Consider the following 144,179-nt stretch of genomic DNA (forward strand, 5'->3'; position numbering starts at 1 on the left):
CCTTAGGAGAGGAAAGGATGAAGTAACAAGCTGTTTATGAAGCAAATTTGGCTAAAATAGCCACTATAGGATGCTCTATTTGATATTTATTCCTGAAAGTCTCCTGTTGATGTAATGCTACCTTTTCCTACAAAACTGTGTACACCTCCAAAACACAATATTTATTTATATCTGTGAAAAATATCCATCCTTTCCTGGGATAGAATAGCTGCTACGTAAGAGTTTACTAAGACAGTAATTCTAATCAATGTGCTTCTTAAATTACATGTGTGTATGGGAAAGCAAGGCAAGGAAAGCAGCAAGAGAAGAAAGGGTGCAGACAGGTTTGCTTAATTTCATGCCAGCTGAGTCCCCACAGCATATTCAGAGTGATGAACAGAAAGGCTAACAGGAGACATTAATACATGAAGAGATTATGCGTTTTGATCAGAAACAGATGTGCTGAAATGAGACTTGAAAGGGGTGCTAGCATCTACATCTTGGGTAAGGTACACTGACATCAGTCTATATATGTTGGAACTGTTCCTGATTAGAAACTGTCTGGACTTTGCAGGATCACTTTCCAGAGAACACCTACTACTGCAAACAATGGCAGTGTGAGAGAGACACTTCTAGTCTTTTTTGTTATGAAAATGACAAATGTCATTTCAACTGCAGAAACTATAGAGAGGCCTCTTTATTCATCTAGACCAACATAATTTTTGATGGAGGTCTTTATTTCACTTATAGGAAACTTCAGGTATGTATTTATATTTTATATATTTTACCTATGTATTACTGTTGTTAATACTGTGAACTCTGTAAGTTTTATAAAGTTCTGTTCCCTGAAAGGAAGTATAAATATAAAATTTTCTGTAATACATACTTCTGTCTTCCTACTTTTGTTTTTGTTTTGTTGTGATTACCCATATGCAAGCTTTAACTTCCGGGAGAGTTGCAACTAGCTTGACATCCATGAGCAACCTATTCTCTGAATTCTTAGAAGTATTCACAGAAATTCCCTTTGAGTAGCAGCTGGGATGCATCCAAGGATTCTCTGCTAAACGCCCCCCACCCGGTGTTTTGGGAATTAGGTTATCAAGCAGTTGTGGCGTCACCAGTGATCTCAGTGGAGCACAGAACATTCCCCAGCAGCAGAAATATCTGATAGTGTGGCACTGCTGGTATGTTTAAGTATCCAGTAAGTTCTCTGAGGTAAGAGCCACATGATGCAGTGAAATTGCTCTTGAACCCTGTGACTGGCCTGGTGACCATGAGGAGCACAGCAGGTGTGCCTGCAGCACACCAGAAATCCAGTTCTGTTCTGTGTGCAAGCTCAACACAAACTGGAGGCTGTGGCTGTTTGTGTCATTCTGTTTGTGACACAAGATTACTGTCAGAAAGATTACTGTCAGAACACATTATTTCCACACTGTTTTTCACATGTGTTCTTTTCTGTATGAGTTTCCCCATGTGAAGATACTGTGATGCTGTGTAGAAAGGATATGTGTTCTATCTTGTCAAAATTATATAACAAACATACCACCAAAGCAGTGCCTATTCTAATAAACATTTTCCTATCTTCTTTCTCCCTTTCTTTTTCTAAATAAGTTTTCCCATAGGCCTATGGAAATCTTTTTGTATTGGCTACCTGAAAGGGCATCAATAAACTTGAGACATATCAGTTCCATTGGTTGCCGTTTGCCTTGGTTGTCATTAAATAACTGAAATTACTCATGCTCAACAAATGCCACTGGGTTTGTGTGTGTTTAAACTTTTCCAGAAATTGCTTCAAAATCTCTATAAAGGGGGAAGAAAAAAAACTTAAAATACAATTTAGTCTACAGAGACCTACCTAAAGTGGAAGGAATAAATCCAGTAATAATTTGCCACTTATGCACACAGATTACAGCGCTACAAATTGAGAGCAAACACTAACTGCTGGTTTTTAGAATTAAATGTTTTATTCCAGAGGGACACAGAACCCTTTCTACACTGCTTTCAGACAGTGCAGAGTGGTGAACAGGTGACATGGGAAAAGAGATAATTCTAGGCCCATGCTTGCTTGTAGGAGGATGTAAGGTAAGAAGGCAGCACATATTATCTGTGGATAAACCTTTTAGGACCAGGACATTGCTCCTGTTACTGTTTAGTCAGTCTGTGAGGAAGATGGGGGAATGGAAAATGAGACTAGATTCTTTTGCTCCTGGGCTCTCTTTCAGGTTTCACTGTGAGCTTAGTGTAAAACTGGATAACAGAAATATTAATGAAAAGAGAGAAGGAGCAGATCACTGCTGTTCACTCTATCATCAGTGCTGCAACAATAAACAGAATAAAGATTAAAACAAAGGAGTTCTGCAAGACACTGGGTGTTTGTTTTTTTTTTTTTTTTTGCAATCTGGATCTATACTTAGAGATGTAAGTCTTGTGTGGGTTGTTTTTCTGTTTTTAATAATACAGCTAAATAAACCAAGATTATCAAAGAAGAAAGTTTCCTATAACAGTGGACAAGGTGTGAAGGGGAGCACAGAACTGAAAACCATTTTGGGGTAGTAGAGAACAAAGAAATTGACACGACAGTCAGTGTGAAAGTCTTGGCATGCATATTGAAAATATGCAAGAGAAAGAATGTAAAATGTTAATTAATACCTAAATTGTTAAAGCATCCTGAAAAGTTAAAAAACTTGCTGACAGGAACTCTAACAATGAATCAAGGATTGGATGTCTGACATTGAAAAGTTTACAAAGTACAGTCCATGCAAGTATAAAAATAAATAACAATGAGAAGTGGCATGTTATAAGTGTTAAGTATCTCCACAAGGATAAAATGCCAGCCTGGCAACAGCTCTGTGAAGTACCTGAGAATGATGTAACAAAGAACAGTGGCTTGGAGCTTAAGCCAATGTTAATTTTAAACAAAAGGAGTGATATTATCTGTACTGCAGCATTGATTAACTGAGGAACAAAATTCTGCAACAAATGGTAAATTTTTAATCCTCAACACTTTCTTGAAAACAAACTCCATCCAGACACCTTTACCCACAGCTCTGGTATGTGGAGATTTATAAGCATCTAAGATGTATGGAAGGTCAGCCTGTGTGATTTTAGGGTTGCTTCTGGCCTTAAATTCAAATAATCCCCTTTATTTCAAAGAGGTAGTGAACACAAACTCTGCAAACATGGGAACAGGGAAGGAGAGGAAAGATAATAAGAAAAAAGCGAGGAACAGCTACACATAACCAAGTTCAGAATTTATTATGTACAAGCATCACCTTCTGCCAAAATGGTGATAAAGCACATTTTTGTCTTTGACCTTGTACTTGTCCTTCTACGCTGGCTAAAGCCAGAGGTGGAGAACACCCTGTATTCTGAGGAGGCTGTCAATGCTGTACTAGTCAGCTGGAGAACTATTTAGTCAGTAGGAAATATGCCTGCGCCTCATTAAACTGTTCCTTGTATGCTGCAGTTGAAATTGTTTTGCTCTTTGTGCTACCGTTGCTTTCTGTCCTCCCCCGTTTTATAAAATTGAGAAGAATTCGTGGAATCATAGAAAGTTAAGGGGTTGGAAGGGACCTTAAATGTCATCTAGTCCCAACCTCCCCTGCCAGTAACCAGCCCAGGTTACTCAAAGGCCCATCCAGCCTGGCTTTGAGCACAGCCAGGGTTGAGACATCGACAGCTTCTCTGGGCAGCCTGTTCCAGTGCCTCATCACCCTCAGAGTAAAAGCTTTCTTCCTAACACCCACCCTCTGCCATGGCCAGAGATTGTCAGTCACATGAGGGGTTTTGCTTATACTTTGAATCTTTGAAATACTTGTGTGCACCTTGCTGGGTTAGTCATTGCATATGAAGTTACCTCTTATAAGATTGCATCAAATAGTGATAACCTACATATTTAAAAGATAATAAATCTAGTGAAGAATTTCTAGTCTCTGTTTAGATAGGTTGTTGTGCTAGCAGTGGTTGCACAGTGCACAACCAGCTGAAATACACATCATCACAGGCTTCTGTCCTGTTTCTGGATATTGGCAAATATTATAATACAGTCTTGAGTTTTAGTGACTGGGGCCAAGGCAATTAGTGGCTGCTGTCTCATAACTCTTACATGCTTCTTTACCTCACACATTAAAGGTACTTGCGTTGAAAATTACAATTTAGGATTCTAGGCACAGCTCTCTGTGACAGAGGCCATCCTGTATTTTATGGGAGAGTGCACTGACTACAGCAAGGCCCATATATGAAATAACTATTAGGATAAGGTGAAAACTAATTTCAGATTTAAATTTCTAATTTATGGTGCATAATATTTGATGATCTTCCCATTTCTAGCAATGCTATTTTGATTGTGGCTGGGGTTGGTGTTCCATAACTGTAGAGCAAAAACCAAAAGAAGGCTCCAATGCCAGAGCCCTTTGATGTCTTTTGTGCAAGAGCCCATAGACCCTGCATTGAGCTGGTCACTTTTCTGATAGAAATTCTGTGCAAATATATGAGTAACAGCACTGTGTAAGTGAAAAACGGTCTAAAGACAGACCAATATCCTTTTGTGCTGCTGTAGAATTTCTCAATCAGCTTAATTTTCTCAGTATTTTAAAATCCTTCAGGCTGTTTTCACATTTGCAAAGGTAAAAATCTCATCTTTTCCTTCCTATGTTTTAAGATATATGTGCTGTCTTTCTCAGTGGTAATCTGATTCAGAGAGTTTTTTAAGCAAAGGACTAAATACTACAGCCTTGAGTGCCATAGATCAAAAATTAGGAAGACAATAGAACAAGAAAGTGTGAAGAGAGAAAAAAATTAGGAAGACAAATAGAACAAGAAAATGTGAAGAGGGAATCTCTCGCAGTGAGAAAGATTTTATGTAGGAATTTTTGTGGTAGGTTAGGTGTCTGGGATTTACTCAGCTTTTGGAGCAGCTGCAGTGATGCCTGTGCTGCCTTGGCTGCATTTAAAGCTTGCTCAGGTAAATAAGCTGGAAGACACAGTTGTGACATCCGTTTAAAATCCCCAAGTAGGATAACATTTTCAGCTACTCATAGAGAAGAACAGCTGTATTTGCTCTCAGCTTAATAGTTGAGCTGTTTGGAAGTGCAGCACACACAGAGCAGAGATGTGGAACTTGGGACTATGCAGCCTGTATTCAGAGCCATGATGCATTTTGAAAATCTTTTTGTTTGTATCCCCACTGAGAGGTGGAGTGCAGTGGGTGTCAATTTTCTGGCATTGGTTTAAATACTTCTGTGGTGTGTAAGAAAGAGGGCTCATGCATCAACTCCCTTAAAAAATAATTGCTAAACCCATTTATTCCTGACCTTTGGCATCTTGGACAGGTCCACACTCTCACTAAGGAAATACAAAAGCCTGCAATCACCCAGATCACAGCTGATTGGAAATAAGTATATATTCAGTGTCTATAATAAGGGAAGCAGAATTCTGGCACAAATTAGTGTAACTAATCTTTGAGGGATTGGCCTAGATGAGGTTACTTTTTTTGTGTAGAATCCAATTTAACTCTGTATCAGAAACACAACTCTAATTAGATAAATGTAAACTCTCTTAAGGGGGTCTCAGACATCTGATTTGAGCAGAGTAGTTTTAATTTCAGAATTGCTGGAAATTTTCTAACTGTTGTTACTCAGAATAAATTGCCACACAATTATTAAAGAAAGTGTCTAATAAAAAAGTATATAACTATAACATGGAACAATCTTGGGTTAAAAAAAAACAGTTTATGTTTTGCTGTTATGGCTTCTGAACCAGAACTGCTTCAAGGGAAAATGTCATTTCAGTAGGTATGTAGGACACAGATATCAGAACTTTTCTATGTCCAAGTAGAGATTAAATAAATTTCTGTTTGACCAAGCATTTTCAGCTATGATTATCTTCACATTTGGCTGATCTGGTTTTCAGAAAAGCTAAACTCTTATAAATTCTGATGGAGTACTTAGCCATAGAGCAATAGAGATCACCCATATAGAAAACTTTTTGCTATTTACAAGGGGTGCATGTCTGCTAAACCCACTCACCCTATTGTGAGTCAGTGGAGAAAAATTATGCAGAAGCTGATGCTTATCATGATCTGATTGAATCACCTCTATCATTCCTTTCTGCTGCTGCCTGGAAAGTTCTATTGTGACTTTGGAATCTTGAGAACAAGCCCAAATCATCTGCTCATTTATGTAGGTGATTTTTCTTTTTTAGTTACAAAAGAATGTAATATGTTTTATTCAAAGATAGTAGGATTTTTGCGGGGAGAGAGGATTCTCACTGAAAACTCTTTTTAAGGGGTTTTCAGTGTCTCAGAATGCAAATAATTCTGAACAGCAAGATATTCTTTTCTTCTAAAAGATCTTTTGGGCAAATCTTGTTCTATAAATGCCTGCCCTCCTTCTGTGCAAATGGCTTCACTCTGAGCAGCACGCAGGAGTTTGTATTGAGGGGCTCAGGAGCCAGAAATGTGGCACAGCTGAAGAAAATGTAATTAAATCAGGCAGACAAAAAATGTTACCTTTTTATTTAAAATAAATTATTTATATTACAAGAGCTCTGTTAGCTGATATAGCATTTTCAAATAAACCAAGAGAGACTCATTGTCTGAGCCAGGGTGCAGTCAAGCCTGGGAATGAGAACCAGGTGTATAGTTTTATGGACAAACTCCCTGACATTTAGAGGCAGCAGCTGCATTCCAATGTTGTTAATCTGGCCTCATAAAGCCTGTGCACTTTTTATACATGGGGTCTGATATACCCCCAGGTGTCAATGGTTTAGCCAAATAACAGAATTTATGGTGGGGGTAGCTTGCTGTTTGTAGCCACTTGAACTAAAACCCACTTCAAATGGCTTGTGTTTAACTGGAGTTGGCAAATACATGCCTTCTCCTAACAGAGATAAGCTGAGCAAGTCTTTATATGTCAAGTTCAGGCAGAGATGAATTTCTTCAAGCCCTCCCTGTTCTCCACTCAAGTCTCTGCTGCAGCCTTGTGTTCATTTATTCTCACTGCAGCAGAATGGCTCCATCCTCACCACGGCGTGCCTGTGGTCCTAGAGTGACCAGCAAGAATGAGAGTTCCAAGTTTATTTAAACATTTGAAGTAGTCATTTAAAGTAAGCCTTTTTGTGCTGGGTCGGGCAAGGCATCTCTCAGCTCAGCAAATTTTTTTCTAGTCTTAGAAAAATAAAATAAATTATTGTTCCTGTCTCAGACCAAATTCATTACATTTAATTTCAAAACCATAAATCACCACTATATGCCATCAGATCTACTGCCATTTCAATGCTGGGCTTGTTTTCTCAAGGACAGTATCACTCAGTCTTTGGGGAAGGGAAGGGAAGGGAAGGGAAGGGAAGGGAAGGGAAGGGAAGGGAAGGGAAGGGAAGGGAAGGGAAGGGAAGGGAAGGGAAGGGAAGGGAAGGGAAGGGAAGGGAAGGGAAGGGAAGGGAAGGGAAGGGAAGGGAAGGGAAGGGAAGGGAAGGGAGGGGAGGGGAGGGGAGGGGAGGGGAGGGGAAGGGAAGGGAAGAGAAGAGAAGAGAAGAGAAGAGAAGAGAAGAGAAGAGAAGAGAAGAGAAGAGAAGAGAAGAGAAGAGAAGAGAAGAGAAGAGAAGAGAAGAGAAGAGAAGAGAAGAGAAGAGAAGAGAAGAGAAGAGAAGAGAAGAGCCTCTCCAAACTAAAGCACTGCAAAAATAAACTGGTCAATATATGGATCCTGCTGTTCTCTTGAAAAATCCATGTAGCTCAGCTCTGTGTCCTGGACAAAATTACATGTTTATCTTTTGCAGGCCACTAACACACCTGTCAGAACTGTTGTTACCTGAACTATCAGCCAAGCCAATCCTAGCTGGATATCACAAGGCAGCTACCAAAGGGAGCAGATGCTCTGTTTACTCAAATGAAAGCAAGTGAAGTTTTCTTCTTGGTTAAATACCGCGACACTGTTACAGTATTTAAACACACATAAATGGAATGACAGCCTCAAAAATCTGTAAAGGCTAAATGACAGTCAAACTGAAACCATAATTAGTGACCCACCATCAGGCTTTAAGGATTAATAATTAAACAATAAAAAGATTTCCTAATTGTATGAACTTCCAAGAAAAGTGAATCTCACTGCTTGAGTCATCTTAATATGAATAATCAGTGAGTAACACAATCAAACACATCTGAGAAAAATAAGTCTAGTGAGGCATGAGCAGAGATTAATTCCTCTATTGAAAGGCAAGAAGGACAAAAAGGCAGGGAGCTTCTCCTTTTTCTCTTCCTTTGTTGAGAGACTTCATTACAGACTAGCAATAACATTTCAGACCATGGAACTACCAGTCAAGTGGTATTTTGATACTCTTCAATATAATTTTAATCAAAATATATTTAATGTTTCCTTAATAAAATCATCAGGCTTAAACCATTCTCAAAATTCGACTTTAGCTACCCAGGGGGAAAATAATTCTGTAACAAAAGAATGTAGTTTCTTGATTCCTGAATACTTTACAAGTAGTACACTGACACACACACTCTTCCACAGCCTTGTTACAGAGTTCATGAGATCTGTATAACTATCCAGTCTTACGTGGATACACATATCCAATCAGGTGATGAGCACCTATATTAAAAATCATTCCAAATAACACAGAATATACTTTACAGAAGTCTGATTAAAGTTTTAATTAAGGGGTATTGAATTTACTGCATCTTCACAAAATTTTAGTTGTAGAATTTTAAAATTCACTTTAGGCATTTTAACATAGTGAACATTCCGCTGAGAATAAAGACAGAGAATGTGTTAGGCACAGATGCAAACAATTTTAAGGCAAAAGTACAGTTATACAGTGACTGATCTTATCCTTAAAGATAAAGCAATAGAATTGGTTAGAGTGGCTCAAAGAAAACACAGGGAACTTAAGAAAATAATTAGGCAAACCCAGAAGATTCAGGTAGAATTATAAGAGATCCTTCAGCACAAATGCAGTTCTGTAAACCTGTAAAACATTCCCCTCAAGCACAGAAGACCAAACGCTTGTAATCTAAAAGATTTAGACTTCAGCAGTGGCAAAAAATGTGATTTTTTAACTACCCAGGGTAGATTACAATGAAATGACATTCCAGATTTTCACATATATTTTCTTCTGAGAAAAAAAAAAACTTGACTTTTGTCCATATTTTTAATTTCCAGTAACTTCATGTTTAAAATCTTAAATATTCTGTAATCAGCTCCCAGGGTGTTTTTTTAACTAACCTTATAAATAATTCAGACTTAATCTGATTTAATTCTTGACTCTCTCTAGGAGTAACAAGTGACAGGAAGACCTGATCAATTTTCCTGAGGAACCTGCTAAACTGAGGGACATTGCTGCCATCTACATTTTGGCCCATTCCTAACACTGAGGACATCACAGTCTGCATGGATAGAGAGAAGCTGTAAAAACTCCAGAACAGCCCCCTTTTCTATGAAGTGCTCAGAAACCATGCAGAAATACCGGAAGGGAGCTCAAAAGACTTGGCAGAAGGGTTTCTCTCATCTTCTTGTAGGAAACTAATGGAGGATCAGGACCTACTTTCCACAATGGATTTAGGGTAAATGATGAGCCCTATATCCTCTTTCAATGTTTCTCTGGGACTAACATCCAAATACATGTGGACGATACCTCTGTTACCTTGAGCAGAAAGGCAGCAAAACAGAGGTCCTGGGCTGTGATTGCAGATGTTTATATTACCCACAGAACCATGAGGAACTATGAAAACCATTTACCTTATCTATCTTTTTAATGAATCAGGAATTGCAGTCCTGGTAAAGATGAGTAGTTGACAGCACTAACCTAGTGCTACGCAGAGCCAGTGCATGCTGAACAAGTGCTGACTCCATATTCAAGTATACTCCTGTCTCTTCATCCTTTTCAGCTCTTTCTTCTTTGATTTTTGTGTCCCATTTTGGAGATGCAGGTCAGAGAGACACAGCTCTTTTCCTAATTTTGCTCTCCAGCCTTGTGGTGTGACACCTTGTTGGCAAGATCTGCTGTTACCCCAGTATTGCCCTTTCAGCATGTTTGTCAGTAACTGCAGGCTTGACTTCTCAATTTCTTAAGCACAGCCCACCTCATTAAAAGCAGACAGAAGGGTTTTCATTCCCTCCTTATGAAAAGCATGATGCTGCATGTTGTTAGTGCATTTTCTTAGCGTATCTCCTTATTTTATTTAAGTTAATAGAGAGATGAAGAAGTTTCTTTTTTTATTTTGATTTTTTTTTTTTTTAATTTGGCAGATTAAGCTGGCTGGGACTTTACAGGCTGAACCCCTGTGGCTCTCAGTATCAGAGATAATTACAATGGGCATGCAGCCAACCTTTATGTTACTTAAAAATTATTTACTTCTCTTTACAATGACATCTTTATTTTCAAACTTTCCAGAGGGGTCATTATGTATTATATTGAGCTGAAGCTCCCATGCTGGGATGGAGCAAGATGAAAGGTTTAAATCTTTAATTAGGATTCTTTTTTATCTGAATTTCCTGGTTAGAGCAGAAGGATGAGAATCAAAGAGACAGCTTTGTGGTCTGGCTGTGTATTTCCATCTGTCAGAAAGAAAGGATTTGGTTACTGAATTTTGTACTATGGCAAGAATCAATGATCCAGTCTACTTGAAACTGGTTGATGAACTTGAAATGGGAACAGAAATCCAGAAATAATGCCAGGAATATGTGCAATATCTGCATAGATCTCAGATGTTGTGTGCTGGAAAATGCTGAGGCCCGGCCGTGTAAGATTGGAAGGTAATTTGATGCCTTGAACAAAGTCTAGTCAAGTACAATAAATGTGCAATAAACCTGGAATGCTGAATTACCACCTGTGTCAGAATTATGTTTCCTTTGTGACATCTTCATCAGCTCCCTAGTCATGTAAAAGCTGAATTATAGATCTTCTGGTTATGCAAAATATCTGATCTATAAAAGGGGGATCATTTATATGTATGTCTTCAGAGTTCTCAACATGTCCACTACCTTGAGAACAAAAACCTCTAACCAAGTTTGCTGATGCAACAAAACTCATTTCCTGTAACCAATGCATTTATTTTAAGACTATGAATGGGAAATTTTTATTGTTCCAGGCTTTGAGAATCTCCCATGCTCCAGGCCTTGGAGGATAACGAGCTATTCAGAAACTTCTCGCTTGTAAAATCTGTCGTACTGGTGAGATGGGTGACGCCCCTTCTTGTGCCAGTCTAGGCTGCAATACTTTTTTATAAGAAAACCACTGGGGCCTGCATGTTTGGGCAATGGGTCCCAGACTGTAGCTGTAGCAGAAAATAAACTTGCCAGCTTGAAGGGGAAATGCCTGAAGGGTGGGGACTCAGCACTAGGATGGTTAATTTGTTAAAATGTCCCTGCACGTATTCTTGGCATTATTTCTGGATTTCTGTTCCCATTTCAAGCTCATCAACCAGTTTCAAGTAGACTGGATCATTGATTCTTGCCACAGTACAAAATCCAGTAACCAAATCCTTTCTTTCTGACAGATGGAAATACACAACCAGAGGCAGCCCTTCATGTGACTGCCTTGTAGGACAGTGTGGGCGCTGCTCAGCTGTGACAGACACAGCCCCAGAACCCATCAATGAAACAATGACATCTGAGCTGTAAGCAGGTATAAATATATGAAAGGACATCCAAATGATCAAACATGGTCCAGTAATTGTCCAGAACCATGTAAGAGATTCACTCAGGATCCAAAAGAACTAGTGAAAATTACCTGCTCAAGGATGTTTTATTCTACTTACCCATGACTCAGTTTTATGATACCTCTGAATACTTTGCTTTCATTCCAAGAGGTGAACTGTGTACCTACACAGTCCAAAACACTCATGTCCCTAAACTGTGTATTTAGGATGACCTAAAAAGCCTGTAAATCAATTTTGTCCTTGGAATGTATCCCATCATCAGCTTTTTGTTTCTCCATTTCTTTTTCCTATTTGATTTGTCTGGATTGATAATTGAGAAAGATCACATTGTGATCACCTCTGCAGACATATTTCAGCGCTGAGAGAAGCAGTGTGGATCCAGATGATGCTTTTCCTATCTGAAGCCCATTCTCACAGATGTTGCTACACGGACCTTCCAGAGAAAGCAATGGAAACAGTCGTGGGGAGGAGTGTCCTCCCTGAACAAACACAATTCATGAGAGGAGAAGGCATCTGAAGTTCTTATAAGATCATGTAGCCCTCAGGAGCAGTAGTATTTATTTGTGGTTTTGCCTAAATTTCAGGGTGAACACTACATTCATCTTGTGAATTTTTGGAGGGGTATGTCGCTTTTTAAAATGCTTTCATAGCAACTCTGCATTGTGTGAGAGTTGCATCCACCTATTTCAGAAAAAGTCTAAAAAAAGGTAGGGAATTAGTGTGTGAAAGCTAGTTATGGTCAATTCCCTATCTATGAACAAAGATCTTCATTTCTCTGTGCCACAGCTTCTCCATCTCTAAGAGATCATTAATTATTTCAGAACCATAAACAAAAGCTACTTCACTGAAATCTGGTGAAGCAGCATTTCCAAGTGCTTGAGATATTCACACTTAAGTGTTTAGAGAGTATAAAATTATGACTGGGAAGAGAACTGGAATAAACAAAGTGCTAAAACACTTAAATGAGAAATGCTGACAGTGAATTTGTTCACTCTGAGTGGCAATTCATTTCACAGATCTAATATCTGCCTTTGGGTCCAAACAAATTGAATCCTGCACAGATGAGAAACTAGATTAGATCTCAGGTCCTTCCCACAGGACAAAACCTAGACTGTCTTCTAGAAGTCACTCCTAATATGAAAATGAGATGAGCCTTGAACTGATAATTTCCTGAGACTTGAAGGAAATCTTATGCTTCATCTCCCTAGCTCCATGGATATTCATCACTCATTGCCATGGAAATCTTTGAAAATCCTGTAGTTTCCTATTATCTCTCAGTTTTCCACTATTAAAATACCTGTGGCTGTGCTGTGGATTTCTAGTTGTTGAAGTGTTTCTGGCACATTTGATATGGTGTGAGAGACAATAAGGAAATCGTGTGCTGCAGGAGAGATTGCTCTTCACAGTGCTGTGGTGAAAGAAACCATCAGTTTGGTGAAAGTGATGATGGAAAAGGGAGATGATGTCAAGAATCCTCAGGCCACTAAATAAATTTTCAGCCACAACTATTACAATCTCATCTACTTTAGTATTCACCTGTGGGTTAAACTGTTTTTAAACTGTGTTTTCTTTATTTCTGACCTGGGTTTCTCTGCAACTGTCCAACTTTTCTTCCTCTGTCAACCTGTTGAATCAGTAGCATGTCTGTGTCTCTTCCACAAATCGTAACTTCAGAATTGCCAAGAAAGACGAATCTTATGAGTGAACTTTTCTGCAGAAGTTTGGTCTTATAAAAGGAAGTACTTTTTTGTCCCTGTACCCTAATGGAACTATATCTTGTGGAGAAATGCCTGTCAGAGGCTGCAGGCAGCCTGACACAGTGAAAAGAAGCAGCAAACTTTAATCCTGTAAGATAATGGTACTGACAAGAGCTGGCAATGACTTCGCTGTCACCCATTACAGGACTAATACAACTAATATGAATCTTCATACCATGCTTCCTGTCTCATACCGTGCCCAAAACCATCAGCTCTTCATATGCAACTATGAAAATATTCTGCAACCTCAACTGTGAATAGAAATATGCAATATGAAGTTCTGATGTCTGTGGAAAGTGATTCTAAACCAAAGTCATCATAAAAAAATATCTAAGGAACCCAAAAGGGCAGATTGTGCAAATGCATTCTCATTGTTAATAATGTATTCAAATGGAACTGTTGTTCTGGGGGTCCAGATGTATTGTAAGGTAACATTTGACATCAGACATGGCTTCATGGTTTGCCCCTTCAATTAATACAGATGGCTTTGAGAAAGTGATATTGTTAATTTAAAATTTAGATGTCTGAACATATGTATATATTAAATATTCATATAATCTCTTATCTGCCCTTCTGAAATTGAAAAGCATTGCTTCAGAGTGCACAGACTTGTGATTTTCTTTCCAAAGCTGTCTTTCCAATTTGTTCCTCATGTGGATGCATTTCCTTCTTCCATTGTCTCCTACAGTCTTGGTGTCATCACAGCATGCCACATCATCTCTTCTCACCTAATCATATGCTTCAAAAAAGCATGCAACAGTCACAGACAGCAGATATTCAAAAAGGCCTCAAAAATACCACAAAAAAAGGGGTTGAAATTTGATAAGCAAAAGTGTGTGCTGAGTATCAGGAAATATTTGTGATAGTATGGAAATGGGGATATTAAGCATTAGGCACTTAGCAGACAAATTCCTGCTCAGTTTAAATTAGAGTAGATAAAGAAATATTATTAATATGCTAACACTCAGTAAGTCTCTCTCTTGACACAAAACATCTGTCTATGATAAAAAATACTCTCTTTGAAATGCTGGAACACCTGTGCTGCCAGGATTTGGCAAGGCAGAGATGGAAGATCAGCATAGTGCCTTGTTGCAGGAGAGAACAATCTTTTCATTATACTGTTAATCTGAATCACACCTGAAGAGCAGAAAATCTCTGCAGGACAGATGGAAAAGAATGCAAATCCAAACCAATTTTTTGTATTTCTATATTTCATTTTTGTTTTCATTTTTACAAATTCTGTAGCTTGCTTGTTGTATGGCCCCTTCCTAGAATGCTGGGTTTTCCCCTTAAGCTACTACTGGGCTGAATTGTCATTTGATACAAACTGGAATAATGCAATAAATGCCAGTATTTTATTTATGATAGTCAACCAGCTGGCCACTGTATTTAGTAACTGTCAATGCCACCAACTGTGAGTGTAAGGAAATAAGAGAAGAAATTTGCCATTACTTTTATACTGACACTTCAATTAATTTTTAAGCCAAACATCTGTGTGATGTATACATATACATACCTGTGCTGTGTACAGAAATATGTGTATTTTGTTCTTATACATGACTGTACTATGTGTGTATTGCATTTTTGCTTCCATTTCTTCCCTGGAAACTTCAAAATCTTCTCCTACTGAAACTAACATCGTAGATCTTTCCATCCCATTGATTTTTCAATATTCTGCTTTAAAACTGTTACTGGTCCATTGTCTAAATTCCAATTGAGAAAGTATGAAAAGTTCCAAAAGAGGGTCACTTATCTCTCCATGTAGATACTTAATAAAAGCAACTTTTCAGAGAGTTAGACATTTTTCAAATAAAATCTTCTACAGATGGTGGTCTAATCTTACTCTTGATTACTTCACTGTAAATATAGTGACATTTCATTGAAGTAAAGGCATCTCAAGTGAACTACTTTTATGAGGAAAAAAAATTCTGTGTAAATAGAGCCATTATGAGGCTGATGAACTCCTTTACATCCCACTCACACTATAAAATAAGATTGAAGTGGGACGTAAGCCTTGCACTGTGCATGATGAACTTCTCTTGCATGATGAATGCCAAGTAGGAGCATCCACTCAGGTTCTGCACTGCCCTGCTAATAGAGACCATGAGTAAGAGCTCATTAACAGGAGATTATAAACAAGAGTTGTGATTAATATAAACAATTCCTTTCCCCTTTTGTTTGCCCTTTCTAATGTTTGTAAATAATTATTTTGTTATGCTTCCACTTGTATTTCATTATATGAATAGTTCTTTCTCTCCATCCCACAAAATCAAGGAGATATTTTTCTTTTAATTCCCGCACTAAAATGAAATGCTGAAAACAAACCCCCCTGTTATAAATCATGCCTCTGGCTGTATGGCTTTGCAGAAGTGAGTCTGGGGATACTGGTTGTCCACAGGTTGAACATGAGCCAAGCAATGTATCCTTGACACCAAGAAAGATAATCCGGGGCTGCATTAAACAGAATGCTTCCACCAGACCAAGAGAGGTGATCATTCCCCTCTGCTCAGCTCTGGTGAGGCACCACCTGGAGTCCTGCATCCAGATCTGGGCTTCCAAGTTAAGAGAGACACGTAGCTGCCACGCAGAGCCCAACAAAAGGCCACTAAGACAGTTTAGGGAGTGGAGTTTCTTTCCTGTGAGGGGAGGCAGGGAGACCTGAGACTGTCCAACATGTACAGAAGTCTGAAGGGAGTGTTTGAAAAAGGCAGATCTGGACAGGCTCTTTCAGTGGTGTCCAGTGATAGAAAAAAAAAGCAATCAGCATGAAGGACAGCATGTTCCATCAGGAAATGTATTTTACTGGGAGGGTGATAAAGCACAGGAGCAGGTTGCCTGGAGATGTTGTTAAATCTAAATTTGCTGCATTTTCAGTCATTCTGAGGCTCTAAGCCCAAAGATGTTTCTTACTTTAAAATTCTTCAAGGGTTTGCTTGTTTGTGTCTTATATATTTTCTCAGTCTGTAAGTTCTTATTCCCTTCATCTTCTCCTCTAAAGAACATAAATCTTTCATTTGCTCTGTCTTTACTCTCTGCTATGACTTAATTCTTGTCAAAATAATTTTCTCTCTCTTTCAGCCAACCCCCTCTAGATTCCTTTACTCTTTTTGCCTTCAGCAAATAATTCCGGAATGTTGTTGAGGGAATTTCAAATGAAGTAGTGGTGTGTAAATGGAGACATTTGTTGACACAGAGCTCTCCCTCTGGATCATTTGAATGGTATTTTTCAACCTCATGGTGAAAAATATTCAGTCTTAGGCACTGGTACACTACAAACTTGAAGAAAATGAAATTAGTTCTCTAGTTTACATTAATGGACTAGGCATAAATCTATACTTCTTTTTTACCTATGCCACCATCAAAGCAGATGATTAAACAAGACAGAGAAGATCCAGGAATGGATCCTTGACCTGACTTGGTATGCCAAAAAATGAAAAAGCAGGGGAGATTGATGACTAGGACATCATGGATACAGTTGCTTAAGAACTTAAGAGTAGTTCAGTATTGTGGAATCTTGACTATGATGGATCAGTTTGAAGAGAGGACTGGAAGGGGTGCATGTTATTTTTTATATCTATCATCAGCTTAAAAGACTTGGTAATTCACCTGCTCCATTCCTCTGTGAATGGCATCACAGATCCCAAGTGATGTATGGACAACCATCGGGTTGCTATCATGAAGCACACACATCACAGCCCTGTGCAACCCAACAGCACAGTCAGTTTCATAACAAATGACAGGAGAATTTTACGGCATGGCCATCCAGATCCACTAAAAGATTTCAACACCTGAATGCCTGAGCCTGTGATCCATAGTTGCTCCAGCAAATCTATTTCGGTTTCAGAGAGGATGTAGTTTAGGAATTTCTTGACTGAGTTATTTTAGATCCTAGGATACTGCTGTAATGCTTACCCATAAGATCACATATATGTTACTTAGAGATTATCCCATCTAGCTTTGCCCTGGCTGTAAGTTGTAGGGGACCTATTTGATAGGTATTCTCTCAAAGCAGAAATGGAAAAAATTGACAGGATACAAACCAGCAGTCATGAACCAACATTTAGCAGGTGAGGTGGTAAAGTCTACCTTTGATAGGGCCATTAGGGATTCAAAAGTTCTGGATCATTTTCATTTTTAGACATTTTGTGTTTGTAAATTCCTGGTTGTAATTAAAAAATGCTGTAACAATATGGCTCGGGATTTGTAACTCCTCTGCCCCTGGAGTTTCACCAAACTGGAGTCACAGGTTCATTCCTTATTGTATTTAAGAACGGCTTACAAGCCAGGAACAGCTAGATGCTGGATTTTCTGATGAGGTGCTGAACAAGCAAGAGAAAACTGAGTCTATGGAGGAAGTGACAGACACTGATATATTTTCCTTAATTCAGGCAGTTCTTACAAATACGTACTTTTGAGATTTGGATAGCAAATTTCCCATACAGTTGATCTTAGGTAGTCCAGACTTGACTTATGGATCATTTTATGGTCTGTTAGATTGAAATACTGATTAAAAACTGCTTAGCATTGTAAAATGCCAATACAAAGATCCATATTTTTTTTAAACTCTCCTCTAAGGGTAGCGCTTGACAGCTGAGAAAAGGGTGCACTTTCTATCTATATAGAATGGGTTTCCTAAAAAAACATTTACATCAGAAGGATCAGAGTGCCCTGATTGAGTCAAAGAACTCAGTTGTGAAAGGCTTACTGTGATCTGTGAGTGAACAAGCAGTGAGCAGTCAGTGTGAGAGGCTGGTTTCCTGTCCATGGAGAGTATTAGTGAGACTGGTTCTGTCTGTTCTTGATATTCTCTTCTTAGAAAGGAAGGCAGAAGATGAGATGAAGAAGAGAACCATAACAAGGATGGGAGGACCAAACAAGATGTGTGACAGGGAAGGAGACATGTAAATATTTCCTTTTTTAAGAATATAAAGAAGTGAGTATGTGACCCAAGGAGGGTGGAAAAGGCAGAAGTATCAGATTACAAACAGCTCTTTATCCAAATTGGCTAGTAAACAAAAAGTGCCAGGGAAATGGCAATTAAAAATTATCACAGCCACAGGATAAAACAGTCCAAGGTATCTTTTAAAATCATTATTCCTGAATTAACCAAGATTAGATGCCTTTCTAGCAAAAATTCTTCAGTCAAATGTAAGTTAAACTCAACAGGGGGTCAAGAGATGAAGTGTACTGTCCTGAAGGGTAAAGATCAATGTTCCTTCTTCTACCTTAATAGTAGAGACAGTAAGGCACATTATAATTACTGTCTCTTCTAACAGAACAACATGAATAGATCTATTTTTAAATAGCTTATTTCAGATAGTGCCTCGTCATTCATATCTGTCCAACTAGATGACTTCTCTGAATAACTCTGATTTTTTATTTTTAATGTCCTGTTCAATTGAAGAGTTATTAGGGTTCAAAGAAGATAAGAGTCTGATCTCAGCAACAGAATTGCTTATAAATGATCAATCTGCTCCAGCTGTTCAAATGCATAGGCAGTACTAGGTTTGGCTAAAAGTGTCCAAAATGCGATGAGATGTAACTGAAATTCCAGTTGTAGCCAGCAGCCTGTGTCGTTTCTAGTGTCACTATAAACTGGAGAAAATCCAACCTTACTTAGCATGGCCTGAATTTAAAGGAATAAGTTTTCAGAAGCAAACAGCTTTAGCACTGTCAGCTAAGCACACTTGGTCTTGTATATGACACATAAGTAACAGGACAAACTATTAACGATTTGGGGCACAGATGTTAACCCATTGCACTCATACTTGTGACTTGCTCTTGCAGCACTTGAGTAAAAGACCACATTACCCTGTTTGTTTGAGGAAAAGAGGTCATGGAAGAAACCAGAAGGAAATCTCAGAATGTTTTCATGAATCTGCATGTTTCAGCTGAGAGTATTTCAGGAAGAGAGTTTTCTCATCACTCAAGAAAGGGAAATGAAATTGCTAAGCTCCAGGCTTTTTGAGGGCAGTTCTGTGCTACAGCACACTGGGACACTTAAGCTCTGCATTTAAGCACACCAGGGGGAGTGATTCCTCTTTGATGAGGTCCTAGTTACAGGTCCACAAGATCTGGAAGACACAGTGGCTTTTCAACAGCTCAGTGCAGCTCTTTCAACAACACTGAAATGGAACAGCTTTACACAAAGAACACGATGACCTTGAATGCCACAACAAAATGTAAATTCTGAGAGAGGTGCCATTTTTTCCATATAAAGAGTGAAGGATTAGACTAGCTTTTAGGTAGAGCAATGAGGTTTGCTCTTCCATGCTGTCTTTTAATGATATCCAAAGATTCGAATTTATGTGTGATCTGCAATCTTCCAGATGCCTGGTACTCACGAATAGTTGCTAGTGCACATCACATGTGATCAGCTGATTGCATTGCCCCTCTAGCATTACCTGGTTTCAGGAAGATAATTTATCACTTTTATCCTGAACCTAAATCTCCTGCCTAGCTGCATCTCTAGGTGTAGAAGGCATGAACTGCACATAGAAGACATGAATTCTTCATGAAGAAGAATCGTGTAGCCAGCTGATGAGAAAATGTGCCAAAAGCAGGATGGATTCAAGCTGGTTACCTTCACTTGGAATTGCCCTCAGGTCGACGTGTTGGCTGGAATCATGACCAAGGAAGATCCAGTGGCAGGGACAGTTCTACCCTTGTTTGTTTAGTAAAGCCAAGTTCCTTGGTGGTGTTCATTGTTTCCCACCACACCCATAGGTTTCATTCAGCTTCATAACATGTGAATTGTCTGGGACTAGCTACAGCAGCTTCTCTCTTTCTACACAGCCCTAGGTGCTGAATATGTTTGTGCTAAACAGACAGACTCTTTCAGCATTTCTCTCCACGGAGCAACTTGTGCTCTCTCAATTAGCCTAGTACAGTGCTGTTGAAGCATGGACTAAGATTACACCCTTCAATTAAAAAAAAAACCAAACAAGCAAACAAGAAACCAGGGACTTCAGCCATTTCACCCGCACAAGCATTGAAGCTACTTGGGCACAAAGCACAGAAATCACTGCGTAAGTTATGCCGTCATTGAGCCTTTAATTGAAATCATTTCAGGCATGGAAGAAAAAATCTTAGCTTACGTGCTTGTCTTTGAACACTCTGGTGAGCAGGGCCTGCTTCTGGCAGAAACATGCCATGGCTTAGTGAGGCAGGAGTGCACAGGCATGTAGCTCCTGGCTGAGAATTTCGCTTGGCTGCCAAAGCAGCATAGGTGGGAACTTGCTTGCCCGACGTGCTCTCTGGCAGCACAGAACACTAACTGACGCCCTGGTGCAGATCCAATTATCTGTCTGGGAGGCTGTCCAGCAACAGACACCAAAAAGACAGGTTCAAGGAACCTCATCAAGAATAATTACAAAACAGCTTGCCTTAAGGTGAAGTTTCTTCCTGTTTCCAGACAGTGAAAAGTTGGTGTTCAAGCACAAAAGACATTCATCTTTGAAATATATTCTTTCTAGCTATAGGCATGACTCTTCTGAGCTTTCTTATAAATGCCTAACACTCTTAAGAAGGTCTGTCCACTGATCCCTATGCATTTAGTTTATTCATTATTCTTGTACACTGCCTGTTGTAGAAATCTTATGGAGTGAAGGTGGGCAGTAACTTCTCCCACTGCTTCCTTGGCAAAACTCTGCGAGACATTTTCAGCACTGTTTCTCACTCTTCTGGTGAAGGGCAGATACTAGGTGCCTAGATGAGCCCACTGCTTTCCCTCCTCATTTCCATGCCTACCTGTTAGGATTGCAGGACATCCCAAATGACTGTGGAAACAGAATATAGAATTTCTGGTTTCAGATGATTAAGAAAAGTAAGATCAGGGTACTTCTAATGCTTTTGCCCCGACTGCCCTTCCTCCATGTTTGCACAGTTAAAGAGTGACATGATGGCAAATGATACAAGTTGCATTGCAACTTGAGAACCTTTGCATCCCAAACTGTGTAAGAGAATAACTGCCTGAAAACTGGGAACACACTGGAAATAAAGAGAATGGAGACACTTCTTACAGAAAATAGTTATCCATTTGCACTCAAATGTGATGCCAAGCCTGCTCCTTGTGCAGTTCTAAGTCTCATTGAACAGAATTCAGGCAAGGGTCCCATTTAATTTCCTATCACATGAAGAGAGCAAGAAAATGTTTTTCTGCATATAAGTTTCTACTAGGCTGAAAAGAGGCCATAGAATTCTATCTAGATTGCTAATCTCTCCAGTAATCCTGACCACTCAAGGCATGGAAAAGAAAGGCTGTCTAGTTTCCCCAAATGGCACACAAACTTCTAGAATATGCTCATATATGAAGATGCATACATGCACTGTTGTCCTCTGGTGAATATATATGGAAGGTGCTAGAGACCACAGATTCCCCTCAACATCTTGTGCTCAATATGCTTTCTGAGGAGGACAACACTTGTTCTGTCTCAGATGCCGTGGGTGGAGCTGACAGTCAGCATACATGTGACTGGATGTGTGAGTATTACAAGTTTCCAGAAACCCCTTAAAAAGCACAGACTGAGATTTTCTGGGTTGGACTCTAGACGGATGTGATTTGGGGTTTTTTTTTTAATCTTCACACTCTCTTTGTACTGTCATGAATGTTTTATTCATGTTTCCTTTTATTGTTTTTGTATTGACTTTTTTATATCTTGAAAATGCGCTGCTGTTCTCTCTCTTCAGCTAAAAAATTTAAAATAACGTTACTCTAATGCTGCAGCAAAGAGTCTGAACTGCACTGGCTATTCCAGTGCAACTATTCTGGAGCACATCCCATCATATTATTGGACTTTTCAATCACTCTTAAATATGACTTCTTGGTCTTCAGTTGTTAGGTTGACTGGGGGAATCTTTAAATCCATACAGGAGTAGTATGTGAAGAAGTTGTGATATACTTGACAGCTAGAGAAATACATGAGGTTCACGTCTAGTCCTCAGATGAGCACAGATCACAACAGCTGGGGTTGTTTCCTCTCCAGACACACAGAGGGTATCATAACTGGGGTCTTGTTTACCTTGGCCATTTCCCTTCCTATGTGTTGATGAGGTAGACAAGTGTGTAGTTTATGAGTTTTCCTCTCAAGTTCAACTTCATGGGGATAGATAGACAGATACAACCCCAAAGCTCTGCTCCTTGAAGCAGAGTTTCCCATAAACAGGTAATAGTCTGCCTGAAGGGATATATAAACTCTGCCATTCTGGTCACTCTCATGTGCCTTGGGATCAACATTGTTGAATCCAAGAACACTGTTAGCCCTTTTTTAAGGACTGAAATGACTTACGGAACTGGTACTATTCCCTGATCACTCTTGACAAAACCTTGGAAAGAGTTTCACCTCACTCATTCCAACTGTCTTTTTGAAGTTGACTACTGCATGTCTGCATTTTCTTAAAAAAAAAAAAAAAAGAAATCAAACTGTCCCTAATGGCTAGGGTGAGAAAAAGAGGAAGTATTTTTCAGCACCAAAGAGTTTCAGATTTTTGTCATTCTGTTTTTCATTGTATGGGGTTCAGAAGAAAGCAAAACCCAAGATCTGGGTACTCAGGATTTCCATATATCACAGGTTATGCCTTTCCTCACAAGAATGGGCTTGTGAGAACCAGAACCTGTTTGTTTCCCCCTTCACTTGCAGGTCTTGCAGGATGGATTCTAGGTATCATTGTTTATTCTCTTGCAGTCCCATAAATAGAGATGGGACTGTTCCTCACGTCAGCACAAAAGATTAGCAATTCCCATCATGGAGCATACCCAAGAACTGCACACGAAATAGCATTGAATTTCGATTCTTTACTCTGAACCTGAGTACCAGGTGACATCTGTTTTTGCTTACCACATGCTGTGCATTAGCTGGAACTTCAGTTCCGAACTGAGCTGGCACACCAAGTGATAGCCTGATGCTCATCTCCATCTGAGGAATAATCTTTCACACCACAATGGCATTCTTCTGAAAAGAAAAGCTAATTTTTTGTTGCCTTTATTATGTCTTTGCAGCTTTGCTGGGCTCTCAGCCATAAATAAAGCCTGCGGATGACTTTGTAAAGTTGTCAGATACCTTTCGTTGGCAGACAATAGGCAATAGGTGCTTGTGATCTGTCCAAGCCATTATTTCATCTCCACCCTCTGTTATTACAACTTTCCCTCCCCAAACCCATTCCCAATGTATGACATCAGCCACACGTAATTGTCACCAGTCATTCAGTTCTGCTTTCAAATCACAGCAAGGCTTGGTTTTTGTTCATGGAACAGGACACGTGGTGTGCACTCTCTGGGTGCATTAAGTCTTCAAGTAGCATACTGACATCTTTTCCTTACATTGAAAATCGCTCTGAATTCCCCCAGGACCTTTCCAGAGTTTGAGAGTAGTGGAATGAGGATGATGTAAACATCACACTTCAACTGGTTCAAGTTGATTCAAATGGACTCGCATGAGCTGGATGCTGTTTAGAATCTTCTTCTGGTGACCAACGAGGGTGATTCCAATACGCTGGATATCTCTGCAAAGGAACAGAGGACACAGAAGTTGTTAAAATGAACTGCTTGTTCTGAACAGTCTCAGTCTATTTTGCTGTAGATGCAAATAAATGTGGATGGATATGTGCGTGTGTCTATCTGTGACTGAGAAACAGCTGACGAGGTTTCTGCTTTTGCTTGAAAAATGTGTGTGGGTGGAGGGGGTGTTGGCAGAACTTGGTAGGTACAAAAGGAAGCAGTGAAACTGGGCCACAAAAAAGAATCAGAAGGCTGATCTCGTACAGAAAAAAAGAGAGCTGGAGTTGTTCAGTCAGAAGAGAAGGCTCCAGAAAGAACTTTCTCAATCAATATATAAAGGGGTCTTACAAGAAAGATGGACAATGACTTCTTACTAGGTGCTGTAGTGACAGGAGAAGGGGCAGAGGTTTGAAACCGTTGAAAGAGAGCAGGTTTAGACTGGAAATAAGGAAGGGTGGTGGGACACAGAAACAGGTTGCCAGGAGAAGTTGTGGATGTCTCATCCCTGTAAACATTCAAGGTCAGGTTTGACAGTGCTGTCAGTAACATCATCTAGTTAAATGTGTCCCTGCTTATGGCAGGGGTGTTGGACTAGAGGATCTTTAAAAGTCCCTTCCAACCCAAACCATTCTGTGATTCCAAGAATGTTTGTTTTCCTGGATCCTGTTTTTTACATAACACTTCAACACAGTATATGGTGTGGCTGGTTCTACACATCTGCTTAAAAGTGGTTGTTAGTATCAGTGCTAGCTGTCATGAACACTGATATAAACAGGCTCTCTGCAACACTGACAATACATTTTCTGATGCACATTGGATCAGAATTGCTACTTACAGATACAGGTTACAAGTGTATCACAGCATGGGTGCCGTCCAGAGACCCTAGTAATATGCAAGCAACAGTAGCTACTTTGCTTTGGCTTCCCTCTCCTTTTCCATGTGTATGTATTTTCCATATAGCAAATTTCTCAGACGGCTTTCACTTTCTGCATGGAAAACTTAGTGTCTGGTATCTGCTGTTCCCTGCTCTGTTACTTACTCGAGAGTCATGCGTGATATGACATCAAATGTAGCCAGACCGGCCTGGTCAAAATTCTCCTTGTAGCGACCCATCTTGATAGCATCCAACCACTCGTGGGCATTGCTAAGGGAAGGGAAATCTGGAGGACAGTTGCTCAGGAGAGGCTGAGATGGTCTGCAAAAGAGGCAGGTTCTAAAACCCAAGTTATCAGCATCAGCTGAGCACACTAGTAAAATAAGAATGATGAGAGGGAGAGAATGCAGCCTCCAAAGAGGACAGAATGAAAGAACAATATTTGTTCTTCATGCCCTGGTTCCTGAAGTCCCACCTTGATGCGCTGTTTTTAGACTTCCAGTGTCCCTTTTTCTGCCTGAAAACAATCAACCAACCCAAGAAATTGATTCTCCCTTCCCATTGCCTGTATTTTCTCAGACACATTCTCTTCCTGTTGCCCAAGATCCTTCCACATTTTCTTGGTCTAGACCTATTAGCTGGGCAATGAACTGCAGTGAGGAGGTTTCTGAAAGAGACCTTATATACCTTTTCACTTTTGTGACTAGGTCTCTCTCTCCTAAATGTTCTCTTTTGGTCAGATAGTGACCTATGACACAATGAGTGCGTTATTTCAGCTCCAACACCTATCAGATAAAAGACTTGCACTAAAAGGCTGAAGAGATTACTGTTTACATATGGTATTTGCTCTTTTCCTCATCATCTGAACTTGACCCAGAGCTTTAACACTCTTTAGGTGCTGCTTTTAGTAAACTGGGCATCACTAGATACTTTTCCCCTTCCCCAGCTGTGGAGTGCATTCCACTGATACAAGATTTATAACCACAGGGAAAACCCCTCCAGGCCAGCAGGATGTAATTTCGTCATCAGCCCAGCAGCCAACTAACCTTGGCACCATTTATCCCTCCAGAGACTTCTTCTTTGCTGACCTCCTGCCTCTTGTTCCATCAGACCGCAAAATGCAGTTGGGAAAATATGGGATGTAAGCTGCAGTTCTAATTATTCCCACGTAGAGACTTCCTTCCCTCCTTAGGCTAAGGTCTTCTTTTCCTTCATCATCTCTTGTGCTCACATAATATGGTGTGATCGCAGAATATCTCGTGCTGCTGCACCCAGATGTGTCCCTCCCTTCATTCCCTATGATCCCTCAGTCACTCAATCTCAGTGCAACTCATGGAGATTTTTCTCCTGTCATATTCAGCACTCAGAGCTCCCCGTTAACTGAATCAGGATATACAGTTCTTCCAACCTGCTTCCTCTCTTTTTTTCCACTTCCTGTTTGTTCCCAATCTCAAATGACTGGGTTAGGAAAAAATGATATAGCCTGATTTCTGGCTTTCCTTTCCTCATGATGCCTACTGAGAGACAAGTCCTGTTATTTTGCATTAAATCCCCATCTCACCTGCTGGTCCCAGTGCCAACGGCTTTGAGGGCCGATGGCTTGCGAATCATTTTATCCAGGGCACTGACTATTTGCTCAAATTTGGGTCTCTGGACCCTCTCCTTCTGCCAGCAGTCAAGCATCAGCAGGTGCAAAACAGTTGGACAGTCTGGGGGTGGTGGCAAGCGATAGTCCTGATCAATGGCATTAATTACCTGCAGGAAAAGAAGAACAAAGCTTTATCACAACTGGGAAAATAAAAAACAAAAGAGCTTCAATAATTCGGTGTGTGTGCCTTTCTTCTGCTTGAACTGATACAGCACAGGCAGGCAGAAGTAAATCCTCACCACTTCCAAAACTTACATCCTGATTGGACATATCCCAGTAAGGCCTCTCACCGTAGGACATCACCTCCCACATGACAATGCCATAGCTCCAGACATCACTGGAGGAGGTGAACTTGCGGTACTGGATGGCTTCAGGGGCAGTCCAGCGGATGGGGATTTTGCAGCCCTGGCAAGCAGACAGAAAGCAACCAGAATGTATTGAGATAAGGACTGCTTGTGAAAACAACATCACTGAAACAATCAGATGTTAGCAGCACAACACAGCCTGGAGCACGGAGTGACAGTTCCATTGATTTGGTCTTGGAAACATTGCTGGTTTTAATTCATACAATGTTCAAGGTTTCCACCTTGTTTTGCTGACAAGTGTAAATGAAAAGAGAGAATCGTGTCTCCATGATGCTACAAATCCCATGATTTTATACTTTCACAGCTTTACTTCACAGCATTTGAAAGTGGCATACAGCAGAATCCTCCTGAGTCACAATCATTTGGAAATCTAAAACCGTTTAAATAATGCCAAACTGCAGCACTTAGGGACAGATACACTGAGTAGCTAGCATTAACTCATTTCCCTTTCCATCTTGACCTCTCTAACTGCAGGTATGACCTGTAAGATTAAATACCATTCAGGTGCTGGGTCTTCAAAATGCACAGATCTAAAAATTGTTCCACTTTTCAGTGACTGAATTCTTCATCCCCTTCTTTTTCAATCCACCTGCTATACTCCCACACTTTTTGTAGTATGTGTGACAGGTGTCACAACTTCATAGGCAATAAGCTCATTTGATGGTTGGTTGTAAGCCCATAAATACACTTAGGTCATTTATCTTTTCTGTAGGAAAAAGCCCAACTCTTTCTTCAAAGAGTGGCAGTATGGGATTGTAATCTCTCCTTCGGTCCTTTATCCTTCCTATAAAAAGCTAATGAAAGGGGGAAGATAATAGCTACATCAGGCTGTGAGGTTTGACCTATTCACCATCAGGCCACAAAGAACAGCACCGAGACTTTACATGGCAGAGTAGCTCAGGTACTCAGTTATTTTCCATTTTTACTGCTTTAAAACAAATAGCCCACAAGACAGAAGGCTCTACTCCATGCTTCTCTATGGTCTTAAGACAGAATTAAGAGGGTACACCAAACCAAGGAGGAACACAGGAAAAATTCTGTGAGCACTACACAACTCCCACCACAGCAGTGACTCACCAGACCCCCCGTGTAGGTGGGATTGGAAGCATCATCCTCCAGGAAGCGGGACAACCCGAAGTCTGACACCTTGCACACCAGGTTACTGTTGACCAGGATGTTTCGTGCTGCCAGGTCACGATGCACGTAGTTCATGTCTGACAGGTAGCGCATGCCGGCTGCAATCCCCCGCAGCATTCCCACCAGCTGCAGCACACTGAACTGCCCTTCCTTCTGCTGCAAGGCACGAGGCAAACACAGGCTCTCATGGCCACAGAACATCAAGCCAACAGGGGAGAGTAACAAAGAGCAAGGTAACAATGTGGATGTATGAAATTAGAGAACACACAATCTTAATTTCAGCCCAAATCTGCAGGTTCAAGGACAACACATAACAAAGGAGGGTGGGCTTAAAGCAATGAACCTCAAATAAAATCAGACATTGGTGAACGAACTTCTCCTGAAGACAAACCTCCTCTTTGGGCCACATTCCCCTTTAGCATCCTACACCTAACCTCACTAAGATGGCTAAATGAATGTGTGCAGACAAATCTGCTTGTACTAAGATCTTTACAATGGTCTCTATGCAGCTCTACTCAATGTGCTATTCAAATTGTACCTGCCAAAGCATTTCTGGCTGAATGAACACATGAATCAATAAAAAGGAGAACTGAAGCAGCTATACTACATTGATTGTCCATATTTGTGTTTCATTACTAGAAAACTTGAAATCCAAAAATAACTGCAAGTTTCATTACTTCATCACAATGTTAAAACTAGAAAATATTCTGTGAAATAAAGTCTGAAAAATGTTATTACAAAGGAAAAATTTGGAACATGTACATAAGCAACTGAAAGGGTGTGTACAAAGATTTGGCACTGTTAACATTAATTATTGAAGAAGTCTGAAATACTGAAATTTTATATGGTTGTTGAGCCCTTGGAGTATTTTCACCATGTTGTTCTGAAACCACTTACTGTGGCTATTTGCTATAATTTCTATTGCACCTGAAGAGGGCAACTGAGGACTTAGACAGGAGTGAAGAAGGACAGGCAAAATTATCAGGTCTGAGACTGGCACACAGCAAGATGACGAGGTTAGTGGTTGTGGGAGACTCTGTGGTACCCTGAGGAAGGAATCCAGCGATCCGTTCTCCATGAACTCTGTGACAATCATGACTGGTCGGCTCTTGGTGACCACCCCCTCCAGGTGGATGACATTGGGATGCTCAAACTGCCCCATGATGCTGGCCTCGCTCAGGAACTCCCGCCGCTGCTCCTCTGTGTAACCTGACTTCAAGGTCTTAATAGCTACCATGTATTCACGCTTCCCTGGATGTTTCAGGCGCCCAAAGCACACCTCTCCAAACTCTCCTGTCAGGGAGGGAAGAAACATACCTCAAGTAAGGAAACACAGCAATGGATTTTAGTCAGATGTACTAAAGCATTCTACTGTGGATGACTTGGGCAATGCATACAAATGAGGTTATGGGGCTCTTTAGATTAAGTCAAAATTTTTGGTGAAGGTTGGAGGCCACTACATCTTTGGTGTTCAAATGAGGAGTTTTGAGTCTTCAAAGGGTGTTTTCAATTTGGCTTCGAGCCAGCATCTAAGAGTTAGTAGGTTAAAATGAACTTTGGTAAAAATGAAGGTTTAGATATCCTGAGACACTTGATGTACCATGGATCCATGGGTCCACTTCAGGCCAGTACTGTGCCAGGACTCAAGGTGAACAAGAAGGCACTTCAAACACTCTGCAGATTCTCACACTACCTGATCCAATGACCTCCTCAATCTTGATGAGGGACACATCAATCTCCTTGGCAAATTCTCGAATGGCTTCATTGGGATCTTCATAGGTTGAAGGATCAATGTAGTACTTCACTCCAAGTCCTGCAGTGGGGGAAACAGCCCAAAACATAACCAGGATCAAACCCTGAGACACACAGGTACTAATGAGTCCTAGAAAGAGACAGGCCCTTGCCATCTGTTGCTCAAACACACTTACCTCGTGCACCGATATACTGCTGCAGGCGGTCTGTGTATGGGGTCTCTCGCCTTTTACTGCAGGACACAAAGGAAAGGAAAGTCAAAACACACACAAGAGTCTCTCATCAGATGCTGGGGTAGGCTTCTCAGTGCAAGGCTCAGAGAATCCTTCAAATTAGGGGTAGAAGACGGATATTAAGATCCTGCCCATCTCCTGGTAACCAGTGCATGCTTGCTTTCTATGTGGTGGCTTTTACACCACTGTTGGCACCCCCACATTAGAAATGACAAATGATAGGGCTTTCAACACTACCCTGAAAAAGAATATTACAGTTTAACTTTACTGCCTTGGAAGTTTTATTGCTATTCAGGCTAAATTTGCATTTTAATTTAATTTAATTACAACAAATTATTCTTCTCAATTATAATGTATGCCTTCTTCTGTGATGCCTTTTAAGTTCTTCAAAAACATTCTAAGAGCCATTTACTCTATGTATAGATCTCCCCCAATTATTTTTCCTCCTGGCTTTGTTTAACAGCATTTACTTTGGCCATTCTATTCATAAGTATGGTACCCAAACAAACCACACAGACCCAAACAGATGGAAATCTGTTCCTTGATGTGACTTTTGCATGTGCAGGTCAAAACAGGTATGGTCTTTATTATTGTACGTTTATTGCATATATGCATCTAATTTCCAGTAAGCACAGATCCTTCTCAGCACAGGCATTTATCAGATTTCATTCTCCTTCTGATTGTGTATGATTCAATCATTTATTTCCCACAAAATCTAATTATTTTAGAAGTTTCATTCTATTCTTTGTTTGCACTAAATCTATTTGCCATTTTCAAGCTACTTCCTTTGTTCCAAGCAGTGTTCATTTAAAAAAAAAAAGTATGTTTCATGCTAGTTTCCAATCATCCTATTAATTAGACCAGACTGTAAATCAAACCCTACAGTATCCTGCAGTATCCCTGCTGTCTGCATGGATTTGTGTCAACTCATGTTTTGCTGTTTCAGCATGAGACCTTTTAGCTGCTGATTCAATTAGCATTTGAAGGCAAAGTATCATGAAACATTATGTTACTTTTCTTTATGAACATAAGTAATTCTGACATTCTAACAGCTAACTGTATTATTCTTACTTGTCAGACTTATCTCTTTAAATTCTGCTTTCAAATCCACAGACAGCTTTAACGTCAAAATTTTTTCTCTTGTGCAAAGAAATCAGCTTTGCTGGGAGCCTATACCTAAGAGCTCTAATTCTGTTGTTGAACCTGAAAGTCAGGTCTACAATAATGTTTTTTATAGATTATCTAACAAATTAATTGTTTTCCATATAAAAAGCCAACAAAACAATTAGCCAAAATAGACGTTTCACAGTGCATATTGCCTGAAAAACGTGTACCAACAATTTACAAAAACAAGTTAAAGTCTTAGCATTTGACTCTAGATATGTTCAACCTTTTAAGGAACTACTCATTTCATCTGGTGTTCTTCATTTTCTGCATCTTCAAATTTTCTTATCAAGGACAAATTTAAAATAGAAATTCAGTATCTCCACTTCTTCTGAAAAGCTGTCTATTAACTGTACATAATTCTTTAAGTATAAATGAATGTATTTTTTATGTTTCCTCATATGTATATTTACAAATGCCATTAATGTCTTTCCCCAACACAGTTTTGGTAATATTAACTGATTCTGGGTTTTGTTTATTTTTTTAGAAAAATATATGCTTTATTGAGTTGTGCACATAATATCACATTTCCAGCTGGAACAAGAAATTGTATTTTTAACAGTTCAAAGTAACAAAAGGAAGCAACATTTAAAATATAACAATATGTGATAATTCTTTTCTTTCCAGAAAGAAAAATATTAAAAGAGAATATACAAAAGAGGAGAAAACAAATGTAGAAAAGAGAATAGAACAAAAAAGAAATCATTAAAACTAGACTTCACTTTCTAAAGTTAAGTAGTTTATATATTTTTTTTTTAGGTCAGCAGAAAAAGCTAAAAAGTCCCTCTTGTGAAGAGGCACAGTAGAGCAAAGACACAGAAATCCATTACTGACAATCTAGGGGATTAAGTTCAAACCTCAGTAAATTCAAGGAGCGGGTAATGACTGTTTCTTTTCTTCAAATAACAAAACCCCCATTGTTTACTTTTGTACCTCTATAAAAATAGCAACCCTCACCTTTTTCTCTTTAAAATTTCTGTCCTTTTTCTTTTTTTTTTCTGTAACAGATTATCTCGACAATCTTTTATATGCCCTTTATTCTTTTCAAAATGGAAAGTGGTATTTGCTTTCTTTAACCTGCATTTTATGAGCTAGTGTTCCATGGGGTTGAATAGATTTTATTCTTCAGCAAATGAGCCCTTGTGTTTTGGTCCTTGGTGAAAGGGTATTTATCACCTTCTAAATAACTGGATATGCATACTTATTCCACCAGTCCTTCTCCACTACATTGTTTCATTCTCCACTTGCTTGCCTAAATTGCAATTTACAGTCCCTCCTTCACAGTGATGCATTTAAGTACCTTCTGAGTAACAGCTTTGAAATGCTTTCCTTATGTTCATATTGCTAACTAGCCAAATATCAGCTAAGTACATGAGTGGTTTACCAAAGGAGAGGCTCGTCAGATAGGAGTAATGGGGCAGGATCTTTCCTTAATTAGAGAATGGCATCTCAAGGGCATCTGGATAAATGCAGATCAGGCTGTTTCCCTTGGGACGGGGTTATGTTGCAGGGATAAGGAAGTTCCACTGTCTGAAGTGCACATGAGCAGGTCAAGGAATTCACCTCTTGAAGATGATGGCAAGGATGGCAATGGCAGCAATTACCAAGAAGGCCAGACCCCCGAGCGCTGAGCCCACGATCAGCGGCAGTCGGTCCTGCACCATCTCCGAGCGCTCCCCTGCCAAGGAAGACACACACACACGGATGCAGAGGACAGGAACTGTGCAGCTTCCCTTCTGCTCACCGAGATCTCTCCCATAATTCCAGCCCTACCAGCCCTTTGCTCCCCAGTCACTGTGCTTCTCCAGCACCTTCTTTCCTACATCTGAAAAGCCAGTGTTCCCTCTAAATCCACTTCCTTTCTCTCCCCTGGTCCACTGACAGCTGACAAGCCACTAAAGAACAGGTTAGCTCTACACCTGGGCTGTATCTCACTGTCCTCTATTAATGTAGCTTGCCAATACCTTTGATCCATACCAAAAGGATGGTGATCCTGCTGGAAGGCAAGCTCCTGCACATATACCTGTGTCCAATCTACCTTTGTGTCCTCTGTCCCACCTGTCTTTTAGACATTCTCAGAGTTTTCAGCTGTAAGATGTCCCCATGACAGCTGAGGGCCAAACTACAGCAGTATATAGTGCTATGTACTGCCACATCTCCCTAAAGAGATTTTTACTGGCACACTGCACCTGCTGGTCAGAAGCACAGAGGCAACAAAGAGCAGGGCTGGGGAGTATGGCAGTAGCATAAACAATACCCTCTGACAACATGAAGCTCCTCTGAGTGAACAAATCTACATATCCAAATTATTATAAACAGAAATACAAGTTGAGTAGGAGTGTCTGGTAGCAGTCCTCCAGGGGATAATACACTCCAGGGACACAGGCAAGTGGAAGGTGATCATGTGCAGACCTGAAATGGCACAAAAAGGCAGTACTTACCTCCTGTTAAAGTCTGGAAATACATCTTCCCACTGTAAGGGCCGTAGCCGACTGCTGTCCTAGCGCGCACTTGGAAGGCATAGATCTTCCCTGGGCTCAGACTTGATATCGTGGCCATGTTGGTCTCACTAGTTAAGGTCAAGGAATTATCCTCATCTTCTGCCTGTGAATGTCAATGACCAAAAAGGAATGTGAAACTTCTGCCTACACTGCTCACTCTCCTCATCAAGGCATGACAGTTTCCATGTCAACCCAATATTCTTTGAACCTTTACAGAGCCTCCCAACAACAGCTGCTATTCCAGACCTTACTTCCTCTCACACTACTCATTCCTCACTGCTGCTTTTCATTCCCCCAGGCCTGGGCTTCCCACAAAGCTCTGCTAAAGACTCTCAATCTAAACAAAAATGAAAGACAAAACTTTGTCCTATGGTTCACTTTCTATAAACTCCAAACTCGTGTACTCCCCCAGGAGAATTCAGAGCAAGAACACATGTGAAGCTGTATCCAGGAAGCTGCTATACACATCATCACAAATAGCAGTTCTTTTTGCCACTAAAAAATAGTAGCCCTGCAAAATCCTGCAGAAGTATTTCTGTGAAAGACCAGTAATATGGAATGGGAGTTTCTCTGAACAGCCCCACATATCTCTTCCCCTCAAGTCAGATGGATTAGGAGTGACAAGACATGAGAATGGAGGATAAATTTGTATTTGCCACCCTGTAATTCCAGCACACAAAGAGGTATTTGCCACTTAGCCAATGAAAGAGGGCATTTCTTCTCATAAAATTTCTTAGAGATGTCTGTCCAGGCATAAATGAGGACACAGGATTTCTCTTCATAAATGAATGACAGATTTGCAGTGAATTCAATTCCAGTAAATATATTTAGAAACTTTAGCTCCTTCCACTGTTATCAGTGTCAGCTGATACTAAACTTAATGTTAGCTGCAGCTTTTAAGCTTAAACAAGCATCTTCTTTTTCCTTAAAATCTGTCTTGTCCCTAGATGTTTCCAAGTTGGGAAATGCAGATGGACCGATGCCAGAAGACATGTATATCACAAACTTCTGGTATTGCTAGTTTGTTCCTTCCTCATAACTGAAACTTTTTTTTTCCCACCTTGCTCATTCTGATGCAGGGGTGCATCACCCAGACAGAAAGTGCTCAGTGTCCCTTTTTGCTCACCTTGTCAAAGTAGCGTAGCTGGTAATCCAGGATGACCCCATTGGGCTGGTCTGGCTGAGGCCACGACAGTGTGATGCTGTTGGTAGTACGACTCACCTGATGCATCATAGGCACAGCAGAGGGGACTGGAATAAAAGACAAAAAGGAGAGATTGCAAAGGGATAAGCTTAAAAATGAGCTGTATTTGAACAGTCCTTAGGATGAGTTATTAACTTAGGCCAGCTCTTCCCTTAATTTTCCTTAATTTGCATTATGAAATACTTTGTAAAATAACCAGAAGAAATCCAGGCACAATATTACTCCGCTGGGGGATACAGTCATTGACAACTCAAGACTGAAAGGAAGTGAAGAAATCTACATCCAACTGATCACACAGCACAGGAGTTAAGAAATTATCTATATATTAGCTGGAATATAATTCTGATCTTCAAATGTGCAATTTATATGTGCAAGATGAGAAGGTGCTCCATGCCACTACCTTAAGAATACAAAGAATACAACAGTGGTCAAAACAAATGCAGAGCACATTACTTCTCTTCTGCTCCTCCCCCAGACTGTAATTCTTTTCCTGGGGGAAAAAAATCAAGTATAGGCTACCAGAGTAATGGAGGCCTTGTATATGAAACATGTATATGTATATGTTTCATATATATAAATGGAAAATCTAAAGAATGGAAATCCACTTCTACCAAAATCATCCATGAACCCAGCTGCACACACATGCACACCCTCTAGGTTCATACAAAAGCTAAGAGTGTATGAGTTTCATCCTGGGAAGAGATTTCCAAGCAAAACTTTCAGGACAATTTCAGAGGATCCAGCTCTTTTTCCACAAAGCTCTTCTCAAGTTTTGCTTTCTCTCTGCAAAGAAAACGTCACATTGCCAAGAAACCTACAGGTAGGCAGCTAGGGTATCCTCATTTTCCTAATGGATGCAACATTTTCAGCAACATTTAAATTCTCCAGAAAAAGCATGCAATGAAAAGTTGCCACTAAACTCCACTGGTTTTAGAAAATAGACATAAACTTCCTTGATGTGAAGAATGAAGCAGAGACATTTGGCAAATGATCAAAACCTGCAGAATATAATTTTCTTCCCTCATTAATCGTGAAAAAGATAAAAGGATTGTTTTTAATAACAAGATAAAATTATTCTGAAAAGCATATTTCAGATGGGCTTCAAACAGCTCAGGCAAGTGGGAACTAATTTAAAAATGTAAATGAAACAAAGTAAGAGTCTAAGCAATAAAATACTTTCACTCCTTGTTACTCCTTTTACTTTTTACCATTGCTCATCCTTCAAACAAGATTACACAACAACCTCACCTGCCAATGAGAATGTTGTGACAAGAATGGAAGAGAGCGACAATTAACCAAGACCATATGTAGCATTTAAAATGCAAATGAATAATACTGTATTGAAATGTCAGGAGGTAACTGGTCAGCTAACATTTGACCAAGACAGATTCTGCTACATTTAATGTTCCTAAAGTTTAACTTTCTTCCACTGAGACACAAAGCAAACACTCAGGAGAGGTGCAAACCTAAATGCAGAGCTACATTGCCAGGGAACAGTCTACTTCCTTCTAAGATTTTACAGAATGATCAGAGTTAAATCTCCCCACAATTCCTCTCCTGCCCAGCTCTAAAAGTTATTCTTCTCTTGCTTCTCATTTCTCCCCGATCCCAAATTTTCCCCCTACCTGGAAGAATTAGTCAACAAAGAAATAACAAAAACATCACTCAAGTGTATCTCTTGACCATTTGCCACAGCATTCTAGAAAGTTCCTATTATCCAGATATGTCCATCACTTAGGGTGATGAGATGGTGGCAGGGAGGAGGCAACCAGGAAACTGCAGTCTGTTGTATTAAAAATAGTAATTTAAGCGATTTGCACCTAATAAGCAGACACTATTTAGAGCAAAAGCCATTAAAACCTCTCAGAAATAAAACCAGCTATGAATCACTGAAAGGCAGATTGTCTTTAATCTGCCTCTCTGAGACATAGTTTAGATTTTGATACATGTGTGCCTCTCTTTTAAGGACCTAAAAATTATGAAACACTGACCAGGGAGCTCTTCCATCTCTTGAATGAAAAGAGATAGCAAGATTTCTCTTTTGAAAGTTTCCTACTAACATGGTTTGAATATCAATGCTAAGGTGATGTGCAAGGCAAACATAATTGTTGGTGGTGTAAGTACATATTTCCGGTCAGAGGTTATTCTCTGAGTGTTAATACATTAGGAAATATAAAGTTCAAGATTTTATGTCTATAGACATTCAAAATTCCACAAAAGTGCTGGGTGAGTATTTTCCCTTGTTTCCATGACAACTTTTAAAAATGTTTATAACAGTACTTTGCTTTCAAAACTTTCTTTTGTATACACAAATGTGTCCAGGTCTATATTGATTTGTCAGTTTTATTCTTTTCTTTTTACATGAGGTTTATAGACATAGATATGTTAGGTCCCTGTCTAATGGCAGCTGAAATCACAGTGCCTGATTCAATCCAATCTGGACAGTTGGACTAGATGACCACTACAGGTTCATTTCCAACTATTCTATTCTATTCTATTCTATTCTATTCTATTCTATTCTATTCTATTCTATTCTATTCTATTCTATTCTATTCTATTCTATTCTATTCTAAGCAAAAATATGCTATGAGATCAGATCTTTAATTAAGATTGAAAAAGCAGTTGTCATTGTATGCAATTTAAATAATAGCAAATGTATGGAAAATTCTTGCCCACATAAACCCAGCTAAGCTGCAAAGAAATCCAAACACCAGTTAAGTACAACTCCCATAGTTAAGTACAACTCCAACTCTTCTATATTTTGTGGGCTGTCAGTTGCAGGACAAATTTTTTCCTGGCAGAAGACACGTGCCTGCAAGACTAAAAATCTATCTCAATCAACAGACAGGTAAGTTAGGAATGTGAAGGAAGTGCAGACTCATCTAACAACACACGACAATCCCCACTTCTGCAGAGAACAGCCAAGTGCCATTCTCAGCAGACCATGAGCATTTCTGGCATGTGACATTCAGCCCATATTACATTCCATGAAGATACTTAGAGCCAATGTGACCCCTTGTGGTTCTGCCTGGAGGAGTCCCATGGGATAATGCCCTGGAGGGAACAGTGGCTCAAAAAAACTAGTTCATGTGCAAGGATCACCTCTTCCAGGTGCAAAAGCACTCCATTCCAACAAGCACAAATTCAGGCAAAAAATGCCAACAGGCCTGCATGTTTGAACAAGGAGCTCCTACCTAAACTCAGACACAGAAAGGAAGTACACGGAGGGTGGAAGCACAGACAGGTAGCCTGAGAGGAACATAGAGGCACTGTCCAAACACGTAGACACGTGGCTAGGAAAGCCAGAGCCCACCTGGAATCACATCTGGCTCTCTATGTCAAAAGCAAGAAGGGTTTCTCTTTAAGTGCAGAGCTGGTTGAAGAAAGAGGGCAAATGTGGACCAGCTGCTGGGTGGTGCAGGGTCCTGGTGATCAGTCTTTACCAGCAAGTCTTGCCTTTAGGAACACCAGGTTGTGCAGACCTTGGGGAAGTCTGCAGCTGGGAAGATCTTCCTCATGCCAGATCAGGTGACTGAATATTTAGGCAAACTACTGCATTCCATGGACCCTGATGGGATGCATCCTTTGGGCTGATATTATTTCGAGAGCACTCTTGATAATCTTAGAATCATCTTTGTGACTGTGAGAGGTGCCTGAGGCCTAGTGGAAAAGAGATGTCACTCCTCTCCTCAGTAAGGGAAGGACAGAGGATACAGGGATATGCAGGCAGCTAAGCCCCACCTTCATCCAAAGGGGTTGTTGAGTCTCCAACCTTGGCAATATTCAAAGGTGTTCTGGGTGTGGTCAGGGGCAATTTGCTTGAGATGACCCTGATGAACAGACAGGTTGGAGAGTATGTTCTCCAGAGGTATCTTCCACGCTTAACCATTTTCTGATTCTGAGGAGTCCCTCATTTAGCAGTACTGACTGGATACCCGTGGAGTACAAGAGGAGATCAGACACCTGGCTCATGGGTCATCACTCCACCAGCATTTAAACTAAATCCTGCCAAGACCTGTGTGTTACATCTGTGTTATTTATGTATTTTCTTCCCCTTCCATCTTGCCCCACAATCTTCTGAAGTCATATGGTTTGATCAACCTCAGCTAGGCCTCTAATGTTCACTAACATGTCTCTACAGTCTCTTATAGATATTTCACTTTTGTTACCTCTTCAGGTATCCTATTCTTCTCATATTCCAAGCAGATGACATGAAGACCCTATCTTTGTTTATAGCTTTGTCCAGTTTCCCAGACTTCATCTTCTAGGAAGATCAGTCTGAATGCAGCATGGAAATTCCCTTCTTGATGTGTTTATTATCTTATCCTTATTTTGAAAAGGCCCTACATTTTTCCACACATTTCAATTCAGTTCTGGTCCTTTCTCTAAATACCCAAAATCCTTTAAAAGTATCTTGGATTGTCTTCTGTCATAACCTTGTACTTTTGCTCCCTATGGATGAAGAGTGCTTTAAAAGGGCAAATCAGTCAGTTATTTTAACTTCCCTTCCCTCTCTTATTATTAGTTTTTGTATATGCATTCCATTCATGCTTAATAAAAAGGAAAATAGCCTTCATGACACAAGGTGCCATGTCTTACTTTGTATTTTATATTTCTACTTGCTCGAAAGATTTCTGACTTCATTTGAACAGTAAGTGAAATCTGCATTTTGAAAACAAGCCCTTTCGTTCTCTGCTCATGCTGCAGAGACTGAGCATAGTAGAGAGAGAAACTGGAATAGTTCCTTTTTGTGGAGTGACCATAGAAACCATTATTAATTCCCAGTCATAGCTGGGCAAATCTATTAAAGATGGGTAAATTGAAAAATGTCATTAATGTCACTAAGGGAAAAATTAAAACTTAAAAAACTATTTTTGCTCTTCCTATCTGAACAGAAAACAAAAGGCTGAATTCTTTGGGAACTTTGGAGAGTGCTCCAGGTTGGCAGTTAGATCATAAATAAACAAACAGCGCATTTGAAAAACGACACATTTCATTCAGAGGACAATGAACACTCACACTCCACTTGCTGTACCTGCTGGCTTTATCTTGGCAAAACACAACAGCATGTAGCTTTTGTCAGCTCTCTTCTTATTTCTTTTTGTCAGCTCTCTTCCTATTTCTCTCTCACTCTGAACTAGAAAATGCCTTGCCTTTGTCCCTGATTTTGCCAACTAAGTCTACTGTACTCTTTTGGCTCTCTCTGGAAAAGCAAACATCTTCAAGCAATTCATCATTTCTCTTCACAATCTCATAATCATACTTGGCATTTAATTCCTTTCCCCTTCCCACACCATTTCATGTGAAAATCTTCTGTCACGTCCTCTTAAACTTCCTGACACTACCCAAAAGTGTCCTTGTCCCCATTCATCCTCTTACACAAGCCTTCAGACTGTCTAGCACTCATTTCTGCAGCGCTACAGATTTTTGGTATAGCCAGGTCCCACTGCTCTGATTTCCACTGATGCAGAAGGCTGCTACATATATTTTCACAGGTACAAGGCAACCTGGTCAAATAACCTTTCTATTCACATACCTCTACTAGCTCTCAGAATGTGTGGACTCAGCTAAAAACCCCAATACACTTGCTTTTAAAAGTCTGCATTGATTTGTTCCAACATTTAAATCTCTGCTGCCTTTCTTTTTTCCTCTTCTTTCTAGGAATGTAAGAACTGCCTGAACGAATAATTTCAGTAGCATTTCTCTGGCAACAGACATTACTACATGCTTCAGTGAAATTTGCAGGGAAAAAGTGGTAGTTACAGGTAGTTACAGCTGTGCATAGAATAAGTTTTTTCACAGTCCTTTAAATGAAAACCTGACTTCTGTCCTTAGACATGAGAAGAGATATTTGTTTACCCTGATAAGTACACTTGAAAATGTTAAAATACTGAATAAAAGATTAGTCTGTTTTATTTTTTGTGATAATATGGTAGGAGTTTAAGTTCTTTGCATTTTTGTGTGTCAGGTTCACACCTGTGATAAAGTATAACTTCATTAGAATTACATAATTGCCTTTCATCATGTGGTTCCTGATATCTGGAAATGCCTTCCAACGTCTCTCTATACTTCCTGACATTTATTTAGGTATTCACCCTCAGCACTTCAAACCTGAGCTGAAAGCAATTCCCTTCTCTTGTCTCATCTCTTCACAGTTCTTCCGGTGATTAGCATATCATATTTGCATTTCACACTATTACTATCCAAACAGGTTTCATTACTGGTATCCAAACAGCTCTCATGTTTCAGGTTAAGTCTTACAGTAAAGGAGGTTTTTCACTGACAGCCCTTCTAATTCTGATTTCAGGCACATGGTCACTGAAGAGTAGGAACATCATAATCAGTCTGCACAGAAAAAACGTCATTCTGTAACCAAGGGATCCTATCATGCTCTGAAGAAGGGCCAGAAGACTGTGAGCAAACTCTTAGAGGAACAGTGTTTTGGAGACAAAGTTGAAGAGTGAATAGGTATCATGAGAAGAAGAAAAAGTAGGACTGCTTCCACACAGAACATTGCCTAAGATACCTCTAAAAAAAGGGGCAGGAGTATTTTTTGGACCAGCAATTTTCAAGACGAGAGAGAACTCAGACTGATGTATGAGTAAGCAAAATCTTCAGAAACTGCCAGGACTGGAGGGTCTTTTTTTGGGTCATCTTTGATTCAGTGGAGAGAAAAAATTTTGCTATGGCCCTTTATCCTGACACTGTACCTTTTTCTTTTTGCTTCTTGATTTTTTTTTTGATACCTTTCATGTTTTCCTGTACCCTTTTTCTCTCAGCATGTAAAATCCTCAAAGTTCTATCTCTGCTTGTATAATAATAATAACAGAAATAATAATAATTGTTACAATAACACAACATCAACAAGCAATGATAAAGTGAAAAGCTGCTGAAGGGATCAAAAGGAGGGGGTATGGATGAGACAGGCCACGTGATGGAGGAAGCAGGGCCTTGTTAGTATGAGCTGTCAGTACAAATCGAGGGCAGCTCATCTCAAGCTCACTCCTAATGATCTCAAGGAAAAGCAAGGAAAGAAAAAACTGTGACCCAACACAAAAAGAAGCCACTCAGTACACACTGATGTTTAAGGAAGTTGTTGTCCCCTGAAACAGCTTTACTGCACAAGAGAGGCATCTTAGAGAGGAGTACCCAACATACTCAAGACACCCAGACACTGTAAGACACTGTGAGACACTTGGAAGAGGAGTGGTCAGAAAAATCAAACAGAAACAGAAGAAGAGGGTAGACTGGGTGATTCCGGGAAGGAGGAGGAAGCAGCTGCTCAATTAAGTTATCTCTGATATAGATAAAGAAGGCTGAGATGAGAAACATGAAGAAAGAGAATTCTGTAGGACGTTAACAGAACACCCACCTTTCTCCAGGAGAAGCCAAAGGAACTGCCTGGAATTACCATACAAATTACCCAGCCACATTTTACTGTAAATAAAAACTGATCACCCACTTGCAGCCAGCCTCTTAAGGGGACCGGAGATCCTAGAGGTGCTTTGCTACTTGATGTCTGTCAGGTAACATTTCAAAGGGAACAAACAGATCAACCCTCTGGCATCTATTAACAGCAGGAAATTAGTTGGGGGGTATATATATATTCCCTTTCTTTCCATATAATAGAAACAGAAATGAAAAGACGTGATTTAACTAAGCCCATGATGCTACATCTGGTTTCACAGCACTTCTCTGGAGCTTTGCCAAAACCTTGTTTTGCAGGGGTTTCCACACTACACTCTGGAATCTCATACGGGATTTGTTTCAGTTTAACATTTACACAACTCTAAATGTTTGCAGACATTTTCTGTCACTCAGTTCAAAATGTTCCCCCTCCTTCTCCTCTTCATCACATTACTCCTTATTATATCCTCTTAAACAAGCTGTGTGTAATTCCTCTCCATATTAGCTTATACATGCTTGTGAAGAACAACATATGCCCAGTCTCTTAATGCTGACATTTAGCAGAACTCTATGCCTGGATGTATGTGTCTCTCTCCAGCTCCAGTCCTTGTAAATTATATTTACAGGAAACAGAACTCCTCTGACTGCCCACACAACCCATTAGTATGTTAGTTTAGTCATCTCCACCATTTAGTTTCTAGTTACAAGGATCACGACATTTTTGAATATAACTGCATAACACATTTTAATATTTCTATCATGCAAAGAGAAAAAAAATTGTTTCTTATTAAGAGGAAAATAGGATGATGAAATGGAGAAGCGTAGGGGATAGAGAAAATTAATAGCTTCTCTGGAAAAATGGCGTTCACAAAATCCTCATCAAGCCCTGGTAGCATCCCCTCTCTTGCACAATGAAACAATGTGCTTCGTCTGACCCACAGGGCTACATCTCCCATTGGAATCTTCTCCAGGGCAGCTTCTTCCCCAAAAATCACACCAGCTGCTAAACTGGAGTTTTTCTGCCAAGAAGCAAGAGTGGAAAGCCCATTTAGGTAAGACAGGAATGAGAAGGGCAAAAGTGAAACTATGCAACTAGCAGGGCAGGATAAAAAAAGGCACATGACACAAGTAAAAAGACAAAAGTCCAGGATTCAACAGATAAAAGCAAATCAAATGAGAATGAGAGAAGTAGAAGCTTTGGGACTCGGATGCAGGGGTCTTCTCACCTGACTGGCTGGTGCTGACATTGATGGTGGCGAAGTGGGGTGCTTCTGAGCTGAGCTCAGTGACGAGGTTGACGGCCTGGATCTCGAAGGTGTAGTGCACACGGGCCAGGAGGTTGGAGACCTGCACGCGGCTCTCGGTCAGCCCCACCTGGCGCGGCTCGAAGTGCACGCTGTCCCCGCAGCGCACGCACGGCCCCGCCGAGCCCGCCGGGCACACCTTGCAGATCACGTTGAAGAAAACGTCCTTGCGGCCGCCCAGGTCCTTGGGGAGGCGCCAGGTCAGCAGCACGTTGGAGCCCACGATTTCGTAGCTGAGGTCACGAGGAGCAGAGGGGATGCCTAGAAGGCAGAACGAAGGATCAAAATCCCAGGAAAGAATGGGAGAGAGGTGAAGGAAGGGAAGGCAGGAGGCAAAGCAAAGAGAAAAGAACAGAAGAACAAGTTGCTTCTTCTTCTCATTCTTACTCTTCATCAGTTCTTTCTTAGAGCAAGGCTAAGAAAAACATACTCTTTGCTACATCAAGCACACATATTAACAAAGGAACAACTGTATTAGCACATTTTAGACAAACAAAATTACAAAGAAGAGTCTTTGTTTCAAGGGTGTGACATTTTAATTTCCCGAAAAGAACAGTCATTGTTTAGGGAAGTGCCAATCCCTTGAAATTTTAAACTTCACACAAGCTTAGTATAGATTTATCTCTACTGAGACCTGTAATTCTCTCCTTTGGCACCTAATTATCTCTGAACTTTCTCAGACTTTAGTTAACCTGTTGCATTTGCTCCAGGAACTGGACACCAGTTTTGCCTGCAATTACTCCTGGTGCCAGCCAGATTCCTCAATGCCATCAGAGGTAAACTCTGACAGCTCAAAGAGTGCCCATCCTGTGCATCCAACACTTCCCTCGATGGCACAGAGACAGTGAGGAGAAGGAGGAAAATGCAGAGGGTGAGAAGAAGGTATGGAGATGAGAATGGGACAAGACACTGCAGCTAAGAAGTGAAAAGTTCAGAAAGGTAGAAGTAGGCAGCAGAACTGCACTGCTAAACCGGGGCACAGACACAAAGCAAGATGGGAAGGGGAGGGACAGAGAGGCTCAGCTCAGTAACAGGGAGGGGTAAGGGAAACATTATTTACAGAACATTTTCCTCTGAAGGCTGTAATGAAACCCAAGAATCATCATTCTCACACCATCACTCTGTAGTCAGGTGCAGGAGCAAAGGGAAGTTTTGGGTTATCTCAAAGGTCTTGAGAAGAGTGGAATTGCAACCCCTTCCCCCAAATAATTTGGGCACATTTCTCTCTCATTAACTTCCTTTCTTGCTTTCAAACACTTCATCCAAACACTTACCAGTGCAGGGAGCATCAGAAGTGTCCGAAGCAGATCGGTAGTACCGGTTCTGACACACACATTCCCGGGAACCTGGCAGTGGAGCGTGGCTGTGGGCAGGGCACAGATGGCAGGGGTCATCTCCCACAGATACTTTAAAGAAACCAGGGGCACAAGCTAAGAGGAGGAAAATAAGAGAGGCAAAAGCAGGAAAATCATTAATTCAGGTTTCAGAAACACTGTAATCTAATTTACATTTAACTTCTGCTGTTGGGAGAAGTTCTTGCATAGAGCTGCTGCTGGTTTTGGTTCTTTATGGAGCATATTTTGTCCAAGTTGCCATTTCAAAACAGTTTATTTTATTCTGTATGTAATTGCTTAAATTGATTCACTGGCAGATGAAAGAGAACCAGTCCTGAGACAGCTTTGGCCACCTCAAATAATTGTCTTCTCACTATTCACTCAAAGCGCTTTTAAATTGGAGAAGTCAAGGATCCCAGCCAAGCGATTTGTCTTGAAATATCAAACAGTTACCCACACCTCCTTCCCCACACCCAACACAGCCACAAAATTGGATTTTTTATGCTGCCTACAACAGTTTCACTGCTTAAAGTAATATACACTACCATTGCTGATTAAAACTAAGAGCAGACACTAAGACTGGCAGTCCTATTTTTTTTCCTGTAGGTCTGAAAACTTCCCAGTAATGGATAAAAGTATGTTAATTAGTCAAATTTCATCTGCAAATGCATAGGAACATGTATATGCAACAAGTTGAAACAAGGATGGAAATCCATCCTACAGGGAAAGAAAATGAAAAATGAAAAAATAATTTATTAACAATATGGCAGTATGGCACATTTTAGATTTGGCAAAGATGCCTAATAGGAGGTGCTTGGACCTTATATAGAAGTGCTAGGATACAGCTTTTACTGCTGTTATGTATGTTTTCTAAAGCTGATTTTCTATATAAATAGATACAGCTCTTTTAGATTTTATGGATTAACAAGCTCAGGTGAAAGTCCATTTGCAGCTGACATTTGGTTTGTTAATTTCACAATAAAGAGCATTTACAAGGAATGGGAAACTTTCAGATAGACCCCAGATAAAAGCAGAACTATTCTAACAAGCAGAATATTCCAATGGATTGAGGATAGCAGAAATTACCTAAAAAAGGGAAAGCAAGTAAGAGAAGAATATTGTACAGAGCTGTTATATGAAATCAGAATCATATGTGTTCAGTCCCCCTTGAGGCTACAGGCACAGTCCAGAAATAACAGCCAAAAACATCTGTGGAGTCCCATCAGGTTTATGCCTCTTGTATTACTTCATCCTCTCTATCACAACTCTTCTAGGATGCACAGAGCAACCTCCACATGTACGCAGATAAGAGTGATCAGTCCTGGAACAGGCCAGACCACAAAGAGGACTTCAATAACTCTGAATGATAGCTATTAGATAGGGGAACACTGTTTCTTTCCAGCACTCAAAAAAATGACAACACTCAGCGTGTGTTACATTGCCATTCAGAAAGGAAAGGGAAAGAAGAGACTGTAATTTTTCATGTGATAGATGATGGTTAAGAAAAGTGCAACTGTCTTTGTCTTCAGGCATTTATCCAGCAGAAAATCAAATTATTCCCATACGGAGCGATACATCCGTATGTATGGACAAGAAAGAGTATGTAAGATTTTATCCACTTCATAAACTATACACCTTCCACTCAATTTTAGGCTCTCTTAACAGCCACAGATGTAGAATATAATATTCACACTTGTTGGCAAATGCATTTGTACTGAAACTACAAGTAGTATGAATGGGAAATTCTCATCCAACACACTGCAAAGTCATTCAACTAAAATTTCAGGGATCTTTCTTTATTTCAAGTTTGAGAATGCTGAAATTAATGTGAATGGCTTTAGTTTCCTAAAAAGTAATTTTATCTCATGTGTTTTTTCTTGCATCAAACTCTGTCTTGAGCTTTTGCTGAAGCTTAGAACTAAGGATACATTCATTCCACTTGTCAAGGCAGACCCTCTAGAATGGTTATTTTCTTTCATTCAGTATTACAGCCTGATATCAAGTAGGACACCTGGCTGCTAGTCAAAATAATGAAAATGAACAGGTAATGGTAATGTCTGCCATGTATGTGATTCTAAAGGGAAATCTGTAGAGGGTACAGACTTCACCACAGAAGTACAAAACCATATTTACCCTACAAGGACAGTGCAAAAAGATTTCAGGTAAATTCACCTTTAGCCCAATTGCAAATCATATGGAAAGCTAGCAAAGCTGTGAATGAGGAATTTGTCTGGTGTTTACTAAATAAAATTAATTTTAAAATAAACATGTTGTGTTAAAATAGATAAACATCTATTTTTACAGAGTTCTTTTAACATCTACTGGCAACTTGCTGTTGAGCCTGGGGATGGAGGGGTGAGGTCTGCAGAGATGGCTAATTCACTGTTGATGAATTAGCCAAAGGCAGTAAGCACAAGTGCAGTGCTGCAGGTTTTATGCAATGGAACAAAATGGTTTCTTTACCACCTCAGTAAAGAAAAGCAGTCTGTGTAAGTTACCTCTATTGGCTTAAAAGCACCTCTCTTGCTTAAAAGGCCATGCAAGATTTCATCCATGTTATGGGCAGTCACTCCAAGTGACCATAAACATTCAAAAGCTGCTTGTAAACAACCAACCAACCAACCAACCAACCAACCAACCAACCAACCAACCAACCAACCAACCAACCAACCAACCAACCCACCCACAGAGCAAGAACACAAGCCTCTGGACAGGGACAGGATGCCAGCCAATGGCTAACAATATTATCTGCTTGTATCACTGATGCAGTACACCGCTATAGGGACAACACTGGAACAGCTATGTGTAACAAACACTAGTGATCAAATACTTACACCTGTTCTTAACTGCCTCACAAAATCTAATTTTACTGTCCATGCACTGTGCTTGGTATTATATGTCTGAACCATATGCAAAAGTAGGTTATTGCTGTCTCCCCACGCACTGCCCAGGGTCCAATCCCTTTTGTCTTGTGACACTGAGCTGATTCCTTGCTACCTAAGAGATCTCTTACTCACTGAGGCTGCATCTATTTTTGAGTGCAATCCCAGAACTGTGAGAGTCACTCAATGAAGAATTGTTTATTTAGGTTCAAGAGTAATGACAGCATGAGAACAGGTGACTTTACAGTAAATTACAGGTTTAAACAAGAATATTTCCACCAACTAAAGTAGCACGCTTCTGAGAAAAACTTCAAATACAAGCAGAAGACAAAAAAAACCAACAAAAAAAAACCCCCAAAAACAAAACAAAACAAAACAAAACACAAAAGCAAAAAGCCTAACCACATTTAAGAAGGAACCAGGCCTGTTTATGAAATGATTTTGATACAGTTGCCATTTACATCTCTTCCTTCCAACATCTCCAGGCCAAATATTCCCTTGTCCTTTATTTACTTTAGCCCAGTAAAGCAGCCACATAGGCTCATTAATAAGTACTCCACTAGAGCTGAGTGAACTGAAGAAACAAAACTTCACTGCAGCTGTTCCAGTAATAAACCAATAAACAAATTTCAGTAATATGCTCACATGTCCTCTGTGCTACACCAGAGCAGACTGATGTCTTGGCTACACCAGACGGCATTCGATGTTTACCCGTGAAAAACTGGATGGATCCCAGAGCTGACAGCAGGAATTAGCCTCCCATTCATTGGATCTTCAAGGGGGACTACAACCAGCCTACTGTACTGGAGGAGGAACACAGCAGGGCATAAGGGCTCCAGAAGTTCCTGGAAAGGATTGGGAACTACTTCCTGACCCAAGCAATAGAGGAGGCAATTGAGGGGATGTGTCTCCCTGGACCTGATGCTCACAAACAAGGAAGGGCTCACTGGTGATGTGAGGGTTGAAGGCTGCCTTAGCTACAGCGACCGTGGTGGAGTTAAAGATCCAGAGTGCAGTGACCAGAGCAAAGAGCAAGCTCACAACACTGAACTCCAGGACAAGCAGATGCGACCACTTGGGTGATCTGGAGGAGTCCCGTGGGATAACACCCTGGAGTGAAGAGTGACTCAAACAAACTAGTTCATGTGCAAGGATTACCTCTTCCAGGTGCAAAAGCACTCCATCCCAACAGGCACAAATTCAGGCAAAAAATGCCAACAGGCCTGCATGTTTGAACAGAGCTCCTAGAACAGAAAGGAAGTATATGGAGGCAGAAGCACGGACAGGTAGCCTGAGAGGAACATAGAGGCACTGTCCAAACACGTAGACACATGGCTAGGAAAGCCAAAGTCTACCTGGAATCACATCTGGCACAGGATGTCAAAAGTGAGAAGAGTTTCTCTATGAAGAGAAGTGGCTCAAGGAAGACTAGAGAAAATGTGGGTAACACAGGACAAATTCTTCACATCAGTCTTAACTAGCAACACCAGCCTTTAGGAACTCTAGGTCCTGGACACTTCAGGGAATTCTGCAGCAAGGATGATGATCTTTAGCTTCTACTCAGCTTTGGTGAGGGTACACTTGGAGACTCACGCTAAACTTGTTGAGTTTTAGGCTCAACACTAAACCATGCTGAGTTTTGGGCTCCCCAGTACACTAGAGATGTTAACGTATTGGAGAGAATCCAGCAGAGGGCCATAAAGATGATGAAGGGGATGGAGTATTTCCCACAGGAGGAGAGGCTGATAGAGATGAGACTGCTCAGCCTGGGGAGGAGAAGGCTTCCAGCAATCTCATGAATGAACACAAACAGCTGAAGGGAGGAAGTGAAGAAGACAGCTCTTTTCAGTGTTTCTCAGTGACAGGCCCAGAGGTGAAGAGCACAAACTACAACACAGCAGGTTCCCTCTGAACACAACGAAGCAGTTTTTTACCATGAGGGTGACCAAGCACTGAAGCAGGTTACCTAGAGGGGTTTTAGAGTCTCCTTCCTTAGAGAAATTAAAAAATAGTCTGGACCTACTTGCTAGAGATGACCCTGCTTGTGCAGGGAAGGGCTTAAGGTGTACTCCAGAGATCTCTTCCAAGTTCAGCTATTCTTTGTTTTCCCTTAAACTTAAGCCAATTAAAATGTGTGGATAGAGCCCTGTGGCCTTGGTTGCCTCACTGCCAGATCATTCATCACATACATGATTGCGGGTGGGTGGACAAGGAACAATGAATGAAAAGTTCTTGACACTAGACTACATCTCATTTCAGATGTTCAGAAGTGAAATGAGAATAGGATTGTCAGGTTCCCTCTGAGGGAAGGGCCTAAAAAAAGACTTTAAACAAGACAGAAAAGTGTGAAGAAAAGGAATAAGGGAGGGATTTGCTTGCCCAGTTCCACTCACATTACAGAAATTGCACCTGAAGAACTACGGAGTGGAATACTGTGCAGCTTAGGAGGGAAGATCTCTCCACAGTGATTATTTTTTATTGTCTAGTGAAAAAAATAATTACTACATAAACCTATAATCTCACGTTGTTATTTCCAGGAGGGATGGCAGATATAGAGAAACAATCGTGCTTTGAAACTCTCATTCTGCCCCTGGGTATTTCTATTTCCAGAAGAAAAACAGCAAAATGAAATCACATAGCATACTGCAAGCAAAGCAGATTTACAGTGATTAAAAATGATTCACATCTCTCTCACCTTCTTCATAAAATATAGTTGGAAAAATAATACTATGGCCTAGGTTTTCTGTTGCTTATATTTTACATCTGTAATTTTGGCCAAAATGGCCGAACTGAATAAAGTAGACACTAACTGGCCTCAAGCTACAAGAAGCTAAAGAACGGCTTCCAAAGGCAGGCACTGCAGCAATCACAAACTTTCTACTTCCAGCTGAACCCTGCCTCTGCATCCAGTCAGAGAGCTGCTCACATTCACAGGAACCATTATCCCTTTCCAGAATTGTCTAAGACAGGCTGCCCATAGCACTCAGGACTTTAGCCCACAGATAGCAATAATAATTGTTCCCAGGACATGGAGCTTTTCCTGGCATTGCCTCAGTCCAGTCACTATAAATAGTATATCGAAAGTCAAGTCAGGAGGAAAGAGAAAAAAATTCCCTGGCAATCTAAATAGGCAAAAGCCACTTCCTCTTATTCAAGCACTTACAGTGAGCCTAGGGCTGTCTTCGTATACACAGACAGAATCCATCTCTCATTTGTTTCTGAATGATCTTGCCTTGCATTCCCCTCTTACAGCAGATCATGGCATCAGGTCCACTTGCCGTGGTCCTACAGCCTGTGCAGATGACTGTGCTCACTGGAGACAGTCGTAACAAATGCTCAGACTGCAGCAGGATTTCCTTTAGTGAACAATACCACCTCAGGACCATTGCAGAGAAAACCTGAACAAGAAGGGCTTCTCTTGAAACACCTCCACCGTGTTCCTGCAGAACAACTTCACACAAAACAGGAACACCAGCTAAGCCACAGTCCTTGTCACTGAGGACAGTGCAACTTACCATCCCCCAGCACCAGGACTTTCCAAGAAAACGCAGATCTAGCTCTGATCGATACACAATATCGGATGCAGGGACAGAGGGTTGCAGAGCTAGCACCTCAGGGGGCAGAGCAAGCTGCCACTTCCCATCAAGACAAGCCTACTATGAAAGGAGAAGGCAGAGTTTGGAGTGCGCAAGCGCTTTTCCCTCAGCTTGTCTCAGTCATTTTTCATATCTTGGCGCAGTGTCAGAATGCCACAACAGTTCAGCTGGGCACAGCTCATCTCAGACACTGACCCAGTTTTCCTCAGCTCCCCCTACAACACTTGCCCCTGTGTTGCCTGTGTTTGCCTGACTGCTCACTGGAGACACGTTCCACCCGGGAGGCCAGAGGAACAGCTTCTGGTGACTTCTAACAATAACAAATAGCAAAAAAAGCAGAGAAAAGTGCTGGGATCATGGAGGGGCAGTAGGGAGAGGGGTAAAGAAAATGAAAATGAAGATGAAGAGAGGACAGACCAAGAACCAAAGAGGTAGAGAAAGAGGCATTTAAAAGCTCACTTGGACAGTAATGCCAGAGAGGAAATATTTAGAGAACTAAGGAAAATGCAGCAAGAGGAGAAGGACCAAGAAAGGCAGCTTGGAACTTCACCAGAGCTTTAGGTACATGCAGCAGTGACTTTAGGGAATGTGATGCAGGTGACACTGACTTTTTGTATGCAGATATGACTTGGAGCTGAACTGAGACATAAGAAGACATTTAGAAGAGCATAAAATTGCTCTCTTCTTGACTGAGGCAAGTGACCTGTATCTTGTATAGGAGTTCTGCTCCCAGGTGAACTGTGGGGCAGCAAGAATAAATACTAGATGTGAGAGTATTGAAAATGAGCAGTGTCAAAGCTGGAACTGGAGTCAACCTGGGAAGGACGAGTGGACACAGATGATTTTGAGACCTAGGGAAAACTGGATGTGGAGAGCTATAGAGGGCCTCAAATGAGAATGACTCTAGGTAAAGGGATGGAGATTGGCACTTAGAGGGCACGATGGTGGAAAGGAGTTAGCAACCAATAACATTGTAGAATCATGATGCAGATATTTAGACAATGCATTTCTCAAAATGCTAGAAATATAGCATAATTAGCATGCAGAATGCACACTAGGAAATAAAAACTGTAGTGTCTTTTAGACAAAACACTTCTTCCCCCCTCCCCTTCCCATAAATATACCTATGGCTTGCTTATGGTGGTTGTAAATTCCTACTGGGCCGGGCTATTCCACAGCGACTGCTACTGTGCATCTTGTTCTGAATAAGGTGGGATCAGCCTGCAATAGAAGCCAGGCACAGTGATGCAATAGGGCCCTGGGTTGATCTGGAGTTTCACACTTACTACAACTGTTTGGGTGGGGAAGAGAGACTGGAAAATGAAAGAAACATAAGGAGAGAAAAGTGTGTCTTTTGAGTCTTGAAGAAGAGCATCAAATCAACTGAGATAAAATAAATGAAGAACTCTTTCCTGCTTAACTGTTGATAGGAGATCAGTTGAGTAAGGGATTTTTTAGGTAAAAGAGGTGGAGCTGAAGCAATTACTGCCTAATTATATGTGGGAGAACTGCCAGGGAATGGGTTGTGTGAAGAAAAAAAAAGGCAAAAACACGAGAGGAAAGATTTGGGCAGGGTAGGACAGAATATGAGTAGACAGCAAGCACTTGATACAGGAAAAGAAGCAAACTACTTGAAAGCACCAAAATGTATGTGCAAGTAGCAGAAGGAGGCTCAAGGAGCTGATGAAGGGAGCAGTATGGAAGAAAAAAAAACTGAAAAGGGTAATCTAGATCAAGGCACCAAACATTGTTGTCAGCTGTGAGTTTACCTTGAAATTAAAGCTCTTACCCAGGAGAGGCTAAGACACTGGGTTTGAAGCAGAGCAGGCTGTGGGGTGGGAGCTTACGGCTGTCATCAAGCACGTAATGGGAGGATATGATGAAGGTGTAGGCACAAGGTGGCAGAACATGAGATAACAGACAGAAGCTGTAATAACCTCTTACTACATCTTACTAAAACCTTCTTCTGCATAGGAAAAAGGAATTTCACCATGGGTGTTGTCAAATATTGGAACAGTTGCCCAGGGACATTGTGTAATCTTCATCTTCAGTAATTACTAAAACTAGAGTAGAACAGGCCTTGAGTGACCTAACCCAATTTGGTCCTGCTTTGAGCATGGGGTTGGAGCAGATGACTTTCACAAGTCCCTGCAACGTAAATTATCCTGTGCTTTTAAAGGAAGCATCCTTTAAGTGATTAAAATTTAAGAAGACCTTATTGTGCTCTTTTTTCCCTTTGCTACCAGTATGTGCATATTTTTAGCAGACTATCTAATATTTTATTTTAACATAAATCTTAACATTCTTTTAGCCTCACACACTGAAAAAGGTTTATCCAAGATGATGAGAAAGGGCATTTTTTAGTAACACAAAAATAATCATGCAATATTCTTCCCAAATGAGACCTCCAACAGCTCCATGCACAGTTGCTTGCTCCTGTAGTTATCAGTAATACAGATGTGATTCCTTCTGCAATCAGAAGGGACCGCATATATCAAAGGACATGGGTAATTTTATGGAATCCTTACATGAACTACAGAAGACAGGCAGACCTTTTGCTTGCTAAGTACTCTTAGAAACAAACATCCAGAGAAAGAAGAGAGGAGAAGCAGCCATGTGGATGGCTCACCTTGGTAAACACCCAAATGCCCACCCTCTAACTCTTTCTCCTCAGCAAGATATAGGGAGAAAATTGGATAAGAAAACTTGTGGGCAGAGGTAAAGAAGTTATAAAGACAGGGAGCTTGTTTACCAATTACTGTCACAGGCAAGACAGACTTGGCTTGGGGAAATTTAATTTATTGCTGATTAACATAGATTTGGGTAATGAGAAAACAAAAACAAACATTAAACCAACACCTATCCTCCTCCCCCTCCCAAGTTCAGCTTAAAGCTTTCCACTCCAAACTTGTTACCTCCTCCTCTTTCTGGCTGGTATTTTCTGCCTCTGGTTAAGTATGTTTGTACAGAGGTGCCACACACATGGCTAATCAGCTCAGCTCTATCCAGAGCTCTGTCCTTCTTTATTTGTAAGTTAGCTTAGTACTATATCAGGCAGTCATTCCTCTTCTATTTTTTTCTATATTGTCATTTAAAAATATTTTTTAAAATGTCCCCGTCATAAATTCTAAATACTATTTTCAAAAGCACCTGGTAATCTAAATCCTATATGATTTTGCATGTCAAGGCACCCTGTGTGCATACATCTACAGAAAGAAAAGGAACTAAGGTCCCAAGCTTCTTTTTTCCTCTGTAAACTGCCATTCTCTTTTTTGACTGTTCAGCATGACAAGTCTAATTAGATTAAGTGAAAAGTGAATCCCACACAGATTGCACCCACATCACCCAAAGGGCTTGCTAAAGGTTGCTGTTTCACTCTTCTATTTAGCTGGAGAAATCTGCCATATAGTAACACAGAGCAGGCAGTCTTATAAAAACACGGAAAGAAAGAACCTTAAATCATGATAGGGGGCAGGGGGAAAAGAAGGGCTTTCTATCTATCTGCTCAGAATGGCTCTTGGCAGATTTGTTGCTCTAAATAAAGAGATAACAGCTGGTCCAGGAAGGACTCCACAGGCTTGCATATGGTGAGGGGGAAGGCAATGCCCACACACTCTTCTTTCTACCGAAGTGTAAGAATGAAACTTGCTTCTCCTTCTTATCCTTGGTTGATTCTTCAGTCTTATTAAGAACACCTCTCTGCATTATCATCAGTAGAAATCTACCCTTGAGCTATTGCTTTTGTTCTGCGTTTCCTCTAGAACACTGTGGCTGCTCTGTATCAGGGTGGACATCTGTTCTTAGGGAAGGAGAACACAAGAACAGAGGAGAAGGGCTGGAGAGGACTCCACACAGAGGAACACCAAGCAAGGGAACACGAGCCAAGTATGGCTTCATTCACACAGGACAGCAACATGTTATTAGCAGGAGAAGAGACTGGGAATGATGATCAAGCCAGAGGAGTTTACAAAAAACATGAGGAGGAAAGAATACCCTTTAACATTATGATTCATATCTGATTGTCATTGGCTGCTCTAGGCTGCTCATGGAATCTCGGGAAGTAAATTATAGGAACTGAATTTTGTAGCTTGATAGACTGTCATTATTTCAGTTATTCCTTATAATATTAACCATTTTCACCTGTCTCCAGCTTCTGTGACAATGAGGCTGCAAGGAAGTATCAGCTTTCACTGAATACTACGGAAAATGGAAGAGATATTTTTTAAAAAAATCCTTGTTTTTATTTGGCAAGTCAAATTTCTTTCATTCTTTTTTTTTTTTTTTGACTGCTTAAGACTACTATTTGAAACTAAATTATTGACTGGCAGTTTATTTAGACTGTAAACTCGTCATGCTACTGATGCACACAACAAATTTAGTGCCATACAGAGCTGCTCTGTCAGAGCTTACTGTCTCTGAAGCAGCACTAAATGAATGTAGTTACATTTCTCTCAGAATGAGCAGGATAAAAAGGCACACATATTTTAATTATTCTCAAAGTTTAAACAAGTGAAAAGCACTTACCAATTTTAATTGCTTTTTAAGTTTCCAGTACAATGACCTGTATTTTAATAAAGCTATTTTGCATGACCCAAATCGCTTCATGAAGCAGGAATTTAAGGTAATATTGACAACATTAATTAGTCATTGCATTTGCACTCTGGTGTTAACCAGAGTATTTGTACATTCTGGGTCCAAGCTGAACTATTGTTTGAATAAATCCAACTTTTAAATTTTGTCTGCAGCCAAAACTGTGTTCCACATGACATTTATCTTTTAGAGTACTAAGTGTAGCGCAGCAACATTTTAAACTGCTGAGAGATTTTGAGTAGATGCAAGCTAAAACAAAGGAAGCACCAGAAGAACATCACACACAAATTACACAACCAACATAAGCAGTTTGCTCTAATGGACTGTCCTAACCTTAAGACAGGAACACAGTCATGACATTAGACTGGGTGCTCAGGCTTGGCCAGATTTTAGCCCAATATCACTTCTGAGTGACACGTAATGTACTCTACTTCCTCCAACAAGTGTATCACAGAAATACAGAGAGTACATTATTGGAAATGATGATACCATTGTGACTGCTTTTTCTAGTCAGGACAAGCTCACACAGCCACATTTTCCCTCTCCCATGACCAGGCTGCTGCTCTTTCCCTTTTTTTTATTGTATTACTATACACTAGCAAAAAGGCCCGAAATAACTAGGACAGAGTGTATTAGCTCTGGACTCAGCTCTCCTCCATGTGGCATCTTCCTTCTAATGCTGCTGCCTCTTGGTAAAGAAGTGGAATTATAGTAGATCTGGCTAGTGACAGCTCCTGCTAGATCTGTGTGAGTACCCTCAGAGGCTGTCTCTGGTGGCAGCAGTAACTAAGGCCTGAGTGGAGCTTCCAACCATATTCTTTGCAGCAAGCAGTGGTGTCCTGGTTTTGGCCAGGACAAGGACAATCTCTTGCGTTAGCTGGGAGTGGGCATGGCTGTGGGGGTGTAACCAGGAACAGATGTTACTCTACACCACCCTTATCATTGACAGGGGTGGAGGGAAGGCACTCACACTTCCAGGAAAAGGGTATTCCTTTCTGTTGGGAGAAAACCTTTCTGTGTTGGAAAGAACCAATGTGATCAGTATTTGTTTATTGTCACTTCCCATGTAAATCATCTGTCATACACCTTTTGTTGTTAATATTGTTGTTGTTATGTTCATTTTATTATCTCAATGCTATTTCCAGTAAACTGTTCTTATCGTAACTGATGATCTTTGTCTTTTGTGTTTCCAACTGGAGGGGGAGCGAGTGGCAGCAGGCAGCATGGTTTTAGTGGCAATACCAAACTAAAGAACACCATTCCTAAACCAGGATAAATGGTCACTCCAACTCCAGTCTGAGGAGTTAAATGTGTGAAACAAGGCGATCTTTGTGAAAAATTATTCTCTCTCCCAGCTCTCTGAAATTTTGGCTAGGGCCAAATATTGCTGACACAGAGAACCAATGAAAAAATGGCTGCCTAAGGGGAAGAGGAAAAAAGTTCTCTCACCTTGGCAGGCTCGTTCATCATCCACAGGCTGGTAGCCAGCCTTGCAGGTACATCGTCCAATGGCCACCATCCACTCCCCTTCTCCATTGCAGTGCAGCCGAACACTCGAGGACCCCGTCGTGCTCGTCTCTTCAGCGTTGGGTACACACGTCCCTGGGGATTCCACCAGTGAGGTCCTCTCCCCGCCAGCAAACGTTTCAGGAAAGGAGGCAAACCCTTTCACCACAGCTGGGCACTTGTAGAAAAAGACTTGGACTGCCACCAAGGACATGCAGGCTCCCGAATCCTGGAAGGCCAGGTAGAAGCCATGCTTGGTGAGTGGCCCAAAGCTACGTACTTTAACATTCATCTTGACCACCTTCCCAGTGCTGTCCACCTGGGAAAAGCTTTCATCAGCTGCAATAGTATCCACTTTGGTCCAGGGGCCCTCACGCCACTCCGGCATGTCCTGAGAGGCAATGTCAGCGTCCGACTGGTGGTAGTAGAGTGTGAAAGTCTCCTTGCAGGAGGAGGCCACGGTGCGCATGCTGGCGCAGTCCCTCACGGAGAAGCGGAGCCGGACGTGGACACGGTGGGCCCCGCGCCGCTCTATGAAGTGAGTGCGCAGCCAGTTATTCTGACCTGGTTCAGCCACGTTGCACACTTGAAAGGTTCGGATCAGGCGCTTCTTGTCATCCAGGACACTTACCTCATCCCACTACAATGGATATAGAGGAGAAAAAAGAAATAGGAATAAAAAAATGGATTCAGTATTCAACTGCACCAAAAATTCAGGACAGGTCTTTGTCTTCCCCCTCTCCTTGCCATGTCTATGATGAGATTTGAACTTGTTTATGCTATGTGCAGCAGAGCCTTCTAGACAGAGTATGACCCTGTAAAGAAGAGCAGTCAAAGCTCTGAAGTAAGAATTGTTGTGACAGAAAACATAAATCATGCAAACTTGGCCACACGACATTGAGAATCTTAAAATGCGAGAGTCACACTTTCTTCCTTCCTATCTTCCCATCTCTTGTCTCCAGAGACAAAACAAATGATACAAACAAATGAAACAGAGCAAAAGACACTGTTCTCTGGAGAACACATTAAAGCATAAGTCCCTTCTACGTAGCTTTACCACAGCAAGAGCTGTGTTCTGACATTTCTTATCACCACAGCCACTACAGGGGCAGGTCCAGATCGAGTTTGTGCCTGCAGGAAGGCACAAGGGAGGGATAAGGAGGGGTAGAAGCAGGCTCCTGTACAAAGCCGTATGACAAAACCCTCCTTACCCTCTCAACAAGCTTTACACAATAGGTACAGGGCCCTGGGTATGACAGAGGACGTGCATAGCTGAGATAGAAGAGAAGGAACCTGCTCAAGCATTCTCATGAAAGTCCGACCAACCAACTTCTTACAATTAAGAATCTGTACTAAGACCATTTGCCAAGAAGAAACAACAGCAAGTTATGGTCATTAGTGACTCCCTCCTGTGTGAAACAGAAGCACCCTTTTACTGATCGGAACATCTTTTCAGTCAAGTGCTGTCTCCCTGGGCCCCAGTTTAGCAATGTCACCAGATGATGGAAGAGCTCAGTACAGCCTTCAGACTACTATCCACACCTGCTTTTTCACATGGGTAAAAATGATGTCCCAACAAAAAGTGAAAAGTTGATCAAGAGTTTTCAGGGCCCTGGATGAAATGTTAAAAAAATCAGGAGCAAGTACGGGTAGTGTTTTTCTCAATCTTTTCAGTAGCAGTAAGGCACATTTGAAAGAAACAAATGATGCTGAGACACCAATACTGGCTTCAGGACTGGTGCCTCTGCCAAAATGCTTGGGTTCGTAACCACTGAAGAATCTCTGAGACACAGGGTGTGTTGGGACATGACAGGATCCAGCGTTCTGATGAAAGAAATGCATCTTTGTTAATAAACTGGAGGAACTGATTGGGAGATTTAATCTATAGTTGATGAAGGAAGGGCATACCACCAGGAGAGCTGAAGATAAACCAAAGACTGGCATGGCCTAGACTTAGGACAGCACTGCTAGCTGGGATCACGTATGCTGCTCCTGGGAGCATGGAGAGCTCGGGAGCACAACTGAAATGTTTGTATACCATGGGAGCATTGGGCAATCATTCATGGCACAAAACTTAACAAGAACAAGTGCCAGATCCTGCACCTGGGATGGAGTAAGTGCAGATACAAGTACAAACTGTGACAGGAGTGTCTGGCAGGGAGGGCCCTGGGGGTGCTGGGGGCAGCAGCAGCTCAGTGAGGGTCAGCAGGGCATAGCCCAGAGGGCAGGAACCGTGTCCTGGGGGCATCAAACACAGAGCACAGCCGGGCACAGGGGGGATCATCCATCACCCGCTGTGCTCAGCGCTGCTGCGGCCTCACGCGCAGTGCTGGGGGCAGCTCTGGGCACTGCCATTCCAGAGGGGTGGGAAAGTCGCTGAATGTGTGCAGAGGGGGGAAACAAAGCTGGAGAACGGGCTGGAAGGTGTGTCCTGGGAGGAGTGGCTGAGGGATCTGGGTTTGTCCAGTTTGGAGGAAAGAGAGGCTGAGGGGTGACCCCCTTGCTCTGCAGCTCCCTGAGGAGGGGAACTGGAGACGGAAGTGCTGATCCCTTCTCCTTGATCCATGATAGGATGCATGGGAATGGTTCAAATTTGCCTCAGGGGAACCTCAAAACTGACATCAGGAAACATTTCTTTACCTAGAGGGTGGTCAGACACTAGAACAGGCTTCCTAGAGATGTGGTCAATACCCCAAGCATGTCAGTGTTTAAGAGACATTTGACAGTGCCCTTTATAACATTTATACTTCAACAGCCCTTAAGTAGTTAGGCAGCTGGACTAGGTGATTGTTGTAGGTACCTTCCAACGGAAATATTCTATTCTATTCTATTCTATTCTATTCTATTCTATTCTATTCTATTCTATTCTATTCTATTCTATTCTATTCTATTCTATTCTATTCTATTCTATTCTATTCTATTCTACTCTACTCTACTCTACTCTATATGGAGGGGTGGCTGTAGAACTCTGTAGTATTTCTGGAGCAGAGGTGAAGGAATAGGATAAGGATTTGGCAATAGCATCCTACTCAGCACCCTTCTCTCTTAACAATCTGGCTTTGCAAAACACACTGTGTTCAAATTCTTCATATGTACAAAACCTATAAACCAAGTCTCTCAGTTTCCCTTTCTTCATCAAATGCATGCATGTCTTCCCAGCAGACACGGAGTTGAGAGGAGGGACAAGGGAAATGCTTACCCCATCAGAAGGATGTGCAGTCCAGCCAATCTCTGAGGTCTCTTGAGTTGTATCCAGAAGTATTTCTGTTTGTATTTAAAAAAATTAAATAAAAAAAGTATTCTGTGCTATTCCAAGTCAGACTAAAATCTTATCTGTTCCTCTCAAGATTTTCTTGTAGAGGACTTCCATACACCAAAAAGAAACATTCATGTTTTGAGACTAAATATGACAGGTTATGTCCATACTAATAAATTAAGAAAGGCCAAGACAAAGGCAGAAGCACTGGACACATAATCATGCTAACTCATGATTCTCAAGTGGCTTGGCAATATTCTCACCAGACTTTCCCAGGCAAAGTATAAGCACACTGACAGCATGGTGCAGAGTTATCATAATGAGCAGTTCAGATGAGGCCCCACTCTTTTTGGAAAGGAAAAGGTGGGACATAATATGAGCTACATGAATGCATGCCACTCTCATTAGAACTATGGCTGCCCATTGTATCTGCACATGTAAGTGTGGACACAAGGCCAAAGCATGTTTGTTCCCAGCTCTGGTATCAAATTTCTTTGGGAGTTTATGACCCAGATGATCCTATAATGGATTGATTTTGTTCTGGAGTTGGGAATTACATTATTAAATAATTACAGTATTAGGAATTATAATTACATTATAAGGAAATACAGTATTAAATAATCTGTTGCATTATTACACTGCTCAAGAGTAGGGTACATGCAGAACTTCACAGGCCTAGTTTATTCCCACAACTAGTCTGCATTTCCATTGTTATTGAATCTACCACTGCAGACAGATCAGATATCAGCCTTGACTGCTCTTGGGCAATTATTCTCTGCTTGGGTACAAAGAAACACAAAAGAGATTCTGACAGTCCAAACTATAAACAAAGTATTCTCCAAAAGAGAATGTCAGGGTCTGAGACCACTGTGGTATGCAAGCATGTACTCTTCACTCTGTATATTTAGGACACAGAATAAGAAAATTACTCAGGTGAATAGGTTATTTACATGTGTTGATATATACTGTATAAATCAATGGGCTTTTCCTAAATTCTGGGGAGCTTTATTTGCTTATTTTGATTTTCATATTTCTATCTTATCACTTAAAAAAAAACCTGCAAAAAACAGATTAAAAAATCCAACCCAAAACCTAACGCTAGCTTACAAATAAGGTTCATGATCCATTATTAAACCTTGCAAAGGTTTAGTAATATCATTGTTCCATGTTTTATGTAGGAGAGAGATCCTCAATGTTTTCTATTTCCAGTTATGAATTGCTTATGTCACTATCCCTGTCAATACACCTGGGGATTCACTCCCCATTAATCACTGGAAAGGAAAGACTCATCCTAATGCAGACATGATCAAATGAGCAAGTTTATACAGACCTCAGCCTTCATCAATGTCCCTGAACTATATTCCCTATATTCCTACAGACATTTTATACTTTTTAGACCTCCCTGAGGATGCAGCTCCTTGATTCAAAAGCAGTAAAAAATACGAGGCCTGGCTTGCCAAAACTGGAAAGAACTACTGGTTACAGCTGAAGCACAACCCCACTAAAATTATGTAACGGACCTCAGGAAATGCTGAGCAGCTCCATTCTCAAGGATAGCTCAGCTCCAACAGCCCCTCTGAGCAGCAGAACATCTGCAAAAGGCCTATGCCTCCCTGAGGCACAGCCTGCCCTAGGCTGCCCTAGCAGCAGAGGAACTTGGCATTCCCCCATGCCCATTACCTTCTCAATTGCACAGTCTGGCACAGGGATTGCACAGTGTCTTGTCATTACTTTGCCACTGGGATCCCAGACATATGCTGAAATAATACACAAGGCCATTTTTCAAGACAGAAAGAACTTTTTTCTAATCAGATCTGAGTCTCCCATTTACCAAAGTACAATACTTCTACGCCTTGGAAACTCTAGAAGTAAAATAGAGAAAAGTTAATCAGGGCATGGAAAGCCATACAGAAAGTGAGAAAGAAATGGAGAAGAAAGGAAATGGAGAAGATTTGCTCAGTAGCTCTTGCTCTGCCATGTCAAGCAGATTCCCCAGACAACTTCTCACCAGTGAGCAAGGCAGTATTTACCAAGCACGTGAGTATTTTACAAGCAAACAGAAATAGGCAGCCTGAAGCAGACAGAACTGTCCCTTTCACAGTGAGTACTTTAAGTCAGAAACCACTAGAAAAATAAGAAAAGTACACAAGAATTTTGTGTGCATAAATCTCATTTCGCAACCTACGGCCAAAAGTCCCTCACTATTTTTGTTCTTCCTCCCTTTCCTACTGGCTGTGTGCCTAGAATCACATCCCCAGTCACACTAGCTGCATGCACACTCATAAATCTAACAAGCTGTTAAACAGCTCTCTAGCTCTGAGGACAACAGGCACTATGGTTCATGTTCCCATGGCTAAAAATTCCAACCCCACAGAAGTGCACAGCTGCATCCAAACCACCTCCCAGGAAAGGTCCTCAGTCCATCCAAACCCCTGTTTGTGATAAGATTATTTGGCATGGGCCAAACAAACCCATGGCTGTGCTCATAACTTAACAGTATGAATGTGTACAGGTATAAGCCTTCACTCTGACACTTTATTAGCACTGATGACTAAATAGCACTTCACATCCTCACTGGGCTGGGCCACACCAGTATTCTGCTCCTCTTCAGTGCCAACAGAAATTATCTGTTCAGTTGAATTTATCACCTTGGAAGAAAAATGACTTATACCCTTTCAATATTGCTCAAAATCAAGGGTCTTGCAACATCAGGTTAGACTCAGTCTCAATCCAGCCCACGATGCTGCTACGGGCAACACTGATTCAGGTATCTCAGGGTATCATTGGAGCAATATTCTACTCTGCATTAAAAATGAGGAATAGGCAAGGTATCTGAGCAACCTAGAGGCTTTGAAACACGTGAAATTACAATAATTCTACAATTCTTTTTCTACTCCTGATTTAATCTCAGTTTTGAATAATGATATTCCAATTGCATATTACAACTGTTATTTTACTTCAAGGAAGATAAAAACAACTAATGAGAGATTCTCCTATATTTCTCTTCTCTAAACTAAAAAAAAAACCAACCAAAAAACCATCACTTTTTATAGAAGAGTCAAATGGGTTCATTACACTCTGCAAAATCTAAACTCTCATTTGAGTATTCTCAGCTCTTGCCAGACAGAAAGGTGAAATAAAAATCCCAAATACTTCAGCTCGTACTATTCTGTATTTACATCACAAACCAATCTCTTGGGCTACATTATGCTATAATGTCAACATCCAGAAAAACTGGGCAGAGGCTGGAAGCTATTACAGATCAGGCTGTTCAGAATAGGCACGTTAATAATTTTTACATTTTGGTCTGCCTGTACTTTCAAGCAAGACTATTAAGCACTTGTGTTACAGACAAAATGATCCCTTGATGCAAGAGGATGGCAATTCACCCAAGGATGACTGACCCTTAGACAACCTTCATGGAGGCAGAGATGGCCTAACAGCTTTCTGGATTGAAGAATATTTGCCCCTGGTGTCTTAACAGTGCAGTGGTGCAAGAGGGAATTATACAACCAAAGCCTTGCAAACTACAGCCACGGACAAGTGAGTCGATCCTGAGAAGAGAGTAAAAGAATCCCTTTACCTGTGTGATGAGAATCTGCTACTAAAACTGTAGAATCACAGAATGAAACAAGCTAGAAGGGAGGTACAGAGGTCATCTTAACCAACACCCCGCCCCGCTCAAGGCCAGGCTAAATTACAGTAGGCTGCTCCAAACCTTGTCCAATTGAATTCTGAGTATATCCAAATGTACACTGATAGAAGGCAAAGGGCACTATGGTAAAAGGTAACAGTCAGAGAGTTTGCTTTGCTATGGAGTGAATGCCTCAAGCAGCAAAACTTGCTTGCTTAACAGATTTGAAAAGAACTGAAACATTTCTGAGCTTATTCTGCCTTCCATGATCATTCCTTGAAAAAGTAGGAAGTGTGTGAATGCTCTCTAAGAAGGCTGGGAAGAGAAAGCATTCCCTGGGCTTATGCAAAAAATAGTGTTAGGAGCTGTCAAATCCAGTAACCTCACACAAGCCAGGCTGCTGCAGCTCCGTGGCCCCAGGCACAACCAATAGCAGGGTTAGGTGGGTATTCCCAACAGGCACACACACAAACACATGCAGGCACTGCACATCTATGAATGGCCAGCCACAAAGATCAACACAGGCAGAAACACTCACCAGTCATGCAAACAGAAACAGCACCACCAATGGCCTCATCCTGCTTCCCTTTCTGGTTGGTCAGGATTCAGGTCTGCTAGTGGGAAATATATATGCATTTGTATACAATGTGGATCTCTGCAATAACTGTCCTTAAAGATTTAGCCTCCTGACCTCTGGATCTGTGGTCTCTCCATCTGCTGCTACCTGAAGCTCAGCTGAAGCTCACTCCTGGTGTGAGCAGCCAGACGAGCTCACTCACTGTCTGTACACCCCTTCACACACACACAGAGGCATGCTATGGATCCCCTGCTAAATGGCTTTAAGGGTGCAGCCTACCCAGCAGCTAGCCCTGGGTGCTTGCTCTCCCGAGCTGCTATTCTGTGGATCTCTCCATGAAGTGGTCTTTGACACACTGCCTACCCAGGAGCTGCCCTGGGATCATATTGTCTCTGGGTACACTGAGATACACAACACATAGACAGTACTCTCAAAGAACCCCTGGAATTCATGGTGACCAGAATACCCGATCTGGAGCTCCTCATAGTTCTTCCCTCACTAGATAAAACCCTCTGCTCGTCTCACTCATAGAGACACACACATTTAAACTGGTGTCTCACTCTTCCTCCAGACTCTGCTCTTTCCCTGCCTTCCCAACCCACTAACTCCACCAGCAAGCTAGTCTGGCTTGCTATAGAGATCACAAACTCACCAATTCAAGCTCACTCACTCCAGTTGCTGGCTGCTTGCATCACAGATGCACAGATCCTGTGACCTGTGGTCCACCTTGAGTTCCTAGCACTTGCTTTTCATCCATTCCATGATCTTCGGCTGCTGGTAGTGCTGACTCATGGGGCACTCTGAGCTGTGGTTCAGCTCCAGTTGCTGGTATATAAATGTACACACACACACGCACACAGACACACAGACAGACACAGACACACAGACAGACACAGACACACAGCCACACAGACACACAAAAACAAAGCCCCTTCACCCAGGTAACTGGTGAAAAATGGAATTTAGTAAGAAGATAGGACAGACTGTAGTGATCAGATGCCTGACAGCCATACTGACCTGCAGCTGGTGTATGTGACTGGCCCCTTATCTCTCTACTTTCTCACACTTAATCCTCCCTTTCCACACCTACAGTTACTCCCCTAAACAACCCACAATAAATTTTGCAGATTATCTTCCCTACACCCCATAATAAACACCCTGCCCCTTGCTGGCAATAATCTGCTTCAATCTGAAAGGTGCTCCAGAGAGCACTTCCACTGATTTAACTTAATGGGCTCATTCCCACCCCATGGACTGATCACACTCCTGTGATAGCTCTGGGAGAAGCTGGGTCAGGGCACTTATTTCTCTGTTAGGTTATTGAGGGTCCCCTGCCTTTCACTGTTCCTATGTGCTCCTTTAAGCATGGGGAGAGAACACTTTTATCAAGAAGTTTTTATCACTCATATAAACAAATATATTTATTCATTGGGTCAATCATTTGGAGACAAAATAGGGTGAAACCTTTGGGAAGCCCTAAATACAATAGAATGTCTTCCAAAACTAAACAGCAATTGTGGTGAAGTAAATAATATATCAGTAGCTAATGGCATATGCAACCATAGTAAGTACTCCTTTCTTAAAAAATGAGTTGATGAAACAAGTAAAAAACCAACCAAAAATAGCCTAAAAAATCCTAGTTGTTCATAACTATCCAACACAAAGGTTGATGTTGTTTTTTAAAAGAAAATGTCTTAAAGATTTGCAATGACTTAATACAAAAAACAAGCTACAGAATTATAGAATATGCCTCCTAATATAAGAGAATATATATAAAAAGCCAACCTATATGAGAGAAATGAGTTCAAATTTTTTCTTGTATAAAGCTATAATGTCAATCCTGCAATGAATGATCCTGTGTTACTTCTGTAATGTTACTTCTCAAATGCAATTAATTTTAGAAAAGCTATTTGGAATCAATGGGATATGTGTTTAGTAAGTTCCATGAAGTATAATGTAATTTAACTGCTTGCTCTGTCAGAGCAAAATGCTGACACTATCAGAATATCAAAGTTGTCATCTGCAAGAAGGAATTCTCACACTCCAACCAGGAGTTATGTACCATCTGTGAAAGAGAGAAATGACAGCCAAATGCTGTAGGATATGGAAGTACACAGCTTTTTGCAAGGTAACACAGTTTTTAAGCTTTATGAATGATTGTGTATTTTTCTCTTCCCCAGCCCCTTTCTTTTGTTAAAGCTCTAAGGAAACTGCTGGGATTAGCATGTTGCACTACTACTGATGTCAGAAAATGCAGACATCAAGAAATTAAAATTAAAAAAGGTCCAACTTTGCATATGAAATCCAGTTAAATTACTATCTACAACTTTCCTAGAGATACAATATAATATCTACTCTTCCACAGCTTAAGAAGTTCATTCTCCAAACACTCACTATTAAGTCTAGAACTTGGGTCTAACTGCCACTGCCATCAAACCAGCTACTTTCAATGCAGCACAGCGTGACTTTTAATGCTTATCTACATTCTCCTGCTTGCTTTTCTTCCCAGACATTAAGAAGTGAGCTTATTTTTTCCAAAGTTATACCAAGGCATACACTGAAATTCCCAGAGACCCTGCATTACAAGAATGCAATTCCTGTTCTTTGCAGCTTTAATTAGCTTTGAATATAAACTGTGTTGGTTGCAGCATGAATAGTTCCTCCTGTCCTACTGGCCTCCAAGCAGCAGATTGGGAACAGGTTTAATTAACACAGGGCATGGTGCAAACCTGGGAACAGGGATGTCCCTAGCGCAGGAACTACACAGGAATCTATTATGGAAGGAAATGAATCAAACGGAGCTGCTGAGACTGACCAGAAGGATAAACCCCTGTCTGTTCCCCCTTTACAAACAGGCTGCACATCCAGCCAGGTCTTATTCACGTTCTGCATGCCTACAACAGGATATTCCTCTACCCTGGGCTTTCCAAGCATGTAGTAAAGTTTTTGGCATGCAGGAGAGCACCAGGAAAGAACTGTGAAGAAAATGCTTGCTAGGATTTTTAACTCATGTGAATCACAAGCAATCAAACTAAAAAGTTAATTTCACTTTTTTTTCCCCCCTGAAGTAAAATGACATTAATTTAAACCTTTTTCTGTATATACTAAACTGCATATAATAAACCAAAAGAGAGTGGTATTTTTCACTCTGCTCTGAAGATTCCCTCTGAGGAAGGCATATTCTCCTCCACTTCAAAGGCAAGCCAATTTGAGCAATCAATATACTATTTTCAACAGCCCAAGACAACAACCATCTAGTAGAAAAAATAGGGGAAAAATGAAATGTCTGACCTCACTACCTTTTTTCTTCCGTATTCCCTTTTGCCAAAGAGATACTCTTAATGCAAAGAGGTTTTACCAAAGCAGAAGAATTATTGTCTCTATGTCTTGAATTTCTGGAAGGCACTTAGAAAGACTGTCCAGGGATTCTGCAGGCTTGAGAGCTTGTTGTAAAATAAATGCAATCACTTACAGACAGAACACATCATTCCTCTGGAACATATTTAATGAGTTCTACAAAATGAACTCTGCTTGTGTTTACAGCTGTAGACATTTAGAACTCCATCAAAGCAAAACCAATATTCCACATAAAATTGATCTCAGTGCCCTAGCAAGAGCTATTTCATTAACAAGTTATCACTTGCTCTCACCTGTCTTGACTGCAGCCCATCATGCATTCTTAAATTCTATGCTTCACAAACTTTTAAAATCAGAAAGGTTAACCTAAAATGTTAACTTAAATTTTCAGTGATAAACTGTAATTACATACATGTGTAGATTTTTAAAGAAATAAAATTACTGTATTTCTTTATGTAGCTTTGAGAAAAAGGAAAAATCCATTATTTCACCCAGTATGTAGTTCAAAAGTAATGCTCTCAAAATCAAATCCTCAAAAAATAGCTCTTGCGGAGCTATAAACACTGAGAAATGTGATCTTAATGAAAACTTCTGTGCAATTGTGTTTCCTTTTATAAAGCTACCCCCCCCCCCCATATATAAATGTTTTCTGTTTTCAAACCAGTCTTCCCTCAACTTTCCATTCAGGCTTTTTTTTGGTGTAAAAATCATGTCTAGAAAACTCTGCACAGACATGCTCATTCCTGGTGAAATCAGTGTGTCCAAATACTAGAGCTATATTAAATAAATTGAGCCTAATGCCTCCTTTTTATGCATTAAAACCAATACCAACAAAATAATTTCAATTGCTTACAAGAACTTCTTCACTTTTGAGTCATGCGGGTGTTTAAAGTCCCATTAGGTCCTGTAAAAGCATGCTGTCTTCTTTCTATCTGAGAGGCATTCTGCCTAAGTATTTGCTCTCTTCATAATGCATATGAAGATAGTCTGAATCTTTTGACTACTTCCCCTCTCTACAGCTTCTCCCTCTTTCCTTAATGATTAACATTAAGGTTTAGAAAATTTCAAAGTTTGAACAACATTTAGTTTGAGACAGAATGTGATTTACATTCAGACTTTAACTCAAATGCCCGAGAAACACTAGGAAGAATTGATTGATTCATTTTCCCACTCAGTCAACTCTCTTTAGTTGGAGGTGAAATGTGTTTTAAACACCATCTAAAACTTCTAAGAAGCTCTACAAAAACTGAAGACCACACTGGATATTCCCTATATTTTTCAACTTAAATCTGAAACCTGAATTTCAAGTTTCTGCTGTATATAATGAGTCAACCAACAAGTCATGGGCCTTTTTTCTTCCTTATGGACAACTCTGCACTAAAGCAAAGTTTTCCACATAGTTATCATCAGACTTTCCTCCCCTACCATGTAATTTTTATTTGACTTTTGACCACAACAAAAATACTTACCTCTGAGATGCAAATCAGCTTTAAAGTGCAAACTTGGGACCATGCAGTACAGTCACAATGAAGATGCTGACTCCCTTGACCCTGAATTGAGAGCTGAAGTTCAGCTCATGGACACCTTTACTGTTTCCTCTCCACAGGCAGAATTTTACTGTCCTATTTTAATCCAGGCAGGTCAACTATGTGATCTGTGAAGCTGTATCACACAGTGCTTTTGAAACTCTTTTTATCTTTACAAACTTTCAGGACTGAGCACTGAATTCAAAAAATGCTCGTTTGTACAGGCATCACTCAGTTACTTCATATTTGCAGAGAGAATTTCTATCTCATTTCTATACCAGTTACACAAGGAATTACACAGTAATTTTTAATACAATTTTAAAATCAGCAATTCACAGAATTTCGGAGATTTAAGAATTTGTATTATAATCTTACATAAATTATTTAGCCTCTGAACTTCCCACACACACTGTATTCCCCTCCTATTAAGAGAAGGGATGCTTTAACAAGCTTTCCTCTTTTTGTTAGATCTCACACAATTCTCCTTTCCTTTCCTCTAGGTCTTTCCTTGCTTCCCTTTGATTCCATCTCTCCCTCCTCTCCTCTTTCAGTGGCTTTCAGAAATGCAAGAGATGAACATTCATCACAAAGCAGTACAGTTCACTGAGCACATGTAGCTGCAAGGATATTCTTGGAACAAACAAGGGGACTGTTTACAGTACCTCTGCCCTTCTCTAACTCTCTTCCACAGCTCCCATCTTATCTCCTGCTCTCATCGCCCTCCCTTCTACCATCTATTCTTTCTTCTACCATTTTCTTGGCACCTCTTTTCCCCTGCCTACCTTTTCCCTACTCTGCCTCCAGTGCTTTCTCCCTCCTCTCTGCTGGCTGAATGTGGACTGCCTTTTCTTGTTAATGCAAAACATCCTCTCCTATCTATTATTTGAGGCAAGTTTTTCAGAGGTGAGACAAAAACTCTTGATTTCAGCCCAGTGGGTGCTGTCTTCTGGAACGGTATAAACGTCCAGAGATTGTTTCACAAAGCAAACATGGTGCAAGAAGAGAAACACAAGAATCAAATACACACAAAGCATAAACAAGGAGCTTATGGAGTTTATGCTTTGTGTGTATTTTTTATAAAAAAAATTTATTCTTTGAGGCAGTCACTTCTGAGATAATTAGTAGTAATGCTCACTAATGATCCTTCACAAGACAGTTTGCCTCTCCCACCAGAAACAATACTAATAACTTTTTAAATCCCAAGAGATAGTGATCAACCATCAAACAGAAAGACATGTGCTCAATGCTCATCTGAACTAGGATATAAGCATACTGAAGAGCACATTTTTTTTTAACCTCTACAGAAAACACTTTAAAGATGATGTGAAACATCTGTTCTTACCTTCTAATGAGGTGACTAGATGAAAGAAGAAGACCATCCAGAGCCAACCCATTCCCGACACTCTTCTTGCACTGATGCCAGCATTAGAATCCATGAAGATTCTCTGTAAATACCACCATCTTCAACAAGCACACACCACTCTCTTGAAATAGTCTGAGATTTCTTGGAGTGTTTTAATACCTTTCCAAATTAAAGCACAGAGGTCTTTGCAGAGAAATGCTGTTTAGGAGAAAACAGAAGGTAGAAACAGAAATCAGGTCACTCTAACACAAAACTGACAGTTTTTATACACCCATTCCATCATTTACTACTTCCAAGATATGGGTTAAAAAGGAGTAGCACAGACCCAGTATTTTCCATATACTCATCCCTCAAGACTTCAGTCAGTCACAGGTGTTTTTTGCACTGCCAGAACACACAGATTTTGAGACTTTCATAGCATCAGGGACGGTGTGGTTCCCAAATCAACATTAATCTCTACCACAGTATAGGCTGTACTATTACTGAAGTCCTGATCCTTTCTGCATCTTTGGCAATGTTTCTTGGAAGGTGTCTATTCCATTTCCCCTGTATGCTTTTCGAATTCTGTCTCTTGTAGTTTACACTTTGCCTTTTAAGGAATCTGCAGGGCAGTAGCCATGACAGGAGAGTTTTTGCCAACACAAATCTGCACAGCTGACACACTTGTGCTGCATTTCACATGCAGGCATTTGTCCCTTTAAGCATATGACTGCACAACACTAATAAGTTGGACAGTATTTTTCCCATTGATATGTTGTACATGAGGAAGCAAACGCTGTGATATTTAAGGTCAAACAGGGAGCCTGCATTAGAGTCAGAAAAAGCACACAAGTCCAAGTTTATTATCTTAAGTGGGAAAAAATCAAAATAAAACTCTACCACCACCATTAAGAACCTGACATAAAAGCTTATCTTACAGTAAGGGAGCAGCATGTAGCCTAATCCAGCACTGCATTAGATCAATACAGCATAACAATTTTGCTAAGCAAGGTAATTCTAGCTCCATCTGTCCAATTCTCAGCCCAACAGAGAAATATCACAGTAATATGTAGGTTGCATGCAGAAAGCCAGTATGTTTTTTTCTTCAGGTGCTCTTTGCGTAGAGCACTGAAAATGCTCCAATGTCTTCAGTGAGACAGTGAAGCGTAGCTAAGGAGAAAGAAAAATGTCTCAGGCAATATACAGAAATGGCTCAATAACTTGGCTGAAAGAGGGGAGGAAGGGGGAAGATTTGTAATTAAAAGGGGCAGCCTCAGTGCAATTATCTGAAAACCTTGCAGTGGGGGATTTGAGCAAGTTGGGCATAGCAGAGGAAAAAGCAGCCTGGGGAATATGAGAAAAAGCAGAGTGCCATTAGATTTGCTTTACTGGAGAGGGAGAGAAATTTGGGCAGGATGGAACAGCTCTCTCTTCTGCTGCTCCCAGTGAGAACCTAGAGCACCCAAGACAGATGAACCAAAGGCACTCTGGGCATCATTAAAATGTAGGGAAACTAAAGGAATCTCAGCAAGAGGCAAAAGTTTTGGTCCATGCCTTCTGAGGAAAGAGAAAAATAAAATCATTAACTATTACTGAGAAAAAATTAAGATTAAATGTGAGGATGGATACAGGCACTGCTTATTTACGAAGCATGTATACAACACAACACATCACAGAATAAAAACACCACTGGATGCAACTGCAAAGAGGAGAAAATTTCAGGGTGAAAAGTCAGAAAGTCCTTCTTTACAGAAACAACTACCCAAGCACACAACAGCAGTCTCCTGGAAAAGGAGTAAAGATGCTGTCTGAGCCACCAAAACTAAGACTGGGCACACCAAAATCAAGCCTGCAAGACACCTCTACATGGAGACATAAATACTCACCATTTGTACTGGAAAGCTATAATATTATAATATCTGTAAGTTTTTTATTGAACCAGTGAAATCCTAAGAGATGGGGACTTATAAGGATTCATAATGAAGGCAAGCAAATGTAGGAACAGAGGTCAAACAAACTGAAGAATACTTTCATTTCAGTCAAGGGACCTCATTTATCTGCAGAAGGCTTGAAAACAGCTCGCAATTCAGATATTCTCATGTCACATAATGTCGGAGTCACAGAGCAGAAAACAGAACCCAAATACACTTTGGCTGCTGGATCTCACACCAAAGCATTGAAATTACCACAAAACAGATATAACTAAAAAAATCCCTTGTACACAAAACCAGACACAAAACAATTTCTGGCTCCAAGGAAATCAATTGTTCCTCTGCTGCCCTCCTCACCTGCACATCTCTCTTACAACATCTGTTTGTCTTATCCTGGTTTCCTCTGTATCCCACCAAAGTTACACTGCTCTTCAAGAGGAATCATGCAGCCTTTGTCTGGATTAGGCTGGCAATTATTTTTCTCAAAATAAACTGTGGCTAAATCAAAAAGCTGGTTGTGATTTAGCAGATAAAAAAGGTAACTTTTCTTTTTTTTTTTTTTTTTTTTTTTTTTAGGTTTTGGGTTTTTAAATTTTTTTTTCTGCCTCTTCCACACCTCAATGAAAAATGCTTACTCCACAATGAAGGATAGAGAGAACATTATGGAAGCATTTAAGGGAGAGTAGGAGGGAAGCACTAGCCTCTGTGAATTAAAGAGTACCAAGCCCCTAAATTGCTAACCACTGCCCTGCCCTTCCCCCAAGCACCTGATGTGTACAGAATCTGACTACACCCAAAGACGCTCATCTTTCATTCTTTAGTTCTCCTACTACTTCTACCCTACACCAAACTACGTAAACAGAAACCTCAAACCATCCCAACTTTCCAACCACCCTCTCCTCTTGTCCACACAAGCACCTTTCCATGGCCGCCTCAGCTAGTTACCTGCTCCAAAACTGCTTTCAGCAAGATTACTTCTCTTTGCTATGGAATCCACTATTCCCCACACTCCTCCAAATCCAACTGCAAAGCAATACACCCTCTGTGGACAGGATCCTTTGAAGAACTTCCTTAAATACCCTTTCTCTTCCTCTCTCTCCTCCAAGTACATGAACTTGCCACTCATGTACGAGCTGTCAAACCTCTTACGATAACCTATTTTTAGGCATATATTTCCTTAGCTAGTAGAATCATTTCTATCTCCTTGGAAGTCCTGAAAATTTTAAACTGAGAAGCGACAGTTCCTGAGGATTAAAATGTCTTTCAATGATTCAACCCTATAAAACTGTGAAGATCCCAAGCAGTCAGAAAAGACCACTCATATTATTTTTACTGTAAATCTAAGCTCCAAGAGATGGGAGACGGAAGTTTCTGGGTTGTCTCCTGACATTACTCACCAAAGCTATCATGACTGTTTACTTTGGCACCATCACTGTGGTACCTCAATTACCAAAATTTATGTTTGAGTTCCCAGTTAAAGAGATAAATACAATCACCACCACTATTTCCAAGAATCCTGGTTTCTTAGCTGAACAACCAGCAAGGGAGTAGAGTTCCTCGGGAAGCTTGTCAAGGTGAGTTTTGAACATCACCAAGGATGGAGATTCCTCAACTTTTTGGGGCTTCCGTAGCAGCACTGAAATGGGAAATCTAATTATTTTTTTTTTACTGGGCATTTTTTTCTTCCTTATATGTAGTCACAATCTCCTTTGATCTCTTTTGCTTTCTATCTCAACAGAAGAGAGTCAGCTCTTGCCAAGCACCTCAAAGCTTCTTCTACCCAAGACTGAAAACAGGCCATTTCAGCTGGAAAGCCTTGAATGTGAAACAGCATGCCTGGCGCGACTGGCACTGTTTAAGTCCTGTTTATTCTCACCAGACAGGGCCGGTGCTGTAATTTCTCACTTTTTCTGAACTCAAATCTTGAGGTGGGAACACTTCAGAACTATCTCCAGGCAAATGATGCTCAGTAGTGATAGTGCTCCCACATGTGCTAAAACAGCTGACAGTAGTACAGTTCTGTGCTTGTGAGAGTTCTGTCACAGAGGGCGGCTGTCTGTCCATGCTGCACCCAAGCCGTGGCAAAGCATTTCATGCAGCCAGTAGCTTTGCAGCAGCTTCTTTATGTAAATAAAGGATTCCCTCAAAGTTCAAGCATTGTCAGTGATGACACCTGAAGGGCCATAGGGCACCAGTGCCGCCAAACAGGTCAGCATTAATCGAGAATTCCCTTCCATCAGTGCATGTGGGTTTTTTTAGAAAGGAAGCAGGTTTGCTCCAAGGTTTGGGCAGTCACTTATTTGAGAGCACCCCAATGATATATGTCTGGAGTCTTGATGGAGGTGGTCATGCACCTGACAAACCTAAGAGGAATCTCCTTAGAATGGACTGCTTTTTTATTCTTCTGGGGTTTGCACAGCATTCTGAGACTAATAAAAAACAGTGACAGCTAGATAAACAGTGTAAATTCTGTGCTGGCCACAGGTTCTTCTGGACCTAAGCTTTGAACAAAACCCCTCCTTTTCTCAACCTCTTCACTCCAACCATAAAACATTGGACAGACCTTCACTGAAGCACGTTCTAACTTACTACACAGAACATATGTAGTCACATATCAGAAAATAAAGTACAGTGACCCTATTTCCCTCTGACAGACACCACCTGCAGAACCTGACATCAAATAGCATTAACCACTCATCAGAACCATGCATCTGTCTGGCTTCCACAGGAGGAATTCAAGCACGCATTTCGGATTAAGAAAAAAATCTAGGATTGTTCAGGTACTGCACAAGCCTTCTGGAGAAAAGATGAGGGCCTGAATATATCTGTTTCTTTGAGTTCTACACTTCAACACATAAGAATGTGCAGAAGCAGATGAATGTCCACCTAAGCCAAGTTTTCTCCGTGTCTCCAGTGCCAGGAAGAGGTGCTGTGTGCAGATGGCTTGCAAGCCTCACCTCTATGTGACCCACTTTCCTCCTCTTCCTCCAGTATCCACAAATGTAAGACAAAGATTACCAGAGAATATCCCCCAATTGATTCACTTTAGTATCTCCTTAGGAATTCATCCAAGCCCCGTTTTGAACTTCTAACAGATTTGGAAAGATGTCTATCCTCATGCAACACAGTATTTTTACGTATTTGATATTGTTCTACTAATAGAAGCTGAAGTCGTAACAGTGCCAAATTTTTTATGTTTTCAATTCTTCTTATCTGTTCCAAGAACTTTTCCAAATCATCTTGTTTCCTCCCACTGGAACAATGCTTCTTCCTCATTCATTGTTAACTGACTCCTCTAGGCCTATTTCACAGTAGAAATCATTATATGGGTCTAATTTCCCTCTGCTATACTTGATTCCACAAATTTTCCCTGTATTTATCATACTTATTCCTCACACAAAGGACCTAGATGCAAAATAAATACACCTCAAGAACTCTCCAGTGTAGAGAAAACGCTGTACCTTTGCAAACACAGTCTTTCCTCCTCCTGCACATTTTGCACTGTGACTCATATCAGCTTAATATAATCTCTCAGCAAGAACCATTAAAAAGATAAATGAGCACAACATCTGGGAGAGTCAATAAACTACTATTCCAATTAATTTGTGCGGCACACTGATTCATCACATTTAGGCAGAGTACAAAAAGTGGAATTAATACCTCTCATTCATGATAAATAGGGAATCATGATAGTGTTACACATCAAGCAAAAGGCCTCCCCCCTTCCTTTGTTGCCCCCGGTTCTGTCCTACTATAATTGCTCCTTTGCCACTGGGATGCCCTTGCAGCAGGGCTCACTGGGATAACATCCACAATGCTGTTATGAAAAGCTGTCACTCAATGCCTGTCCAGCAGTCTGAGCATGACATAATATTGCCTACCTTCTTTCTTAGACAATAATTACAATAACTGCTATTCATAGAAATCTTTCTACGCCCCAAACAGGAAGTGAAAGGGGAGGGGGGGGAGCAACCCATAATTTATCGCTCAGGGTTTTAATATCATGAAGTTAATGTGTTTTCTTCAAAAATTCTATTACTGGGACACATAAAGCACCACAGAAAAATGATTGACTAAATAAATAGATCATTTCAATAGCTGCTGTATATCCTTTTATCCTCTGTTACTAATTGAGATTATTTTTAATGACGCCAAACTACTTTGAAAATATCTGAGACGAGAGTAGGATTTATGGAAAAAACCCTTGTGGATTTTTTACAGTCTGTTCAGTTGCTTCATTTAATTTTGAGAGAAACGCTCTAGATGAAATGTATAACTAAGTTTAAAGGAATACTTCCTCAAGAGCATACTTCATAGCTGGCTTGATCATTTGCTTCCTACAGATTATCTAGATAGAGTTGTGTCTGTTCCTCTTGGGATCCCTTAAGTATACAATGAGACTCCAAAAGCTGATTCTGAATGTTCTCCAAAGAAAGGCATTTATTTCCTTGTTTACCATGGAAACACCAGGCGTTGTGAAGCTGATCTTCCATGCTCTGATTATACATTTCCTAGTGGTATCCAAATTAAGAACTTCCATAGCTCTTAAAGGGAAGAAAGAGATGCTTATTTTCATGAATTTTTATTAAACCCTTGAGGCTCTAATAGGGTGCCCAGCTTAGAAGCATAATGACTCAAATGACCTCTACAGTCAGTGGACGGAGCTGAATCATGTTCACCAGGGTAACTCAGACCTGCGCTAATTAAAAAGGGAGCCACGGACAGCAGAACAGCTCCCTCCCGATGACTCCCCAGGTGCGGCCTGAAGGTATCCGGGGAGATTCTGAGCCTCTCTGCGATCTCCCAACCCACACAGGAGGCCAGGTTAGCATCTCTTTAGATAACTACAGTGCTTTCCCTTAAATCTCTCTTCTCTGCCATGACACACTTGGCTAGAGCAGCTTTACAGCTTGGCTTGTAAATCTAGTCTTTCTTCCTAAGTAAAATTCATTCACAGCTGCCCGATGTTTCTGGAGCCTTTCTCAATCCCTCCACATCATGTTTTGCTATGCCTAACAAAGATGGACACTGAAGTCTTGAAACTACAGCAATTAAAAAAATATTCTGATTAAAGATACGGATTCTTTCTTCCATCTATTATGTACTTGAATTACATACATATTAAACACAATTAAGTTCCTGAAAACAATTTCTTCCCACCTCACAAGATTTGACTTCACTGACAATTTTTATAGTCATTTGCGTAATTTTCAAAGAAACATTGGCAATTATAGTCAAGTTTCTAACATTAACACCGGGAAGCAAAATCCCAGCTCCAGAATATTAACAGCATTATAGAATGAAAAATGTGAAGAAATTAATTGTTATTTATGTTATCCATTACTTGCCTCTTCTCTAAATATAACAGGAAACTCCTCTAAAATATAACAGGAATTGAAGTGATACAGAAATTACTCCCTTTGAATTTTCATACTGTAAATAAAGGAGACTGTGCAAACAGGGGGAAATGAATTAACAGCTATTCATCACATTTATCTTCTTTGATGGAAAGAGAAGATGACAACTGTACCCACTGGGTATGGCTTCACTGTCCTGTTACTGATTTTACTCTAATTCCTCAGGATACCTCTCTCAGCACAACTGTGCACAGATCCCTGCACTTTTATCTATGTAGAAATACACACGATGTTATCAACTTCAAGTATAATTTATCTTCAACAATTATACCTTCATCTGTACAAAAGGAAGACATAAGGCTTCAGCAAAGAAAAAAATATGCAATTCACAAACTCTAGGGCACAGCTGCAAACCTTTGTTAAGCACTATGTAAAATGTTGTATTTCCAAAATTCTAAGTACAGAATTTTAAGTTTAGAATACTAGACTCAAGTATCCCTGAAGATCACCACATTATTAACTTCTAGGTGAAAGTAATCTGTGGTACTAAAAGTTCTTTGAAAATTTCCTTTTGTGATACAACTTAATTTTAAACAAACACCTCAAAATTCACTGAAATTTTGTAATAGAAGACGTCTGAAAACAAGAAAAAAGATGCATCCTATTTCTGCATTTAAAAGGGGGAGGGAAATAACACATTTTCATAAATGGTTATTAAACAAAGAATGTTTTGCAGTCCCGGTTTTGGCTGGGATAGAGTTAAATTTCTTCTTAGGAGCTGGCACAGAGCTGTGTTTTGGAATGAGAATACTCTTAATAACACAGATGTTTTAGTTGTTGCTAAGTAAAGCTTACTCTAAATCAAGAACTTTTCAATTTCCCATGCTCTGCCAGTGAGGAGATGGACAAGAAACTGGGAGGGAGCATGGCCAGGAACAGCTGACCCCAACAGGCTGAGGAGATATTCCACACTCTGGAATGTCATGCTCACTACATAAACAGAGGGGACGTGGCCAGGATCTGTTGATGATGGGTCAGGGATGTGCTGGGCATCCATCGGTGGGTGGTGAGTGACTGTACCATGAGTCACTTGTAGTTTTTGGGGGTTATGCCTCTCTCCCCCTTTCCTTTCCATCATCATCATCAACATCATCACCATTATTATTATTATTATTTTACTACAATTATTAGACTGTTTGAATTGTTGTTATCTCAACCCATGTCTTTTACCTTTTCCCAATTCTCCTTCCCATGCCACTGGGATGGGAGGGGTGGGAGGGTCGGGGCTAAGCGAGCAGCTGTGTGCTGCTCAGCCGCCAGCTGGGGTTAAACCACGACAGTGACGTAAAAAGAAAGTCCCTAAAATCATGTTCTCATCTACTCAGCAACGCTGATCATGCTTTTTTTTCCAAGTGAAATTAAAGTTATTGTATACCAAGTTCTGTCTGCTGATGGGTGGAAAGTGGTAAAGAAGCCAAGCATAGTGTTGGCGATGGCCAGACAAGCAACGCCACGAATCAGAAAAATAACCTTGACATTTGCTGACCAAGTGTGCAAATGCAACTGCAAATCTACAAAGACAACCCAAACACAGAGATGCACAACAGCCTTAAAGGCATTTTCAGGACGCTGGAAAAGAAATCAAGGGCCTGAAGGGTTGAGCAGGAGCAAAAGTGAGAGCGGCTTGCAACACTAAGGTATTAATAAGTCTAAGAAAAGAGATGTTTTATACTAATGCTCTTTCCCATTGTAACTTAAGAATGTAGCCTTACATGGCATGTCTAGAAATATACGAAGCAAGATCCATGCACAAACACTCAAAAGATACAATGGAGGGGAAAAAAAGAACAAGCTGAAAATACTTTTCTTAAACTGTTCATTGTGGACCACTTTGCAAAATCCTTTAGTAAGGATTAATATTTTCTTCAGCTGCAGTAAAGAACTTCAATTTTTGCAAAAATATGCTTACTGTCCTCATCTCTAATTTTGCTTTTGACTTCATGAGGGTTTTACAGTAAGAAATATTTAGCATAAGCAGAAAATGCATGTCATTTGTATTCACAGAATCCAAGGTTATGTTGCCTGTTGGGATATAGTGGCAGCACTGACAGCCGGTTAAAAGATAATGTTCCTCTTCTATGGGAATTCCCATCATTTTGAAATTGCCTTTCATTCCATGGGAGAAACTGTCATTTCAAAACAGATTACAGAAAGGACTAATAATATTAAAGCATCTTAATTTAAGTGCAGCTCTTTTTATTAACCTCCTGTCTGGCTTCAATGAGGCAGCTTGGGTTTTCAGAGAATGTGCTTCATAATTTAAGGGTTAATTAAAACTACTTTTTTCCATTTTAATCAGTTTCACAGCCTTGGGCTGTCATAGAGCTTGGTTCACAAATTGTTGGCTTCATGCATTTGCAGATAGAGGCTACTTTTAAAACTAGTTAATTACTAGTATTATTTATCATCACTGTTTTTATTCCTGTTAAGAGAAGCAAGAATGCTTCTTTGTAAAACAACAAGGCAGAAAAGCACTGAAGCATGATCACTTTACTGACTTTTTCACTGCTTTGACCTTGCTGTCCAAACCTACTTTCCTACCTTCACTCCATGCAAATGATTACCAGCTACCTTCCATCTAGTTATAGCCCCACAGAATTACAAATACCAGTTTTTGAGTTCATAAGGTTGCCCCAACAGAGGTCTGTAACATAACATATTCCCCAAATGGGAGTGAGAATAAAAAATTATATTCAGTCAAGCAGATTCCCTTACATTTTGCTGACTGCACCAACAGGCTGTACAATATACAAGCTTTAGCTCCAGCACGTAAATTAGAGCGTTTGATGTGGAAATATATGCACAAAACTAGGAAGCTATGAGGGAGGGAGAAAATGGCCCAGAGAAGAGCTCTACTACACAGCCATCATTTTTTTATGACCACTGTTTTCCAAGATGGGAATTCTGTCTGTTCTACCACTAGTTTGAGTCTCAAATTCATGTTAGGTATTCAAACATCACAAAACAACCCTGCACTGCACTGGTCATACTCTGAGAAGAGCACCATACCAACACTTACTACTACACAGCCATTTTTTGCAGGAGGTGTTACCTCACTGTGCAGACAGGCAATAAGGGAGCTGCCTTGGCAGCAAGCTCTTGAGAACACAGAGAAAAGAACCATGAGACCTAGAACCAAGGCAAGAAAATATATGGTTTCTCCAGTTTTGCTGTCTTCAGTTCCAGTCTTGAAATCCATAATATTCATTCAGACTCAGTTGTCTTTCATCTTAGTGCCTTGGTCTCACTGTTAAAATGACTGAACTGAGCAACAAGAACAGACATTATGGAAGTTCTGTTGGACTTCAGAAACATCTCACTTGGTCTTTCACACTAAGTTTCTTTCAACTTTTGTCACCATCTAGATGATTATTTAGAGAACAACACTAATGATTCACGTTGATTCAAGGCTAAAATCAGATTTTCACTTTGATTTTGGGAATCAGGTTGCCCAAAATTGGCTCTCATCTACAAGAAAACTGAGAGGGAACTGAAGCAGAAACAGTAGCTTGAAGAAAAGAAATCAGATGAATGCTCCAAAGAAGAGATGATCTGAACGGCAATGACTGCTTGAAACAATTACCTGAGTTTAGTGAAGCATCAGAAAGAGCCCATGTGTAGCAAAAGTGGGTTAGAGAGCTCCACCAAAAATTTGAACTTGCCACTGGCAGAGCCTGAAGAACAGCCAATTTTGTTCTCAGGTCCTTCCCTCCTCCTCCATCCTGCATTTCCAGTTTGATGTTTCCACCCTCAGGAAATGGGGACATTATGTGCCACTAATACTTCAGCAGAACAGAAATAGTCTTAAGAGGAAAAGGGAAGGCCAAGCAGGTTACGGTAGAAGGATATTTCAGGCTCATAGCATCTCTTTCTAATGCATGTTTGTATTATTTTTTGTGCCAGAGATGAAAGCAACAACACATAATTCTCAGAGTTCATCCTGCCTCCTCAGTGTCTCAAAGGCTTATTTATATTTCAGTGTGGATGCTGGGGCTCACTGCTCTTGTTACATCCACATCCAACCTCAAAACCAAAGGATTACATTTAAAATGGAGTGAGTACAATACACCACTTCCTTTCCTTGGATATCAACCTGTCTTGGTCTTAACAGAGCAGATCCAAGATATGTTTTCTGTCAGGAAGGTAGTATCTCCCCAGCTGATGGCAAAACTGTAATAATAGAAATTAAATAAAGGGGATGGGCACCCTTATTTAGAGTCAACATCTGGCTTACAGTCTCATATCAACGGCAGGATTTTTGTTGGTGCATTTCTTTAGGCTTCCCTAGTCATATTTTTAAATGTCATTAGCAATAAGGCTTCCATGACTTTCTACAATCTATGTGGGCCTTTGCTGGAAGAAAACACACCTTAATACTGAACCCCAACCCATCTACTTTGGGCAGTTTGAGCCAGCCCTTTTCCTTTTGGCCAGCACATTGCCTAGAATCCTGTCAATAGTCTTTTAGGTACTCTAGCTACTCCAGAGCAAACCCTTTTCACTCATCAGTAAGTTAGTGCTTTTTAATAGCATTTTAAAAATTCCCTGTAGTCACCTAATCACTTCTGTGGCTCTTCACTGAGCTCCCAGTTCATCAGTGCGGTGGCACACAAGTTCACACAGTCAAACACAAATAGTCTCTGTGCATTTGCATTAGTGACATGAAGTCAGGGACTGTACAATTTCAACACCACGGGTTCAGAGGCACAAAAGAAAAAAAAGTAGAAAATGCCAGGCTGATATGCTATGATCTGGGTGGAAGAGGGGAAGGCCAAGCCTTTAAAAAAATAATCTAAAAACTAATTTTAAAAGAACTTTCTAAGGATTTAGGGCAAGTTCCCCTTCCCACTCTGACTTCCATATACACAACTCTTTTCAACACTGGCCTGGTACAGACTATTGGCCAAGAGAAGCAGGAAATGTACAATTCATCGGACCCTATTCTGATCCTTTCAATTAGGACTGTTCAGTAGGTGTTAATTTATCAAACAGAGTAAGATCTGTTTTAGCTTAATTCTTTTAAAGAATTTAACATTTTTGGTTTTACTCTGTTTCTGAAGACTGATGTGCTTTCTTCACACTCTCTCATCACACACACTTTTTGGAGGGTAATCCATTAGACATAATCAAAAGAATCTATTTAGGAGACAATTTTTAAAGCGATTCCTCTCAGGTAACAGGGATCTAGTCACTAATTTGATTTCACAGAATCACAGAATGGTTTGGGTTGGAGGGGACCTTAAAGACCATTTAATTCTGACCCCCTGCCACGGGCAGGGACACCTTCCACTAGACCAGGTCGCTCCAAGCCCCATCCAGCCTGGCCTTGAACACCTCCAGGAATGGGGCATCCACAGCTTCGCCAGGCAACCTGTTCCAGAGCCTCACTACTCTCTCAGTAAAGAATTCCCTCCTCTACACTAACCCTTCAAGTCTGAAGTCTTTCCCAGATATTGTATTGCTTACAGGTCCTTGCCAAAAGTCCCACTCCAGCTCTCTTACATTTAGGTACTGGAACATTTAGGTGCTCTCTTACATCCCCTTTAGGTACTGGAAGGCCACAATAATGTCACTCCAGAATCTTCCCCAGTCTGAACAATCTCAGCTCTCTCAGCTTGTCTTCAGAAGAGGTGCTTCACCCCTCTTCCTGGCCTTTTCTGGCCCTCCCTTCATGGCCCTCCATCTTCTGCCCGAAGATGTCCTTAGCTCTTCCAAGAACCTGCAGTTCTCTGAGACCATCCAGAGCCACTTCTAACTCAAGAGTGGTAAAATCACCCATGAGAAACACACAGCCGTCAACACCATTCTTGCAGTCTGAGTTAAGAGAACTTCTGACTGAAACAAGGAGCACAAGTCATGCATCATTCCCATTACGTTATTTCACCAAATGTCTTTCTGGTGCTCAGCCTGGGGCCCCAAGCAAAAAGGTAGCTACAGCAAGGCTCAAAATGAAGACTAATTACTCTTCAGCATCTGACTCCACATACATGTCCCAGCAGAACAAGGCACGTGCAAAGTAAGAAAATTCCCTCTGTCAAAGCCTCTACCTATCCCCTAGATTTTAACAGACTGCTGATTTACACTCAAGTCACCAGAATTTGTTCTCACATCACATGAGAACATCCTTATGTACTTCTGACGTGGTTAGATACTGGAAGAGGAGAAGACCACTAAGATCCTCTCTGCACTAGCAATGAAACAAACATTCCTCAACAGCACTATTCCATTCCTGACACCATAGTGATGGCAGTGCTAACTGCTGATATGGTAGCCCCTTTATGGACAACACATGCACCAAACGGGATTAGCAAACTCACTGAAAAGTGAAAATGTCAGTACATATTTGCATCCCCCTTGCTGCTGGCACCAGCTGAAAGCCTACTGACATTAGGAAGGGAAGGGACCATCTGGGAGACAACTACAGGCGTGCATCCCAATCCAGCTGTGCTTCCAGCAGCTTCTTCCTGGCTCAAACCCAAGAAGGAGTAATTTCAAACATCTTCCTGGTGCAGAAAGCATTCCAGATTCTGCGTACTGGAATGAAATTGATCCTAGCTGTGCGTGAAACCTAACACTTGGAAATTCAAACAGTCTTATAAACAGCCCAGTTTGAATTTCCAAATTGAAATTATTCAAAACCAGCCCAGAAGGATCTGTAATGTTGTCCCTCTTGTGACATCCCACTCTCTTCTTAGAGAATAGTTAAGAAGATAAGAGAGTTCTGCCAAGGAACCATGCTTCCATTTGCAGACATCCCCAGGATCTGAGAGAGCCTGTGGTAAGCCTGATGCTAAAGGCTTCCACACAGGCGTCTGTATCCTACACACTGCCTCTGAAGTGGTCAGCTGGGCCAAACAGATTCATATCATGTGAGTGTTTTGCAGTAAGTGGGAGAGAGATCAGGTCATTTAGGGAGCTTTGAAAGCTTTACAGTAACTTGGAGAAACATCAGTATGCTAAAACAGAAATATCTTACAAAGAGCCAGTAGTTCTCAGTCTTTAGCTTCTAGGGTTTAATTACATGATTTAGACATGTTGGATATTTTCCAGAGACATGGCACAGAGCAAAAAACTGTACTTGGAAACTGCAGAATCAGCAGAGGAATCATTTACTTGGCAAGCTTAAGGAGACAGGGGGAAAAAAAAAAAAGCCTGTCTGAAAATGAAGTCATGTATGTTTCAATGTGCAGGTCTGGGCTGGCGAGAATTTCCATCCTAAGGTGAATCAAGAGCTTAAGGATTCAGCTTTCACGTGTAAGACTGCAGTTTTCAAGCTGGAGAGGCTGTGCTCTTACAGTACCCAGCATCTTCTCTGCTGCCAGGACAGCCTTTTTTCCTGCTCTTTGCCCGCAGCTGTGTGCACACACGGGCATGCGCACACGCGCGTGCACGCGGGCGTGGGGGTGTGCATGTGAAACGTTTGAACAAAAATCTTCTTGACAAGCAGGCCTGAGCAGCAGAATGCACAGGGGCCTCTGGAGGCACGGAAAACTGAAACCAGTGACTAGAAGAGCTTTTGTCAGAAGCGGTCTCAAGAACAATCTTCAAGTAGGACCTCTGTGACAGAAGCATCAGCTTGCTCCGTGATGACTTTTTAAGAGGCAAGACAGCACCTTCAGTATAAAATAAGGTGATAAGATCTCCAAAAAGTACATGCATTTTAATTGCATTTTTTAAAACACAACATATATTAACAGTACCCTTCCGATAAAATTCTATTTCTGGTGGCAGAGGAGTATTTCTTGAAAGCACAACAGAGTGCCTCTGAGAAGGAAGTACTAGTGTAGTTATTTGTTAAGTTTAAAACTCCTTGTATAAATCAAGTGTGAGAAGAGTGACAACATGAAATGGCTTTTTCTTACTCAGAATTGCTGCTCACATGTTTGACTGCTGTGGCTGATATAAGCAATTAAGGAGCTTTTATCCTTTTGGGGGTCTGTTCACACAGCAGCACTGGAGAAAAAGTGAGAGTTTGCTGTTGTACAACATCTACAGAATTATTTAAAAAATACACCTGTGTTACATTTGTGAACACCCCTGAAGCCCATGACACTTCGTGGTTGCCAAAGAGCAAACATGAGAGAAGAGTGATATCCAACCCAAGACTTATCAGGTAGAAGCTAAAGTATAAGGTCATAATGAGCTGGAAAACTGCTGAATGTGTGCAGTCGGTAGCTGGAAGAAATACCTTACCTGTATTTCTGTAAGATGATACAAAACTTGCTAACAAAATCAAAATCAACAGCAAGATATAACTGTAATATAATACTAAATCAAGTTTAAGAAAAAAACCAACAGCAAACAAGACTAAATAATGACAGTATTATAGGGGCTCATCAGTTTCCCCCTAAACCTTTATTCAACTTTTCACAGAAATAAGTCATTGAGATTTTTGAAAAAAATCATCACATGTTTATGACTAAAACCAGACAATCTGGAATATTCTTAATAAATACTTTTTAATGACAGCACCCTTTTTAGAAGACACTGCCCTCTTGTTTGCAGGCTAAATGACATTATAAAGCTCTAGCTTGACCACCAATTTGTACTTCTTCCACTTTCTGTTGTTTATGTGTGCAGTAAATACATGCAATATGGCCACAGAAATGAAAAATAAAAATATATTGTGCAACCTTAGGTGTGCTCCAAAAGCACTCTGCACTAATCTGTAGGGACTTCAGGTTAACCCTCTGCACAGGCACTGCTGATGGATAATGAAATACAAGGAAACTAAGGTTTTAGGGAAAGCAGATCTGAAGACAGGAGCATTCCTGAACCAGAGGAAAAGTATGCATAAATCTTCTGACAATCCAGGGAAGGAAAGTTGGCCAAAAACCAAAACTGTCTTAATTGGAGGCACAAGAGATAAGGGGGGGGGAGAAATACACTAATCTCTTACATGATTCTCTGCATATGGCACATGCAATATCAGAGGGGAGAAGGGGAAGCCATCTGCACCTGGGCACAAAGAGGGATCCACACAGTGAATCCCTACAGGCATAAGGAAGACAATTCTCAATGGGCTAAGGGATCAGCTCCCTCGTCAGACACATCTGCTGGCAGCCTATGGGAGCACGCTGGAGAATAAGCAGCTGTCTCCTTGGAGCCACCAGCTGCCTTCCCCCCAAAAAGGATTTACACTGTGCCATTGGTCAGCCTCCAAGAAAAATACGGGAGGCAAAGACAGTAGCAGCCCTGGGCAAAAGAAAAAATAATTAGACATCTCCTCCCCAACCCCCTCCAAAAAGTCCTAAGGTGCTCATGCCACAGATAACAGCTTGGAAGAGCTGAGAACTTCAGCACAATGCAAGAAAACATGACTTTCTGTGGGGTTTCAGTGATTAAATTAGAAAGAGATACAATCCTACCTCATACAATATCCAGTGCCCCAAAGTGATGCTTTTTCCAAAAATCAAAACACATGGCCATGCAAACAATTCTGAGCAGCTCAGTGCAAGAATGTCAAATAGGAGAGAACTCAGAAAACAAGAAAAAATGTTTAGTGGCTAAAGGGGCACACAAGTCAATGAATTAAAAACTGCACCTATGTAACTTGGCTCAGAGAGCATACATGTAAAAAGGCAGAAAAGGAAAGGATGCAATTATGTGCAGTTATCTGAAGCTTGCCAATACATTAGCAAAGTAAACTGAAGTAGTGCAAGGTGTTGAATTTAGGGAATGAACTTCTAAAGAAAAACAGTATTTTTTTTCTGCAATGAGATGGGGTGAGAAGGATTATTAGATTGCAGATTATCTTTTCCTTTCCTTCTCCCAATGGAACACCAGCATTGGAATTATTTCAAACTGGGAATGAAGAAATATCTAAAAGTAGCCAATACATATTGTATTAATGGCTTAGGGCAGGTGGATCAGCTGTGACTAAACATGAGGTGCACCCACACCCAGTTCCATGTTTTGGATTAGAACCTATAAAACAATGAAAAAGGAAGCCTCCTCCTTCATTGCAGCTGAGGCTACAGATTTGTCTCTCTAACAGACGTGTCTGGTGGCAGCTAATTCTCCTTTGACTTTGTTGTTTCCATTTGCCCCCTCACTCTCCTTCATCATGAATCTGCATGACTTGGTATCTCTGCTAGTGAAGGATGCCCCTTGGGAGGAGATTTGCTTCCCCATCTTCACTCTCCGATTTCTGGAAGTTGTAGGAAAGGCAGGTGATACTCACACTCCTTCCCAACCGAATCAGTGTGGCAATAGCAAGAGAAACTCCAGAGTAAGTGAAATCATCTTAGTAGATCCCACAAAAGGCAAAATAAAAATTACCCATCACAACAGCCCCTCCCACATTCACAGATTTATTTAGCTTGAGTAGTAGTAACTTGCATCATCTCCTTGAAAAATAGCCTAACATGGCTTTTCTCTGCCACAAGCACTCATACAGCCATCTGTCCCCCACAAGAGCGCTGAGCAACCCTACCCACAAACAAGGCCACACAGCCTCCCCTGTGTCGTTCCACGAGGATCGCGAACCCACACCAGCATCCATCAAGCCCCACTTCAGAGACTTCAAAGGCAGCATTTCCTTACGGTTCTCCAGGGCTGGAGAGAGGGGAAACACGGCTCGTGGAGCAGACCAAAGGCAGCACGGCCGTGTGGAAGGGCACTGGGGCTGATGGCAGTCTCCGTGAGCGGAGAGGCCGTGACCCGATTCCCCACATCTGTCCTCTCCGTGCCCACGGCCGGCACCTGACAGCAGGCGTGCGCTCGGGGGAGGGTCCCGGTAACGCCGCCTTTGAACAGCACACACCGGGAAAGGAGGCAAAAGAACATCGCCTGAGGAGTTTTAACCCCTTTCGAAGTAGTCCCCGTTTGTTCTGTGCCCCCTCCCCCGGACGGCAGAGACCCGCGGGTACCCGCCACCACGTCCCGCTCGCTCCGAGCGCTCCGGCCGGACTCACAATGCCCGTCCTCGCCCGCCCGCCACGGTACCTTGTGCAGGACTCCAGCAACACCCCCTCCACTTCCCAGCATTACTCGAGCAGTGTTCGCAGGAGCCCTTCCCGCTAGAGCCGTGCCGCCCGGCCTCCCGGCATCAGAAAAGTTGGACAAAGACCATTTTCACCGCTCGAGTTGCACCATCCCGGCGGGCCAGCGCCAGCTCCCTCTCGCTCCGCGCCCAACGCCGCTTTGTCCCCCGGCCCCGGGCACAGCCTCTGGCCTCGCTCGACGTCTTTCAACAAGTCGGATGCTTGTGAGCAGTCCCGATCTTTGCGCTCCCCTCCAGGCCCTTCACCGGCAATGTCCTCTCCTCGCCCAGGTCCCCCTCCTGCAGGAGTCTCTCTTTCTCTCGCTTCCCAGGATCTGCCTTATCCCTTTCTCCAGGCTCCTCTCGCTTTCTCTCCCCCTCCCCTCCCTCCCTTCCTCGCCGTGCCCCTCCTCCATTCTCTCTCCGCCCCCCCGACCTGCTTTCCTTCGCAGAAGCCCAGCGACGGCAAATGGGGGTGGGGGCGCTGCGAGATCCCGCACTCTGAGGCGGCTGCAGCCACTCCTGTCACTTCCGCGGCCATCGCCATCCTGCGTTCCGCACGCCCCGCCGGCTCCCCCGGCCGCCGGCAGCCTCCCCTCGGAGCCGCTCCGCTGGGCGGGTCACTGGGCGGCACCGGCTTCCCTCCGCGATCCCAGGCTGTGCTGCCGAACCCCTCCCGCTTCCCCCAGCCAGCCTCTTCCAGAGGGGGATTTTCCAAAAGAGTCTTCCCTCACCGCCTGGTCTCCGCGGATCCCGAGCGCGGCCGCAGCTGTGCCCCAACCTCTGGCCGAGCCCCTGGCCCAGCCCCTACCCCTGCCAGGCTCAGGTCAGGAAGGACAGTGTGGCTGCACAAGTCTGATCCTTGGTCAGTCTCTCTTGACATTGTTGAAATCCTTGTTACTGTGTGCCATCTCCTGTTGGTCTGTATAACCCAGGCTCAAGTTCGTGCATCTGTGCTTACTTGTTCTCCACCTCCAATGCTTCTTCTCTACGGAGCCTTGAAGAGGGTCCTCTGGACTGCTGTGTCCAGTTCTGGGCTCCTCAGTCCAAGAGAGACACAGAGTTCCAGGAGCGGGTCCAGTGGAGGGCTACAAAGATTTATTAACAGGCTGGAGAGAGCTGGGCCTGTTTAGCCTTTAGACGAGATGTCTGAGAGGGGGCTCATCAATGTCTCTAAGTGTCTGCAGGGAGGGTGTTGAGGGTGGATCCAGGCTCTTCTCTGTGGTGCCATGCACTAGGACACAGGGCAGTGGGCAGAAACTGATGCACAGGAAGTTCCACCTGAGTATGAGGAAGAATTTCTTCACTGTGCAGGTGACTGAGCACTGGGATGGATATCCCAGACAGGTTATGGAGACTCCCTCACTGGAGATATTCCAGAACCATCTGGACATAATCCTGTGCCTTGTGCTCTGGGTCATCCTGTTTGAGCAGGAAGGTTGGAGCAGATGATCCCTCCTGTAATCCCTTCCAACCTGACCCACGCTGTGATTCTGTGAAATGTCACAGAGGCAAGGTGCTTCCTTGATTCTAGGTACTGACAAACTTCAATCATGTGAGTGAATCAAACAGGGTTTCTCAGTTCTTCCAAAAGAGGACCTCACCTTCCAATGTGGAAAGAAAGGACTGAAAGCATCTTTCTTGAAGAATCTTTCTGGATATCTCCTGTTTCTTGCTGGTATGAGAACAAGAGTCTACCTACTCATTCTGGAAATGTCACTGGGCTGCACACAGAGAAATGCCAGTGGATGAGGCACACAACATTACCCTCTGCTCGTTCCTACCATTCAGTGAGTTATACAGCCGAGTGGCAGAAAATGAGGGAGGGTGCAGTGGGCTAAACACAGCATGGATTAGGACTGGACAGAAAAGATATCAAAACCCAGTGCCTTACAATTCATAAATGCTTCTGTGATAACACAGAGCAGAATTTTGGGCTTCTGTTCCCAAAGTAACTCCTTTTGGTTTGAAGTATGATCTTCACAACACACACAATAGAAGGTGACCGCGATTCCCGTCGACGTAAGACACTGGTACACATACAAAAGGAGAAAGCACATTCAATAAAGTTTTGCTTAAAAGAAGTACCATCAGCAGACAGTGACACATCTCAGTGTTCAAAAAGCTAGGGCTGGTTTCCACAGAGCACAGCCTTTTCTAGCAGTTCTGTATATATGCAGAGTAACACAAATACCTACTTCTTCCCAGACAGCATAGTTTCTTTCTTAATCCTCTCTGTGGGGGTTTCTAGACACCAATTACAACAGACCTCTTTCCTTCCAACTTCCCTCCCTCTCCCTCCCCCCATCTGATTCTAAAAGAAATTTACTTCAGGAGAAATTGCAGGTATTCAGCTCCTCCTGGAATCTGGTCCTTACTAGCTGGGTAGCAAATTTTTGCACATATGTTTTCCTTTCTTCCTCGTTTTACTACTATGAGTAGCATCTGGCCCCTAGAAAGGAGCAGTGGGACTGTACCATTGCACCGGGGTCGGGAAAGAGGTTAACTAGCTGCTTTGTTCAATAGCTGCAGAAACACTTCCTCCCCTTTATGGTAACGGAATATTCCCCCCAAAACCTCCTCCTCCTCCTTCTTGTGGAATGAAAGCCAAGCATGAGCGAACTGCTACACTGAATGGGAAGTCTGAGAAGAGTTCCTGTGCACGCGTGCACATGCAACATCCCAACCCTCTTTAAAACTTCACCTGGTGAAAGGATAGCTGACAGTCAGTCTTTTACGAAGGATTTATTTTTACATCAGCATTTAAATGTTTTTTCTCCAGTGTTGCAGCATTTTGCAATGCTGGAGAATGTGCATGTTTAAAAAAAAATTCCAGTTTCTGAAATCTTCTCTTTGCTAGGCAAACTAATGCACCCTACCAGAAAACCTCAGCCCTCTCAATATATAAACAACCACAGCCGACATGACAGAAACAGAGAAGAAAAAGCTCTCAATCCCAACTACCACGCATGGATCAGATTCTCAGGAGAATCTTAATTGTGACAAAACCAGCATATCTCATGCAACAGTGTGGCTGGCATGATAGAGAGCTGTGATCTCCAAAGAGGGCTGCATGCACCCCAAAGGGGTATGCAAGGCAACACATTGGTGTGCAGGAGGAAAGCAACAGAACTTCAGTAGTATGTAATTTATAAATAAGTAAATATATGTATAATGGGGGTGTATGCTAAAGCCTTTTACCAAGAGGGATATGTGATCAAGAAAGTTTGGAGACACTGACAAAGGCAATCATGTACTCCAAATTACACAGACAGACATTCATTTTATAGACATGATTCCACACAATAGTGAGTTTCAAATGTCCAGACACACAAACAGATCTCATAGTATTTAAAGTTGCAGTTATTAAAACAATGGTCAGAGCAGCAAAGCATAATTCATTTATCAAATACTCTCCTCACTGTGTGAAACGTGTTAGGTCTTGAAGAGAAAAGAATTGGAATGTGCAGGGCAGACCACACAAACCAAAGAGAAGAAAACCACCCATGAGAGAATAGCTGAGGAGGATAAAAGGGAGGGGTGAGGCTAAGACAAGGGGAATAGAGTTTCAAAGAAAAAGGAGAGAAGAAGGAGGGTAAGAGTAAGAGAGGTGGGAGACAGAGGTAGGGAAAGCAAGATACACACAGTGCAACTATAAAAGACACACAAGGAAAGAAAGGGATGTGAAGAAGAAAGGGAGGAGCTGGGAACAGCAAATAGAATAGCAGGCAGAGTAAAGAATAAAAAGGGTACTATTTATACATGAGAGAACATGTTTGACAAGCAGTTTTGAAGCAGAACTATTTAGTGGATAAAATCTTCAAGAAGATTTTTTCAAGAGCAAATTTATCACTGCAACTGTCTGAAATAGCACATTTTCCTTCACAGATTTCTGGAAAATAATCATACAGCTCAGTAAACTAAAACCTTGTAATATCCTTCTGGATACCCTATATCCAAAGCCTTGTTGTTTTGTTTGTTGATGTGTTTGGTGAAGTACAAAGGTATTTTCTCCCTAAGAAAGCCTGGCACAGAAAGAGGAGAAGCCTACAGAAAATCCATAAGAGATAACTGAAGATAATCTGGGGAAGCACAGAAGTGCAAAGGACTGAGGGGCAGCTCAAGATGGAATGTGAAAGACCAGACCCTGCACTTTTACAGTTTCCACACTGGCTCTTGGCAACCATCAGTATACAGTATGCTTTTTAATTATTTTTTTAATCTTTATCACAAATAATGAGATTTTTTTTACCACCAAGAAGGCTTCTGAGTCTCAGTTCTCCCTTGAAACAAGCAGTGTTCTTCTGCTTACAGACCAGGCTTATTCTCTGCTTTGTTCCTTCTTTGTCATTCACTTCTGCTTAGGGCTTTGCTTATGAGCTTTAATGGAAATAAATTCCAGAGAGGAGAAAAACCACAATCTACATTAGCTGACTATTCACCCACCTGTATTTTTAATTATTATTTTCATTATGTGTATCAGTTGTTATGAAAATTATCTTCCTTGACTATTATATCAAGCAATCTTTATAATGTAACAGTGTATTAATTTTGTTAACATAATATTATTTCATATTTCATATTGTACACTGTATTGTCACAAAGCTGCAAAATTTTACTGAAGTTAGTATTGTTCCTACTTAAGTAAAAGAAACTAAAGGGTAACCTAGTCCTGGAAATATGGACTTTGACAACCAAGATAACAGCAGCATCTTAGACCACATCTTGCCAGCATCTTCTGGCATCAGAGCAAGTAATTATGGCAAGACTGAATCCAGGGATGTCTGGATCAACAGATAAGCAGAAAGAATTCTGCAAAAATGCAGGTGCTTTGCAGAGATTTACTGTTATTAATAATCAGTAGTGTGGGTGTAAGTGATTAGTCAATCATGTATTACCTGAATATTTTAAGGGTATAAGAATTGTGTGTAAAACCACATTCGGGTTGCCCCAATTTGGCTGGGACACCTCGTGCACGTGAATTAACATTTGCCCATTGTAATTCTATGCTTTGCATCCTAACCTCTCTCCTCAGTTGGCACGGGCCAGTTGCAAATTTTCATGACAGTCTCAAAGGGGAAGAAACAGCTAGACTTGTGCCAGTTCACCAGAGCTACAGTCTGAATGTCTGTTTATCTATCCATTTTCCAGCATCCTACCTATGCAACCTGAGTGTTCTAACACACTCATCACACAGACTGAGTGCCAGCGGTCATCATGCTAACAGCCAGAGGGAAAAACAGCCATTTTTGCTGTGGACTAGGATTTGGGGAACCTTAAAAAGAGAAGTGTCTGCCTGGGCATCCATGACTGGTTTTACACTAAGCCTTGTTCCTTGCTGGGACCGGACACTATTTAGTCAATTCTGTGCAGACCTGCAATCCAGCTGTGTAAGTTCAATACTGCTACTAGGTTTCACCTGAATACCCAGACCTTGCAAATTAATTTTTTGCTTACTGGAACATGAGACACTACAGGGTTTCTGAAGCTGCCAAAGGGAGAAAAAGTAAAATTCATGAGCTCTTCAGCCATGGCTGAGGAACAAAAATGTGCAGTTAGAGAGATGGTTATTTATTTTGTATATGTTGTTATTAAAGTCCTATGAATTATTTAGAAAATATGAATGTATAGGTATATATTTTACAAAGGGATTGAAGTTGTGAACTTGTATGTTTTACAATCTCCTCTATATTCTATAATGTACCTGAGACCAGCCCTGTCTATCTGCTGATCCATGTTGATCCAAGCCTCACTCACTTCCTTTGGATGTGTGCTGCAACCACAGTTTTTGACCAAGCAAGAAATTTCTAATTTCTCCTGTGAAAACTAGAAACTACAAACTCCTTTTGGAACAGCGCAGACAAAGAATCACTGTATTTTTTTCAGTAATGTCTGTTTGACTTGGAAGGAAGAGAGGCTCAAGTAAACTGCAATTATCCTATTGTTCTGTTGCTTCCATGAGAGTGTTTGGAAATATTCCATGCTTTAAGGAGATCTGAGCTGGATTTGGGTGACTGTTGCTCATCTGAAGAATGACTCCAGAAAGTTGCAGAAAATTTCATAAAGCTCTGCTTTCAGTTGCATGCTTATGCTCTAGTGGAAAAAATGTACCAACAGTTACGTAGATGGAAAGGGAAGTTGCACTTCCTAAGTGCCCTGGGATTTAAGCAAAATCACCCTGCTAAAAAGATCACATAACATACAACTCATTCTTGGAAGCCCAGTAGAAAAATAAGGACATTAAGTTACTGACATTGAAAGGGAGAGAGGTGAAGGCTTCACACCCTCAGGAAACTGAAGGGAATGGAGCTGAGCTTCTGTGAAAGAATGTAAGGTACCCACAGGAGTTTTCTTTTTTGCTGCCAAAGAGGGTGACTGGTGCCACCCTATGTCCAGACCCATCAGTAAAGGTCTGTGAGCCTGCCCAAACTTGCATCGAGGGGTTACATAAATGACTGCCTTTCTCATTTAGCTCTTGGCTGAAAAATGAGTAGGAAAGGAGAACTACAAATTTAGTTGAGAATAAAATTATTTATTTTCTTTCAGAGAGAAAAAGAACGTGGGAAGTGTTAAAACAATTTTGTTTAGCATGAAGCTCCACTTAATGTAATTATTTCAGGAGTTTTTCAGAGAAGGGAGTGAATGGCTGGATAAATCTCCTGGCAGAAAAAGTGTTTCATGAACAGAACTGGTCTGTATCCTGGCAGCTCCCGAGTCTCAGTCTGAGCCAGTTTCTTCCCCAAGCAATGCTTAATTATTTGTAAGACATGGAAACATCTCAACAGAAAAAATGACTTTCTCATTCAATCTCCCATGCACAGACTGGCATATTCAGGAACCCCAAGGTGGCAACATATTTCTAGAAAACAGCTTAAAAGCACTGTAGTGCAAAATGGGAATTTACTTCTAAGGCTGTAGTCCCACAGATATTTCAACTCCACAAGAATATGAACCTCTAAAGAGACAGATAAGCTTACACTCTTTTTTTTCTCTGCCCTTTCCTCATCACCTTCCTAGTACTATCAGCAAAGATTTGTGCAGTGATCTGGATCAGGGACCTGATCTGTCTGAAAACTAATTCATGAAAAATTAAATGCACAATTTTGGTGTACATGGAGGAGACTTTATGGAATTGAATAAAATGCTACAGCTAGAAGATGGGTGGGAAGGCAAAGGGTGGGCAGGTTGGGGAGGGACAGTCAAGAGAGCTGATGTTTGTTTTAAGTGGCCATACGCCAATCCCCAGAGTATGAGGCCTTTGAAACTGAGTATCCCATAACAGGGATGTGTTTTCAGTACCCCTTGCTGTTGCAGTCTGTGTATGAAACTGTTCTCTTCCCACCAAAAATAAAGCTGCAAAAAAGAAAGAAAGAAAATCGCCAAGAAACTATGCAAGAAAATAAAGCTAAACCTGAAAATGCCTCTAGAAATTGCTGAAATGCCCTTGTTGAGTAAATCTGGAAAACACTGAGGGTGTGCAGGTGTGAAGTCACACAGGTTTAGCCACAGGGTAACATGCAAAGAGCAAACCCCCTATGCATTAGGCAGCACAGCTGCAGAAGGTGAGTAAGCACCTTGAAGGTAACAAAAGCAATGAACAACTGCTTATCTTCATCATGTTGGGAGTAATATATTACAATCACATCAGCTCTCTTGCTTTTCACCCTGCATCATAGAATTATAGAATCAAAGAATTATAGAATCACAGGATATCTTGAGTTGGAAGGGACCCATAAGGATCACTGAGTCCAACCCCTTGTTCCTCACAGGACTGCCTAAATCTAAACCATATGACTTAAATGCTCCTTGAACTCCAACAAGCTTGGGGCTGAAACCGCTTCCCTGGGGAGCATGTTCCAGTGACCAGCAGTGCTCTCAGTGAAGGAATTCTTCCTAATGTCCAATGTAAACTTCCCCTAACACAGCTTCATATAATTTCAGTGGAATGAAAAGACAATAAAAATGTCTTTATAAATACATCAGCAACAAATGGAGGGCTTAGGAGAATATCCATCCTTTACTGGATGCTGCAAGGGGATGAGGAAAAGGTACATAATAGACCTTCCTTGCCTCAGTCCTTATTAGCAAGACCAGTCGTTCTTCAGGTACTGAGCTCTCTGAGATGGAAGACAGGGAGCAGAATGCACCCCCATAATCCAATGGAAATGCTCAGTGACCTGCTGCAGACACACACAGGGCTTTGGATCCAGATGGAAGGGAAGATCCAGGGAGCTACAGACCTGTCAGGCTGAGCTCAGTGTCAGGGAAGGTCAAGGAACAGCTCATCCTGAGTGCCATCACACAGCATGTGCAAGGCAACCAGGGATTCAAGCCCAGCCAGCATGGATTTAGGAAAGGCAGGTCCTGCTTGATCAACCTGATCTCCTCCCATGACAGGGTGCTTAGTGGATGAGGGAAAGGCTGTGGATGTTTTCTTCTACCTGGACTTCAATAAAGCCTTTGACGCCATTTCCCACAACATTTTTTTTGGCATAAACTGGCTGCTTATCACTTGGACAGGTGTACTTTTCACTGGGTTAAAAACTGGCTGGATGGCTGGGCCCAGGAAGTGGTGGTGAAAGGAGTTGTGTCCAATTGGCAGTTGGTCACCAGTGGGGTTCCCCAGAACTCAGTACTGGGGCCAGTCCTGTTTAATATCTTTACTGATGATCTGAACAAAGGGATCAAAGGCATCCTCAGTCAGTTTGCAGGAGATAGGCTGGGTGGGAGTGTTGACCTGCAGGAGGGCAGGGAGGCTCTGCAGAGGGATCTGGACAGGCAGTATCCATGGGCTGAGGCCAATTGCGTGAGGTTCACTAAGGTTGAGTGCAGAGTCCTGCACTTGGGTCACAACATGCAGAGTTACAGGCTTGGAACAGAGTGAAAGGAATGTGGCCCAGTGTAAAAGGACCTGAGGGTGTGGCTGAACAGGAACTGGCAGTGTGCCCAGGTGGCCAAGAAGGCCAATGGCACGTGTATGATCAATACTGTGGCCAGCAGGGCCAGAGCAGTTCTCCTTGTCACTGGTGAGGCCACACCTCGAATCCTGTATTCAGTGCTGGGCGTCTCACTACAAGAGAAACCTTGAGGTGCTGGAGCGTGTCCAGAGAAGGGCAACAGAGCTGCTGAAGGGTCTGCAGCACAAGTCCTGTGAGGAGCTGCTGAGGCAGCTGGGGGTGTTTGGCCTGGAGAAAAGGAGGCTCAGTGGGACCTTAACACACTCCACATGTGCCTGAAAGGAGGTGTAACCAGGTGGGGGTGAGTCTATTTTTTTATGTAGCAAGCAACAGGACAAGAGGAAACAATCTCAAGTTGTGCCAGGGCAGGTTTAGATTGGAAAATAAGGAAGATTTGTTCACCAAAAGGTTTATCAAACACTAGAACAGGCTGTCCAGGAAAGTGGATGAGTCACCATCCCTGGAGGCATTTAAAAGATGTGCAAATGAGGCAGTTAGGGACATGTCTTAGGCACAGACTTGGCAGTGTTTGGTTTATGGTCTTAAATGACTTTTTCAACCTTAATGATTCTACATTTCCTTGTGTCCTATCTTTGGTCACCAGAGAGAGACGATCAGCACCTCCCACTCAATTTACCCCATGAGGAAGCTGTAGGTCACTCCTCAGCCTTCTTTAGGCTGAACAAACTAAGTGACCTCTGTCTCTGGAAACCTTTTATCATCTTGGTTGCCTTTCTCTGGACACACTCTAATAATCTGATGTTCCTGTTACATTGTGGTGCCCAAAACTGCACACAGAACTCGAGGTGAGGTCACATCAAAGCAGAGCAGAGCAGGACAATCCCCTCCCTTGGCTGGCTGTGCCTGATGCACCCCTGGACCCAGTGAGCCCTTTTGGCTGCCAGGGCACTGCTGACTTATGCTCCACTTGCATCAAGCCAAACCCCCATATCCCTTTCCACAGGGCTCTCCAGCCTCTCATCCCCCAGTCTGGATGTATTAGAGTCCAGGCTGTGAAGAGAGCGGGCTAAGATTTGTGAAAAAGGTACAAAAAAGAATTGAAGAAAACCATGGGATGAATAGGGAGTGTAATTTTGAACTAGACTCAGGAGAATAGCGAACAAGTAATAAATTCTTCCTCGCGCTGAAGTCCGAACGCAGAGTGAAGACACTGTGTGGAGGGCCTGGCACTTGTCAGGCCCGTGCAGGCGAGCCCGGCGCTCCGGCGGCTGAGGGCGTACGGACACCCGGGGAGGCCATTTCGGGGCGCCCTTGCCCGGGCCGCAGGCTGGGCCGGTTCCGCGGCTGAACAGTGCCGCCCGGCGGCCACAGCTGGCACTGCACCCCCGCACCGCCTCGTCCCTCGCGCTTCCCCGAGCCCGGCGTGTAAAAGCATCGAGTATTCAAATGTTAGAAATCCCGTGAAATAAAAAAAAAAAAAAAAAAAAAAAACCACAAACAAAAAACCAAAAACTGGGACAGTACTAACCCTTTCCTTTTTTGGGTCACCACTAGCACTGCACAGTCCAGGGTACTGAACTCGGTAGGGAAAGTAATTTGAACCTACCTACCTAATCTCTAGCGTTTCAGGGATACTCATGAATTCTAAGTGACTGTGACTGATCACTAATCATTAACTACTATCCTGATGGGCTTTCTCTGCTGCAGAAAGTACCTTGAAGCAACGGGTGCTCGCTGTTTAAAGTCATCATTATCCTACTGACACAGTCTGGTTTAAGTAAATATTTTTTTCGAAGTCTATGATTTCCACTGTGATGCTTGTTGAAGCTGTACTCCTTCAGCCAAGACAGTCAGGGTCCTGAGTGCACCAATAAGCTTTAATTGTTGTAGACAAGCTCACCTGCACTCTCCAACAATGCCGTTTCTGTCCCTTGCCCCAAAAGCTGTATTTAAACTCAAATGTCAGCACACATCCCTTGTCTAAGCTATGTTGAGAGGTGTTGTTGGTAAAATGAGTGAAATGCACCACTGGTCTGCAGGTCCTGCCTTGCATTTGTCATTGGAAAAAAGCTCCAGAGATCTTTTATGGACCATATTTATAAATTGCCTGTTCTCATGTTGGCAGTCTTATGCTCGTTTAAAGGCTTTCTCTCCTACTTTGTGACCCTGGATTGATGCATAAATGCTTGGGACCATTTTAAGGGCAGAGTGTCATTCAGAAAAGGCCAGCTTAAGGTTTTTGCCACTGACACAAGTGGCTATGTTACATTGCCAAAATACAGACATTTTTCTCAGATCCCATTAGCATTACTGAGACAATAAATTAGTCCATGTACAGGCAAGAGCAGGGAAATGTCATGCCAAAGAAAACTGTAGGTTTTATGGAAAGTGTCATTGAACTACTTCTGCAAGGTCTATCAATTAGAGTCAGGCTTGTGAGGACCCATGTGTAGTTACATCTCATCTGTACTGCAGCTCGCTTGCTGCATGAAAAAAAAGTTAACAGTTTTGACAAAGTACAGCCAAGTGAACAATAAAAAGTTGCAGGGGAAAAAGAAATTTTAAAAAATGGGGATCTTGCTTGCTGTGCTTTCCAGCAAGATTGGATAGGTCATCCAAATAAATAAATGAATAAATAAATAAATAAATTGTGGGCACGCAAAATGTGTGGTACAGTTGTTGTTTCATTACAGCTGATTATGTGTTTGCTCAGAGAGGACATAGCAAATAGCTTGTCTGGGCACAAAATGCAGGTGAGGAAGAGGACACCTCTCCTAAAGCAGGTAATGAAGGCTGCTTGCAGTGAGGTGCCTTCTGGTTTCACATTTGACAAGATGAACAAGGATGTGGTTGAAAGTTTTCTGTCTGTAACTGCAAGTTTGCATCCTTGGCTAAGAACTCTCCGGCTCAGAGAAAAAAGTAGCTTCAAGAAAATGCTGTGACTTCAGATAAATACAAGACTGTATTTGAGGATCAGTTCCTAAACTGTGGCCTGTAAAGAAAGTAAAGCTGTTTTGTCCACAGTAATGTGGCTTTGCTTTTTTTCTCCATAAATAAAACTAGCCTAATGTCTTGCTTCTACCTCAGTGTCCTAGGGACAGACCTTACTCCCAAATTACCTGTCTTTTGCTTTCTACAAGTCCATTTTTCTTTTTCATTAACATTTATCCTAAAACACAGCCTGTGTCAATCTGCCTTACAATGAGTCTGTGATAGTCTAATCAGGCAGTCTGGTATTTCTACCTACTGACTTTCTGTCATTCCCTTCATAATGAAGTGCTTTTTAATGAACTGCTGAAATTCTTCATTTTCCTGGACTGAGCTTCTGCCTGAGCTAGACTAAATCAGTAAATGTTTTGAGCCAATCATTTAAGAGGAGAGGAAGTTGCCACATGCAAAGAGGTTCATGCAGTTGGTTCAGGGTTCAGCATCCTACCCTCAAAGAAAATAAATTAATGTGAAGAATTGTAAAATAACAGAAATTAATGTGAATAAATGTAAAGAACAGAAAATAGTGTAGAAAATTCATGTTTAAGGTGCATTTATCTCTTCTTTCAAGGATGGAACATAACTCATAAAAGGAATACTTCAGGAAAATGGGACCAGTTTCATAACCAGTTTTTCAGTAATTCTTTGGTAAAATGATTCTGTGGAAGTGGAATATTGAGCAAAGCATCATAGGAAAAAGTATTAACTTCAGATTTTTCAGGAAATTGAAAAAATAATTAAAGAGGGAGAACTGGGAATAAAGGGAGAGTCCACGGCATAATCAAATAACAAATCCAGACTAATGAATTAATGTAGACTGGGAAAAGGGAGGTTTTGTTGGGAAAAATAAAATCCAGGCAACAGATAGAACAACTGGCTTCCAAATGCCTGGTATCTCTTGCTGACATCGGTGCAGTTGCAGGACAGGAAAATGCTGACATGGTTGTTGCTTCTCTTTACATCTGCTGAATGTAGGGACACATTGTAAGCTCCTGACTGGAGCTGTCAGGACCAAGAGGTGTGTCTTCTCTTTCTCTCCTCCTTCTTTCAGGTGAGTGCTCTCAGACCTTTTGGTAGCCTCCCTATTTAGTTTTTCAGCTCCAGGGATGATCAGTCCAGTGTTTTGGAAAGCCGTAGTGAGTGGCACAGTTCCTCTGAAGCTCTCGCAGAGCCGGTGCTGTGTGCCGCTGGGACAGGGCGAGCATCCTGCCCAAACGTGTCTGTCTCGGCTGCTCGGCAGAACAGGCAGCGGCCAGCGAGCACACGGAGTTCCATCCGCAGTGACACCACAGGTGTGTTACTGGTGCCTGGAGCCTCATGCTGAAAACACATTGTTATAAATGATCAACGAGAAAGCCACAGTCAGAGACAGCGTCAGGCCCGGGATCGGCGCTGGGTGAACCAAGATCCGACCTCTCTAGCATCAGACCTCCCTCTGTTCACGAATGCCGTCTCCAGCAAGGCTGTTTTATAGAATTTTTTGTGCCTGAGGCAGAGGTGCCTCGATTTCTTTTGTCACTCTGTATGTGTATGAAGTTTCTTTCACTGCAGGGTTGGACAATTGCTGTTTCTTGGGTGGTGGCGGGTGCTGATCATGTCAGGAGAAGTTGGGTATTCAGATGTATGTTCTTGATGACTTCTGTTATCTTGATTGATGACACTTATCCAGTGCTGATCGTCCTTGGGTGTTCCCGTGTTGTTCCAGAGGCATCCCATCTCCACACTAGCCAGGTCTTTTTACTTGTTAACGAGGCATTCTTTCCTGCTGCCACAGAAGTGTCGCAATTTTGGTGTGGTAATCTGTCTCTGGGCTGTCCGTGGTTTCCACCCAAGCATGAATTACTTTACATCACGTATTACACACATGAAAACACAGCTCTTGCACGGAGCTCTTTATGGGCTGAGCAGAGCTGGGCTGATTTCAGCTGGCACTTCCCACCCTCTCTCAAGGGAGGTGCCCCGGCTGCTTCCTGATAAATATGGACTGTTTACCTTTTGTTAATCCTGGAAGCTGAATGAAAAAGGAACTTTTCATTAGTAAAGTCTTTTCAGAGGTTTTGTTTCAGTTCACAAGTACAAATACTCCCAAGTTTCAAAGAAAATTCTGAGTCAATCAAAAGGCTTTTTACTGATTTATTTTCAATATCTCTGATAAGTTTTGTACGTTGTTTCATTGCTATTTTACATATAAAAATAAGATCCACTGGAAAATATAAAACTGCCTTCTCCTTGGGACTGTTCTTAAAATCTGCATTTTCAGGATGCATGGAATGTGGTTCATCTACTTCAGTCTAAGGAATGCTCATCAGTGAGAAATCCACGGAAAGGTGAGCCCTGAAGTGTGTTCATGCCCTAGGGGAAGGGGAAATAGGATCAGCTCACAATCAGTTTAATTATGTGTGGAAGGGACAATTTCTTTTGACTCACCCTGCACTGAGATTTTATTAATGAATAGGAACAGGTTGTTCTTAAATCTTGTTGAGGCATTGTGCCTGTTCCCTAAGATCCTGCTCAGGAGCTGGCTGGCACAGCTCGTGCTGAGGCCTGACGAATGCTGGGGGCAGACACTGGGTCAAAGAGAGAGCGCCAGCAGGCAGGACAGGTGCCCAGAAAGGGGCAAAGGGCCATTATGCAGCCACTGTCACCTGCAGGTCCCTGGCACCTGCAGCCATCCTCTCCGTCTGCCACTCTCTGCACAATCTGCTAATTTATGGAAATGATTTAGACCAAACCTTCAGGATGGAAGATATAGAACCATCAGCTTACTCAGAGTGCATTTAGAGCAGGCACAATAGAAGCTGGATTGCTGGGACTTCCGTGGTTGCCGGTGTTTCACAGGGGATGCCCAAAGCATGATGGAAGAGAAAGGATGAATATTCTCACCATTGGATAGATGACTAATTGATTTTTTTTCCTTGTAAAGGCATGAATTAACAATTATGGGTTCTAAGATTTGAAACCATATGATTTGAATGCTGAATAAATTAATTCCTGTGATAGACTAGTCTAGGTAAAAGGGGGTGCAGCCCCTGTTTGTCAGACTGGCTGCATTTCTTTATGAGCTTATGACATGAAATTTAGACCACAGATATTTTATCCTGTAAATTTGAATTATCCCAATGGACCATGGCCCGACATTTAATGTGACAGCACCTGACAACATTGAGTATGTCCTAATGTTGTTCCATCTGCAGTCTTTTCTAGAGATGCTTGACATTTTCCCACAGGTCAAGAAAAACTAAAGGGTAAATGAAACATACGAACTTGTTTTAGGGACAGAAAAACGTTGACAATTTTCAAGTAGAAAAAACAAGGCTATAAATAACATCTTCTTGGGCTGTGTTATGAGAGAAAAACTGATGTCTTTACAAAGACTTTGATGGGTGAAGTGTGGATGTTAACATCTTTGCAATGGGAGTTAATGTCTCTACCAAAGGCCACAGGTTTGCTGCAGAGCCCTGACACCTTGGCCCCTGAAGCAGACAAGGGATGCACAAGCCTGAACTCCTGAGCTTTGGGGTAAACCAGCAGGTTCAAGGGGGCAATGTGAGGTAGGCGGTTCGGGAAGGCTGCACCTTCCCAATGCCTCAGCAATGGGGAAAGGAAGAGGGAAATGTGCGGCCTGGAGTTTAGGATCAAGGGAGGCTGCGCCCTCCGAAACCCTGAGAGAAAAACCCTGCGGGTGTGCGCCCCAGCGGACTCCCCCCTGAATTCAAACAAAGCTGAAGGACTCCTCTGTCTCCTTTTTGGGCATAAACCTCTGGCGTTAGTGGATTTTCCTGAAAATTATACCAGTTTTTTAACATAAATAAACTTTGTTTTCTGCTTTCTTTTAGAGTATCCTAATACAAGTTTAGCTATAGTGAATAATATATATAGGAAAATATCCTTTAGCCCCATTGCTATTAGAAATTAGGCCTAGTTCTTCTTAAATCATCATATGTAACTGCAGAAATAAGAGATTAATTGATTTCTAGTCTTTTATATTCCCATTTGTCTGCATATACTTATTTATGATCATATGTTTGATGCCAACTTTATATCACAGTTTGAGAGAAAATTGTTTGACCACATTTTGCATGTACATCAACATAAGTTCATTCCTATAATCACATTGCTCCCCAAACTCTTTTTCAGCTTCACTAAACTGCTTCAAAAGCTTGTAAAGAAAATGTAATAAGGGTTTTTCTGTGGATTCAAGTATATTTGCTAAAGTCAATAGTGTAAAATGGAGAAGCTCACATATATCTTAGTTATAGAAGTTTATCAATGCTTATTGAAAATCCTTTATCTTTCTCTATGAAAAAGTCTAGATACTTAAGTTTTCAAATGGAATAGTAAAGTTTATTTGTACTTTATTGTCCTGGTTTCAGCTGGGGTAGAATTAATTTCGTTCCTAGCTGTTGCAGTGCTGCATTTTGGATTTGGGAAGAGAATGCTGCTGCTAACACACTAATGTTTTGGTTTTTTGCTTTATCCTGAGTCAAAGACTTCTTTCTTTTTCCATGTCTCATGCTCTGCCCGTGAGGAAGTACACAAAAGAAGCTGGGAGGGAGCATAGCTGGGACAGTGGACTCAAACTGAGCTGAGAGATATTCCACACCATGGAATGTGATGCCCAGTATTTAACCTGGGGGGAGTTAATGGCACCACAGCCTGTCTGGGGTTGGTCAGAGGGTGGTGAGCAATTGCGTTGCAATGGTGAGTGCATCACTCATTTGTTTCATTATTATTAATGCTCATTATTATTATATTTTACTTTATTTTCAATTATTAAACTGCTCTTATCTCAACATACAAGTTTTACTTTGATTCTCCTCCCCATTGCACCAGGGGAGGTGTGGGGGGAAAAGGAGGGGGAGAGTGGCCATGTGCTGTTTCATCTCCAGCTGAGCTTAAACCCATGACAGTTCTTTTTTGCCAAAGTGGGGCATGGAGGGTTGAGATAAGGACAAATCCAAGCAGAGGCTGTTGTGAATTTTTTTCTTCTTGGTACTTTGATTACCAACACAACATCAAATGTCACCACAAATAAAGGTGCTTAGGGACTTAACTGTTATTTATGATTCCCATCTTATTTCCCAGAGAAGAAGTGTGTTCAAGCAAGTATAACTTAACTGCATGAATTATTTTCTCAGGATGTAATGAGTTGTGAAATATAACAGGGTTTGTGTACATTGTTGCACAGTGAAAGTGGCCTGATAGATCATGCTCCTGAAACTACAAAAAAAGTTATTAATGTCACTCAGATTCAGCCCCCCTTCCCCTCCATGTTTTACTGTTCACAGAATCAGCTTTTAGGTAATTTTAGCTAGTATGTAATAATATTTTTGGAATAATCTGAACAGTGCAAAAAAGGATAGTTGTGACAGATATAGAAATAGTAGTACTCTTTCTCAATCACATCCTGTTACCAAACATATAGTTATATCATGAATTATTGCTACCTTAAATACTGTAGGGTTATACCTCTGTGTTGTGGTATCATCAGCCAGAAGGATTTCTTCCTTCTCCCATACAGTCCTGCTAGCATCATAAAACACAAGCTGTGTTTCTTGGTCCTGCAGTATGAGACTCTCACTTTATTCACTGCCTGGCTATATGTTATTTTGATGTTTGTGAAGTCAAATGTTTTGGTTTTATTTTTTTATCATATGGATAAGATTGGCAAAAAAGAAATTATTTTTATTTGGTGGTTATATGTGAGATTTTATACAGATGTGCCAGAAAGAAAACTCTGCAATTAAATACTTTCATCACCATGTGATAAAATACAGTTTCAGGCTGGTTTTAAGGTTTTAAGGTTTTGCTGACTTGTCTTCTTTCCTTGGTTTTTCAGTAAACTGTTGAATAGTTAATGAGCAATATCTTCTACTCAAGAATGTGTGGCAGCCAGCATCCTTTAGGCTTTATTTGCAGCTGTGCTGTAAAGCATGCTTCTTTACTTACATGAGAATTTAGAGGTCTATAGCTTTTGCTTCCTCTGCAAAGTATTTTATTGACTGCATTGACAGCAAATATACACAAAATCAATACCTTGAATGTTAGGCATTGCTTAGGTGAAGGACAAGCAGCTGTAAAGCTGTAATTGCTGCATCTCGGTGCACAGCATTGCAAGGAAACATCCTTTCCTTGGCTTCATATTCTCTTTATTTCAGCCTCCACCTATCTCTCTTCTGGCTGAGGTAATACACCTGTTGGTCTGCTGTCTGCTATTTCCAGTTCTATCTTCCCTCTCACCAAAGTAGTTGCATTGTTAAGAGACAAGAGGACTTAGCTTTATGCCAAACTTTCTCTTTTACTATTTGACTCCTAATGCTGACTGTTCTCCCACTGACTCTCCTTTCTAAAGCACTCACAAGCTGGTTTATTAGTGAGAAGCAAAAGATCAGTATGGCTGCAACATGCTTGATACCAGCAGCTAAAATAGGAGGCCGACTAATATGAGTTGTGATCAGCTGCCCAAGGAGCCATCAGTCCTGCAGGACAGGATATTCATGGCTGCTAAGTAGTGTGATATGAAAGACTAGACCTGGATGAACGTGAGAATGTGCTTTATCCTGGTGTTGATTGCCAAACAGAGGAAGGCTTTCAGTATAATTCCTTTCACTCTGTGTGATTGAAAGAACAGAAGGTAGAATTTGCACGATGAGGTTGTGTAGGCCAGATGAGTGGGTGGGGGAAGCCTGAGAGTTTCTTGTGTTCTTAAACACTTACAAGATGACCAAAAGTAGTCATTTGAAGGTCTAGTAATGGAAATTTTAAAAGGTTGCTTTGTTATCTGGAGACTAACAAAAGTACAGTCTGATCACAGCAGTGAGGTTTGGCAGGCCTTGATGCAAAAAGGCACAGGCACAGAAAACCTGTTTAGAAATGATGAGTTTTAATTGAGGAAGAGGAGGAGGAAAAGCAAGAAGGTGGGAAGAGGGGAGAATGGAAATAATCTGTAAGAGTGTCGTATGCAAATTCTGGAGCAAATTAGGGATAAGCCTAAGACAAATGGCAGTGGAGGATAGAAAGTCTGCAATGGTATGTGATTCAACTGATCTGTAGCTTTACCTGTCTGGAGGAAGGAAAATTATCTGAGATCAGTGATGTTTAAGGAAAGAAAGATACCTGGGTAGCCATTGCTTCTTCTTTTTATCATGACATTCACTAAATACATGAACAGAAAGGTTCTGCTGTGCATAAGAAGACTTTCTCCTTTCTCTGGTTTTGTTTGTTTGTTTGTTTGTTTTGCTTGTTTTACTCCTTACGGCATTCCTTCTTTTTCAGGTGGATTCTCTGGTTCTCCACCAGGAGGAGCACAGAGACAATCTTGCGTTTACTGCTTCCAACAACCGGTTCAGGGAGTTGAGACAGCGTGTCTTAGAGCAGGCAGCCAAACAAGTGGAAGTTTAGCCTGAGTATAAAACCACCTTATCAGAAAAACAGAGATCCCAAAACACTGGGGTGCATTACAGTGCCAGGAGCCTTCAGTATGACCAAGCACGAGCAGATCCTGCAACAACAACAAAATAATTTCCTTTACTCTGACTGTGAGTAGCTGAACAGACAGTTTCTGTCAGTAGTCCAGTTTCTTTCCCTTCCACCCTCACCAATGGATGTTCCTGAGATAAACAGTCCATTCCTTAATTCCATTGTATTTGCAGTAAGAATTTACAACTGGTTCAAATGAAAAAAACCAAAGAAGCCGTCCTAAAAAAAGTGGATTGAAATTCTAGGAGGGCCAATAGCACCAAACCTCCATTGCCAGTGGCTTAACTGAATGACAGCAATCTTGTGCTGTGCTGAAACTTCCATGACCCTCACTGAGCAACACACAGGGTTCTGAAACAGAGACACTATCAAGAAGTTAGGGTTCTCCTGAAAGAAAACATGTAATTCAGCCCTGAATAATAGCAGAATTCAAATTTCTGACAATGAAGAGAGCTAAGAGATCCCTGATTTATGAGATAAATATTTTTATATCTCTGGACATTATGAAATTCACGCTGAAACCCACACTGAAATCCTTCTCTATGTAACTCATCCTCACCAAAAGTGCTGTGTGAAATTGAACTGACCACAGAAGATATTACAGAACATGCAAATTATTCTAAATACCATTATCATATCTTTTTCAAATAAAAATAATGTCACAACACAAGTCTGAAACAGCTGGCTTACAGACAGGAGTGAGTATTCTCTCGTGAAATGTTCCTTATACTCATGACTGGAAGGTGACAAATGTAACTAATTTTTAAATAAATTTGACAAATTGAGGGAAAAAAAAGAGTGTGTTTTCTACTTTTTCTACATGTCATCTTGTCTTTTTTCCCGACAGAATAATAGTCAGGGCATTTGAACAAATATTTTTTTCCCACCCTAAAAAAAAAAAAAAAAGGAAGCGCAGTGTTTAAAAGAATTTTTAAAATTATTTAATTATTTTAATTAACAATGTAATTTTTTTTCCTGAAAGATGTATTACTATTTACTGGATCATTCTACTAACATTGCTAGTAACAACTTTTCCCACATCTTGTAATTTCAGTGTCACACAAAAATTAAAAAACATGGCTAAAAGGTTAATCATGACATTTGTTGAGAGTGAAGCACATGTTAGATGTGTTTATTCCCATTAAGAAGAAAGTAAGCCTGTCACAGCACTGAGCTGATGATTAGGTGAATAGGTTTATCAGCCATGTTATGCTCAGTAAGATATTTTGATGCCTTTATTTTTACAACTTTTACAACCCAACAAACTCACTGCCAGGATTGAGTGATGAGGTCTCTCCCTCCAACTGCCCACACTTAACCACTTAGACTTAACCACTAGTGTGCAGCAGGATGTTGTGAGTCATATTTTCCTCTTGAAATTCTTTCACTTTGTACTAAGTGAATACATAATTAAATAATACTTAAATATTTATTGAATAAATACTTAGATATTTATTGATCAAACATAGAATCTGAAATCTAAGCTATAATTTTGTGGTTTTTATACAGTAGCAAAAACTTAGTAATTAATCCCTTTGTGATACCTTACAGCACAGTGCACTAGAGAGCTGGTTTGTCAGGATTCAGATCTTGTCTCAAAACAGCAACATGGGATTTGAATCTAGATATTGTTCTGAAAGGTTTTACCTGTAACATTGCTGTAGACTTCCTCTGGCTGCTGTACCATGTAAAACCCAGAGGAAAACTGTGTTCTGAGTGAAAAGAGATTTCTCTTCCCACACCATTTACCTGGATCTTAGGACAGTTTTTACAGCATATCCAGCTAGGAACTTCATCAGCTACTACAGACACTAGTTCCCCTCCTCATCTGCATTATGTTTTTGAAATCCCATTCTCAATATCACCTCTGATATTTTTCTTGTCCAGATAAAGAACCTGTGTACTTCTGAGTCAAAATTTTCAACACAGCATTTCACAGTCTCCAGTTTAAAAATAGACATATATATATATATAGTACATTAGTTCCAGTCCCTTTCCCATGAATATCTGCAAATGCAAAAATAAAGATCTGTCAAAAATAATCCTCTAAGGATCACTGTAAACACCCCCTCACTCCACCAGATGGTGTCCTTTCACTTAAATAAGAAAGAATATTTTCAGTAGCACAGATCTTGTCTTGCTTGATATGAGCCCTGGCCTCTGGGGCTATAATATATACACTTCAAAGCCATAAATGGCAAATTATGCGTAGTGTGATGGTTCCCATTGTGCTTCCAAAATACCATGGTGGGGCAGCAATCAATCTTCTTAATACAGGTTAAAAGTTTGTGTCAGAATCAGCAGTATCATTTGGGATCCTGCAAGATATATATATATAATATAATTAGTACAAGTACTGCTGGCCAAGAAATTGTTAGATATTTACTTTAGGAATAATCCAGTTTTCCTTTTTTTTTGCTTTGTGCTAAGGCTGCAACAGGGTCCCATATAAAGCTCTTCTCAAAATAATATCATGCATGCTTGTTCTAACAGGTGGAGAAAGAAGAAAAAAATATTAAGGTCTAAGCACAGATAGTGTATTTTTCCTGAAAGAAAAGATCCATCAGTCACCAGTACAAAATGAAACCACATTATTTGGTTGTTCTAAACATTTTCTGGTTTATTCTGGAAACAAAATATCAAAAGGTAAAAAAACCACGCAAGGATAAATAAAACCACAGCTGTCTTTGGTAGAGTATGAAAAGCTTCCAGATGAGTCAGTTTGAAATTTTCTGTGTGTTTTCAACACATGCACTTCAAATAAATAAAGTGTTTGCTTGAAATCTTGCAGGAAGGAGCTTGTTTTTCAGCGTGGATGTAGCTGTTACAGAGATATCCGCTGTTGGTTTAGGGGAAGCAGGTGAAACAGATCTATATAAGTCATATGGGGTAGGGTCACTGACTCCCGAGGCAGAAGTGAGGATGTGGACAGCTCTGTTGGTGGCAATGTACTTCTTTGGAACAAGTAAGGAATCAGTAGAGCCATAATATCTGTTCTGATGCTGGGAGAATATGGCTTGTTTGTTTTACTGTGTTTTCATTTTGTTCTGTTTTACAGGAGCCGAAATCACCCAAACCCCAAGTCTTGTGGTGAGAGAAGATGAGAAAGTTACTCTGAAATGCAGTCAAAATGATAATCACGATTCTATGTACTGGTATCTGCAGCAGCCAGGGAAGGCGATGCAATTGATTTATTATTCCTATGGTACAACTCTAAAGGAAGAGGGTGACATTAAGGCTGGATTCCAAGCTAACCGGCCAAACCTTGCCGAATTCTATTTGGATATTTTGTCTGTGAAGTTGAACCACTCAGCCCTCTATTTCTGTGCCAGTAGTTTGGACACAACACTTCAAAGTCACTTGCTTTCTTTACATAAACCTCTCCCCTTTCAGCACCTTCCGTCCGAAGGGAGCCGCTCTCAGCACAGGAAAAGGAGTGTAGGGCAATCATCTACTCACAAACCAGATGTTACTGAGAAGGTGGAACAAGAGTAGGCAGAAATAAGACATAGGCAAAATAGGTATTTGAAGTGCAGGCTAATTGCTGAACTCCTCTTTCCCGATCAGCCATTTATCCTCCACCTTATCAGAACAATAAAGATGGTTAAGCAAATACAGATGTAAAATAAAGAAAATGTAAATTCTAGTTGATACAACCACAAGTTATTGTCCATTAAGACATTTTCATACCTGACACAGAACAGTTGCCTGACATACACAAGTCTGAAATACTTTAGAGATAGTGACTTCTATGTGCACTCTCATTCCTTCCTGAACCACAATGTTTTTCACTGTGCTTGGAAAAGTTACCCTAATCACAAGAAAACTGTAGAATTACTATTTCCAATGGTGACGAAAAGGAGTCTGAACAAAAGATGATGAAGGAATAGAATCTCTACAGAACTAATATACAACAGACTGGGTTAAAATTACAAAAGAGGAGTCATTACTATGGCTTGCAAGTGCATGGACAAAATCCTGAAAAGCTGTATGTATATGGAGGGTATAAAGTGGGAAGGCAGGTAGTCAAAGTATTCCAACTTGGAATCAATTCACATTCAAGAAAACATAACATGTAGATTTTCATTTTTTCAGAAATTGTTCTGACTATGGAGCTTACTTCTGGCTGCATAGTGAATCCCATACCACTGTGTGTGTCCCATCTATCTCTTTATACACAACTGAATAAGCAGCAATATTCAGTATTAATCTGGTTGATTCCTTCTCTCTGTGGCTGAGTTCTGAGGGTGTTTTTTATCCAAGGCAACTTTGTGATGTTTCTCAAGGCCTTATAGATCTTTCTGAGTGTGAGCAAGGTCCTGATAGGAACACTGCTTCACAGAGCATCCATATTTTGAAGACAAAAAAATAGAGAGGGATGAAAAAACAGGATGTGAATGTAAATTTATATACTGCATAACCTCTCCCTGACAGGATATTTCTGGTTTGCCACGAAGACTCTTTCATGCCACACAAAAAGACTTACCAGTGTTCTTCCATCACCACCATTCTCCCAGACAGTGTAATTGATGCAGTGGGATTAGTCATAGCCTGAGATACTCATTGGTGTAAGCCTTTCATGGTGATAATGTAACAAATTGTCTTAAATTGTTCTAAAGCAAAAAAAAAGCACTAAGCAAGGTTCTTGTGATGTATAAAAGGCACCTGCAAAATTTGCTAGTTCTGAAATAAAGAATAATAGTAATAATTATAATAATAATGTGTTTCCAGTTTTGGAAAGTTTTAAATAAAGGATGTAGAATGGGAAGATTCCATAATTAGACACAGCATGCACACTGTGATATTATTTTTATCCTGGTCTGAACTATGTTAGATTATATTTAAATGTTGTAGGGCAAAGGACTATTACCATGCATGCAGGATAACCATACTGATCTTCAAAGGAAATTTTCAACTTGTGATTATTGTGCAGAGTTTCTTCATTGGAATGGGAATTATTGGACTACAGGCACATCCCTGGAGAAAAGGCAAAAGAACTTTTATGTGAATCCTTTAAATATCAGCTGACTGGCTAGGAGAACCACCTTGCAGAACAGTAATTAAACATGAATAGGCAGCAAGCCCTTTCAGCAATGAGAGCTAGTTGCATTTTTAGTTGCATTAGCAAGGGTGCAGTTAACATATTGCAACACCCTTGAGACTACATCTGGAATACCAGCTCTCTAGTCTACACACATTCCTGCCATGTCCCAGCCCCACTGCAGCAGAGATATCAAAAACTGTAGAGTGCAGCAGAGGGTCAGTCACTAAGACGATCAAGAGACTGGGGCAGAAAATAAGAGAGGTTGAAGGAATTGATTTTGTTCATCATGGAGAGAAGAAGACTAAAAGATTAGTAATTGCATGACTTCAAATGCCTAACCAGAGTTGTAGTCTTAGAGGGCCACAGCTGAATCAAGTGGGAACAAGCTGCAGCAAGATAAACTCTGATTAGGCTTATTAAAAAGTACTTTCTGTTGATGATGCTTCCACGCTGGAAAATGTTTCTTGGACAATTTGTCAAATCTCTGTCCTTGAAGATATTCAGAAATTACCTGGACAAAGCTCTGAGCAACATTGAGTTAGCCCTGTTTTGAACAGGAATTTGTATAGAGACACTTCCAGAAGTCCCTGCCCATCAATTTTGCTACAAGTGTATGATCTTTGTTATATTGATTTGCTGATTTGAGATGTGTAGAAAAAGCATTAGAGGTTTTTTATTTTATAAAAGCAGGTCAGCAACTCCTCCAAAACCACAAATCTTTTTTTTGTTTTTGTATGTTGCACAACAGAAAGAGCAGCTGCACATGCAGGACCCATCTGCCAACTTGAGCAACAAGAAGATTGTGTGATAACTGGAGGCAAAAAACCCAAGAGCTTTCATGAGACCGTTTATGTGTCACTTTTTCTGCCCAGCTGTAAAATGGTGAACAGAAAGCCACATCCTGTGTATTGTCCTGAGAAGCTGGGGTGCTGTTGTGCTAAGAGAGGCTGATATGTTATCAAAATGGTTTTCTGAGTAAATGTCAAACCGCATCCTGTTTTGGTAAAATTTAACTGCTGTTCCCTTAAAGAGATATTTTCCAGCACATTTTGGCACATCACCTGCTCTCATTCTGAGGTACAATTTTCTTCTGAGGCCTTGAGAGACAATTTCCTCTGCTGTTGACTCTCTGTTAGACAGAAACACCTATTAGGACCTCTGCTCTAAGCCTCCTACTTCTTCTGACTGATTAGTACATTCTGAGGTCTTCGGCTTTGAAAGCTTGACAAGTGCTCCTCTACCTTAGACTGCATAATTCATACATACAGTCCTGTGTGAGCTTCCACTGAACTACCAATGGTTTTACTCGAGGTGTGAGAAAATAATGAGGTGCAAAGCGGATGAAAGAGCTGCAGAAAGTCTCTCCACATTTAGTAAGCCCTTGGGTTTATAGTTTATGGAGTGCAGAAAAGGTCCCAACAAACACAGTTTTACAGAAACACATTCTGGTTCCCTTTGCTTCTCATCCACGACAGGTTCGATTCTTTTGGCTATCTCTCAATTGTACTCATTTGCCCTGTCTCTGAGTTATGTGTTTATTTATTTTCATCCTTGGTTTGATTTTCTTAGTATTTATTTTCTTACTCTTCCTAATTTTCTTTTTACTCCTTTCTTTAAACAGTCTATGCAAGTTTATCATGCTAAATCTATTGCTCAGTGCACCTGGCATTCTGTCCCTCTTTTTGCCTAAAATTCTCCTCTTCATTCTCACTAGCTGGTTCTCTTGAAGATTGTAAGAGACACAGTGTAATTGTAGAGAAGTGGACTTACATAAATATCACCCTGAAGACATCACTTTCTCCAAAGCGGTCTCCTGTGTGGCTAGAAGGAGTGATAACAAATGGGTGCAGAGCAGAATTCTGCTTCTCTCCTTGGACCTAAGCATCAACCCCATCACAAATATCCTCTGTAGAAAACAATCTTGAAAAAGAGCTTGATGGACAAAAGCTTTCCTTTAAACATACTTCAGTTCAATAGAAAGAAAAGAAAAAAGGAGACATTATATGAGCCCAGATATGTATGTGTCTCTCTTTTAAAGTGCTCTCTCTGCACAATCACCTGTATAATAGCAGAAGTGTTTGGGAATGAGAATTTCAAGGCTTGTAGCAAGCTTGGAAAAGAACAGGATTGGATTGCTGACCTTGGTCTCCATTTCCAGAGAATGACAGATATGAATTCAGTGTGGGAACATTCTTCTTATTCCAGAGTCTAAAGGGAAGTCTCTGTCATTTGACAAATTCTTTTCTTACATAGAACCTCTTAGTTATGTCCCTGCTTCACACCATAGCTCGTGTGCTCCAAAAATGCCTATGCCCAAGTTTGTCCTGTGTTCACTTTGAGCAAGTTCTACCATGACCATTCTGAAAGTCTGTGTGTGTGAGGACAAGATTAATCTGGGGATTCTTCTGACAACCCTGATAAATGCAGTCATTTTCACCAAATGTCCTAATAAATTATATTCATCTTAATGTGTTCCAGGCTGAGCTGGAATTATTTTTTGTTGATACTCCATTCTGCTGTGCTTCAATCTAATCTAACTTCATAGGGCATGAACAACGGGGTTTCTTGGGAAAAGAACCCATCATCAGAATCAAAAGATGTCTCTGTTTGCTTATCTTTGTTGTATCCCCTGAAATGTGCCCCTTTGTACAACCTTCTCGTGATTCCCACTTGCTGAGAGCTGTTCCTTTCCTTTCTTCTCCAAAGGGGACACCTTTCCCTAGACCAGGTAGTTCACATCTTGTGAATGTAAGAACCCATGAAGCATTTTTGTGAAAAGTTTTTTTCAGGAAACAGCTCTCTGTTTTGTTTCAAGCAGCCATGAGACTACTTAAGTTATTTCTGTTCTCCATATAAACAGAACACCAAATAAATCCCTTGGTTCAGTAGGATATTTTCTCCTCTTCTGAAGTGTTTTGAGGAGATTAGAGGAGTGTCAAACACAGAGCAGGAAAAACAACTGCATTTTACAGCTTTATACCCATCTGCCCTCGGGCACTAAGATGCAGCTTTTTTCTTTAATGACATGAAAAGAGTTATGACAGATTCCTCTCAAGTCTGTCATCAGATCCTTTTGAAACAAACACATTAAGTGTCAGGTGAATTTTCATCTCTTCACCAAATTTTTCTTCACTGCCACAGTGAGTCTGGTGTCTTCACCAAGCTAATCTCACAAAAGAACGAAGAGAGAGAAGAAGCAGCTCCCATGCCTCTCCCTAGAGAATGTCACTTCTCATCTGGCTGGAGTGCTGTTTTCTTCTCTACTACCTTTGAATTATGCAGCTCTTCTGGCTCCAAAGCAGCCCCTGGCGAGGGCAAGACTCCAAAGCCCACAGCCCTGCTCCACTTGTTGGTGCACAGTGTGAGTAGTGGATGAGTCTCTGCTGTTCCCCTAACAGATAAGTTATTTCTACAGGGATTGTCAGTGAATGATCTTTAATGAGAGTTGCTTATGGCACTATTCATCATTGAAAGTTGTGTGGTAGGACACTATAACTACAGAAGACCAAATTTAAAAGCAACGACTCGGGCTTTTCAAGGGAAAAGAAGCAAAACCTTTATTCCTAAATCAAGGAGATGAGTTCCCACCCTCTGAGCATTAAGAAGGTGTTACTTTTAAAGATATGTTACAAGAAAATATGATACATTACGATATGGAAGTACAGGGAAAGCTCAGCAGTGATTACAAAATAGTGAAGAACAGGATGGCAACAGACAATTACAAAAAAATTATATTCAGAAGTTCGTAGAAGCTTAGATATTTTGCTATGGAAAGGTAGCAAACTTGTCATGTTCCTGCTGATGTGATGACAAGGGCTCTTCATTTATTCTCTAGATAACTTGACACCGGTCTAATTGAAAACAAAATGGGATAAAATTAGAAGAACTGTAAAACAGCAGAGAAGACAACAACATACACCAACCAACGGAAACAAATAGAGAAATTGGCTGCATGACCTTGCCCAAAGAGTTACCATCCATGGCTGAGTGTTCAAGTGGCAGTCAGCCACAAACCGTTTCCCTCAGAGGTCTGTACTGGGGCCAAAAGCATTTTTTCAACTCTCATCAGTGTCTCATTGACACATGGAGCAAGGGCACCCTCAGCAAGTTCACAGCTGACACGGAGCTGTGTGGCCCTTGGTGTGTTTGAGGGAAGGGATGCCAACCACAGGGACCTGGGCAGACTCAGAGAGCGGGCCCATGTGAGCCCCCACCAATCCCACCTGCAGTTCTGTGTCCAGCTCTGGAGGCCCCAGCACAGGAAACTCATGGCCATGACAGAGCAGGTCCCAAGGAGGCCCACAAAAGCCAGTCACAGGGGCTCAGGGTATGGAGACAGGCTGAGAGAACAACCCTTCTTGAGACTGGAGCAGAAAAGCCTCTGGACAGGCCGGCCTGGGGCCTTCCCAGATACAGCAGTGGGGGGCTTATATGAAAAACAGATGTTTTGCCAAGGCCTGCAGTGATGGGATGAAGAGCCCTGGATTTAAACTGATACAGGGTAGCTTCAGATTAAAGGAAGACATTTGTTCTGCGGAGGGTGCTGAGACAGTGGAACAGGTTTCCCAGAGAAGCTGTGGACGTCCCACCCCTGGAAGTGTTTGAGGCCTGGTTGCATGGGGCTTTGAGCAACCTGGTCCAATGAAGGATATCCCTGCCCATTTCAGAGTGGGGAGGGAAGTAGATAATCTCTAAATGTTCTTTCTAGCACAAACCATTCTGTGATTCTAGGATTATGATGCAGAAATGGGCAAATCTACCCCCTCCAGTATATCCTTGCAAAAGGACCAAAAAAAGAATAACTGAGATGATTGGCATCCTTGCCCTCAACTCTACCAGGTCATGTTTCAAATACATCTCCCTCTTCTGCTTTTAAAGGGTCAAGTGCAGAGACTTCTGCTGCTCTCACTGCATGGATGTTTCTGCCGTAGGAAAAACTCACTAATAAAAAACATTTCCTGGTAGATTGTTTAATTTATCCCATTTCTTCAGACTGATCCCACTATTCATTATAAATCTTTGTAAACATTTGACCACATTTTATGCCCTGCATCACTTCAAAAAACTGCCTGCTATTTTCTCTGGAGCTGTAAGCTGTACAATGGTTACACAACTGCATGATATATCTGATCTTTCCCTCATTTACTTTCTGGGCAACTTGTCCTTAATTCTCATCTTTTTCATGAATTTAAAGAGGATTGTGAGAAGGAATTCCTCTGCTAGACAGCATTGATTTCATTTGAGTTCTGGAAAAACAGAAAGAGAAATCCCATCATTTGTGATTTTTCAGGCTGAACTGCACAAAGCCTGGCAGAGCACCTGCAGAACAGCCACACCTCTGAGAACAGGTTTAGCCTGCATCCACTGATCCTTGACTAGTGAGTAAAAGCCCAGCCTTCCTGGGCCACTCTGACTTACCTTGGCTGTCCACACCAGACCACTCACCAAAACTGCATAGACCAAGGCTTTGCCACAGAGGATGAGGTAAGTGAGCTTCAGGGAATTTCCATACCGCAAGTACGACTCTGCAAGTCAAACACCATTTCTATTTGTGTATTCCATTTTCATCATTACAAGATGCTGGCTGTAATGGAGCTTTCATCAAATGAGAACCCTTGAAATCTTTAGCTAAGCAACATAAAGGAACTAGAGGCAAATGAGTGGCTCTTTTGGCACCAGAGAACCTGGGAAGGGACAGAACACAGTGACTCAAAGAGCCAAAAGAGAAAGCAAGTCTAGGAAAGACAGAGATTGGCTTTATTCTGGGAAAGTACTGAGTTCCACACCTACTGATGAACTGGGCTGCTCATCTGAGATCCCAGTTAGGAACGCAAAGGAGTCTGAATCAAAAGATACCAATGTTTTATTCTGTCTCATTATTGTCAGTGGCATTATGAGTGCTGCTGATGTATCAGGAAAGTTTCACAAAGCCCAGAATAACATGCCTTCTAGAGGTTTTATTCTTGAAGATTTTTCACTCTTAAGGGGCTACCATAGAATTGAGATACAAGATCTGTCTTGGTTCATCCTTAAGATTCCTGAAGCATTCAGGAAGTTCTTGAAAAACAGGAGTGTGCAAATTTGTACATAAAGTGTAAAGGAATGTAATTTGTAGTATGGATATCCTCCATACATGACAGACGTGAGGAGCAGAATGCGACTCGTCATGGGAATTGTTCTCAGTTTGATACTGAGAAATAGTCAGAATATTACATCCTGAATCTTGATGTCAGAATCACTTGGGTAAGTATGGATCATTTCTTTCCTGGCTGAGCAAGAATATTCAATGGAAGCCAGTTTCAAGGACTGGAGGTGATGACAAAGAGTAAATTACAATCTACAGGAAGGCACCATGACTCCATCAATTTTCAAAATCGAATCATAGGGGAGAGCGAAACACCAAAGCTGAGTTACATACAATATGTATAAACAGCCCTCCAAAAAACTCTTGTTCCTTTTCTTTTGTTTTTGTTTTTTTTTTTAATATCACATGCAAATCACTTACAGGAGATAGTAGAAGCTATTCATACAGCAGATATCTCCCACACGTTGTACATAATGTCAGTAAAACTGGCATTAAAATACACACTGATAACAGCCTGAGAGAAGACGCAAAATTCCCTTTACGTGAGAAGCCACACGTACCTTCGGTGAGTGCACAACCTGAAAGACAAAAAGGAGCAGAAAGTCACGTTTCTCTTCAGAGCAAACAGAATACAGATTTTAGAAGTTTCAGTTTATCAAACACTGCCTCATTCTTCCTACTGAAAGTAGGTGTTTTATGATATTGTTCAATTTATTCTATTACAGAGATTTCTCAGTGGAAAGCCTGAAGAAACCCTAGATGTAGAATGGTAACCCAGGGACAAAGGCCCAGGAATGGGAAGAGACATATGCTAATACCCAGATCTTTAGGTCTGTAATTGTGCCAGAAGAACACCTTGTATGGAAGCTACCTATAGATGTGGCTCATATCACAACACTTGCTCTTTTGATTTGTGATTTCTATCTGATACAGCATGGTAAGAGATGTTTCTTTACTCACCAGCATCACCATGGATAAATTTGTTTATTGATGCTGTTGTTCCATTCTGAAAAAAATTGGCAACACACTCAAAGCGATTCAGAGGGTTGAACCACTCCCAGGCTGGCATCCTCAGTCGGCTGGTCAGCGAGTAGGTGCTCCCATTCTGTGTGGAGTACTCATCTGTCCCCACCCCTTCGGTCCTTTTCACACCATTCACGCTCCAGACCAGAGTCAGGTGGTCAGGGTAGAAACCAGAGGCCAGGCACACCAGCGTGGCCTTGCTCTTCTGCTGGATCTCCTGCTTTGATGGGGAAAAGATGGCCACGGCTGGAGGTATGATTTCATCATTCTTGCCTGAAACACAAAGCAACATGGTCCAGATCCTCCATCCCTCTGTTCAATCAGAACCCCCTGGAAATGGTCCTGAGTTTGTGCTGTGTTACTCCTGAAATACCTGGCCTTTTAACTGCGGTCTATTGGACAATTTATGTCTACTGGATATGACACACCAGGACAGTGGAAGGATTTCTTTTCGCTCATCACACACAATTTTCAAGGGTCTGGCCACAGAAATGCACAAGCACATGAAATTCTTTTATGGTCTGTTACCAGAAGAATACAAATCCACAAAGAAACTGAGCAAACAGATGGGCAGAAAAGTCCCCACTTTTGCTGTAAGTAAGGCCTGTATTTGTAATATTGTATTTAAAGTTAAGGGAGTCTTTTATAAGACACAAACATCTTTAGCAAACTGGGTTGCATTCCTGGAGAAGGAGTTAACACATGATGGTCGTTGCAGTGTTCAGAATTGTACTGGCATGGGATACCCTACTTGGCCCCCCATCTATGAGATGAGCTGCAAGGAAGGAAGGAATCAAGGAAGGAGTTGATCTTTCTCACTGTCTGAAGTGAAAAACAATTGAGGCAGGTAACATGAATCTGCCAGGGATGGGTTTTGCCTTGGGTTTTAACCAATCCATTTTTAAGAACCTTAAACATGATTTTATGTCATTTAATTTTTAGGTTATTGTAGGTATGAGAAGCTCTGATCCTAGGCTACACACCTTACGAGAATATTGCAAGATTCCCTAGACTTGCAAATCAAATGTGTTTCCCTGTCCTAAAGTGTTTAATACCTACTTGCATGATAACTGAGAACAGAGTTCAGTCAGAAGGATGTTCAAGGCAGACATGCGAAGTTACTCAGAAGTCATGCAGTGACCCTAAAAGGCAGGAGGGGTTTCCATATACTAAATCAAAATGCCTTTTTGACCCATCCTGCATGAGAAACCCATGAGGTCTGTGAGTGCTGCAGGAAAAAGGAATGTAGGCAAAACAATGGAGCCAAAGAGAAAATTATTACTCTGGATTGGTTTTTTTGTATGAAGGCACAGTGAATTGTGGACGTTCTTCCTGAGCACTCTGTCCTTTGCAGAGGGAGCGAGGGAGCAGAATGAGCAGAAATTAATATCTTGCAGAGATCTTGTCCCCTAAGCCCTGGTGTTTGCATTCAAATGATGCCTTAATTGTGACCAGCAGAGCTTGCTCTGCTAAGATTCCCAGGCTGCTTCTGTATGAGCTTTTACAGACTTTAGATGACCTGGATATTAAATAGAGGTAACTCCCTAGAGGGTTTAGCACTGCTCTGCTTTCCTTTTCGTGGGTATGAAGAGAGCTTGATCGCTCCTACTTCTCCCTGCCAACACTTGGTGTTATGACTTTTTTTCCTATCCTAGAAGTATCTCTGACAAATTCTTTGGCTCATAGCCCTAAAGGCTAATGAGTGAAGAGATGGAAACAGATAGGATGGAAAAAGAAAAAGGAGAAATTTAATAGGCTAAAGAAAGAAAGGAACAACTAAAAATTGAAGGTAGGTGGAAAGAGACAGAAAGAAACAAAGAAAGATAAAAGTAGTGAAACTACTGGAAAGACAAAGAAAATGAGAAAGTTAGCATGCTTGAAATGGAATAAAGGCATTAGAGCAAGAAATAGAAAAAAAAGTCTGATCAGCAGCCCCTTGTGTTCTGGTCTTCTTTCTGCTCATAGGAGACACTGACCGAACATTTGATAACTTCCATGCATAAAACTCATTCCCTGTCACACAGATTTCACCCACCCCAGACAAAAAGTATCATAGTTCTTCCATTCCCATCACCGCAAGGTCAATTTTATAATTTCTTCTTATCTTTCACTCCTTCTCTCATTTTTAAATCATCCGTGTAAATGCTACATACCATGAACACAAGGGCAATTTTCAAGTGTCCTCCAAAGTGAGCACTTGGGTTAACAACAGCTCCTTACCTATGACTCTGAGCACAGTGCCGACTCCAAAGTGAAGCTGCTGGTTTGCACAGCTGTACAAAGTCAGGCTGTAACCCCCAGTGTCATTATGCTCTTCCTGCCAGCCACATAGCTCCTTAAAATGGTACTGTTTAAAGGAGCAGGCACCAGGGAGGATTTCTACAGTTTGCTATCAGATGGGGAAGCAGCAGATGGAAAAATTACTTTGCCCTGTGATTCCAACATGCCCCAATATAGGTGATGTTAAATCCTTTCTGGAATGGGAGAAAATAGAGAAAGAAAATGGGGAAAAAGAAAAAGAATAGAGGAAAAAAAGTATGCTGAGAGAAAATAATACTGTCCTTGCTGAGTTGTAGAAGTTGTGAGAAGGATTGTTTGCAGAACCCAGCATCCCAGAGCAACTATAGACAGCCTGCAAACCATCTGTGGAGAGGCAAGTAAAGTGCCAGCAAGATTACTCCTTCCCTCCATGGTTCAGCCCACAAGAGAATCCAGATTCTACCTCCAAAATGCTGCTTTGGATCATTATACAGATAAACTGAAAAAACCTGAGGACCTGCAGGAACATTTTTCATTCCTAACCTCTATAATATTTCCTTGAAAGATGGGTGAAAATTAAATTATTTATTCCCTTCTCCCTGCATGAAGTTCCCAGAAATGAAAGACAAAGGCTGCAGACACAAGGACCTCAGCATTGGTGCCTGTAAATTCTATGTTTCCATAACGGCACATCTCATTTTAATAAGCAACCAATAAAGCATTAATCTTGTTCTCATGGCTGCATGAAAAATTATCATTAGTAAGCTTTTAATTAAGAATGTTCTTGTCCCCTAAAGCAGTATCACATAGATCACAGAGATCGGACTTACCTATGACCGTAAGTTTTGTCCCACTGCCAAAGAACAGTCTATTATTATTCACACCATTTTGCAGCTGCAGAAAAACCTCTCCTCTACTCTCAGATCTCTAAGCCAAGCCTGTGGACTAACCCTCCCCTCATGTGGTACCAGCAAAAGAAGAAATACGGAGTACATTTATCTCAGATCTCCTAGAAAACAGGTCCGTAAGGAAAACCACCAAATCTGTGTCTAAACAGCTGATACCAAGATCAGAAATACCCTGTCCAGAGCCCTTCTGCTTCAGGCTCAATCAGTTGTTGGAGGTTCCACCATTTCTTTGGATGATATTTCTCTATTTATCTAGGTGTCATATTAAAATATTAGAAAATATTTCCCAGATGTCAACATTCCCTAAGATCTCTTCCTCTTTGAAATGAACCACATATTAGTTTTCTGTGGTTTTCAGTGGCTGTTTAACATCTATTCTGAAATAGCAAGATCATTGTCCTCTGTGATCTTTGTATCCCCATCCAGGCAAGCCTGTACAGTGGAAAGAAACTGGCTGTGCTGTGGAGAGCTATTTTCTATAACAATAAGGACTTTACAAGCTGCAGAGAGATTTTAGTATTGCTTATTATATAGTACGGTATATACTAGTGCCTTCTTTTTTATAAATTAAAAATGCTAGCACACTTGTTTTCCATGGTTATCTAAGACAGCACATTCTTTAATTCACCCTGGGAAGATCCAAGGTAATTGAGGCTTGTATCGTCTTGACTTTGTTTCCTAGACCCCTTCAAAGTGTAACTGTAAGTCAGTTCTTTCCAGACAGATGGACAGCTTTTCACTCACTTGTCCTTAATCATCTCTAGCCCCAACAGAACCAGCATTATAGAGAGTAGCCATACTTTTGGTGGAAAATTTTTGTATGTGTTGATTCATTAGGACAATGTTTTTGTGTCATGCATACATTATTTCTCTCATTCCTTATCCTCATTCTTTTTAGGGACAGTTTTTTCTTTACTGAAAACACATTCATTCCATTCTCCAAAATGAAAAGGAGTCCCTACCTAGAGGACCCAACTTATACTATTCCCTGAAGTAGACAGGGTTACTAACACACACCAGTTTAATAATGTTAGGGAGGTTAATGATGATGTTCTCTAAAGAGAAGACATGGCATTTGATGTGATTTAAAAGAGGAAACAAAAAGTTCTTACCTATTACTGTAAGTTTTGTGCCTCTGCCAAAACGCATATCAGCACTGCTCACAGTGACAAAGTGATGTATCATAAGCTAAGAGAAGGGATGCACTGCACCTGCCTTTCTATAAGCACAAGCTTTGGAAACTGTTATTGTTCTTGGAATCCCAAACATCACCCATTCTTTATTTGAGCTGGTTCACCTTTGGCAGGGAACTAAAACAAATCCCTTTGTTTCCCCTTCCATGGCAGGCCAGCTGTCTTGGATAGTCTTTCAGGATCCCCTTCAGTTTTCTGATAGGTTAAAATAATCCACACAAGGAGGGCCCAGAAGAATCTGTTGACTGGTCCCACACAAAACCTTCATAGCCATTAGGAAGAACTGCAGTGAGACAGTGGGGATGGGGATTACAGGCAAACTTTGTTCTCACAGGCATGAGGCAGTCAGCAGATCTTGGAGGATTATTTCAGAGAGAAAACCTCAACACATTTCATGTAGTGCCTCTGAGAGATACCTGCTATATGTCAGAATTCTTTCCGTAATACTTGTATCACTTTAAGAAAGAACCATTTTGTCATCCATTGCAAACATTGGTTAATCTGGAAACAACAGTAATTCCAGTTTTGCAGCCTTTGATAGGCCTTAGGTGCATCTCTAGTCACAGTTTGGTTTGGTGAAAATGAATTTCGATATCTCAGAATTTCCTAGCTGGCTTGCCACGGAGGGCAGGCTCAGTTCTCAGATGATGAAAGTAAGTCCCAGCACAGAAGGTCTGGTTAGAGAAACCAAGGCAGAACATGCCTGCTCTGCTGCAGGATTCTGTGCAGCTGCCTTCACATGCTCTGCCACAAGGCTCATGCACCCTTGGGTTTTTGTAAAGGCTTCCTGGGGAATGTATCATCGTGGTCCCCCCCCCACCGTGCCACAATGATATAACCTGGTACAAAAACAATCCCACCCATGACTCCACCCCCTCATTTTGTCAACCAGGAATGACTGCCATGATTACCTGTGCTGGTTTGGACCGTGGTACTGTTGGACGGTGGTTCAAGTTAATTTCCTTGAAAGAGGTTACTGTGGAGTAGAGTTCGGGCTTGTTCTGCAAATACTGTTGGCAAGAGAGAAATGTTTTTGTTATTGCTGAGCAGTGCTTACATGACATTCAAGGACTTTTCTGCTTCTCATACCCCCATGCTGGCAAGAAGGCTGGTGGTGCATGGGAACCTGGGAGGAGGGACAGCAGGGAGAGCTGATCCCAAATGATCCAAGGAATATTCCATATCCCATGGTGTCACGTTCAGTATGTGAAAGAGGCAAGTAGGGGGAAGAAGAAGGAAGAGAAAGGTGTTTGGAGAGATGGTGTTTGTCTTCCCAAGCACCGTTATGTGTGACGGGGTGCTGCCTTCCTGGGAATGGCTGAACACCTGCCCGTCCATGGCAAAAGGAGAATGAATTCCTTGTTGTCATTTGCTCGTGTGCACAGTTTTTGCTTTACCTCTTAAACTGTCTTTATCTCAAGCCACGAGTGTTTCACTTGTGCTTTTCCGATTCTCTCTCCAGTCCTGCTGGTGGGGAGTGAGCAAGCAGCTGTGGGGCTTGATGCTGGCTGGGGCTAAACCATGACACAACCACAGACCACATCCTTCCTTTGCCATTGTTTTTTCTATGTGATAGTCCAATCACCTCTCAGTGTATCCATTATTGCTCAATTTATAATACCAAGATTTTTTTCTTATACTCAAAAAGGTAACACATTTATTGATTGACTTTAAATGCAGTAATTTTTCACTTGGTAGTGTCACGGCCATGTTCATGCTGCTTTCTTTTCTACTCGTTCTCTCTTCTATCCCCAGGATGACAAGCAAACCTCCAGCTCACAGTTTGCAATTTTTGGTTTGCAATGAGAGTCATTTGCTTACTATGGGCTGGTGTTGGTCTCTGTAGCTTGGTGTTGCTTGAGAGCATTCTCCCAGGGCTTGTGCCTCTGCCTATGAAAAGGCTTCATCCAGGAGTAAAAGCATGCTTTCATTTTGCAGACTGTCTGAAGGAATGGGAACTGACGGGGACAATTAACAGGCTACATTTATCTCCCTCCTTTATATGTAAGTGACATGGTCTTGTCTCACAGAGTTTCAACACATAGTTAGCAATAAAACCTAAACATGTTTTTCATATTGCTCTTGAGCAGCTTCACTTGAATCTTTCTTGATATGAAAAATAGATTACAAAGCACAGAACAAAATGCTTCAGAACAAAGTCTTTCTACTAGGAAAACCACAAAATATTTTTTCGATTATTTTCAGGTATCTCAGTTCTTCTGCATCCAAACTTAAAGTATTGCTCCTCTACTTTAGACTGCATTTTCCTACATCTGTGCAGGAAACATTTATACATGAAATGTATGACTGAGTTCTTCATTTAGTCCTGTGTGAACTTCCACTGAACTACCAATGGTTTTACTTGTGGTGTGAGAAAATAATGACGTGCAAAGTGGATGAAAGATCTCCAGAAAGTCTCTCCACATTTAGTAAGCCCTTGGGTTTATAGTTTATGGAGCACAGAAAAGGTCCCAACAAACACAATTTTACAGAAACACATTCTGGTTCCCTTTGCTTCTCATCCACGACAGGTTCGATTCTCTTCCCTGTCTCTCAAGTGGATACTTTTGACCCTGACTCTGAGTTATGTGTTTATTTATTTTCATCCTTGGTTTGATTTTCCTACTTTTTATTTTCTTACACTTCCTATTTTCCTTTTTTACTCCTTTCTTTAAACAGTCTACACAAGTTTATCATGCTACATCTATTGCCCAGTGCACCTGGCATTCTGTCCTACTTTTTGCCTAAAATTCTCCCTTTCATTATCACTAATTGGTTCTCTTGAAAATTTTAAGAGACACAGTGCAATTGTAGAGAAGTGGACTTACATAAATATTACCCTGAAGACATCACTTTCTCCAAAGTGGTCTCCTGTGTGGCTAGAAGGAGTGATAACAAATGGGTGCAGAGCAGAATTCTGCTTCTCTCCTTGGACCTAAGCATCAACCCCATCGCAAATATCCTCTGTAGAAAACAATCTTGGAAAAGAGCTTGATGGACAAAAGCTTTCCTTTAAAAATACTTCAATTCAATAGAAAGAAAAGAAAAAGGAGACATTATATGAGCCCAGATATGTATGTGTCTCTCTTTTAAAGTGCTCTCTCTGCACAATCACCTGTATAATAGCAGAAGTGTGTGGGAATGAGAATTTCAAGGCTTGTAGCAAGCTTGGAAAAGAACAGGATTGGATTGCTGACCTTGGTCTCCATTTCCAGAGAATGACAGATATGAATTCAGTGTGGGAACATTCTTCTTATTCCAGAGTGTAAAAGGAAGTCTCTGTCATTTGACAAATTCTTTTCTTACATAGAACCTCTTAGTTATGTCCCTGCTTCACACCATAGCTCGTGTGCTCCAAAAATGCCTATGCCCAAGTTTGTCCTGTGTTCACTTTGAGCAAGTTCTACCATGACCATTCTGAAAGTCTGTCTGTGTGAGGACAAGATTGATCTGGGGATTCTTCTGACAGCCCTGATAAATGCAGTCATTTTCACCAAATGTCCTAATAAATTATATTCATCCTAATGTGTTTCTGGCTGAGCTGGAATTATTTTTTGTTGATACTCCATTCTGCTGTGCTCCAATCTAATCTAACTTCATAGGGCATGAACAATGGGGTTTCTTGGGAAAAGAACCCATCATCAGAATCAAAAGATGTCTCTGTTTGCTTATCTTTGTTGTATCCCCTGAAATGTGCCCCTTTGTACAACCTTCTCGCGATTCCCACTTGCTGAGAGCTGTTCCTTTCCTTTCTTCTCCAAAGGGGACACCTTTCCCTAGACCAGGTAGTTCACATCTTGTGAATGTAAGAACCCATGAAGCATTTTTGTGAAAAGTTTTTTTCAGGAAACAGCTCTCTGTTTTGTTTCAAGCAGCCATGAGCCTACTTAAGTTATTTCCGTTCTCCATATAAACAGAACACCAAATAAATCCCTTGGTTCAGTAGGATATTTTCTCCTCTTCTGAAGTGTTTTGAGGAGATTAGAGGAGTGTCAAACATAGAGCAGGAAAAACAACTGCATTTTACAGCTTTATACCCATCTGCCCTCGGGCACTAAGATGCAGCTTTTTTCTTTAATGACATGAAAAGAGTTATGACAGATTCCTCTCAAGTCTGTCATCAGATCCTTTTGAAACAAACACATTAAGTGTCAGGTGAATTTTCATCTCTTCACCAAATTTTTCTTCACTGCCACAGTGAGTCTGGTGTCTTCACCAAGCTAATCTCACAAAAGAACGAAGAGAGAGAAGAAGCAGCTCCCATGCCTCTCCCTAGAGAATGTCACTTCTCATCTGGCTGGAGTGCTGTTTTCTTCTCTACCACCTTTGAATTATGCAGCTCTTCTGGCTCCAAAGCAGCCCCTGGCGAGGGCAAGACTCCAAAGCCCACAGCCCTGCTCCACTTGTTGGTGCACAGTGTGAGTAGTGGATGAGTCTCTGCTGTTCCCCTAACAGATAAGTTATTTCTACAGGGATTGTCAGTGAATGATCTTTAATGAGAGTTGCTTATGGCACTATTCATCATTGAAAGTTGTGTGGTAGGACACTATTACTACAGAAGACCAAATTTAAAAGCAACGACTCGGGCTTTTCAAGGGAAAAGAAGCAAAACCTTTATTCCTAAATCAAGGAGATGAGTTCCCAGCCTCTGAGCATTAAGAAGGTGCTACTTTTAAAGATATGTTACAAGAAAATATGATACATTATGATATGGAAGTACAGGGAAAGCTCAGCAGTGATTACAAAATAGTGAAGAACAGGATGGCAACAGACAATTACAAAAAAATTATATTCAGAAGTTCGTAGAAGCTTAGATATTTTGCTATGGAAAGGTAGCAAACTTGTCATGTTCCTGCTGATGTGATGACAAGGGCTCTTCTTTTATTCTCTAGATAACTTGACACCGGTCTAATTGAAAACAAAATGGGATAAAATTAGAAGAACTGTAAAACAGCAGAGAAGACAAAAACATACACCAACCAACGGAAACAAATAGAGAAATTGGCTGCATGACCTTGCCCAAAGAGTTACCATCCATGGCTGAGTGTTCAAGTGGCAGTCAGTCACAAACCGTTTCCCTCAGAGGTCTGTACTGGGGCCAAAAGCATTTTTTCAACTCTCATCAGTGTCTCATTGACACAGGGAGCAAGGGCACCCTCAGCAAGTTCACAGCTGACACAGAGCTGTGTGGCCCTTGGTGTGTTTGAGGGAAGGGATGCCAACCACAGGGACCTGGGCAGACTCAGAGAGCGGGCCCATGTGAGCCCCCACCAATCCCACCTGCAGTTCTGTGTCCAGCTCTGGAGGCCCCAGCACAGGAAACTCATGGCCATGACAGAGCAGGTCCCAAGGAGGCCCACAAAAGCCAGTCACAGGGGCTCAGGGTATGGAGACAGGCTGAGAGAACAACCCCTCTTGAGACTGGAGCAGAAAAGCCTCTGGACAGGCCGGCCTGGGGCCTTCCCAGATACAGCAGTGGGGGACTTTTATGAAAAACAGAGATGTTTTGCCAAGGCCTGCAGTGATGGGATGAAGAGCCCTGGATTTAAACAGATACAGGGTAGCTTCAGATTAAAGGAAGACATTTGTTCTGCGGAGGGTGCTGAGACAGTGGAACAGGTTTCCCAGAGAAGCTGTGGACGTCCCACCCCTGGAAGTGTTTGAGGCCTGGTTGCATGGGGCTTTGAGCAACCTGGTCCAATGAAGGATATCCCTGCCCATTTCAGAGTGGGGAGGGAAGTAGATAATCTCTAAATGTTCTTTCTAGCACAAATCATTCTGTGATTCTAGGATTATGATGCAGAAATGGGCAAATCTAGCCCCTCCAGTATATCCTTGCAAAAGGACCAAAAAAAGAATAACTGAGATGATTGGCATCCTTGCCCTCAACTCTACCAGGTCATGTTTCAAATACATCTCCCTCTTCTGCTTTTAAAGGGTCAAGTGCAGAGACTTCTGCTGCTCTCACTGCATGGATGTTTCTGCCGTAGGAAAAACTTACTAATAAAAAACATTTCCTGGTAGTTTGTTTAATTTATCCCATTTCTTCAGACTGATCCCACTATTCATTATAAATCTTTGTAAACATTTGACCACATTTTATGCCCTGCATCACTTCAAAAAACTGCCTGCTATTTTCTCTGGAGCTGTAAGCTGTACAATGGTTACACAACTGCATGATATATCTGATCTTTCCCTCATTTACTTTCTGGGCAACTTGTCCTTAATTCTCATCTTTTTCATGAATTTAAAGAGGATTGTGAGAAGGAATTCCTCTGCTAGACAGCATTGATTTCATTTGAGTTCTGGAAAAACAGAAAGAGAAATCCCATCATTTGTGATTTTTCAGGCTGAACTGCACAAAGCCTGGCAGAGCACCTGCAGAACAGCCACACCTCTGAGAACAGGTTTAGCCTGCATCCACTGATCCTTGACTAGTGAGTAAAAGCCCAGCCTTCCTGGGCCACTCTGACTTACCTTGGCTGTCCACACCAGACCACTCACCAAAACTGCATAGACCAAGGCTTTGCCACAGAGGATGAGGTAAGTGAGCTTCAGGGAATTTCCATACCGCAAGTACGACTCTGCAAGTCAAACACCATTTCTATTTGTGTATTCCATTTTCATCATCATCATTACAAGATGCTGGCTGTAATGGAGCTTTCATCAAATGAGAACCCTTGAAATCTTTAGCTAAGCAACATAAAGGAACTAGAGGCAAATGAGTGGCTCTGTTGGCACCAGAGAACCAGGGAAGGGACAGAACACAGTGACTCAAAGAGCCAAAAGAGAAAGCAAGTCTAGGAAAGACAGAGATTGGCTTTATTCTGGGAAAGTACTGAGTTCCATACCTACTGATGAACTGGGCTGCTCATCTGACATCCCAGTTAGGAACGCAAAGGAGTCTGAATCAAAAGATACCAATGTTTTATTTTGTCTCATTATTGTCAGTGGCATTATGAGTGCTGCTGATGTATCAGGAAAGTTTCACAAAGCCCAGAATAACATGCCTTCTAGAGGTTTTATTCTTGAAGATTTTTCACTCTTAAGGGGCTACCATAGAATTGAGATACAAGATCTGTCTTGGTTCATCCTTAAGATTCCTGAAGCATTCAGGAAGTTCTTGAAAAACAGGAGTGTACAAATATGTACATAAAGTGGAAAGAATGTAATTTGTGGATATTCTCCACACATGACAGACGTGAGGAGCAGAATGTGACTCGTCATGGGAATTGTTCTCAGTTTGATACTGAGAAATAGTCAGAATATTACATCCTGAATCTTGACGTCCGAATCACTTAGGTAAGTATGGATCATTTCTTTGATGGCTGAGCAAAATATTCCTAACGGAAGTCAGTTTCTAGGAGTGGAGGAGAATATGAAGAGTAAATGACAATCTACAGGAAGGCACCATGACTCCATCAGTTTTCAAAATGGAATCATAGGGGAGAGCGAAACCCCAAAGCAGAGCTACAGACAATATGCATAAACAGCCCTCCAAAAAACTCTTGTTCCTTTTCTTTTGTTTTTGTTTTCTTTAATATCACATGCAAATCACTTACAGGAGAAAGTAGAAGCTATTCATACAGCAGATATCTCCCACACGTTGTACATAATGTCAGTAAAACTGGCATTAAAATACATACTGATAATTGCCTGAGAGAAGAGGCAAAATTCCCTTTATGTGAGAAGCCACACGTACCTTCGGTGAGTGCACAACCTGAAAGACAAAAAGGAGCAGAAAGTCACGTTTCTCTTCAGAGCAAACAGAATACAGATTTTAGAAGTTTCAGTTTATCAAACACTGCCTCATTCTTTCTACTGAAAGTAGGTGTTTTATGATACTGTTCAATTTATTCTACTACAGAGATTTCTCAGTGGAAAGCCTGAAGAAACCCTAGATGTAGAATGGTAACCCAGGGACAAGGCCCAGGAATGGGAAGAGACATATGCTAATACCCAGATCTTTAGGTCTGTAATTGTGCCAGAAGAACACCTTGTATGGAAGCTACCTATAGATGTGGCTCATATCACAACACTTGCTCTTTTGATTTGTGATTTCTGTCTGATACAGCATGGTAAGAGATGTTTCTTTACTCACCAGCATCACCATGGATAAATTTGTTTATTGAGGCTGTTGTTCCATTCTGAAAAAAATTGGCAACACACTCAAAGCGATTCAGAGGGTTGAACCACTCCCAGGCTGGCATCCTCAGTCGGCTGGTCAGCGAGTAGGTGCTCCCATTCTGTGTGGAGTACTCATCTGTCCCCACCCCTTCGGTCCTTTTCACACCATTCACGCTCCAGACCAGAGTCAGGTGGTCAGGGTAGAAACCAGAGGCCAGGCACACCAGCGTGGCCTTGCTCTTCTGCTGGATCTCCTGCTTTGATGGGGAAAAGATGGCCACGGCTGGAGGTATGATTTCATCATTCTTGCCTGAAACACAAAGCAACATGGTCCAGTATTACAGCGACTCAGTTAGGGTCTCTATGGTGAGAGAAGGATGAGAATCTTGTTTGATGATTAGAAGGCTGGATTTATTGATATATGATATAGAATACATTATAACTATACTAAAAAGAAGAAGGAGAGAAGTTGCAGAGCGGCTAAGCTAAGAATAGAATAGAAAAGAATCTATAACAAAGTTCTGTGTCTAGGGACTCTGTCCCCAGCTTGCTCCTGTGATTGGCCCTTAATTATAAACATGGAACATGAACCAATCACAGGTGCATCTTATTGCATTCTACAGCAGCTAATAACAATTGTTTACATTCTTCTTCTGGAGCCTTTACTTCCCAGAAGATGCACAAATCTCAAAGAAAGGATTTCTGTGAAAAAATGTCTGCAACAGTCCAGAGCCTCCATCCCTCTGTTCAATCAGAACCCCCTGGAAATGGTCCTGAGTTTGTGCCGTGTTACTCCTGAAATACCTGGCCTTTTAACTGCTGTCTATTGGACAATTTATGTCTACTGGATATGACACACCAGGACAGTGGAAGGATTTCTTTTCGCTCATCACACACAGTTTTCCTGGGTCTGACCACAGAAATGCACAAGCACATGAAATTCTTGTATGGCCTCTTGCCAGAAGCATACAAATCCACAAAGAAATGGAGCAAACAGATGAGCAGAAAAGTCCCCACTTTTGCTGTAAGTAAGGCCTGTATTTGTAGTATTGTCTTAGAAGTTAAAAAAGTCTGTTTTAGGGCACAAACATCTTCAGCAAACTGGGTTGCATTCCTGGAGAGGGAGTTAAGACATGATGGTCATTGCAGTGTTCAGAATTGTACTGGCATGGGATACCCTACTTGGCCCCCGTCTATGAGATGAGCAGGAAGGAAGGAAGGAAGGAAGGAAGGAAGGAAGGAAGGAAGGAAGGAAGGAAGGAAGGAATCAAGGAAGGAGTTGATCCTTCTCACTGTCTGAAGTGAAAAACAATTGAGGCAGGTAACATGAATCTGCCAGGGATGGGTCTTGCCTTGAGTCTTAACCAATGCATTTTTAAAACATTAAACATGAATTTTATGTCATTTAATTTTTAAATTATTGTAGGTATGAGAAGCTCTGATCCTAGGCTACACACCTTACTAGAATATTGCAAGATTCCATAGACTTGCAAATCAAATGTGTTTCCCTGTCCTAAAGTGTTTAATACCTACTTGCATGATAACTGAGAACAGAGTTCAGTCAGAAGGATGTTCAAGGCAGACATGAGAAGTTACTCAGAAGTCATGCAGTGACCCTAAATGACAGGAGGGGTTTCCATATACTAAATCAAAATGCCTTTTTGACCCATCCTGCATGAGAAACCCATGAGGTCTGTGAGTGCTGCAGGAAAAAGGAATGTAGGCAAAACAATGGAGCCAAAGAGAAAATTATTACTCTGGGTTGGTTTTTTTGCATGAAGGCACAGTGAATTGTGGACGTTCTTCCTGAGCGCTCTGTCCTTTGCAGAGAGAGAGAGGGAGCAGAATGAGCAGAAATTAATATCTTGCAGAGATCTTGTCCCCTAAGCCCTGGTGTTTGCATTCAAATGATGCCTTAATTGTGACCAGCAGAGCTTGCTCTGCTAAGATTCCCAGGCTGCTTCTGTATGAGCTTTTACAGACTTTAGATGACCTGGATATTAAATAGAGGTAACTCCCTAGAGGGTTTAGCACTGCTCTGCTTTCCTTTTCGTGGGTATGAAGAGAGCTTGATCGCTCCTACTTCTCCCTGCCAACACTTGGTGTTATGATTTTTTTTCCTTTCCAAGAAATCTCTCTGACAAATTCTTCAGGTCATAGCCCTAAAGGCTAATGAGTGAAGAGATGGAAACAGATAGGAGGGCACAAAAGAAAAGTATAAAACCTGCAAAATAACATTGCCCCATTAAAAAAAAAAAAAGACAGGTAAAAAGGGAGACAGAAAGAATAATAATACTACCAGGAAGAGTAAGAGAATGAGCAGGTTAGAAATGGAAAAAGGAGACTGCTAAAAGTCAAAACTGGAAGAAGTGTCTGATCAGCAGCCCTGTCAGTCAGTCTAGTCTGATCAGTCTGATCAGTTTAGTCTTCTATACTGGTCGTTTTCATTCCCAACCTCTATAATATTTCCTGGGAGATTAAGAGGAAACAAAATTGTTTATCCCCTTCTCCCTTCATGAATTTCCCCGATATGAAAGATAAACGCTGCAGACACAGAGATCTCAAAATCTTTGCTTTCAAATTCTACAGTTTCATTGTAGCACATCTCATTTTAATACGGAAGCTATAAAGCATTACTCCTGTTCTCATGGCTGCATGAAAAATTATCAATAATAAACTTTTAATTAAGAATGTTCTTGTCCCCTAACCAGTATCACATAGATCAAAGAGATCTGCCTTCCTACTTACCTATTACCGTAAGTTTTGTCCCACTGCCAAAGAACAATTGCTCATTATTCACACCATTTTGCAGCTGCAGAAAAACCTCTCCTCTACTCCCAGACCTCTGAACCAAGCCTGTGGACTAACCCTCCCCTCATGTGGTACCAGCAAAAGAAGAAACACAAAGTACTCAGGTCTTCTAAAAAAAACAGGTCTGTAAGGGAACACCACCAAAATCTGTGTGTCTAAACAGCTGAGGTCAACATCAGATACACCCTGTCCAGAGCCCTTTTGCTTTAGGTGTAGGTGAATCATTTGTTGGAGGTTCCACCATGTCTTTAGAGAACATTTATCTATTTATCTAGGGGTCATATTAGAATATTAGAAAATATTTCCCACATGCAGACTAAGTAATTTCTTTTTCTCAGCTAAATAACCACATTTCCTTTAAAATTTGTTCAACTTTTTGGGTATTGTTCATTTATAAGATAAATGCCTTTTTATAACATAAAAAAAAATTTCTAATATATAGCACAGTGTCTTGGTCCACTCTGCCATTCATAGAAGTTCCTAAACATGCCCCCTTTCCCTTTCCATTTCCCTTTCCCTTTCTCTGGAAGGCTTTCCTTGAAAGGAAGTCTCTGCTTTTATTCTTTGTCCTCCCCTGGTGATGATTATTCACATTTGCTGCATAAATGCTATGGTCAATGAGGGGTCAGCATATTCATTTTTACCAGCTCAGGCATCTCAGATAAACTTTGAATTTCAAAAACTGTGCTGATCATTTTTTCCTATGGAGATTGAATTTCACTGTTTGTTATCAATTTATTCTGTAGTGGCACAACGTGGCACAAATATCTGAGGAATCAATTCTTCCATAATTTCTCAGTATCTGAGCATCAGCCATCTTTTCCCCAGATTTGGACAATCCAAATCCATAAACGTGGCTCAGAAAGAAACATTCTCTGAGAGCTCCTTCCCCTTGAAATGAATCATATATTCTTCTATGGTTTTCAGTGGCTGTTTATAATGTATTCTGAAATAGTAAGACAGTTGTCCTTAATGATGTTTTTATCACCATCCTGGCAAGCCTGTACAGTGGAAAGAAACTAGCTGTGCAGTGGAGAGCTACTTTCCATAACAACAAGGACTTAAAAATCTGCAGTGAGATTTTAGGATTGCTTATTATAAAGTTAAGCATTTATTTTTGCCTTTTTTTTTATCAACCAAAAATGCTAGCACATGTGTTTTTCCTGGTTATCTGAGACAACACATTCTTTAATTCACCCTTCGAAGATCCAAGGTAATTTAAGCTTGTATCAGCTTGATTTAGTTTCCTAGACCCCTTCAAAGTGTAACTGTAAGTCAGTTATTTCCAGAGAGATAGACAGCTTTTCACTCACTTGTCCTTAATCATCTCTAGCCCCAGCAGAACCAGCATTATAGAGAGTAGCCATACTTTTGGGGAATTTTTTGTACATGTTGATTCATTAGGACAACTTTTTGTAATGTCATGCGCACCTTATTTGTCCCATTCCTTATCCTCATTCTTTCTAGGGACAGCTTTTAACTTTTTCTTTACCGAAAACACATTCATTCCGTTCTCCAAAATGAAAAGGAGTGTCCCTACTTATTCTATTCTCTCAAGTAGACAGGGTTACTAACACACACCAGTTTAATAATGATAGGGAGCATAGTAATGAAATTTTCTAAAGAGAAGACATGGCAGAGAAGAATTAAAAGAGGAAACAAAAATTCCTTACCTATTACTGTAAGTTTTGTGCCACTGCCGAAAGACAACCCAGAGGTGTACACAGTGACAAAGTGATGTATCGTAAGCTAAGTGAAGAGATGCACTGCAGCTGCCTTACTATAAGCGAAGCCCAAAAGATAATTTTTGGCATTTGAAATTCCAAGCATCAGTCTCTGGGATATGGCAGAAAACCAGCTTGGAATCAGTTGTATAGTGTGTAGAATTCATAAAAGCATTTCCCAGATTTGTTTGATACCTTGTCTACATTTCACCCCAAGTTGCTTTTGCAACCTTTCTCCAATCTCCATGTTACATCACTGATTTTATCTGCCATTCTCATTTGGCATATCTCAAAAACAAGCAGATACACCCAAAGGTTGTCACTATCTAGGAACAGAACATTTCTAGACCTAGAACTTCCTCACTGTCAGTCTTATATTCCAAGCATTGTGAAGCCTTCTTTTCTGTAACTTGTGAAGTTAATAATCAAATTATATGTGCTTTGTGGTTTTCATAGTCAAATGCACGTGGTGCAGCTTTGGCAGGGAACTAAAACAAATCCCTTTGTTTCCCCTTCCATGGCAGGCCAGCTGTCTTGGATAGTCTTTCAGGATCCCCTTCAGTTTTCTGATAGGTTAAAATAATCCACACAAGGAGGGCCCAGAAGAATCTGTTGACTGGTCCCACACAAAACCTTCATAGCCATTAGGAAGAACTGCAGTGAGACAGTGGGGATGGGGATTACAGGCAACTTTTGCTCTCACAGGCATGAGGCAGTCAGCAGATCTTGGAGGATTATTTCAGAGAAAAAAGCCCAACACATTTTATGCAGTGCCTCTGGGAGATACCTGCTATATGTCAGAATTCTTTCCGTAATACTTGTATCACTTTAAGAAAGAACCATTTTGTCATCCATTGCAAACATTGGTTAATCTGGAAAAAAATAATAATTCCAATTGCATGGTTGATAGGCTTCAGGTGCATCTGCAGTAACAGTTTGGTTTGGTGAAAATGAGTTTCGATATCTCAGAATTTCCTAGCTGGCTTGCCACGGAGGGCAGGCTCAGTTCTCAGATGATGAAAGTAAGTCCCAGCACAGAAGGTCTGTTAAGAGAAACCAAAGCAGAACATGCCTGCTCTGCTGCAGGATTCTGTGCAGCTGCCTTCACATGCTCTGCCGCAAGGCTCATGCACCCTTGGGTTTTTGTAAAGGCTTCCTGGGGAATGTATCATCGTGGATCCCCCTGTCCCCACAATGATATAGTCTCCTACAAAAACAATCCCACCCATGACTCCACCCCCTGTTTTTGTTAACTAGGAATGATTGCCATGATTACTTATGCTGGTTTGGACTGCTGTACAGTTAATTTCCCTCACAGTAGCAACAGTGAGGTTGTGCTTTGGGCTTGTTCTGCAAATACTGTTGGCAAGAGAGAAATGTTTTTGTTATTGCTGAGCAGTGCTTACATGACATTCAAGGACTTTTCTGCTTCTCATACCCCCATGCTGGCAAGAAGGCTGGTGGTGCATGGGAACCTGGGAGGAGGGACAGCAGGGAGAGCTGATCCCAAATGATCCAAGGAATATTCCATATCCCATGGTGTCACGTTCAGTATGTGAAAGAGGCAAGTAGGGGGAAGAAGAAGGAAGAGAAAGGTGTTTGGAGAGATGGTGTTTGTCTTCCCAAGCACCGTTATGTGTGACGGGGTGCTGCCTTTCTGGGAATGGCTGAACACCTGCCCGTCCATGGCAAAAGGAGAATGAATTCCTTGTTGTCATTTGCTCGTGTGCACAGTTTTTGCTTTACCTCTTAAACTGTCTTTATCTCAGCCACGAGTGTTTCACTTGTGCTTTTCCGATTCTCTCTCCAGTCCTGTGGGTGGGGAGTGAGCAAGCAGCTGTGGGGCTTGATGCTGGCTGGGGCTAAACCATGACACAACCACAGACCACATCCTTCCTTTGCCATTGCTGTTTCTGTGTGATAGTCCAATCACCTCTCAGCGTATCCATTATTGCTCAATTTATAATATCAAGATTTTTTTCTTATACATAAAATGGAAACATTTTTATTCTTTTATTGGTTGGCTTTAAATGCAGTAATTTTTCACTTGGTAATGATCATGGCCATGTTTATGCTGCTTTCCTTTGGCCATGTTTATGCTGCTTTCCTTTCTGCATGATCTCTCTTCTGTCCCCAGGATGACAAGCAAACCTCCAGCTCACAGTTTGCAATTTTTGGTTTGCAATGAGAGTCATTTGCTTACTACGGGCTGGTGTTGGTCTCTGTAGCTTGGTGTTGCTTGAAAGCATCCTCCCAGGGCTTGTGCCTCTGCCTATGAAAAGGCTTCATCTAGGAGTAAGAGCAAGCTTTCATTTTGCAGACTGTCTGAAGGGATGGGAACTGATGGGGAGAGGTAATATTTATCTCCCTCCCTTATACGTAAGTGACACAGTCTTGTCTCACAAAGTTTCAACACACAGTTAGCAACCTGACCAAGTATCTGTAGTAAGCCTGTTTTTCATATTGCTCTTTAATGGCTTCCTTTGAGTCTGTCTGGATATGAAAGAGACTGTAAAGCACAGGAGAAAATCCCTCAAAACAAAGTCATTCTACCAGGAAAATCACAAAATATTTTTTCTATTATTTTCAGATATCAGAGAAGAAGCCACAATTTCTGATACAGCCTGTTTAGCTAGGAAGAGGTGTTAGTGTTCTAGAGAAGGGAATGAAAAACATAGACTAAGATGTAACATGTAGGACCAAGAGAGAGGACTACAGAACGTGAGGTATCGGGCTGGTCATCTCGGCATGCTTCTGGGTTGTTCTCTCTTCTACAACAGTGAACAGAGTACTTAATCACCAATTAGGTCTGTTTATACAGAACTTTTGTTTGTATATATTGAATCCTTCCAAAAAATACATTTAGGATTTTTTTTTTTTTTTGGCTGTCACTGCCTAAATAATACAACCAATAGTGGAATATTATTTTCCTGCCTTGGTCTTAGTATATCTGTGACCTTAATACTATTTATTCAGGGACTTAATCCATTGGACTAAAATTCATTTAAGACTATTCTGTCTGCATCTCCAGTCTAGAGCTCCATTAGTGTACTTACTGTCACTCACAGACTGTCTTCCATGAGGTGTCTTTCATTTAAAAAGAAGGAAGTTACCTCTCTATTAGTTTTGAAGGAATATGTGGTGCTAGCAGCTCCTCAGGTCATGTTCAAAAGGCAATTTCCAAGACATGCCAGCAGAGACCAGTCTTGTTGCACCTTAACGTTTCTTTGTAACCTGTCAAAAGGAAAGTACTTGAAGGCCATGAATTGAAATTAATGTGAGTGACAAAACAAAGGGGAGGGAGATCCTTGAATTTTATTTCCAAGTCTTTCATAGGAGGATTTTTGAGCTTTGGAGGCTGTGCTGCCTAAGATTTCAGACAAGGAAAAACAACAATGTGTAAGGAATAAACATATAGGGATATGTTTTCTAACAATTATATTATTTTGCTGGAGAATTTTACAGGAAACTAGAGACTGCATCATTCATACCTGTCCTCCATTCTGTGGATTTTACAGAACAAGCAGCTGCAAAGAAGCAGGCCAGTCTACAGAGACTCCCTGAGCTTTACAGACTTGTTTTAGAAACAACTAGGATGCTTTTCATAAATATCCAATGCTTTCGACCAGAACCCGATAAAGTTAGCAAACAGCTCTTCTTCAGGCCATATCTGTGCGCTGAAAAGATATGATGGTGGAAGGAGGGATCTGATTAATAATTCAGCTTTGAAGACAGAGGCTGCTGCACTGCTCTGTTGCTCTCCAATTCAAAATATCCTGGGTCTATTGCCCCAACCTCTATGAAGTCTTCTTTCTGCTCTTCCTCTTCCCCTCTCCTAACTGTCTCACATTTTTCAAAGACTCCATCTCTCACTCAGAGAAGGTGGGGATTTTATCTTGGTGTTCAACACTGTCGCTACACCGTGCGATCATTCGCAGCACAGAAATACGTGGCTGCATCCTGGGCTGTCACATTCTTGATTGTCATCAGAGAGTAATCAGTATTCTCTCTGGTTACTTCAAACTTGGCCTCAGAGTAACCATCCTCATAAGAGTTATGACTCCATGTACTGCTGCTGACTATTAACTTCAAACCATTTCTTGGAGGCTGCTGGTACCAGAACATATAGGCAAGGTTACTGTAACTCTGATAGCAGGAGATGGTCAGAGAGCCTCCCGGTCTCAGAATGATTTTTTCAGGCCACTGAGCAATGTAGGCTCCAATCCCAACACCTGCATTAATAGGAGATAACAAGAGAGAGTGAGGAGAGGGAGTACAGGTGATGACCAAAGGGGTCCTCTACCTTACAGTAGCCCTGCATGGCCTGGATGAGAGCCCTGCTGCAGATGGATCTGTTGTCTCTCACCAGGTAAAAGAGCAAGCACAACAGCCAGCATGGCCCTCCAGCTCTCCCAGGACAGTGTGCTCCTGCTCACTGTTAGACAAGAGTTAAGAGACCCATGCCCCTCCCCTTGCCCTGATTTGTCTGTCAGGTTTGGGCAGGGAGGAGAGAAGGGACTGTCCACCTGGGATGCTTTCTTTGGTGAGCCAGTAAAAGCAAAGCTAAATCTTCATGTGGCTCCAAGGTCTGCTTTTGCTCTTCCACAAGTCAGTGTTCTGAGCTGCTGACACAAATGTGGAATTTCTCACAGACCAGTATATTGCTGGCTGAATGCTGAGCTGTCATTCCATGATTGAGAGGGTCTGGGTGTTGGAGGCCAGACAGAAACCAAGGATCAGTGGATTCGTAAATGATTTTTGGAGCCATTTATATCAGTGGCTATAACTTGGACCATCTTTGCAGAAGGATTTCCAGCAGAAGTACACCTGTTCTGTTTCATTCTGAAGAGTTGTTCTTAATATCTGGAGCACAGTATTTTACAACTCGGATCTTGTTAGTCAGAAGCAGGATAATAGATCAAGATAGCAAAGGCACAAAAATTGTCTTTAATCATATCTTAGTTTTCTTCAGTTTTCCAGACAGGCATGCACATTCCCTGCTGGGTAATCTTCCTGGGATCTGTAATTCACTTTTACAGAAATCAAGACATCTCCACCAGCCATTTTTTCTCACAACAATAACGATAGTTAAACATAAACCTCATGAACACTCTGTTTGTTTCTAGCCTGCCAGATACATCCTAGATATCCTATTCTATATATAGAATATATTCTGTTCTATTCTATACAACTCTATATATAGAACCTATGCCATTCTCCATTATTTTCTGAACACATAAGATTCAAAATTATTATTGCAACTGCTTCTTTTCTCCCTAGTACTTTTATAAAATACATTTAATTTCAATGACCTTCAGTAATCCCGATATTGCATCTTGCACACAATTGGGATACTTCTGGGGTTCTATCATTCTCTCTTTTTTCTCTTTTTCTCCATTTTTCTTTTTAAGGGCCTATCTGTGCACTGAAAAGATAAGACATTTGAAGGAGGTAAATCTGGTTAATGATCTGAACAAATCTGAGGACAAGCAATTAGACAAGGAGAGTAGCTGTTTCATAAGAAACTTAGAATAGTGGCTTTTTGTGCAGATGCAATTCAGGCTGGCCAAAGAAGTACTGCATGGGAGAAAAATGTCCCTTAGAGCTGGAAGGGGGAACTATAATCAAAGAATTCACAATGGCAATAAACCTAGAGAGCTCTGTGGTTTGCTATTGCCACTTGGAAATTGCACAGCTATGAGCACTCAAGAGCCATTTCATTAAATTGCTGTATGTTCAAGGTGACTGATAAGTTTGTTATCACAAGGCCTAAAAATTGCCTTTGCCACTCAAAACTAAAAGTGCTGTGGAGGTGAGAAGTAAAAAGGATCCTTCCTCTGTTGTATTACCAGAGCTGAAAATGTGGTTTGCAGTGCTTATGAAAAAGGTCTGAGCTAGGACTGTAACATGCTTTTCAGGAATGGGTAACTTACTAAAATAGAATTAGAAAAAAACAAAAAACAAACAAACAAACAAAACCCAACCAAAAACTCAACAAGAAAACCCAAACCAAAACAAAAAATCACCCCAAAGCCTCCATCAAAGTGTTTATATTTCTTCATAATTCCATTATGAACTAGTTTTCCTGAAACTTTCACAGGGAATTTGGATCAGCAGTAATAATTCAATAATGCCAGGCAGCATCAGTGTGAACATGTTTTACAAAGATGATGTCTTCAAAAAGATCAGAGGCTGAAGAAAAAAGG

At 41.2% G+C, this 144,179-nt stretch overlaps 1 protein-coding gene and 2 gene segments (V, D, J or C); all 3 read right to left on the reverse strand.

Moving 5' to 3' along the window:
• Positions 1-23,171: 23,171 nt before the first annotated feature.
• EPHB6 (EPH receptor B6) lies at positions 23,172-89,987 on the reverse strand. Of its 3 annotated transcripts, none has more exons than XM_063148585.1 (17): positions 89,851-89,987; positions 71,083-71,301; positions 60,590-60,654; positions 57,334-58,030; positions 44,757-44,912; positions 43,405-43,743; positions 34,694-34,818; positions 33,508-33,670; positions 32,630-32,744; positions 29,846-29,901; positions 29,611-29,730; positions 28,963-29,210; positions 27,858-28,073; positions 26,671-26,820; positions 26,329-26,522; positions 24,933-25,088; positions 23,172-23,898 (listed from the first exon to the last, which is right to left on the reverse strand). In XM_063148585.1, the coding sequence occupies exons 2-17, from the start codon at positions 71,174-71,176 to the stop codon at positions 23,790-23,792; spliced, it is 3,003 nt and encodes a 1,000-aa protein (XP_063004655.1). In that variant the 5' UTR covers positions 71,177-71,301; positions 89,851-89,987; the 3' UTR covers positions 23,172-23,789. The 3 variants fall into 3 exon arrangements, with proteins under 3 accessions (XP_063004655.1, XP_063004654.1, XP_063004656.1); XM_063148584.1 differs by lacking the exon at positions 89,851-89,987 and adding an exon at positions 89,378-89,769; XM_063148586.1 differs by lacking the exons at positions 71,083-71,301; positions 89,851-89,987 and adding exons at positions 64,819-64,891; positions 65,528-65,552.
• A 27,407-nt stretch (positions 89,988-117,394) lies between these two features.
• On the reverse strand, positions 117,395-125,291 carry LOC134414268 (T cell receptor beta chain MC.7.G5-like). The segment is given in 5 exon segments: positions 117,395-117,694; positions 119,262-119,368; positions 120,489-120,506; positions 120,889-121,224; positions 125,231-125,291. Coding segments are annotated over 5 exon segments (525 nt in total).
• Positions 125,292-129,899: 4,608 nt separating this feature from the next.
• Positions 129,900-137,576, reverse strand: LOC134414985 (T cell receptor beta chain MC.7.G5-like). The segment is given in 6 exon segments: positions 129,900-130,219; positions 131,789-131,895; positions 133,014-133,031; positions 133,413-133,748; positions 136,187-136,269; positions 137,563-137,576. Coding segments are annotated over 6 exon segments (585 nt in total).
• Positions 137,577-144,179: the final 6,603 nt, after the last annotated feature.

The sequence above is a fragment of the Melospiza melodia genome, chromosome 2 (assembly GCF_035770615.1).
Source record: "Melospiza melodia melodia isolate bMelMel2 chromosome 2, bMelMel2.pri, whole genome shotgun sequence".
Classification (NCBI taxonomy): Eukaryota; Metazoa; Chordata; class Aves; order Passeriformes; family Passerellidae; genus Melospiza; species Melospiza melodia.

Coding starts and splice junctions, on each gene's coding strand:
- EPHB6 (XM_063148585.1), bottom strand. CDS start 71,176: ATGGATTCTAATGCTGGCATCAGTGCAAGAAGAGTGTCGGGAATGGGT. Junction 43,744..44,756: donor TTCTGATGCTCCCTGCACTG/GTAAGTGTTTGG, acceptor TCTGCCTTCTAG/GCATCCCCTCTGCTCCTCGT. Junction 32,745..33,507: donor TTTCCAGACTTTAACAGGAG/GTAAGTACTGCC, acceptor CTTCCTTGGCAG/GGGAGCGCTCGGAGATGGTG.